This window comes from Panthera pardus, unplaced genomic scaffold, assembly GCF_024362965.1.
Source record: "Panthera pardus isolate Hobbes unplaced genomic scaffold, ASM2436296v1 HiC_scaffold_18, whole genome shotgun sequence".
Taxonomy (NCBI): Eukaryota; Metazoa; Chordata; class Mammalia; order Carnivora; family Felidae; genus Panthera; species Panthera pardus.
Genome location: NW_026526743.1, coordinates 79,179 through 201,074, shown reverse-complemented (window position 1 = coordinate 201,074; position 121,896 = coordinate 79,179). Strand labels below are relative to the sequence as shown.

Sequence of the window (121,896 nt, the reverse complement as noted above, 5' to 3'; positions counted from 1 at the left end):
ACAGCTCGGAGCCTGGAACCTGCTTCGGATTCTGTGTCTCCCTCTCTCTCTGCCCCTCCCCTGCTCATGCTCTGTCTCTCTCTCTGTCTCAAAAATAAATAGAAACATTTAAAAAAAATTTTGCAAAAAGTCTAACTCCTTCCAAATGATGGCTGTAGAACGTTACACTGGATGGATTGAGAACTAAAAACGAAACGGCCCGACATCTGGAAGCTGGTGTAGCCCTCGAAGCTAGGCCATGTTAGTCTCCTTTGGGACATAAATGAATCACAGAACGCCATCCTCAAATGAGCGTTCTCTGAGACCATGGTAAAGTGAAATGAAACAAGTCCCCTTCTTAATTTTGTCGAGGTGCACACAAAAACGAGGTCGCTGTGCCATCACACGATGCCAAGCATCCCTTTTTTGCTAGATGAGTGACTGCTACTTCTTTGTCACTTGGACCTTTATTCTTGTTCCAGGCTGCCTTCCCAAAAGGTAACACTTATTGAAATACTCACTCTTAGAATTCCTCCTGCTTTCCGACGGTAGTTCAACTCCAGGAACCCTGCTTCTTTAGGCCTTCCCTAAACCACCCGAACAAAGCTCAAATCCTAGAGTAGATTCTTTCTGACACCCTCTTTCTCTCGGGACGCTTCATGGTTTTCCCTGGTGGGTGTACTCCACTGCAACAAATAATAAGCCCAACGTGTCCAACTACTGGTGTGTTTCTGGATGAATTAAGCGTTTTGGCACATCCCCTGAGGAGTAGCAGGTTTGCTATTATATATGGTCCTTAGGCTTGCTTGCAAGGCTGGATTTTGGCTGGTGTCGGGGAACATGGATTTGGGAAGACTTACTCCGTCCATCACTGGTCAGAGCTGTTCACTGTGTCTCAACTGCACAAGGTTTCTTTTGAACATCTGCTTTCTCTGTTGAAGGTTTGAGTTTTGTCACATGCTAAGTAGAGGGCCTACATGACCAGCCCTCATTAAGAACCCTAGGTTCTCAGGGGCGCCTGGGTGGCTCAGTCGGTTAGGCATCCGACTTCGGCTCAGGTCACGATTTCACGGCTCGTGGGTTCGAGCCCCGCGTCGGGCTCTGTGATGACAGCTCAGAGCCGGGAGCCTACGTCAGCTTCTGTGACTCCCTCTCTCTCTGCCCCTCCTCCACTCACTCACACGGTCTGTGTCTCTCAAAAATGAATAAACATTAAAAAAAGAAAAAAAAAAAAGAACCCTAGGTTCTCAGGGGTACCTGGGTAGCTCAGTGGGTTGAGCATCCGACTTTGGCTCAGGTCATGATCTCAGTTTGTGAGTTCAAACCCCACATTGGGCTTGCTCCTGTCAGTGCAGAGTCCACTTCGGATCCTCTGTCCCCCTCTGTCCCTGTGCCTCCCCCACTCGTGCTATCAAAAATGAATATTTTTTTTAAAGAACCCCTTTCAAAACCCCTTTCTTTTGTAGTCCTATTGTAGACATTTCACACATGTATTCTTTCACTGAAATATAGTCCTAAATCCAACTATATTCTGTGTCCTCTCAGCGAGTCACAGAACCTGAAGGTGGTAGAAGGGACCCTCAAGCCACTGTGCAAATTGAGATAGCATGGATCGCAGGATCTAGTATTCTGTGGAGATAGAGCCCAGAAAATTGATTATGAAAATGAATCTATTAGATACACTTTGTAAGTAAACCCCTCAGTCAATACACTTAAAATATCACCATGGCATCCACGGAGTGTGGAATGGCATCCAAAGCTTCTTTCTCCTTAGAGGCTCCAATGCTATAATGCTCTGTAAGATCCCTACCCAGGCACATTTTTTCTTCAAAGCATTTTTCTTAACCTCCACAACATAACCACTTTACTATCTCCAGTATTTGCCTGCTCCCTGGCTTATGCCTCAAGATGAATCTTGTGCGTCAAAAACAAACATGGTTGACCATACTCATTAGTTTATCTGTGAATACAAATTATGTCTTATTCCTTAGTTTTCATCTTATCTGCCATATGATAATGCAGAACAATCTTAGTAGGTGACCCAACTATAAGGGACTCCTAATCATCTTTCAAATTCTATTGGAATTTGCCAGTTTGATCAAATCGATGTTCACTGAGAAATAAAAACACAACAGAATTACAGAATGGAAAACACCACCAAATACTCCTTGCCAAAGAATATCATTTAGAGTATCCATTTCTGTGTTATGTATGTATATAAACACATAATACACAGAATTATGAATTTATTACACTAGGAAGGCTATGGTCTGATTTCACAAAGCTTTTATTATGTTCTTCTCCTGCTATTACAGGTCCTTGACATTAATTTAATGGCCCCATGTTATTACGGGAATATATGAAATTTAAACAAATTCTTATTGAACACTTGTTATTTCCATTGTTAAAACTCTGTGACGTTATTGATGTGGTATTCATTTTTTCATTGTTTGAATCTCATAGTATGTTCCTATAGTATGATTTCCAGATCGAAGTTGCATGTTACACATTCTGAAATATACTGCTTTTCAAAAAAATGTTTTTATTGTCACCAAGAAAAACATATAACTGTCATTTCTGCACCCTGTAATTAATGTATTTGATGCAGTCACCAAATCCCAAATTTTTCTAGTATTTATTTTCATGGGGATGAGGGGAAAATATGGGAAGCTGACAAATTAAATGTCCTTCAAATTGGCATAAATTTCTACCACAGAAGTTTGATTAAAAAAAAATCCTACAACAATTAGAAGGCAATCATATCAAAGACTACATGGAAATGCAGAAATTTAAAACTCAATGACAAATTCAAAATTAAGAAAAATTTTTTATCACTACTACTATATAAATCTGATGTTTTTAGTGTTTCTTTGAGCCCTTGCCTTAACTTTGTTGAGAAAATTCAATTAAGATATGTGCAGTGGCCAATTATTGTGAAGTTAAATTGTTTCAGTCTGCAATGTGAGAAAAATCACAAGAGTTCAACTGCTACTGTGTAAACCATGGGCTATGAGATCAAGACATGAAAAATAAGAATTCAACCTCAGAACACAGGCTGATAGCCAGAGCCAACCATAATAGGAAACTACCAAAATAATGATGTGGAACACAGTACTAAGTGTATTTCTGCATTTCAACTATTCGTTCCTCAGAATTATTTATTAGTTTTTTGGTGGTTTCCTTTTCCAGATACAATTTGTAAAGATTGCACATTTTTTGCCTCTTTGGTTCATTTAAAATATTTTATCACTTTTTGCCATTTTAACAAACACGTATCTTGGTGTGGACATCCTTGGGCTGACTTTTTGGGTGGATCTCTGTGCCTCCTGGATCTGGTTATCTGTTTCCTTCCTCACATTAGGTGAGTTTTCAGCTATTATTTCTTCAGGTAAAATTTCTGCCCCCTTTTCTCTTCTTTTGGGGTCCCTTTAATGCAAATGTTATTATGCTATTATGCTTGATGGAGTCATTGAGTTCCCTATCCTCAATCTTCATGATTTTCTTCCTCTCATTTGTGTGGCTTACTTTCCATTACTCTGTCTTCCAGGACATTCATTCATTCCTGTTTCATCTCACCTTCTTCTTATCCCATCAAGTGCATTTTTAATTTATTGTGTTCATCTCTGCTTGGTTCTTTTTAATCTATTAAGGGTCTCAGTGATGTCCTCCACTCTTCTCAAACCCAGTGAGTATCTGTGATCATTACTTTAAATTCTCTGTCTGGAATATTACTTATATCCATTTCGCTTAGGTCTCTTGCTGTGGTGTGGTCCTGTACTTTCATTTGGGAGATATTCCCATCTCATTTTGTCTCCATGTCTATTTCTGCATATTAGGAAAGTCAGCTGTGTCTCTTGCTCTCGAAGGTAATGCCCTTATGAAGAACAAGTCCTGTAGTGCCCCGCAGTGCATGGTCTCCTGTTTCCTGGGACCTGTCGCTTCAGGGGCAGGGTCTCCTATGTGTGTTGCCTGTGCCCCAGTGCTGTGTCCTGGGCTCTTTTTATTCAGTCTGGTCACCTGCAGAGGCTCTCTTTGCCTATTGTGGGCAGTGTTTGGTCCCAGCTGGGTAGAGCCCATTTTAATGATATGTGTTGGTCTGCTTGTGAAATGAGACCTGTTGAAGCTGCCACCTCTGGAACTGATATTCTGCAAAACACACAGGTCAGGAGACAAGGTAGGTTTGCTCTGGTCTTCACAGTGCCGGGACTGAAGCAGGTGTGATTGGGAAAGGCAGACCCACCAGAGCACAGGGGGGCAGGGGCTGGTGTAACCAAGTTAGGTAAGGAGTGTGGGCGCCGTGCTGGTTCCAGCAGGTACCCATGTGCTTATGCTGGGGGGGGGGGGGGCAGGGAGGGAAATGGTTCCCTCCTTTGTTCCCAAAGGAGTGTCCCCATGATCCCTGCCTCTCCAGGCCACACTCAGTAAATTGCTCTCCCTCCTGTCTGCCCCTGGCATTTGCCAAACTGTTGATTCCTGTTTGTGTCTCCACCAGCTGTTCATCGTGCTCTCCCAGAGCCCAGCCCACAGACACTGGAAATCCAGGCTTTAAGTCCAGCTGGCTGCTAAGAACTCATGCCATTTGGCCCCTCTCGCTTTCAAAGCCAAGTGTTACAGGGATTCATCTTCCCCATGTGGGCTCCCCAGTGTGACAGTCTGTTTTTTGTCTTCTCTACACCACTGGTTCCTTCCCCTCCACAGACGGCCAGTCTGGCTCCCTCCCGAACTGCATCTTTGCCCTTCCTACCTTCTCTTACATGGCCTCTTCTCTACCTTTAGATGCTGACTTTGTTCTGCCAGTGTCGGGGTCAATTTCTGGGTTATTTACGCTGATGTGAGTGTTGTCCAGTTGCATCGATGAGAGGAGAGGAGCTTAGCGTCCTCCTACTCCACAATCTTCCCTAGTTCTCTCTTCCTTTTGATTCATTTAACAAATGTGTACTAAGTGCATACACAGAGTGCTATTCAATGCTGATTGTATAGACTCAGCAGCAAACAAACTCCCTGCCCTCATGAAGCTTCTATTTCAGGGGACATCGATTTTAACGTCCACCATTAGAATCTGATAAAGGCCTAAAGAAATTATTATATTTAGGCTTTTTTCTTGAGTGATAGCTACAACTGCCAAGGTTCTTGTACCTTGTACACTGCACCACTTATGTGACCTTGGGATCACCAGGACGCATTCAGCTACGGCTGAAACATTCACTTTAATGAAACAAATGTTTTCCCTCCTCTGAGACAGAATGAGATTTATCCTCAACGTGGATTCTGTGATGAATTTTAACATACGAACTGGAACTGAACTGCTTACTGCATATCTCACACTTGTAAGGTTTCTCCCCTGTGTGAACTCTCTGATGAGATTTTAGATGTCCAGATTGACTGAAGACCTTACCACACGCATTACATTTGTACGGTTTCTCTCCAGTGTGGACTCTCTGATGAACTTTAAGATTTGAGGTCCTAGTGAAGTGCTTACCACATGTCCTACAGGTGTATGGGTTCTCTCCCAAATGGACACTCTGGTGCACATCAAGATCCAAGCTCGTCTTGTAGCCCTTCCCACATTCCTCACATTTGTATGGCTTTTCTCTGGTGTGGACTTTCTGATGAGCTTGCAGGCACGATTTCTGACCAAATCCCTTCCCACATTCTTCACATTTGAATGGTTTTTCTCCACTGTGGACTCGCTGATGTGTCAAAAGAGGTGAGACCCACCTGAAGCTCTTCCCACATTCCTTGCAATTATAAGGTTTCTCCTCTGTGTGGAACCTCCGATGATAATAAAGATGTGTCCTAGAAAAGAAGCTCTTTCCACATTCTTCACATTTGTATGGTTTCTGTCCCATGTGGACCTTCTTATGGATACGAAGACGTGAACGCCAAGTGTAGGACTTCCCACACTCCTCACACTTGTATGGTTTTTCTCCCGTGTGGACCACACAATGACTATTAAGTGCTGATCTACGACGGAAGTTCTTACCACAGACATCACACTTGAATGGCTTCTCCCCGGTATGGACTCTCTGATGGTCCTGAAGATGGCAAGCATTAATGAAGGCCTTTCCACATCCCTCACACTTATAAAGTTTCTCTCCCGAGTGTAACCTGCAATGATTACTAAGTTCTGATCTACGACTGAAGCCTTTCCCACATTGCCCACATTTGAATGGCTTCCCTACGGTGTGGATTTTCTGATGAGTTTGCAGGCATGAGCTCTGACTGAATTCCTTCCCGCACTCCTCACACCTATACCGTTTCTCTCCCAGGTGAACTCTCTGATGAATACGAAGCGCTGAGCTATAAAAGAAGCATTTCCCACACTCGCGACATGTGTGAGACTTCTCCCCTGAGTTTATGTGTTGGAGATCACAGTGGGAGGTCTCACGAAAGATCTTTTTGCACTCATTTCCCAGGGAAGTCTTCTGGCCTGTGTGGGTTATAGACCGTGCTGCCTCAACGTGGCTGGGTAAATCCCATTGTCTGTGGAATTGAGAACTCTTTATCATGGAGTCGTGACACCAGGTCAAGTCATCTGCAATATGCTGCCGGATTTGCCAGCAGGAAAGTTCTTCATGTGGTTCCACTTTAGGAATAGTCTCCATCTTGTGTTGGATTTTGTCTCCTAAAAGACAAAGAATGCAGAGATGTGGGCAAATGAAGGCTTTGTTCGGTGTCCTCAAGATTTAACAGTTAGGAAAGAGCATGAGAGTTTAATGAACCCAGGGACTATTCCCTACATCCTTCTAGTGTGTACCATGGTCTCTGGTTTAAATGCCTACAGAAACCAAGAGGTAATCCAGTAGGGTCCTGTCCACTAAGCACCAATGAAACAAATTTAGAATCATGCTAAGCCTCATATGTAATGGACAAGTTAGAAATCAAAGAATTAACAAAAATGATAATGATACATATTAATTTTGTGATTTCCACTCAATTTCATAAATCGGTGTCAATTCTTAAATAGTAAAATATGCAGCAAATAAGTTATATAAACAACGAGGCCTGTCCTCAACATCAAAGAGACAGTTCTATGCCCCTGGAATGTCATGCCTGAAATGAGCGCAATAGGGACTTCGGTCACATTAGATTACTTTAACAGTATGATTTAGGGATGACACTGACCACAGCAGAAAAACTAAGAACATGATGTTGGGCGGGGCTTTCAATCACCTGGTGGCATGGACCAAGAGACTGAGAATAACCATATGAACCATTCAGTCTACACTGAATGGTCATGTGACAGAGCTCCAATAATTACTCTGGACGCTGAGGATCACGAGTTTCCCTAATTGCCAATGTCCTGTGTATAACCGTACACTTTCATTCTGGAAAGTAACACAATAACACGTCTCTGATTCTATGGAGACAAGACAATGGAAACTGCGTATGGTACTTCTCTAAACTCTCTCTCCTATGCTTTTTCTCATGCCTTTCCTGCAATAAACTAAGCATAACAGCTTTCAATGAATTCGATCAGCCCTTTTAGAAAATTATTCAATCTGAAGGCAATTTTGGGAACCCCTCAAACTTTTAGTCGGTGTCAAGTACAGGAGGTCTGTGTGAACTGTCCCTCGAAACCTTACAGTTGCTTAGACTCTTTGCAATCCTATATATCAAGCACCCGGAACTGATTATATCTATATGTTCTAAGTATTCCCGCAAATTCTACACAATATGTGTAGCTCATCTTATTTTTGTGCTAATATATGTAGTAACTTAATTAAGATACCTGAAATTAAAAAGGGACAGGAAACTGCAGTTTTACTGTGAGGTCAGAAATTTGTACCCCACAGGAATACCCACAAGGAGGGTGGTGTTCCTAACGAAAGAACTGGAAGATGGCAAGAACCGCGAGGGGTGGAAAGGATACATAAAGGCTTATGCACCGGTTGCTTCTGAGGCTTTTGGACTGTCTCATACTAAACAGAGTGTGGAAAATCTTTGGATGTAGAATATTGGGCTTTCACATGAGTTTTTCTGACTGAAAACTATAGCCTTTTAGTTGGCTGTAAAATAAATTTAAAATCATTCAATAAGCATTTAGAAAAAAAGGGACAGAAATCATCAGAGTATCATTATTCATAGGAATGGGGTGATTGCAAGAATTCTTATAAAGTCGTACACATAAATCTACACACAAATGAAATGTTTCTTTTGGATACACTGAAAGATGCATTTCCTAGTAGGGCTTGTGCTCTAAAAAGTTTGAAAACTTAGTTCAGGAACTCAGCAAGTCTATAATTAAACAAAGCGTTCAAATGGAAAGTCCTAAGGGCAAAAACTTGGAAAAATATTAATAGGTGTGTATGCACCTCTTGGTACATGCTAGTTTATGGTTATATTTAATAAACTGTCCCTTTAAAATAGTTTTCTTCGGGGCATCAGGGCGACTCAGTCGGTTAAGCATCCGACTTCAGCTCAGGTCATGATCTCATGGTTCGTGGGTTCAAGCCCTGCATCAGGATCTGTGCCCTCAGCTCAGAGCCTAGAGCCTGCTTCAGCTTTTGTGTCTCCCTCTCTCTCTGCCCCTCCCCTGCTCACACTGTCTGTGTGTGTGTGTGTGTGTGTGTGTGTGTGTGTGTGTGTGTGTCTCTCAAAAATAAATAAACATTAAAATAGTTTTCTTTGGGCGGGGGATATAAGAAGTCTCTCCAAGGAGGTGACAATTTTGAGTGGGCTGTTTCCTGATACTTTCCAGGTTATAATGTTCATCAACTGCAGATGAAACAATAGGCTTCATGATAAATGTATGGAAATCATGTGAAATGATTATTCTTTAATGGCTAAATTTGTAGAAAATAAAGGTGCAGAAATAGATACCTTAATTTTTGACCAAAACGATCAGGTATAGACAACATTCAGCTGTGTGACTGGGGTTACTTTCATCTCCTCCCCTTCTGGCACATGGAGAGGAAACTTGGCAACAGTGGGGTGGATGTAGGCTTTGTAAGATGCCAATGCGCTGTAGATGGGCAAACTGTGCAAAACAAAACCTTTCAAGCTGATTACTATCTTGAGAGATCAGGAAGTTGAGATTTTTTTTTTCTTCTCCACTTGTTGGGCAGCTATCTAGGAAAAGACATCAGAATCCTCATTTTTAAAAAAGATTTTCTTGGGGCGCCTGGGTGGCTCGGTCGGTTAAGCATACGATTCTTGGTTTTGGCTCAGGTCATGATCTCACAGTTCGGGAGTTTGAGCCCCGTGTTGGGCTCTGTGCTGACAGTGCAGAGCCTACTTGGGATTCTCTCTCTCTCTCCCTGTCTCTGCCCCTCCCCTGCTCATGCTGCCTCTGTCTCTTTAAAAATAAATAAACTTTTAAAATATTAAAAAAAAAAAAAAAGATGTTCTAGGGGTGCTTGGTTGGGTCAGTCAGTAAAGCACATGACTCTTGATCTTGGTGTTGTAAGTTCAAGCCCCATGTCGGGTGTAGAAATTACTTAAAAAAATATTTTTTTAAAAGAGAAGTATTTGGGGGGAAGAAGGAAGATGGCAATGGAATAAGAGTACCCATGAACTGTCCCATGAATACAAGTAGATAACTATGAGACATCCTAAATACCCCAGAAATCAACCTGAACAATGGCAGCACAAACTCTGTAACTAAAGGTAGAGAAGAAGCCGCAGAGGAGTCAGGAAGTGTGGGGCCACAGTTTGGGAGAGAAACGGATCATGGCTGCTGTGGTGAAGAGGGAGCTGTAGTTGTGGAGAAGGGGGTGAGACAGACGAGCACACGGGAGCGCACGGGGAAAATGAATCCCCACGGCAATTGGCTTGGAAAGCAAGAGGGGCCAAATTTCATGAGTTCTTGCAACCGGCGGTGCTTAAAGCCTGGAGCTGTAAGTCAGCAGGCTTGGCTCGGGGACAGCCTGAAGTCTTTGGGGCTGCTCTGTAAGTGATGAATCACTAAATTCTATTCCTGAAATCATTATTACACTGTATGTTAACTAACCTGGATATAAATTAAAAGGAAGGAAAGCAGGACAAACAGCCCACGGACATAGAGCATGGAAACGGGAGATCTGAAGAGCACCTGGGGGGCTCCTGAGTGGCTTAGTCGGTTAAGTGTCCGACTTCAGTTCAGGTCATGATCTCATGGTTTGCGGGTTCGAGCCCCACGTCGGGCTCTGTGCTGACAGCTCAGAGGTTGGAGCCTGCTTCGGATTCTGTGTCTCCCTCTCTTTGCCCCTCCCCTGCTCGTGCTCTGTCTGTCTCTCTCTCTCTCAAAAATGAATAAACATTAAAAATAAATAAATAAATGAAAGAAATAAAAAGCATACACATCAGTAAAGGAGAAGTCAAACTTTCACTATTTGCAGAAGCCATAATACCCTATATAGGAAACCTGAAAGATTCCACCAAAAAACTGCCAGAACTGATAAATGAATTCAGTGGAGTCACAGGATACAAATTCAATGTACAGAAATCTGTTGCGTTTCTACACACCAGTAATGAAGCAGCAGAAAAAGAAACTAAGGAATCAATCCCATTTACACATGCACTAAAAATAATGAGATATGTAGGAATTATGCTAACCAAAGAAGTGAAAGACCTATACTCTGAAAACTATAAAACACTGATGAAAGAAACTGAAGATGACACAAAGAAATGGAAAGACATCCCATGCTCTGAGACTGAAAGAGCAAGTAACTGTTAAAATGTCTGTACTACCCAAAGCAATCTACATATTTGACACAATCCCTATCAAAAGACCTGTCAGAATGGCTAAAATCAAAAACACAGAAGACAGCAAGTGTTGGTGAGGAGTTGTGTACTGTTGGTGGGAATGCAAACTGGTTCAGCCACTGTGGAAACAGTATGGGGGCTCCTCAGAAAGTTAAAAACAGAGCTAACCTACCATCCAGCGACTGCACTACCAGCTATTCACCCAAAGAATATTAAAAAACTAATTCAAAGGGATACGTGCATGCATCCCTATGTTTATAGCAGTGTTATTAACAATAGCCACATTGTGGAAGCAGCCCAAGTGTCCATCAACCAATAAATGGATAAAGATGTGGTATATACACACAATGGAACATTATCTGGCTAGAAGAACGAACGAAATCTTGCTATGGGCAATGACATGGATGGATCTAGAGGGTACAATACTAAGTAAAATAAGTCAAAGAAAGACAAATACCATGTGATTTCACTCATCCGTGGAATTTGAGAAAGAAGACAAATGAACAAAGGGGGGAAAGAAACCAGAGACCAACCAAGAAACTACAGAGAAAAAACCGGTAGTTACCAGAAGGGAGATGGGGGGGGGGGGGGGTGAAATGGCTGATGGCGATCAAGGAGTGCATCTGATGTGATGAGCATGAGGTGATGTATCCAATTGCTGAATCACTATATTGTACACCTGAAACTGATGTAACATGGCACATTAACTGGAATTACAATAAAAACCTTTAAAAAAAGAAGTATTTCTTTCCAGAAATGACTATGCCCCCTATAAAAGGAAAGCCATAGGGAAAGCATGTTTGCCTGCCTGTATGGTCACAAGCACAGTGCTTAGAAGTTTCCTTGTGAAAACAGATGAACATAAGGGAAGGGAAGCAACAATAATATGAAAACAGGGAGGGGGACAAACCATCAGAGACTCTTACATACAGAGAACAAACTGAGGGTTGCTGGCGGGGTGTTGGGTGGGGGGGATGGGCTAAATGGGTGAGGGGCATTAAGGAGGACATTTGTTGGGATGAGCACTGAGTGTTCAAAGTAAGTGATGAATCACTAAATTCTATTCCTGAAATCATTATTACGCTGTATGTTAACTGACTTGGATATAAATTAAAAATACATAAAAAGTAAATAAATAAATATTTTAACATCAAAAAAGAAATTTCCTTGTGATACAAGTCAAGGGTACATAAAGAATCAAACTTAAGTGTGATTACATCTAAATAAGCAGAAACTGGAGAGCCGGCCATTTGAGGACAAGACATGTTCTGCAGTATCTTCAATTCACTCTGGTTTATGGATCACTTATTAGCGGTTTCCATGAGTGACTGGGTGAAAAGGAAGCCTACGCACTGGTTTCTTAGAGAAGGTCTGGATGTTTCTTTGGGCTGTTTCGTTGAAAATGGGGTGGAAAAACTTTGGACATAGATAAATTGGTCTTCAGCAGTTTTTTCCAAATTGCAAACGAAAGACCTTTTAGTGCACTGTAAAATAAATTTAAAAGCCCGCAATAAGCGTTCAGAAAAATAAACTATCCTGCATCACCACAAGCAAGAAATACAGTCCGTTTCTCGTATCCATTAAGTCATTCACTAAGTCAATAAACATTTACAGGTATCTGCCATATCCCAGGACTAGTCTAGGCACTGAGGACACATCAATAATCAAATCAATCAAAATTCTCCTCCTGAAGATTATATCCACTGGAGAGAGAGGGGTAAGAGGCAAAGACATATGAGACACAATATAAGGCAGGAAGAGTAAAGACAGCATTGTATTTTAAACAGAATGGTCAGAAGGCCTGTGTCATGGTAGTAAAACTCTGCAGAGACCAGAAGGAAGAAGGGAAGAGCCGGCAGGAAGTTTTGGGGAAAGACTGTTCCAGGCAGAGCAAAGAAGTAAAGGACCCTGAGGGAGAAGCTTCTGTAACAGACTTAATAATGGTTCCTGAAAGATGTCCGTGTCCCATCCCCAGAACCCGTGAACTTTTGTTATGTTGTGTTAACTGGGTTGCAGATGCGATGCAGGCTGCTGATCAGCTGATCAGAAAAAGAGGAAGATCGTCCTGGATTATCCGGGAGGAATGTAATCAGAAGGGTCCTGAAAGGCAGCAGACACAAGAGGCAGAAGAGGGGCAGAGGGAGAGTACCCAAGAACGGTCAGGGAGATGCAGTGTCGCTGGTTTCGAAGACGGAGGGGGGAGAATGAGAGTCGAGAACTGGGCAGGCCGCACATGCTGGTAGCCCGAGGGAAAAATCTCTCCCCTCGAGCATCCAAAGAGGAACACGGCTCCGTAGGCACCTTGCTATTATCCCAGTGAGATGTGTCAAAGTTCACACCTCAAGAACAAACACACCTTAAAATTTTGTCATTTAGTCTACTACACTCCTAGTAATTTGGAAAGTCAGCAATAAGCAAAGTACAGTATACTTGGCAGGTCCGCGTAACAGCAGGGAGGGCGATGTGGGTGGAGAAATGGAGCGAGAGGAGCACCTGGTCGGCTCCATCGATAAGAGCATGTGACTCTTGATCTCGGTTGTGAGTTTAAGCCCCACGTTGGGTGTAGAGACAACTTAAAAATAAAAAAAAACTTGAGGTGCCTGGGTGGCTCAGTCGGTTAAGCGTCTGACTTTAGCTCAGGTCATGATCTCACAGCTTGTGGGTTTGAGCCCTACGTCGGGCTCTGTGCTGACAGCTCACAGCCTGGAGCCTGTTTCAGATTCTGTGACTCCCTTTCTCTCTGCCCCTCCCCTGCTCGTGCTCTGTCCCTCTCTCTCTCTCTCTCTCTCTCAAAAATAAACATTAAAAAAATTAAAAAACAAATTTAAAAAATTTTTTTAAATCTTGAGAAAGAAAGAAAAACGGAAAGAGAACAGGAGATGTATTCAAAGGAGAGGGAGTGGGGATGCAGAGCAGACCAGGGAGGACTCTAAGAGCCACTTTAGGGGCACGTGGGTGGATTAGTCGGTTGAGCACCTGATGTCACTTCAGGTCATGATCTCACGGTTCGTGGGTTTGTGCCCCGCATTGGGCTCTGTGTGCACAGCTCACAGCCTGGAGCCTGTTTTAGATTCTGTGTCTTCCTTTCTCTCTGCCCCTCCCCTGCTCGTGCTCTGTCCCTCTCTCTCTCAAAAGTAAATAAACGTTAAAAAAATTTAAAAATCTAAAAAATTTTTTAAAATCTTGAGAAAGAAAGAAAAATGGAGAGAGAACAGGAGATGTATTCAAAGGAGAGGGAGTGGGGATGCAGAACAGGCCAGGGAGGACTCTAAGAGCCACTTTAGGGGCACGTGGGTGGATTAGTCGGTTGAGCACCTGATGTCACTTCAGGTCATGATCTCACGGTTTGTGGGTTCGTGCCCCGCATCGGGCTCTGTGCGGACAGCTCGGAGCCTGGAGCCTGCTTCGGATTCTGTGTCTCCCTCTCTCTCTGCCCCTCCCCACCTCAAGCTCTGTCTTTCTCTCTCTCTCAAAAAAAAAATAAACATTAAAAAAAATTTTTTTTAATTAAAAAAAAAAAAAAAGAGCCACTTTAAGTGGTTTTAACTTTAAGGGGGAAAAAAGAAGCCATAATGGATTTTGAACAGAGGAATGGCAATCTTGTGTACACTTCCTAAGGATCACTTTGGCTGCTCCCGTGGATAACACATGTAGGATGGGAAGTGTGGAAGCAGGACAACCCATAAAAAGGCTGTTGTAATAATCCAGGAAAGAGGTTTGGCAGTTTAGAACAAGGCGATGGAAATGAGCATGGAAAAATGTGAAAGAGACGGGTGAGTTGCCTCCACGACTCACAGTTACTTGGATCTTACCCGAATTGCCTTTTCCTTGGGTTGCTAACTTCATCATCCAAAACTTTCCTTCCCTTACCAAGTGGACCATATCTCGTTCGAATGGTTGATGCCCTGCGAGCACACAAAGTCATACGTGTTGTAGGTAAAATTCACTGGAGAATTAGGTTCCCACTACATATTCTTCAAGCATTCAGAAGCAGTGTTTTTCAAACTTTCTTTTTTCATGACCCATTTGAAGAAATATCATTTGCCAAGTCTCCTACACATATGTTAGGAAATACTTACTCTTCTTCAATGTTTTGGAAGAGTGGGAAAAGCTTGCTAGTATCTCATTTGTTTATTTCATTAAAAGATGATAATAGGGCTCCCTGTACTGGTTTTATAACTCATGATAGGGTCAGAAATACAAAAAGTAGAGCTGTATACCGTTCATTTAGTTCTTCAACAAAACAAAAACTTGCCCATTGATCAAAACAAAACAAAACAAAACAATGCTGTGTGTCCCAAATATATTAGGAAAGTCATATCCCCAAACTCAGAGAACCATTTCAAGGGCCCCAAAGCCTCAAAAACCCACGGATACAAAGCTACTCCTGGAGACTAACATTCAGTTACAGAGAGCTCATGTCCTCACCCACAGAGACGAGGTTCCCGAAGTTCTCCAGCATCACTTCTCGGTACAGCTTCCTCTGGGTGGGGTCCAGCAGCCCCAGCTCCTCCTCCGTGAAGACCACAGCCACGTCCTTGAACGTCACTGCCTCCTACAACACCAAGCACACATAACCTCAATCTTACAACCAACCTTCACTGTGAGGGACAGCGCCGAGATACTATCTTCTTATCTGTCACTTTTACTCAACGGAATGGCTAATGTTCTTGACCGTTGGTTTCCTGTGTGAACCTGAGCAGGTTTCCTATATTTTACATATGTAAGTGGAAGATGCAATCAAGAACCTCCTTATACAACAGCTCTGAGGAGTAAATGCAGAGACAGAACTAAGTGCCTGGCAAATCCAGCAAGACTGGATATTTTAAACTAAAGTTATACCTTAGTTTATAGCTGGAAGCAAGCAAGATGTCCCTTAGGTGGTGAATGGATAAACTATGCACATCCATACCAGAATATAATTAAAAAAATTTTTTTTAATATTTATTCATTTTTGAGAGACAGAGGCAGAGAGAGAGGGAGACACAGAATCCAAAAAGGGCTCCAGGCTCCAAGCTGTCAGCACAGAGCCCGATGCAGGGCCTGAACCCATGAACCGTGAGATCGTGACCTGAACCAAAGTCAGATGCTCAACCAACTGACTGAGCCACCCAGGTGCCCAACACCAGAATATAATTTAAGGGGGAAAAAAACAACTATCAAGCCACAAAAAAAAGATATGTTTTTACCTTAAATTCATATTACTAAGTATAAGCAGCCAATCTTAAAGGTTATATACTGTACAATTCCAATCATATAACATTCTGGAAAAGGTACAACTGTGGAGACTGTAAAGAGATCAGTGGTTGCCAGGGGTTAGGGAAAGGGAGGGGTAAATAGGTGCAACACAGGATTTTTTAGAGCAGTGAAACTACTCTGTATGATACTATAATGGTGGGGCCATATCATTATAAAGCCCAAACCGACAGAAAGAACATCAAGAGTGAATCTTAATGTAATCTAGGGACTCTGGGTGATAATGATGTCCCAATACAGGTTCATCGACTGTAACAGTGCACCACTCTGGTGGGGGATGTTGACAATGGGAGGGATTGTGGGTGTGTGGAGGCAGGGGGTACACGGGCAATCTCTGTACTTTCTGCTGGATTTTACTGTCAATGCTCAACTGCCCTAAAAAAATAAAATCTATTATTGAAAAACACATATACAAACCCAAGGTTATATGTTATTTTGAAAAAACTCATCAATACGTGAAGGAATAAAAATAGACCAGGGGTGCCTGGATGGCTCAGTTGGTTAAGTGCCTGACTCTTGGTTTCGGCTCAGGTCATGATCTTAACCATTCATGGGTTCAAGCCCTACATCGGGCTCTGCGCTGACAGTGCAGAACTTGCTTGGGATTCTCTCTCTCTCCCCCTTTCTCTGCCCCTCCCTTTCCTTCTCTCAAAATAATTAAATAATAACAATAAATAAAGATAATAAAAAGTTTCAAAAATTTTTTTTTAAGTTTCTTTTTTTTTTTTTTTAATTTTTTTTTTTTTTTTGAGAGAGAGAGACAGCATGAGCAGGGGAGGGGCAGAGAGAGAGGAAGACACAGACTCTGAAGCAGGCTCCAGGCTCTGAGCTGTCAGCACAGAGCCCAAGGCGGGGCTTGAACTCACAAACCATGAGATCATGACCCGAGCTGAAGTCAGATGCTTAACCGACAGAGCCACACAGGTGCCCCCCACCCAAAAAAATTTTTTTAAGTACACCAGTAAGTAATAAGAGACATGCAGGGTATGACTCAGACACAGGAAAGACAGAATCTAGCTCTTCCTGTGTGAAAATCTCCAACAATATTTGCATAAAGCAGTGGTTAGAGCCTGTTGCACTCTGCTGTATTTGAATATCTGTCTACAAAATCCTAACACGGCACGTATCATGTGTACTCTTTCGTTACTGAGTTCTTAGTACACTGAGGATAAAAAATAGGCAGCGTGTTCGGAGAATTGATTTTTTGGAGAAAAAGCTTCAGGCAGGAAAATGATCAATGCGGTGTGCCTCACAACAAACTCCTAAGCCACCTTAATGTCTAGGAGCAACTATAAATAAGGGCTGTTATATAATGCTAAATGAAAAAGACACAAGTCAACATTAGATGTATATCATGAATGCGAATAAATCTATGAATGTGCACAAGAAAGAGTAGGGGGAAATAAAAATAGTTAATGTGTCAGCAGTGAAGCAAGCATTCCTACTAATTTGTCCACACTTGTTTTCAAATAAAATGAATAATGGCAAAATAAAACAAATGCTAAAAAAAACGCCAAAAAACCAAAAACCAAAAACCAAAAACCAAACAGGTCATTTAGCCTGGTGCTCTCCTTGAGTCACCGAGGAAAAGACACAAATGTGTAACACTTTGAGGAGTGAAATGGAATTTTACCAGCAAGAAAGGGAAGCCATATGCACCTTGAATGTGGTCATTTTCTCTTGCTACTTCTGGAGATGTACAGATTCTGGGAATAGAGTCCTGCTGAGGCAGATCTGTGCCTGGTAGTGTCTGGAAAAGGCAGAAAAGGACATGAATGGGTGACCAGGGACGATGCTCACCCACATGAATGCTTATTGTGAATTACCCAGGAGCCCCTTCCTTGGGGTGGCTCCTGCCATACACAACTTGAAGAGCAGATCAGGGCACGGATACTCCATTCCTGCCCCCCACGCACATTCACTGTTGTGTGTTGACTTGGTGTGTTGACTTGTGTCATCTTGTGGCTTCCAAGGTGGCAGCTGAGATTCTGATATGATGGAAATTGAGACAACATAATGCACCCAACAAAAATCATCTCTGGGGCAGAACACCTGGGTGGCTCAGTGGGTTAAGCGTCTGACTTTGGCTCAGGTCATGATCTCGCGGTTCATGGGTTCGAGCCCTGTGCTGGGCTCTGTGCTGACAGCTCAGAGCCTAGAGTCTGCTTTGGATTCTGTGTCTCCCTCTCTCTCTGCCTCTCTCCTGCTCATGCTCTATCCCTATTGCTCAAAAATAAATAAATGTTAAAAAGAAAAACACTTAAGAATCACCTCTGGGGCAATCGTATCTGGGTTCAAATTCTACCTCAGCTTCTCACTAGTTGTATCATCTTGGGTAATTTAATAACATCTCTTTCCCTCAATTTTGTCATCTGTACAAATGGGAGAATAATATTTCCAAATCCTAGAGCTGTTGAGAGCTGGAGAACACTTTGAATACACTCAGAGTTTCTTATTTTTGTAGCCAATATTAAAAAAGATGACATTCTGTAATGTGAAATTTCTTATAAATGTGATTTTCTACCAAAAGACACCGTATGATATCCGAATCTGACACTGACTATTCTGAGGTCACTCATAACCTTTGAAAAAGCGGTTAACTCTGCTTCATTGTCTTCCCTAATATTGTGTTAGCTGAACAATAATTTTTAAATTGTTGTGGACAACTGTTTTCCCCCACAACATGGAAGCACCCAAATATATAAACCAATTAATAACAAACATAAAGGAATTCATTGATAATAATACAATAATGGTGGGGGACTTTAATACTCCCCTTCCATCAATGGACAAATCATTTAGGCAGAAAATCAACAAGGAAGCAATGGTTTTGAATGAAACACTGACCAGATGGACTTAACAGATAATCCAGTTAAAAAATGGTCAAAAGACATGAACAGACATTTTTCAAAAAAAGACCTATAGATGGCTAACAGACACATGAAAAGATTCTCAATGTCACTCATCATTAGGAAAAATACAAGTCAAAACTACAATGAGATACCACCTAACGTCTGTCCGATGGCTAAAATGAACAACACAGGAAATAACGGGTGTTGGAGAGGATGCGGAGAAAGGGGAACCCTCTTACATGGTTGGTAGGACTGCAAACTGGTGCAGCCACTCTGGAAAACAGTATAAAGAGTCCTCAAAAGTTAAAAATAGAACTATTGGGGTGCCCAGGTGGCTCAGTTGTTCAAGCGTCTGACTTCGGCTCAGGCTGTGATCTCATGGTTCTTGAGTTTGAGCCCCACATTCGGCCCTCTGTTGCCAGCAAAGAGCCTGCTTCAGATCCTCTGACTCCCTCTCTCTCTGCACTTCCCCCGCTTGTGCTTTCTCGCTCTCTCTCACTTTCTCAAAAATAAATAAACATGAAAAAATAGAACTGGGGTGACTAGATGGCTCAGTCAGTTAAGCGTCCGACTTCAGCTCAAGTCACGATCTCACAGCTTGTGAATTGGAGCCCCATGTCAGGCTCTGTGATAACAGCTCAGAGCCTGGAGCCTGTTTCAGATTCTGTGTCTCCATCTCTCTCTGCCCCTCCCCTGCTCATGCTCGGTCTCTGTCTCTCTCTCAAAAATAAATAAACATTAAAAAAACTAAAGAAAAAAAAGAATTACCCTATGACCCAGAAATTGCACTACTAGGTATTTACTCCACCCCGATGTTTATAGCAGCATTATCAACAATAGCCGACGTATAGAAAGAGCCCAAATGTACAAGAATGGATGAATGGATAAAGAAGATGTTCTCTCTCTCTCCCTCTCTCTCTCTATATAATGGATATATGTGTGTGTGTGTGTGTGTGTGTGTGTGTGTGTGTGTGTATGATGGAATATTACTCAGCCATCAAAAAGAATGAAATCTTGCCATTTGCAATGACATGGGTAGAGCCAGAGTGTATTACGCTAAGTGAATTAAGCCACTCAGGGAAAGACAAATACCATATGATTTCACTCAGTGTGGAATTTAAGAAACAAAACAGATGAACGTAGGGGGGAAAAAGAGAGAGAGGCAAATTATAAAAGAGACTCTTAACTGGAAAACAAACTGAGGGTTGCTGGAGGGGAGGTGAATGGCAGGATGTGTTAAGTGGGTGATGAGTATTAGGGAGGGCACTTTTCTTTAAAAAAAATTTTTTTAACATTTACTTATTATTGAGAGACAGAGACACAGAGCATGAGCAGGGGAGGGGCCGGGAGATGGAGAGAGACAGAATCAGAAGCAGGCTCCAGGCTCCGAGCTGTCAGCGCAGAGCCTGATGAGAGGGGCTCGAACCCACAAACTGCGAGATCATGACCTGAGCCGGAGTCGGATGCTTAACCGACGGAGCCACGCAGGCGCCCCAGGGAGGGCACTTTTTGTGATGAGCATTGGGTGTCGTATGTAAGTGATGAATCACTGAATTCTATTCCTGAAACTAATATTATACTGTATGTTAAGTAGCTGTAATTGAAATAAAAACTTGAATCAAACCATGAAATCTATCACACAAACTTCACAAGATGGACTTTCTCCAATACAGTGTGCTTCCACAACGTGAACAAAAACATCATGATCAAAATGAAGGAATCATTCCAGATTAAAGGAGTCAATTAAAGAGTGTTTCCCTCTCTCTCTCTCTGCCCCTCCCCAGCCTGCACTCCTGCTCTCAAAAAATATTTTAAAAATTAAAAAAAAAAAACAACAGCACAAATTTAAATATGGACTGTGGGTTAGATAACAGCATATTAAACAATGTCATTTTCTGATTTTGACCCTGTGAGTATAGAAGAGAATATCCTTGTTCGTAGAAAATAGACACTGTTATGGGGTGCCTGGGTGGCTCAGTCGGTTAAGCGGCCGACTTCGGCTCAGGTCATGATCTCGCGGTCCGTGAGTTTGAGCCCCGCATCGGGCTCTGTGCTGACAGCTCAGAGCCTGGAGCCTGTTTCAGATTCTGTGTCTCCCTCTCTCTGACCCTCCCCCATTCATGCTCTGTCTCTTTCTGTCTCAAAAATAAATAAACGTTAAAAAAATTAAAAAAAAAAAAAAAAAAAGAAAATAGACACTGTTTAAAAGAAAAACACAGCCCTAAAACGCTGTCATTTAGGCCAAGTGACCAAACTGGGGCTTAATGCCTAACCTAATTGCAGTTTCAGACTCCCCCAGAAACTCAGATATTCTCCGATAAGCACCAGCTGAGTAATCTGTCACACAGACCCTCTCCATCCCCGCAAGATGCCTAAGATCCCCTGCTCTTCCCTCTAAGGGAAAGTGACCGTGCCCAGAACAATCCTTTCTTTCCACTTGCTAATAACTTCCTTGCCCCACCCTCCTTCCCATAAAAACCTTCCATTCTGTACAACTCCTGGGAGATCCCTCCTACTTGTTTTATGGGATGCCACCCAATTTATGAACCACTTAATAAAGCCAATGAAGTCTTCACGTTTACTCAGTTGAATTTTTGCTAACAATACAAATATTTAGGGACGAAGAAGTATTTTCTACAGCATAATCCCAAATTCTTGAAAAAAAGAGATGCGTGAAATAAAAAAAAAAAAAAAAAGGGCAAGGACAGTTGACAGCTGGCAGCAGCTAGGTCTTGGTGTCTTCAACTCATCATAAGTAACTCCAAAAGTATCAGCAATTTTTAGACATAACCACAATGGTGCAGCGAGAAACACAATTTTTTTTTTTCGACAAAAACCAAGGAAAGAGAGGAGGCTCTGAAATGCCACAATTATGTCTCTGTCCCTGAGAAATCATGAGATATTCTGCCCTCCTCCAGACCCCCTACTTTCAGCCAGAAACGGTTTGGGAATGTTAACCTTAAAAATAAAACTGCCAGTTATTTTACTGGAATAGTAGAGAACTGCAATCCAGGACGAGCAGGATATGGCAAAACCACAAGCAAGTCCGAAGAACAAAGGGGAAACCCACTCTTTTACAAAGGAAAGGGAGAAACTGGGCAAGCTGTCATAAACAAAAAGCCCATTGGATTAACCGGGACTTGGAAATATGGTGGCTTTTCATTGGCTGAGTTTTGACAATCTTTCATTGGTTGCGCTGATGCGGCGCTGGGGGAGGAAAGCCATTCTGGTTCCCTCTAGGACAGCAACGAAGAGCTACGGTAGTTATCAGCCTGCAAGGTGGTCTCTTCCAATTGGGCCTCCCAATTGGGTCTCTTACAATTGACAAGAGCGACAGGGTGTGAGGGCTCTCCCTGCCAGCCTCGGACGCCATCCTAAAGGAGGTTGTCTCACTAATTTTCACAGGAGTAACTCATCAGAAGGGGTTGGGGACTATGAAGCTTCCGATTGAGATCAAAGAGAAATGACAGGAGTCACTGCAGCTGAAGCTCTCACTCCATCCGATATTCATGGCTTTCAGGTTACTGAGCACTTAAGAAAATTAAAGTCTAATACCAAGAGATCACCATTCACCACGTGGCAGGAACTGTCTTTAAGGCTTTACCTAACCCATCTTGTTTAATTCTCAAACCGCTGTATTATAAGCAAGGTAGAAAAGTCATCCCAATGTTACCAAAAAAAAAAAAAAAAAAAAAAAAAAATTGGACACAGATGTTAAGTCCCTCAATGTTCAACCGAGTGAAAAGGCGGAGCGAGGGAAAGGTGGGCCGCCCTGGGGTGGGGGGCAGGACCGTAGGCAGAGAGCTCGGGAGACCCCCCCCCCCCACCGGGCCATGCACAGCACAAGATCCCCAAACGCCAAGAGGGTCCCTGGGGAGGGAAACACCACTCCAGTCCTCAAACCACCGCTGTCTGACGCAGCTCTTTTCCCCAAATCAATGGCCGGTGGTACTGGCACCCAGGGAAGTTCAGAAGGGTCTCGAAACCAGAAACCACTCACCACAGCGACGGAAGAGCCTGTAGCAACCTGGCCACCCGAGCGGAAGTGCCTGAGACCGCCCCGCCCCAGGCTGCGGGAGGATCAACTACCCAGAATTCACGTTTCCCGACGGCCTTGGGGAAGTGTACGACTGTCTACGGGACTTCCGGACTACACTTCCCAGAAAGCCAGAGAACCACCGTCCCATTCCCACCCTCTTTGGCCGGAAGTGCTTGCGCCTCCTGAGAGATTCGGTAGCATAGTTCCCACAGTGGTCATGGGGGCGGAGTTCATACTGTCGACTTCAAGGGCAGTAGTAACGTGGGTTCCCACAGTGGGGGCAAGAATTAACCTCTCCGAAATCCGGCAGCAGAAAATATTCTAGGTTATTTAAGCTGCTGTTAGTTTTGTCTCTACTATAACACTAAACCTAGCTGTTATCCAAACATATCAAATATATATATATATATATATATATATATATATATGTATATATATATATATATGTGTGTGTGTGTATATATATATATGTGTATATATATATATGTGTGTGTATATATATATGTATACATATATATATATATATACATATATATATATGATATAGGAATATATAAATGATATATATCCCTAATATATCATTGGAAAGTTCAGTTCAGTTGCAGTGGTGAACTTCAAATACTCTGAAGAATGCACAAGGTGAAGGCTTAAGAAGCTGAGCGTTTGGAAATCTACACAGCAGAACTGTTGATAAAAATACTTTAAAACTGTACTACAAAATTCATGGGCCCAAGACAGTTATGGTAATTTGACTGATTCTTTATTACTCTTCCAGATGAGTCTGAATCATGAGTGCCAGAATCCATGAGTCACCTCCATTCTGGCAGTACACTAATCATGTGATGGCTTAAAATATTGTGCCACAGGGAAGCAAGCACCAAGGCACCTCAACCGCATGGGCACCATTCTTGGAAGTTTCCTGGGGTATCTGATAGACCACTCAAATGGGATAAAGACCAGAGACAACCCCAGAAGGAGAAACCAGATTGGACACACACAGGTTCAGATCCAGGCTCTAGACACCCTAACTGGATAACACTACCACTCATAACCAGACTCAGGCAGCAGAGGGCAACATGAAAAATTTGGGCACTGCATACTGTAGGCCCTCCTGAGGCACAGGGCCTGACCCCACCTACTTGGACCTAAGAGTGATACAGTCTCCTTTATTCTAACTGATGTTCTCACCTCTTTAAGCACACATAGTCTTATAAGCTGCACAGCCATGAGTATCTTTATTTATCTATGATGTCAGCCCTAGCCGGATATCAGCAAAACTGACCTTCAAAAAGATTGGGTCTATGACACAGAAATTCCGCTCCCAGGTATATACCCAAGAGAAATGAATCATATGCCCACAGTTGTACAAAAATGTTTATAGCAGCATTATTGATAATAGCCAAATTGTAGAAACAATCCAAATATCCAGCAACTGATGACTAGGTAAATAAAATGTGATATATTTATACAATGGGATCTTACTCTGCAATTAAAAAATGAAATACTGATTCAGTCAAGGATTGACCTTGAAAACATGCTTAGTGGAAGAAGCTAGACACAATAAACAATGTGTTTTATGATCCCATTTATATGAAATGTGCATAATACATCGATCCATAGAGAAAGAAATTTGATTAGTTATTACCAGGGACTTGTTCATTGGGAGTGGAGAATGAATGCTAATGGATGGGGGTGGGTGGGTGGGTGGAGGGGTTGGTGGGCTGATGAAAAAGCTCTGGAATGAGACAGTGGAGATAGTTTATATCTTTGTGAATATACCAAAAATCATGCAATTATACATCTTACAAGTGTGAATATTCAGGTATGTGAATTATATCTCAATCAAAAAGAGAGGTTGGTCTGTTTGAAACTATTTCCCACTCTCAAGATACTATGGACTGGTTTGTGCCCCCTGCCCATGCATACTGATGGCTTAAACCCCAATATGACTGTATTTGGAGATAGGCTCTTTAAGAAGGCAATTAAATAGGTCATTAGAGTGGGGCCCTATTCTGATAGGTTACAAATAAATGGAAAAGTATCCATGTTCATAGACTAGAAGAATTGATACTGTTAAAATATCAAGACTACCAAAAGCATCTATAGATTCAATGAGATCCCCATCAAGATTCCAATGGCAGCTTTTTTTTTTTTTTTTACAGAAGTAGGAAAAACAGTCCAAAAATTTACATAGCACCACAAAAGACCCCCAATAGCCAAATAAATCCTGAGAAAGAACAAAGCAGGAGGCATCACACATCCTGATTTCAAACTATACTATAAAGTTATAGTCATCAAAACAGTATGGTACTGGCACAAAAACTAATACCAATAAGACAGAATTGATAGCCCAGAAATAAATCCAAGCATATACAGTCAACGAATATTTGAAAAGGGAGTCAAGAACACTCAATGGAGAAGACTCTCTTTTCAATAAATGGTGCTGGGATAATTCGATATTTACATTCAAAAGAATGAAACTGGACCCAAATCTTATACCATTCACAAAGATTAACTAAAAATGAATTGAAAGACTTAAATGTAAGAAATTCCTAAAAGAAAACAGGAATAAATCTCAACATGGCCCTTAGTAATGATTTATTGGATATGACACCTAAAGCACAAGAAACAAAATAAAAAGTAAACAAGTGAGACTACATCAAACTTAGAAGCTTCTGCAGAGCAAAAGAAATCATCCACAAAGGGAAATTACAACCTATGGGATGAGGAAAAATATTTGCAAACCATGTATCTGATAAGAGGCTAATATCCAAAATATGTAAGAACTCACAACTCAACAGCAAAACAACCCCTCTCGCAAATAATCTAGTTAAAATGGGCAGAGGACCTAAGTAGACACTTCTCCAAAGAAGATATGCAAAAGACCAACAGGTACATGAAAAAATGCTCCACTTCACTAGTCATTAGTGAAATGCAACTTAAAACCACAACGGAGGTATCACTTCATCCCTGTTAGAACAGCCATCATCAAAAAGACAAGGGATAACAAATGATGTTATGGATGTGGAGAAAAGAGAACACTTGTGCACTGCTGGTTCGACTGTAAATTGATACAGCTACTGTGGGAAACAGTATAGAGGATCCTCAGAAAACTAAAAATAGAACTATTGTAGGATTCAGCAATTCCACTTCTGGGAATATATCTAAAGGAATGAAAACACTGATTTGAAAAGATATGGGCACCCCCATGTTTGTAGCAGCAGCAGCAGCAGCAGCATTCACAATAGCCAACACACGGAAACAACCTCAGTTTGCATCAATGAGTGAATGGATAAAGAAGCTTTTGTATATATTTACGATGGAATATTATTCAGCCATAAAAAGAAATGATGAAATCCTGCCATTTGCAACAATATGGATAGAACTTGAAGACATTATGCTAAATGAAAAGTCAGAGAAAGACAAATACTGCATAAGTTCACTTATATGTGGAATCTAAAACACAAACAAAAAAACAAACTCACAGAAGAAACAAACTCATAGACTGTGGTTACCAAAGGCGGGGGGGGGGGGGGGAAGGGGAATTGGGGGAAAGTGGTCAAAAGGTACAAACTTCCAGCTATAAGATAAGTAAATACTAGGGATGTAATGTACAACGTGATGACTACAGCGAACACTGTCATATAATATATAGGAAACTTCGTGAGAGTAAATCCTAAGAGTTCTCATCACAAGATGAAAATGTTTTCTTTTTTTTGTTGTTTATTTTTAAATTTTTTTTTCAACGTTTTTTTATTTATTTTTGGGACAGAGAGAGACAGAGCATGAACGGGGGAGGGGCAGAAAGAGAGGGAGACACAGAATCGGAAACAGGCTCCAGGCTCCGAGCCATCAGCCCAGAGCCTGACGCGGGGCTCGAACTCACGGACCGCGAGATCGTGACCTGGCTGAAGTCGGACGCTTAACCGACTGCGCCACCCAGGCGCCCCTGTTGTTTATTTTTGAGTGAGAGAGAGAGAGACACACACAGAGTGCAAGCGGGGGAGGGGCAGATGAGACACAGAATCTGAAGCAGGCTCGACTCTGAACTGTCAGCACAGAGCCCGACGTGGGGCTCGAACTCAGGAGCTATGAGATCATGACCTGAGCCAAAGTCGGATGCTTAACCAACTGAGCCACCCAGGCTCCCCTTCTTTTTTATTTACATGAGAATATGGACGTTAGCCAAACCTACCGTGGTAATCATTTCACAATATATGTAAATCATACCATCATATTGTATGACTTAACCTTACACAGTGATGTATGTCAATCATTTCTCAGTAAAACTGGGGATAAAAAGAAAATAAATATTTTGTGAGTATGTGAAAATATAACAAAACAATGAATATTTATAAGTATTACAGTCATCATTTCTGGAACTGATGTAATGATCTACAGCTATCATCATTCACTACCCATTCCATATTCCCCTTGCCCTCAGCAAACACCTCAGTTCACTGTGGTTCTTTTCCTAGCAGGATGAACCAAATTTTCATTCTTCAAGGTTGAGACATTAACAGTCCTCCCTGAACTGTGTTGTATTTTTCCACTGGTTTTTGATCATTAGACACGGTGCTTTTAAGAGACCCCTAAGTGATCTCTTGCATTCCAGACGTACTCTTGCTTACCTCCACTGTGCTGTAGCAACTCAATTGTTTGTTATTGGAATCAATTACCCCAACCAGTAAAATAACCCCCTTCTTTGACTATTCATTCAGAAGTAGGAGACATCAAGTGCCCAGTCTGAAATATCAAGTTCAATGGAATGAACAATGAACAACGGAATCATTGTTGTGTTTTCTGATGAAATCATTCATCCCCTTGGAATTAAGATCTCTTTAGAGCCTGCTCATGGAGACAGGAAGCAAAATATTTGCTACTGGAACACTAGAAGTAGTAGTAAGTGGAGCCACTCAAATTTCTACCCCTGGATTCCTGATCTTGGGAAGCTTGCCTATGGACACCATATTCTGAGCACGGATTTAAATCATATACAGTATCTATGAGAACAATGCCACAGCTCAACAAGATACTGCCACCTACCAGGTAATGTAACTGAATTTTCAAAGGGCTAGTCCACTTTCTATCAATCCAAATATTTCAAGGTAATGGGGAACAGGATCGAAACAATGCACTCCGCAAGGATGGGCTCACTGCCACACTTCATTTGCTATGAAGTGAATTCCTTATCAGAAGCAATGCTTTGTGCAGGTTCCTCGAAAAATTAAAAATATAACCATCATATGATCCAGTAATTGCAATACTGCGTACTTACCCTAAGAACATGAAAACACTAATTCGAGGGGATATATGCACTCCTATATATACTGCAGCATTATTTACAATAGCCAAATTATGGAAATAGCCCAAGTGTCCATTGATAGATGAAGAGATAAAGGAGATGTGATTTTTTTTTTAATTCAGCCATTTAAAAAAAGTTAAATCTTGCTATTTGCAACAACAGGGCTGGATCTAGAGAGAATACGAAATGAAATAAGCCACTCAGAGGAAGTCAAATACCATATGATTTTACTCACATGTGGAAGTTAAGAAACAAATGAACAAAGGGGAAAAAGGAGACAAGCAAAAAAACACTCTTAACTACAGAGAACAAACTGATGGTTACCATTGGAGGGTGGGGTGGAGGGGTGGTTGAAATAGGTAAAGGAGATTAAGAGTACACTTGTCTTTTTTTTTTTTCTTCCCTTTTTTAACTTTAGAGAGCAAGGGGGCACAAGTGGGGGAGAGGGGCACAGGGGCAGGGAGGGAGGGAGAGAGAGAAAGAGAGAAAGTTTAAGCAGGCTCCAGACTCAGCGCGGAGTCCAACATGGGACTCAATCCCAGAACCCTGGGATCACGACCTAAGCTGAAATCAAGAGTCAAATGCTCATCCCACTGAGCCACCCAGGTGCCCCTAGTACACTTATCTCTTATCTTGATGAGCATTGAGTAATATACGGGATTGCTGAATCACCATATTGTACATCTGAATAAATATAACACCGTATGTTAACTACACTGGAATTGAAATAAAAATAAGTTTAAAAAAAAGAGAACGAATGCTGCGTGGAATACCACAAACATAGTGGAAAAGGACTGTTAGAGTACCTAGTTGGTAGTTTTGGCAAAAGCACTGCAGGTATGGAAGGTGAATCCATATCCAGAGTGCCTATTCAATTAAAAACAAGGTACTGCCCCTTCCATGATGGAAATGGTCTAATGGAACCAATCATCCTGGGGAAAGGGACTATATCAAGGAACCAATGTTGGTCTCTGATGCTGGCACATGGCACTCAGCAATAGCTATAGCCAGGATGGCCTTGGTACATGGAGTTTACATTGCTAAAACCATGGATGACCTCCATTCCTGCCGTTATGGCCACTTGGCTCATGAGTTCACTGGGCAATGACAGAAGTGGCTGTTGACAGAAGCTAAAAGAGAGAGACACATTGGATCAAACTACTTGTTTATTGAAACCCTCCTCTACTGAAAGTACCATACGGTGGTTGTTTATGTGGAGCACACTTATCTTCACATTCTTTCCCCACTCAGAGTGGTCTATCCAAAATTCCTCTCCCTTAGGATACCTTGCAATTAATTTTCCAATCACGTATCTTTGAAGAACCTGAAAATCCAGCCAAACCTTTGACCACAGCCTGTAAAACTATACAGACTCTTAATTCTAGCCATTTGTTCTTTTAGGCCAAATGAGCAACGAAGGCACACTGGTCAAAGTTCTGCCCATTAAGAGGTTTTCCTTTCACAATTGCCCTTTACGGACATCCCAGAAAGAAGCTGTTATATTTTAGTTGAACAATTTCAGGTCGGTGCCTGTCTACCTACCACGCAGAACCATCTGCAAATTGGCCAGGAGTGAACTTTCCCTTCCTCGCCCAACTGGTCATAAGGAACTTTCCACGAAGCTATAGGGGCACACTGGGAGAAAGTAACATAATACAAGTATGGACCGTGGGCATTTGGGCCATTTACTGATGCTTCCAATGCTTCATATAAATATACTTCCACTTACTCCTCATGTAAATCTCTTCCATTTGACAACAGAGTGCTTCTGTTGTCAAATCCAAGCCTACATTGGTGAGCTGACACCTAGTCCATGAAGGAGAGTCAGAGTGTGTGGTAATTTGGGAGCCCATGGTTAACTCTTCAGTCTAGTAAAGTGCAATGACAAAACCAAAGTGGTTTCTTTATGTATAATATAATATAATAAATATAAATATAACTTTTTTAAAGTTTATTTATTTGAGAGAGAGTGAGAGCATGAGTGGGGGAGGGGGAGAGAAAGAGGGAGAGAATCCCAAGCAGGCTCCATGCTAGCAGCGCAGAGCCTGATGCAGGGCTTGAACTCACGAACCTGAGATCATGACTGAGCTGAAATCAAGAACTGGGACGCTTCACTGATTGAGCCACCCAGGTGCCCCCCAAAATTATTCCTTAAAGAGAGGTGGGTGTCTATAGAGGATTCAGGGCTTGATGCCAAAATTCTAAGGGTCTGTGCTGTGAATTATCTTTAGGAGCTAGCCAGACATTCCAAACACCATTTCTGTCTGCCACTGACATTTCAAGAACCTTTTAATCTGCTGGGTCATATGGCCCAAGTGGTAGAGAGCTTCCATGGAAGCCTGGACCTGAGAGCCTTATTCTCCTCTGGGCTCCAGGCAGAAGGTTTTCAGGTCACACATAAAAGGGCATAGTAGAACACCCCAATGAGAAATATGCGTGTTCAAAAATCTGAAGGAGCACACTAGGCATGGTGACTCTCTCTTGGTTGTAGGAAGGATGCAACACGTCCTTTACTTTAGAAGTGGCATTTCTAGGGGCGCCTGGGTGGCTCAGTCGGTTGAGCGTCCGACTTCAGCTCAGGTCACGATCTTGCGGTCCGTGAGTTCGAGCCCCGGGTTAGGCTCTGGGCTGATGGCCCAGAGCCTGGAGCCTGCTTCCAATTCTGTGTCTCCCTCTCTCTCTGCCCCTCCCCCGTTCATGCTCTGTCTCTCTCTGTCTCAAAAATAAATAAATGTTAAAAAAAATTTTTTTTTTAAAAAAGAAGTGGCATTTCAACATGCCAACACCAATGACCCCTTAGAAACTTAAGTAGAAGGCACCTAGATTTTTAGGGAATTTATTTCCCATCCGCTGGCATAGTCTTATCAATATGCCTAGGAGAACTTTGACTTCCCACTCGCCAGGGCCAATCAGCATCAATCAATGGGCCAGTTCAGAGCTATGATCCAGTAGTCCCAGCCAAATGGTCCCCTTGAGGGAAGCCCAGGAGAAAGATTAACATTGCAATGTTTGGCAGGGTAGCAGGGTACTTAGGAAGATGAAGCCTTTTCTTTCTTTCTTTCTTTCTTTTTTAATGTTTATTTATTTTTGATAGAGAGAGAGCACAAGTGGGAGAGGGGCAGAGAGAGGAGACACAGAATCGGAAGCAGGCTCCAGGCTCCGAACTGTCAGCACAGAGCCCGACGCAGGGCTCGAACCCACAAACCGCGAGATCATGACCTGAGCCCAAGTTGGACACTTAACCGACTGAGCCACCCAGGCGCCCCCAGCCTTTTCTTAATCCACTAAATTCTGGGTGTGAAAACTGGCTCATGTCTGGATACTGTTTAAGAGGTAGTCAATCTCTGTTTTTAGGATGAAGGTAGACTTCTGTTCACATGACCTAGAACAATTCCACTTGTACGTATCACGTATACTTCACGTCTATTTATGTTTCAGGGACATCAAAGTCAATAGCCAATGTCACATATCAGACTATTCTGAGTATGATGTTGGCTCTGCTGTCCATTATGGTATCCCTATCCAACTTGCCTTTGGGATTAAATGCCACCACTTGACCAATACCACACTAGGATCTCATCATTTCATTTCGAGATCCTCCTCTACAGAGCACAAAAAACCTTCAGCTCTTCAAAGATGCTGAAGTTCCTCTCAAATTATTTCTCAAGGTCATGATGAATTATGATTTCTCTATTCCTCCAGGGGCGGGTGACATGTCTACATGATAAATCTGCTCTAACATTCAAATCTCCGCAAGACTCTGAACATTTCCCTCTACATCGTACCAAAGAAATTCTGGAATTTCTTTTTTTTTTTAAATTTTTTTTTCTCTTAATGTTTACTTATTTTTGAGACAGAGAGAGACAGAGCATGAACTAGGGAGGGTCAGAGAGAGAGGGAGACACAGAATCTGAAACAGGCTCCAGGCTCTGAGCTGTCAACACAGAGCCCCACGCGGGGCTCGAACTCACAAACGGCGAGATCATGACCTGAGCCGAAGTCGGACGCTCAACCGACTGAGCCACCCAGGTGCCCCGAAATTCTGGAATTTCAACTCAATTTAGTGAAGCTACATTTCCATCCATTTTTCAACCTACCAACCAACCACCACCAACAAAGCAAAAAACAGAAACAAAAAACTCACACCTTTCTAACCAATGGAGCTGAAATATTGAATTCAGAATCTGTTTAATGAGCCTATTTCAATATATTCATCTCATCCAATTTTATACTCCTTGTGTCACAACCCCATATCCCAAAGATCCACCCCCAGACATGTTCCCAGATTTATCTACCTAAGCTGAAAAATCATGAAATTCTTTCAATGTGCAGAGTACCACTTCAGTGTCATTTGTACCTAAGGCTTTGGGGGTGACTTGAATCTACGTGTAGTTGTGGAAGCAAAGAGGTGTGGCAGGATTCAGTCCTGAGGAGAATCAGCAGTGTCTTTCTTTTTTTAATTTTTTTAATGTTTATTTACTCTTGAGAGACAGAGAGAAAGACAGAGCACGAGCAGAGGGAGGGGCAGAGAGAGAGAGGGAGACACAGAATCTGAAGCAGGCTCCAGGCTCTGAGCTGTCGGCACAAAGCCCGACGCGGGGATTGAACTCACGGGCTCTGAGATCATGACCTGAGCCGAAGTCGGACGCTTAACCGACCGAGCCACCCAGGCGCCCCTGTCTTTCAAGGTCTCTATCTCAGAGGAAGCCATTACATGCTCTTCGGGGACAAAAGGGGTCATTTTCCTCAGGCAGTAGCGGAATGGCTGCTTCTAGCAGCAAGGACGACTTTGCAAAATTCAGGGGGTTGAGGGCAATCACTCCTGGATACGAGGACATTTGTAGGCATTCCATATTCCAACAGAAAAGTTCCAGCACTGGTGGAGCAGCAACAAATCTGAGAACAGATGCCGTGAAGGGGAGAAGAGTTTCTCTTTCCCTGTGTCACCTCTCCTCCACGACAGCAGAGCTCACCGTGAAGGCAGATCCCATTGGCCTGCAATTTCTCCCATGTGGGTGGGGAAGTAAGATCATGTGAGTCAAGTGCTAGGCTTCCCCAGCTGTGTGAGCTGCTACTCAAAAGGCCCACTTCTTTCCTGCTCTACCCACAATACCGAGGTGATCTGTATGGCCGAAGGGTTGGGAGAGGCTGGGAGCACAGCAACCAGGGCTTGGAACTCATCAAAGGTACACAGATTCTACTAAGTGCATCACAGACTGCCAGGAAGCCTGCCCACAAGTGCTGGGGATACCTCTCCTGCAGGCTCCCCAAACTGCCCATTAGCACCCCAACACGCCACATGCCTCATTTCCTCTACTTTGTGGCTAGCTGCCTGCACCCACCCCAGAAGATGATAAGCATGAGCCTTTGCACACCTCTGGCACACACAGACGGTCATCCCAATTCTGCAGGATTGGGAAAAGGGACACAAATGTAAGCACTTCAGGACAACACTCGAAGGGGGAGAAAAAGGGACGCTCTCATCACCAAGCCTGGCTTTGCTGGGAAAAAGCATACAATCTTATAAATTCCCCCACCAAGAGGGAACACGAGTGTGGAGTGGATACATCGATAGAAAAGTTCTGAGAAAGACTCAGAATCCCCAGCCAGCTGATAGTGATAGCATTTCTCCCCTGAAGCCAGTCGGTAGAGCCTGGAGGAGGTAACTGCTTCTTCAAATGAGAAGACAGCAACACAGTTCAAGGGATATAAGAAATCAAGGAAACTGGCATTACCAAAGGAACACGCTCCTTTTCCAGTAAGTACCTTCAAAGAAATGGAGAGTGAAGCATTGCCTGACAAAGAATTCAAAATAACTTTTAAGGAAGCTCAGTGAGCTACAGAACACTGATAGACAATCCAACAAAATTAGGAAAAGAATACATGAACAAAACAGCAGGTTCAACGGAGAGATACAAGTTGGAAAAAAAGAAGCAAAGTTAAAGTCTGGAGCCCCAAAATACAATAAATGAAATGAAAAGTGCGACAGGGAGCACGAACCTAAGGGTTGATCAAGCAGAATAAAAAATCTGTTAATTCAAAGAGGGGTCATTAGAAATTTTCAGTCAGAGGAGAAGAAAATGAAAAAGAGTGAGGGGTGCCTGGTTGGCTCAGCCGGTTAAGTATCTGACTTTGGCTCAGGTCATGATCTCACGGTTCGTGGGTTCGCGCCCTGTTGGGCTCTGTGCTGACAGCTTGGAGCCTGGAGCCTGGAGCCTGCTTTGGATTCTGTGTCTCCCTCTCTCTCTCAAAAATAAACAAACATTAAAAAAAAAAAAAAGAAAAGAAAATGAAAAAGAGTGAAGAAAGCCTATGTGAATTATGGGATCGAATACAGATAAACAACATACACATCATGGGAGTCCCAGAAGAAGAAAGGGAAAGAAAGCTTATTTAAAAAAATTATATAATGGCTGACGGGGTGCCTGGGTGGCTCAGCCAGTAAAGTGTCTGACTTCAGCTCAGGTCATGATCTCATGGTTCATGGGTTCAAGCCTCTTGTAGGGCTCTGTGCTAACAGCTCAAAGCCTGGAGCCTGCTTTGGATTCTGTGTCTCCCTCTCTCTCTGTCCCTCCCCCACTCACGCTCTGTCTCTCAAAAATAAATAAAAATGTTTAAAAAATTACCTAATGGCTGAAAAATCCCCAAATCTGGGGAGTGATATGCACACCCAGGTACATGAACTTCATAGGTCCTGGAACATTTTCCATTGAAAGAGGACTTCACTGACACACATTATAATACACCTATTAAAAAATTAAAGAGAGAATTTTGAAAGCAGCACAGGAAAAGAAACTCATCACCACAGGATATGTCATCAAAGACCTCGTAGGCTAGGAGAGAGATGATGTATTCCAAGTGCCAAAAGGGAAAAAAACAAAAAACAAAAAAATGGCAACCAATGCTACTCAGCAAAGCTGTGCCGCAGAAATAAAGACTTTTCCGGACAAACAAAAGTCGAAGGAGTTGATCATCCCTAGACCTGCTCTACAGAAACTGCTAAAGGGAGTTCTTCAAGCTGAAATGAAAGGATACGAATTAGTAAAATGAACATGTAAGTATAAACCTCACTGGTAAAGAAAGGGAAGTATATTGTCAAATTCTCCTAGTTGTGATCAATTCCTTAATTCTAGGGTTAAAAGAGAAAAGCATTTAAAACAACTATAGGTTCCTCAAAAAGTCAAAAATAGAACTACCCTACGATCCAACAAATGCACCACAAGGTATTTACTCAAAGGATACAAAAATACAGATTGGAAGGGATATATGCACCCAGATGTTTATAGCAGCATTTGATTCAACAATAGCCAAATTATGGAAAGAGCCCAAGTGTCCATCAAGTGATGAACGGATAAAGAAGATGTAGTATATACACACCATGGAATACAAATCAGCCATAAAAAGAATGAAGTCTTGTCATTTGCAATGACATGGATAGAGCTAGCAAGTATTACGTGAAACAAGTCACTCAGACAAAGACAAATGATTTCACTCATATGTGGACTTCAAGAAACAAAACAAATGAACGTGGGAGGAGGGATGGGAAGAGGAAAACCAAAAAATAGACTCTTAACTTTAGAGAACAAACTGATGGTCACCAGAGTGGAGGTTGAGGGAGGGATGGTTAAATAGGTGATGGAGATTAAGGCGGGTACATGGGAAAAGCACCAGGGGTCGTAAGTAAGTGACGAATCCCTAAATTCTACAACTGAAACTAATATTACAAGGTATGTTAACTGGAATTTAAATAAAAACTTGAAAAAATACGTAGCAACAAAAATTTATTAGTGGATCCATAATATAAAAATATATAAATTGTGACATCAAAAACATAAAGTCTAAGGAGAAAAGCACAAAGTTTTATATGTGATCAAAGGTATAATGGTTATGTTTTATGAAAGCTCATGGAAACCACAAAACAAAACCTGTAGTACACAAAAGTGAAAGGGAAAGGAATCAAAATATGGCACTATGGAAAATCCTCAGATAACCTAAGTACACAGCAAGAGAGGGAGAGAGGAACAAAGGAACTACAGAACAGTCAGAAAATTAACAAGGTGGCATTATTAAGTCCTTAGCTATCAGTATTACTTTAAATGCAAATGGATTGAATTCTCCAGCCAAAAGACACAGAGTCTTGGCTGAATGGACCAAAAAAGAAGAACCAATTACATGCTGCGTACAAGAGACTCACTTCAGCTTTAAGGACCCACATAGGTTGAAAATGAAGAAACGAATACAAAATAATTCACGCAAATGGGAACTGACGAAAGCACAAGCAGCTATACTTATATCAGACAAAACAGACTTTAAGTCAAAAACCGTAACAAGAGACAGAGAAAGTAATCATACAGTGTTAAAGGGGTAAATTTATCGAGATAAAACGAGTGTAAATGTGTGCCCAACATTGAAACTAAATATATTAAGCAAATATTAACAGATCTGAAGAGAGAAACAAAAATGCAATACTAGAAGGGGACCTCAGTACCCTACTTTTAACAATGGATAGATCATCCAGATAGAAAATCAATAATAAGGAGGGGCATCTGGGTGGCTCAGTCGGTTAACTGTCTGACTTTGGCTCAGGTCACAATCTCACAGTTCATGAGTTTGAGCCCTGCTGCGGATTCTGTGCTGACGGCTCGGAGCCTGGAGCCTGCTTCCGAATTCTGTGTCTCCCTCTCCCTACCCTCCCCCACTTGCACTCTGTGTGTGTGTGTGTGTGTGTGTGTGTGTGTGTGTGTGTCTCAAAAATAAACATTTAAAAAACTTAAGAAAGCCATAAAAAAAAAAACTTAAGAAAATCAATAAGGAAAGATTGAACATGAACTACATTAGACCAAAGGGACCCAACATAGAACATTCCATTCAACAGCAGCAGAATATTCTTCTGAAGCTCACACAGAACATTCTCCAAGAAAGATCATATGTTATATTACAAAAGAAGTCTAAAAATTTTAATACTGAAGTCATATCAAATATCTCATGGTTCATTAAATCGAGCCCCATGCCAGGCTCTCTGCTGACAGTATGGAGCCTGCTTGGGATTCTGTCTCTTCCCCTCTCTGCCCCCTCCCCCACCCACATGCATGCGCACGAACATGCTCTCTCTCTCTCTCTCTCTCTCTCTCAAAATAAACAAACAAACAAAAAAAGGAGTCAATTGTGAAGCCCATCGGAAAGAAACAAAGACATCTGATTTTGTGTCAGCAACGTATAAGCTTCATCTCCTGCCCATGTCCTCTGCCTCCTTCACAATTCTGGTAAGGTTCTGGGGTAAGGTTCACTCACAAAGCACAAGCAACCTCCAACCATTAAAAAAAATTTTTTTTTAACATTTATTTATTTTTGAGAGTGAGAGAGACAGAGCATGAATGGGGAAGGGGCAGAGAGAGAGGGAGACATAGAATCTGAAGCAGGCTCCAGGCTCCGAGCCGTCAGCACAGAGCCCGACGCGGGGCTCAAACTCACGAACCGCGAGATCATGACCTGAGCCGAAGTCGGACGCTTAAGCAACTGAGCCACCCAGGCACCACTCATTTTTAACTTAACTTCGAGAGGACTTCTACTCTATAAAATACCTGAACATTGACTGTTCTTTCTGCTCTGGACCTTCTCCTGGACAAGTGTTCTCTCCACCTTTGATCATCCCAAAGGGTGTCTGTCATGAGTTTTGTGACCCAAACCTAATGTTGGTGGGGAAGCTTCCTTACGTCGCAGTGACGTTGCTGAACATGCACATCAACTGGCATGGAAAGATTAATCTTTTTGTGGATGACATTATCTGATTACAGAAAATCCCAGGAAATCTATATAGAAGAGCTACTTTAATATACAAGTTTGACATGATTGTAGGCTACAAGGTTAACATAGAACAATTGCATTTCTATATACTAGCAATGAATAGCTGGAAGTTGAAATTTGAAAAATAGTACCATTTAGTTTAATACCAAAAACCAGAGTACTTAAGTATAAATCTAATAAAATATGAGCAGGATCTATGTACTGAAAACTACAAATTACTGATAAAAGAAATTAAAGGAGTCCTAAACAAATAGGCAGATATATGGTGCCTGTGGTTTAGAATATTAAATATTGCTTAAAAAAAAAAAAAAAAGAGAGAGTATCCAATATTGATAAGATGCTAAGTCTCCCTAAACTCACCTATATATATTCAATGCAATTTCAATAAAATTCCCAGTAATGAGCTTAATTTCACAAAGCTTAGTCACAAAGCTTATTCTAAAAATTATGGAAAAGCAGACAAAATAGCCAAAATAGGGGGTGCCAGGGTGGCTCGGTTGGTTAAGATTCCAACTCTTAATTTCAGCTCAGGTCATGATCTCATGGGTCGTGAGTTTAAGGCTGTACAGACAATGCAGAGCCCACTTGGGATTCTCTTTCCTTCTCTCTCTGCCTCTCTCCTCTGCTTACACACACACACTCTCTCTCTCTGTCTCAAAATTAAATAAACTAAAAAAAAAAAAAAAAGGCAATTTAAACTTAAAAAAAAATAGCCAAAATATTCTGAAAAAGAATAGAGTTGGAAGACTCATACTATCTCATCTCAAGACTTAGTGTATAAAGCTACATATTGGCAAAATGACAGACATATAGATTGATGGAACCAGAGAGGCCAGAAAAAGACCCACACATGTATGATCTACAGATTTTTCACAAAGGTACAACAGCAATTTGATGTTAAAAGGATAGTTAACTGGATGTTTCCATGCCAAAAAATTGGCCCTTGACCCCACATTTTATACAGACTAACTCACATGGATCATAGACCTAAATGTTAAACCTGAAACAAACTTTTAGATAAAAAAGAGGAGAGGGGCACCTGGGTGGCTCAGTTGGTTAAATATCAGACTCTTGATCTCAGCTCAGGTCACGATCTCATGGGTCATGAGATGGAGCCCCATGTCAGGCTCTGTGCTGACAGTGTGGAGCCTGCGTGGGATTCTCTCTTCCCCTCTCTCTGCCCCTCCCCCATCCACGCGCACACACGTGTCTCACTCTCTCAAAATAAATAAACTTAAGGAAAAAAAAGGAGAAAAAGCTTTGTGACCTTGGATTAGGAAGAGTTCTCAGATCTGAATCCAAAAGCAGAATCCACAAAAGATGAAAACTGAACTTCATCAAAAACAAAACACCTGCTTCGTGAAAAATACTGATAATGGGGGCGCCTGGGTGGCTAAGTCAGTTAAGCGTCCAACTTTGGCTCAGGTCATGATCTCACTGTTCATGGGTTTAAACCCCGCATCAGGCTCTGTGCTGACAGCTCAGAGCCTGGAGCCTGCTTCGGATTCTGTGTCTTCCTCTCTCTCTGCCCCTTCCCCTGTCACTTACTGTCTTCCTCTCTCTCAAAAATAAATAAACATTAAAAAAATAATTTAAAAAATACTGATAATGGAATAAAAACATAAACCACACGCAGAGATAAAACATTTGCAAAACATAGAAGGACATACATCCAGAACATACAAACTTTCAAAATTCGAGAACAGTCCCCCAAAGAAAAGATACATGTATAGCAAACATTCAGATATGAAAGATGCCTAACATAGTCATCAGGGAAATGTAAATTAAAAAAAATTTTTTATTGTTTATTTATTTTTGAGAGAGAGAGTGAGTGTGAGCGGGGGAGGGTCAGAGAGAGGGAGACACAGAATTGGAAACAGGGTCCAGGCTCTGAGCTGTCAGCACAGAGCCCAACGCAAGGCTCGAACCCACAAACCATGAGATCATGACCCGAGCCGAAGTCAGATGCCCAACCGACTAAGACACTCAGGTGCCCCGGGAAATGTAAATTAAAACCAAAGAAAGATGCCACTACGAACCTAGCGAAATGCTAAAAACAAAACAAAACTTTGATACGCACTGATGGTGGGAAGACAAAACGGTACATCCATTTTAGAGCCGTGAGCTTTTCCATACAGTTGAACATGCATACAACCCCCCTCTTAAGTATTTACGAAGACAAAGAAAACTTGTGTTGATACACGGCCCTGTATGCAAACACTAGTCACCGTTTTCTTTATCACCACTAACAACTGGAAACTCAAATATCCTTGAAGTGATAAATGGATAAACCAAACGTGGTACATCCCTGTAACAGAACACGACTCAGCGACAAGGGGAATGACTAGCAATCCGCACATCAAGATCGATGAATCTCAGAAGCATTAAGTGGGAGAAGCCAGACTCCAAAGACTACAGTCTGAATGATTCCATTTTAGGACATTCCAGAAAAAGTAAACTATGCATAGAGAGAGCAGGTAGAGGGTTGCCAAAGGTAGGGAGGGGTGATGGGGAAGGGGCTGACCACGAGAGTACAAAGGAATTTCAGGGCAAGGGGGTCACGGAACTGTTACATGTCTTGACTGTTGGGGCGGTGATACAATAGTAATCATTTGCCAAAACAAAGAACCCTACACCAAAGAGTCAATTTACTGCATATAAATTAATCCTTAATAATAATTTTAAAAAGAATGCTAACTTGTAGGGGCGCCTGGGGGGCTGTTGGCGAAGTGTCTGACTTCGGCTCAGGTCATGATCTCAGGGTTCGTGGGTTCGAGCCCCGCGTTGGGCTCTGTGCCGACAGCTCTGAGCCTGGATCCTGCTTCAGATTCTGTGTCTCCCTCTCTCTCTGTCCCTCCCCTGCTCATGCTCTGTCTCAGAAATAAATAAACATTAAAAAAATTTTTTAAAGAATGCTAACTTGTAGAATTTTCATAGATGGCTCTTATCTCCCTGAGGAATTTTTCTCATGAATAGATACTGAATTTTTTCAACTTTGCTTTCATGTTTGATGATCATGTTTGATCCAAAGAATCCCGACATAAAAGAGTACATACTGAAGCCACAGGAAGTCCAAGAACAGCCTCAACCAACGTGAGGTATAAAAATCATCCTTGTCGCCACCGGAGGTGGGAATGACTAGAAATGCACACAAGGAAACAGTCCGGTTTAATAGAAATACTGCACACATCAATTTGGGTGAGGATTACACAAGTGTTATACATTTGCAAAACTTCAGGAAGCTGTAAACTTGAGATTTATGCATGTTACTGCATGCAAATTATACCTCAATAAAGAATCCGCACACGTGTAAGTGCTGGTTACAACCCACTGAATTGATTTTTGGACCCCCCGACAGGCTGAGAAACACCAGTTCACAGGACCTGTGGGGTTGGGGAAATGAGCCCACATGCCTAATTTACACGTCCTCTAAGCCTTGCAGATTTCCTCTTCTAAGTACATCTCATAGACATTTTGCGAGACGAACCGAAGAAAAAAATCTCAACGATGACTCTTCTCCCTACACTGATTGAACGTTACCGAACACCTACAACGTGTGAGGCACTGAAAGGCTGAATAGATCTGGCAGCCGACGCATCTCTACTCTCCTGGAGCTTATATTCTAGCGGAAGACGGACTCATCCCTCCTAAGCCTCTCTTCTGTGGCACATCTGCTACGTGTCAACGTTCTAAATGAAGCCCTTACGTAAGTCTCCGCTCTCATGAGGCTTCTCTGCTATGTGGTCGCCCAACCACTGGGACACGTGGAGCTCCGGCTGAAATACTGACTCTCTTTCAACAAATGTTTTGTCTCCTATGACAGGTCTGGTAACGGGATTGTTTCAGCACCCATTTGAGGTATTAGAACATTATCGCTTTTCTGGAGCTTCCTTCCTGCGTGAATCCTCCGAGGTGGGAAAGTCTTTATCACCCTCATCGTCAGCATGCACTCGCTGATGAATTATAAGGCTTGAGCTCCAACTGAACCCCTTCCCGCACTCCTCGCACTTGTATGGTTTCTCTCCAGTGTGGACTCTCTGATGGGCTTGAAGGTATGAGCTCCAACTGAAGACCTTCCCGCACTCCTCGCACTTGTATGGTTTCTCCCCAGTGTGGACCCTCTGGTGGGCTTGAAGATAGGATCTCTGTCTGAAGCGCTTACCGCACACGTCACACCGGTACGGTTTCTCTCCCGTGTGGACGCCACGATGAGCCAGAAAATTCGAGGCCCGACAGAATCCTTTCCCGCACTCCTCACATTGGTACGGCTTCTCTCCAGTGTGGCACCTCTGATGGGCTTGGAGCTGCGAACCCACGCTGAAGCCCTTCCCACACTCCGCACACTGATACGGTTTCTCTCCAGTGTGGACTCTCTGGTGCACCTGGAGACTCGAGAACTGACTGAAGGCCTTACCACACTTCTCACATTTATAGGGTTTCTCTCCCGTGTGGATTCTACAATGAACGTTAAGATCTGAACTCCGGCTGAAGCCCTTCCCACATGTACCACACTTGTATGGTTTTTCTCCAGTGTGGCCTCTTTGATGGGCCAGAAGATTCGAGGCCTGACTGAAGCCTTTCCCACACTCCTCACACTTATAGGGTTTCTCTCCCGTATGGACTCTAAAGTGAATGTTAAAATCCGAGCTACGACTGAAGCCCTTTCCACAGGCATCACACTGATACGGTTTCTCACCAGTGTGGCCTCTCTGATGGTCCAGAAGATTTGAGGCCCGACAGAAGCCCTTCCCACACTCCTCGCATTTGTAAGGTTTCTCTCCAGTGTGGCTGACCTGATGGGCCTGAAGGTGTGAGCCCACACTGAAGCCTTTCCCACACTCTTCACACTTGTAGGGTTTCTCTCCCGTGTGGATTCGACAATGGATGTTAAGGTGTGAGCTGTAGCTAAAGCCCTTGCCACAGGCCTCGCATTTGTATGGTTTCTCTCCTGTGTGGATTCGCTGGTGAGCCTGCAGTCGCGAACGCCAACTGAAGCCCTTCCCGCACTCTTCACATCTATAGGGTTTCTTTCCCCCGTGGACTCTCTGGTGGGCTCGAAGATACGAGCCCTGGCTGAAGCTCTGCCCGCACTCCTCACATTTATAAGGTTTCTCCAACGTGCGGACTACCAGAGGAGCTTGACACTGGGAGCTTCTCCGGACGCTCCTCCCACACTCCTCGTACTTGTGTGGATTCTCTCCAGGGGGGGCTCTCTGCGGATGGCGAAGACGTGACCTCCGTCTGAGACCCTTACACGACGTATCGTGTTTGTACGATTTCTCCCCGCTGCGGGCTCTCTGATGGGCTTCAAGGCTTGAAAGTCGGCGGAAGGTGTTTCCACATTTTTCACATTTATAGGGCTTCTCTCCCACATGGGCTGTCTGGTGAGTCTGAGGATGAGAGTGCTCAATGAAACCATCCTCACACTCTCCCCCCTTATAGGGGTTTCCTCCTGTGTGGTCTCTGTGGTGAATTTGAAGACACGAAGTCTGATTAAAGCCTCTACCAAACTCCCCATCTTTATAGAGTGCATCACCCTGTTTTTCCAGCTGAGAGCCAGTTCCTTGAATATTTACCACGGCGTCTTGGCTCTGGATTAACTCCTTTGTAACCTGTTGCCAGATCTGCGAGCAGAAAAGCTCTTCATGTGGCAGGTACTTTAATCCAATTTCCTGAAGAGTCTCCGCATCATTTAGATTCCTGTCTCCTAAAAGGATAAAGAGAATTTAGAGATGGGGCACATTAAATGCTTTGGTCAGAGGTACCAAGGTTATAAACTTAAGGCCCACACCTGAAGGCTTAACATGAACCAGGAGAAGGTACCGTTTTTAAAAAATGTTTATTCATTTTTGAGAGAGAGCGGGAGCAGGGAAGGGGTGGGAGGAGGACAGAGGATCCCAAGCAGTCTCTGTGCTGAGAGCAGTGAGCCCGATGCGGGGCTCAAACTCATGATCCGTGAGATCATGACCTGAGCCAAAGTGGGACACTTAACCGACTGAGCCACCCAGGCGCCACACTGTAGGGAATAAGTTTAAGAATTCCCGGAGCTTGCACCAATGGGTTAACAAGGTTGAGGTGGAAAGCTGCCACAGGGTGAAAAAGCCAAGCACAGAACAAAGCACAGAGCGGAAAGCCGCTTCCAAAGGATGCAAATGTCTACAAACAGGTAGAGGAACAGTTAGAGGCAGACTTGTAAGCCTTCCGATCCTAATAAATACGGAACAAGGACCCTTACTCGGGACGCTTGTCTCCTCCCGGACATTAGCCTCTCTCATATTCAAGTCTGCGTCCGCTCTCTTGCTGGACAAGAGAGAACCCCAGATTCAAAGTCTGTGACACCCTGCCATTTTTATCATCGAAAACCTAGAGGTGGTCCACCAGGCTCCTATTCAGTACACGTTAATGAGATATGTAGTATGTAGTATGATTCCAGTTAGAATCATACTAAGTTTTATATGTGAGAAACAGGTTAGAAATTTGGTGATTGCAGATCAAGAAAAACACTTCCTAGGGAATCTTTCCAAAGACGAAGCTGCACCCACCTAAAAGCTTTCTCTTTTTTGCTAAACCAGGTGTCCAATAAATAGTCTCCACATAATTCTGCCTACTGCATGCACATCTGACCAAATGCTCAAAATGTCCATCAGGACCCTTACAGACAGACGATCAGAAGATGTGCTGAAAACACATCTGAAAACCTTTGCTTCAAATTATTTCATTGGACTTTATTCCATGTTAGAAGCCTTGATGTGCTGGGTTGGTTGGAAAGACAGGTGTTTGGGAGAACAGATCTTATCACCCAAGTGCCTGAAATTCAGAGTATAAGCAGGAAAATGTCCTTCAGGACGGCAATTGGGGAAGAGGTTTACGGTACTAACATACATTATTCTAAAACCTCATAGCAATAAAGTTCCTATCACCTCGGGGGGGAAAAAAGAGTGGAAAATCAGAAGCTCATCTTTTATTTTTATTCATTTAAAAAATTTTTTTTAATGTTTATTTATTTTTTTGAGAGAGAGAGAGAGACAGAGCGTGAGCAGAGGAGGGGCAGAGAGAGAGAGAGACACACACACAGAATCCGAGCAGGCTCCAGGCTCTGGGCTGTCAACACACAGCCCGATGCGGGGCTCGAACCCACAAGCCATAAGACCATGACGTGAGCTGAAGTAGGACACTTAACTGACTGAGCCACCAGGTCCCCCTGAGATGCTCATCTTTTAGAACAGAGCAAGAACCTGTGAGAAGGAGCAGGGCATGGCGTGGATTCTCCAAGTCAGGATCAGTCAGGAAGAGCTACGTTCTCCTTGGGACTCTGTTCCGTCAATAAACTATAGAGCTTGCTACCTACTTCTTTTCAGCTCTCTCTTCAAATAACACCTCATCAGTGAGGCCTCTTTCACCATCCAGCATCCAGCAGGAAATTCTCCCTATCCCTTGACACCCCCAGCAATCTTCTCGGCATTCACCTTACCCTGTGTTGTTTTTACGTGGCACGTATTACATCAGATGCACTATCTATGCCCTTTATCGTTTTTTTTTTTTTTTTTTTTAACGTTTATTTATTTTTGAGACAGAGAGAGACAGAGCATGAATGGGGGAGGGTCACAGAGAGAGGGAGACACAGAATCTGAAACAGGCTCCAGGCTCTGAGCTGTCGGCACAGAGCCCAACGCGGGGCTCGAACTCACGGACCGCGAGATCGTGACCTGAGCCGAAGGCGGATGCTTAACCGACCAAGCCACCCAGGCGCCCCTATGCCCTTTATCGTTTTGTTTTATGTCTTCTCCCACCTGAATGCAATATCCACCAGGACGAGCACTTAGATCATTCATTGCTTTATCAGCACTCCCAGATGGCAGCGTTCCGTAAGTACATGTTGAACACACAAATAAGCCCCAGTTTGACTTCTTTGCGAGAGTCTGAGCTCTGTTACAAAAGTAAAAGAGCTTTTTCAAGGAAGTTACCCATAACAGGAATGGAAGCAGCAACTTTGCTGGGAAGCTGAAAGGCTTCACCAGAGGCAGGGCTAACCTAAGTGAATGTTGCTGATGATAAAATCATGTTGATCATAAAATCATGGCAAGAATCGCTTGAGAGGAAAGAAGGAAAAAAAAAAAAAAGCATAAGGCATACAATTGGCTGTGGGGCCTAGGGATCGATTGCTTGTGAAAAAATTTTTTTCAATGTTTACTTATCTATTTTTGAGAGAGAGAAGGCACAAGCACACACACACGAGGGGGAGGGGCAGAGAGAGAGGGAGAGAGAATCCCAAGCAGGCTCCACACTGTCAGTGCAGAACCCGACGTGGGGTTTGAACTCACAAACGGTGAGATCATGACCTGAGCCAACATCAAGAGTCAGATGCTTAACCGACTGAGCCACCGAGGCACCCCCTTCTGAATTTTTGTAATCTCTTCCTATGTGTGTAAAACTTTTCCTTCTTCATATAGGAGTCAATATTTAGAGCCTCAGGAATAATGACTCCGAAAGCAGGCTGTCACTCTGATGGATACAGAAACATGTTCCTGTATGGACAACACCACTGTTTTACAAGCTACAGGTTGGACTCAGTGAGTCTGAAATAAATTTAGTGGCTTATGACAAGCATTAGCAGAATGGTAAAATATTAAAAGTGCTTTGTAAGTAAAGGTTTCTCTGGATAAAATGTATGTTAGAACTACACACACACACACACACACACACACACACACACACACGGATAGTGGTGGGTGACATTGTTTTCTTTAACTGTTTGGATGAGGTTGGTGGTTGCCATGAGGAAAACCGACGAAGGGAAAGACTAACGTGAAAGCTAGTTAATATCTGATACTTTCCTTAATAGGAGACCTGCCTCAAAAGTGGCTATCAGATTCTTCATTCTAAAAAGTGGTTCTTCACTCAGACAGTAGGATTAACTACTAAAACCTGCAGGAAAGCCACAGAGCTGAAATGATATTCACTGTGGTTACAAGTGCAAAGTTAAGCTGTCATCGGATATGGTTTAATGGATACAAATCTACACATATCTAAAAGGACCTAATCAATTACATTCGATTAGATAATCACGATAATCACGGGCTGTTCTAGACGATGCCTTCACCACACATTTCTGTTTAACACCCTTTAAGGACGTCCACGACTAATGGGGAAAAGTCCACGTAACCATTATCAGCTCATTCATTCACACAACAAATATTTATAGCACACCTGTCCTCTGCCAAGTCTGACCTACACACTGAGGATATAGCAATAAAGGCAACAGAATTTCTTCTCTCCTGATAATTACATTCTAGTGAGAACAGAGTGAGCGAAGCAAAAATATATGTTAATATGGTAAGCGGTGATCAATGCCTAGACACCAAATCAGTCGGGGTAAGGGAAAGGAGAACGGGGGAAGAAGAAGGGGTCAGGAACACAGTGGTCACGGAACGTCTTTCTTATGATGTTAGTTAGGATTTGAGAAGGACTTACGCGAAGTAAGGGAGGGGCCAAGAGGATGACAGAAGGAAGAACAGGTAGACGGTGACAAGGCCGGGCCACGGGTAGCATAGCAGAGCGACAAAACTGGACAGAACAGACAGGCGTGGGGGAAAGCGACAGGTCACGTCTGCAGAGGGATGGAGGATGAGCAAGGAGCAGACAGGTGGGCCATCAGAAGTCACTGTAAGTACTTAGATTCTGCTCTGAATCAGGTAAGAAGCTACCAGAGGTTCAAGCAGAGGCCTGACAAGACCTGACAAACATGCAGAAGAATCACTTCGAGGGGCTCCTGGGGGGCTCCGTCCGCTTGAGCACCTGACTCTTGATTTCAGCTCAGGTCATGATCCCAGGGTCGTGGGGTGGAGCCCCGTGTCGGGCTCTGTGTGGAGCATGGAGCCTGCTTAAGGTTCCTTGTCTGTCTGCCCCTCTCCCCTGCTCTCGCTCTCTCTACAATAAAAAATAAAAAAGAGTCACTTCCAGTGGAGAACAACTGTAAATGAGCAAAGGAGAGAGGGAGGGTGCTAAAAACTGCTGCAGAAATTCAGAGACAAGGCACCGACCGCGACCTGCTCCAGAGCTGGGGAGGTGACAAGAGACGTGACAGACCGAGCCGCATGGCTCTCACCTGAGGAGCCGTGGCTGTGGGTTGCTGCCTTTATCATCCAAAGCCTTCCTCCCCTCTTGAACTGGGGTACTGCATCTGGTGTGAAGGGTTGGTGCCCTGTGGAAAGGCAAGGACAAACATTTTAAATTAATACAGCAGAGGCCAAAATCACAACACAGGCGTTTTCACCACATCATGTTTAGGACACCAAAATTAGTGTTTTCCAAACTGTTAATTATGATGCATCAGAGGAGGACATTTTATTGCAAAAATCCAGGGTATGTAGATCTAGGTGTGAACTACTGGGGTAAAAAAATGTCTGTTTGCTTCAGATTTTTTCCGCCACTGCTCACACAATTTTCAGCAACTGGCTGTAGTTTTTGCTGCTGCAATGTGTGGTTATTGCCAAGGGCTCTGACATTTTCTACCCTATTGTAGCTCTTTTTTCTTTTTAATTTTTTTAATTTTTACTTATTTTGGAGAGAGAGAGAGAGAGAGAGAGAGAGAAAGAGACAGAGTGCGAGCAGGGGAGGGGCAGAAAGAGAGGGAGACACAGAATCTGAAACAGGCTCCAGGCTCCGAGCTGTCAGCACAGAGCCCGACGCGGGGCTCGAACCCACAGACTGTGAGATCACGACCTGAGCCAAAGTCTGATGCTTAACTGACTGAGCCACCCAGGTGCCCTACCCTATCGTATTTCATTAAAAATCCTGGTATAGGGGAGCCTGGGTGGCTCAGTCAATTAAGCGCCTGACTCTTGGTTTTTGGCTCAGGTCATGATCTCACGGTTCGTGAGTTCAAGCCCCGCATCAGGCTCTGTGTGACAGCCCAGAGCCTGCTTGGGATTCTCTGTCCCCCTCTCTCTTGGCCCCTCCCCCACTCATGCTCTGTCACTCAAAATAAATAAATAAACTTTAAAAATGCTGGTACAATACCCTAAATGTGTGTTATGACCCACTAATTGGAAATGACCACAGCTGGAGAAAAGCCAAAAATGTGGATACAGCAGTCATGGTGTCAATTTACGGCTCATGTACAAAACACAAACTTTGTTGGGGGCGGGGGGGGGGGAGGGGGGATGACCAGAAAAATGCCATCTCTGCGTCTTATGCTGATTAGAACACTGGAAACTAGGTCAAGAGCTCCAAATCCCCACACATCGGAGGGTAAATAAACCACACAGAGGGGGTGACATTCAGTCACAGAGCACCTGTCCTCACCCAGAGAGAGCAGGTTCCGGAAGTTCTCCAGCATCACGTCTCCATACAGCTTCTTCTGGGCGGGGTCAAGCAGCCCCAGCTCCTCCTCGGTGAAGACCACAGCCACGTCCTTGAACGTCACTGCCTCCTACGACATCAAGCACACATAAGCTCAATCTTGCGCCCGATGGCCACTCAGAGGAAGAGCACTGAGAAAACTGGAAAGGGTGGGTACAGAGTGGTTCCAAATTTTCAGAGACCACAGATTTTCACAACTATCTGATTAAACATTTCAAATAATACATACTGTCTTACCTGGCATTCTTTTCTTTTCAAAATAAATACTGAAAAGAACAACCTTCTCCATAAATACTAGCCTCCCGTCTAATTCTTTTCCTAGGATAAGTTCCAAGGAGTAAAAATTGCAGTGCCGAAGAATACGCCACTTCAAAACTACTATGTACAACGCCAGGTTTTCTTTTCAACTTTCTCTGGATTTTACGCTTCCCCCAAGAGAATATAAATATCCCTGATTCTCCACATCATACGCAACACTGAATATAACCAGTGTTTCTGAGTCCTAAGAAATTTGATCAGTAAAAAGCAACTTGTTCTTTTGGTACTAATTCGGTAATTAACGAGCTATCGTATTTTCATATATTTACTGGCCATCTTTTATTTTTTGCTTCAGTACATTGCCAGTTAATGTTCTTTGCTCATAGTCCAACCAGAGTTTTACTTTATGACTGCAAAATTTCTATTAGAGATTTGAAGCTTTTTTTTTTTTTTAAAACATATTTAAATACTGTCACCCACGTTTTGCTATTGTTCTTGTATAGCTTCGTGCACTGCATGGTTTCTCGACCTTGACACGACACACATTTTGGGCCAGATAATGTTTGTTGTTGGGGCGGGGGCCTGTCTCACGCACCGCAGGATGTTTACCAGCATCCCGGGCTTCTACGCACTGGGAGCCAGAAGCCTCCCTCAAGTGGTGACACCAGAAATGTTTCCAGACACTGCCTGGGGGCAAAGATCACCCACGGTCAAGAATTGCTGATGTACGGTACTGTCTTAACTTTTCTTTTTTTTTAATTTTTAATGTCTATTTATTTTTGAGAGACAGCAAGACAGCATGAGAGCAGGGGAGGGGCGGAGAGAGAGGGAGACACAGAATCCGAAGCAGGCTCCGGGCTGTGAGCTGTCAGCACAGAGTCTGACTCGGGGTTTGAAGTTACAAGTCTTGGGATCATGACCTGAGCCAAAGTTGGACGATTAACCGACTGAGCCACCCAGGCGCCCCCTGTCTTAACTTTTCATATGAGAATTGTGTGTTCATCGCCGGAGCCCTGCACATCCAAGCGTCCTGAATGAGCATCAGAGATCCTAAAGAAGGAGACTCTGAAGAGTGACCATGCAGAGGCAGTATTATCTGTGCTGTCTTCCACGCATAGGGCAACCAAGTGCATGTAGAAGGGCCAAGACCCTGACTGGAGAATTATTTGCCCTTGCCTCCCTCTTTATCCAAATAAAAATCCACGGAGTCTTTTTGGATCAGTCAGACCTTTGCTTTCCTGTGTGAACTTAAACAGTTTTCTGAAATTCTACAATCCTGTGTCTCTGTAATTAAAATGCAGAGGAGACAAAGTACTGCCTCTTAAGGTCAGTCGGAAGCTAAACGCAGTAAGAAAAGCATCTGGAATGTCTCCCTGTGCTACTGGACTTTATAAAATTAAGTACCTTCTAATGGAATACTACTGAGCCATCAAAAAGAATGACATCTTGCCACCTGCCACGACGCGGAGGGAGCCAGAGGGTATTATGCTAGTAAGTAAGTAGCAGACAGACAGATACCATATGATTTCACTCATATGTGGAATTTAAGAAACAAAACAGATGAACATATGGGAGGGGGAAAAAAAAGGAAAAAGAGGAAGAAACAAACCATAAAAGACTCTTCATGATAGAGAACACACTGACAGTTGATGGAGGGAGGTGGGAGGGGGATGGGCTGGACGGGTGATGGGTACAGGAGGACACTTGTTGGGAAAGGCACTGGGTGTGGTACGTAAGTGATGAATCACTGAATTCTACTTCCGAAACCAACACTATTCTAACTAAAATTTAAATAAAAAACTGAAAAGAATAAAAAAGAGGGAGGGGAAAAAAAAGCACATTATTACTTTGATAAAAATCAATCAATACCCACGTAAAAAAATATAAATCAGTAAATAAAACATGTACATGATAGGATTCAGACACGGATGAGAAAGAACCTAGCTTTCTTTTTTTTTTAATTTTTTTTTAATGTTTATTTGTTTTTGAGAAACAGAGGGAGCGTGAGCAGGGTTGTGGTAGAAAGAGAGGGAGACATAGAATCCGAAGCAGGCTCCAGGCTCTGAGCTGTCAGCACAGAGCCCGACGTGGGGCTTGAACTCGTGAACCACAATATCATGACCTGAGCTGAAGCTGGATGCTTAACTGACTGAGCTACCCAGACGCCCCAAGTATCTAGCTTTCTTATGGGAAAATATGGAAGAATGTTCTCTCTGTGCAAAGCATCAGTTATACCTGGTTGCACTGTCATATCTGAGTATTCTACATACAATATCCCTGAGGATTTTGCCTATCAAAGGTACTTTTTCAATTTACATTCCTAAAAACATTAAGAACAAAAAATGGCAAACCCCTCAAAATTCCTTTTTGAGGAAAACGGTTTACGTTAGGCCAACTGTTACTACAATGTTCTTTTTTAAGTATGTCAAAAATCAGAATTTATTATAATTTTACTTTCCTAGTTTTCATTTTTTTTAATTTTTGTTAAATCCCAGTTAGTTAACATACAGTGTAATATCAGTCTCAGGTGTATGATACAGTGATTCGGCACTTCTGTACAATAGCTGGTGCTCATCATGACAATGTCCTTTGAAATAGTAAAAATTCTGGGGGCGCCTGGGTGGCTCAGTCGGTTGAGCATCCAACTGTGGCTGAGGCCATGATCTGACGGTTCGTGAGTTCAAGCCCCACATCAGGCTCACTGCTGTCACTGCTCACTGCTTGGGATCCTGTCTCCCTCTCTCTCTGCCCCTCCCCGACTTGCACTCTCTCTCAAAAATAAATAAAACATTAAAATAAATAAAATAGTAAAAATTCTTAACTACCTGAATGTCCGTGAATGGGGTAAAAGTTATGAGACATACACACAGACTACATCAATATAAGGGAATATAATGTAGCCATTAAAAATGTAGGAAATAGGGGCACCTGGGTGGCTCAGTCGGTTAAGCGTCAGACTTTGGTTCAGGTCATGATCTCGCAGTTCGTGGGTTCGAGTCCCACATCAGGCTCTGTGCTGACAGCTCAGAGCCTGGAGACTGCTTTGGATCCTGTGTCTCCCTCTTTGTCTGCCCCTCCCCTACTCGTGCTCTGTCTCTCAAAAATAACTAAATGTAAAAAAAAAATTAAATTAAAAAAATGTAGAAAATATATTTGTATCAATTAGAAAAGGCATAATCTGAGAATTTTTATGTAACTATTAAAAATATACAGTTACCAGGGCACCTGGGTGGCTCGGTCAGTTAAGCATCCAACTTCGGCTCAGGTCATGATCTCGCGGTCCATGAGTTCAAGCCCTGCGTCAGGCTCTGTGCTGACAGCTCAGAGCCTGGAGCCTGTTTCAGATTCTGTGTCTCCCTCTCTCTCTGACCCTCCCCCATTCATGCTCTGTCTCTCTCTGTCTCAAAAATAAATAAATAAATGTTAAAAAAAAAAATAATTAAAAAAATATATATACAGTTACCGATGCCTATGAGGGAAAGGACATGGGAAAATGGAAACAGTTTTTATAAGGAAAATAGTAGTAAAATTAGGGAGGCTTTTTCCACTGCTATTCACTTTTCTCCTCTATTTTATTCGTGAAATTATGAAAGATAAAATAAAGTAACAAAAATTAAACTATATTAGCGGCTCTTGGGTGGCTCAGTCAGTTAAACATCCAACTTGAGCTCAGATCATGATCTGACAGTTCGTGAGTTTGAGTCCCACGCTGGGCTCTGCACTGACAACGTGGAGCCTGCTCCACATCCTGTCTCTCTCTCTCTCTGCTCCTCCTTGGCTTGCTGTCTCTCAAGAATAAACAACATTAAAAAAAAATTAAACCACACTAAAGTTAGAAGTAGTGATCCTCTGGCACAGAAGAGGTTTTGAAATGCCTATTAATCTACTGTTTTCAAGGATGCAACTATTCATTGAGAAATGAGACAGTAATTTCAAATCTAGAAAGGAAGCCCAACTCACCTTGAACTTGGTCATTTTGTCCTCCTTCTACTTCTAGGGAAGGGCTGAGTCCTGAGAAGGCAAAAAAAGGGAAGAGGAAAGATAAAACAAAACCATCAGAGTCTGGCCAAGACTGTCGCTAACCCATATGGCTAACATACGTCACTACCTAGGTTTCATGCTTTATATGAACTTGCAAAAGCGCCGTTTCCTCAGGGGGCTCGATGAGCAGAGCGTGGGTTGGATTCCAGAGACCACTCACCCACCCCCTCAGCCGAGAGCCCCTGCACAATGGACAACCACCTAAGCACACACGGTGGTCCTAATGTAAGTTCTCCTTGTCACTCTCAGGGTATGAATCTGATCCTAGGGAAGGTGGAAATTGACAGTCAAGTTAAGAGAGCAGTCTCTGGGGCCAAATGTTTTAGGCTCATGGTACTGCTACTTATTAGTTGTGAAATCTTGGACAAATTATTAATATCTCCGTGCCTGAATTCCTTCACCTGCAAAAATGGAGGGATTAACAATGCCTACCTCATAGGACTGTTTTAAGAATTAAACCAGCAGGCACAAAGCACACAGAACCCTTTCAGAGTACCTTATTTCTTAGTAGCTGCAGAAAAGCAGGTAATATTCGCTAACATAAAACCTGTCTCCAAAGCGCCTGGGTGGGTCAGTCGGTTAAGCGTCCGACTGTGGCTCAGGTCATGATCTTGCAGTTTGTGGGATCGAGCCCAGCACTGGGCTCTGTGCTGACAGCTCAGAGCCTGGAGCCTGCTTCAGATTCTGTGTCTCCCTCTCTGTCTGCCCCTCCCCCACTCGCACACTGTCTCTCTCAAAAATAAATAAAAACATTAAAAAAAAAAAAAAACAAAAACACCGGGGCGCCTGGGTGGCTCAGTCGGTTAAGCGGCCGACTTCGGCTCAGGTCATGATCTTGCGGTCTGTGAGTTCGAGCCCCGCGTCGGGCTCTGTGCTGACAGCTCAGAGCCTGGAGCCTGTTTCAGATTCTGTGTCTCCCTCTCTCTGACCCTCCCCCGTTCATGCTTTGTCTCTCTCTGTCTCAAAAATAAATAAACGTTAAAAAAAAAAACAAAAAACCTTAAAAAAACAAAACAAAACAAAAACACCTGTCCTCATAAATGGCTTCTATCAATGGTGTCTTTAGAGGCTGTTGTTCTGTCCTATGAAAACCAGCTGTAACCTCTGAAATATGGTATTCTCTCTTGGTCGGTCATTCTTTTTTTATTGATTTAATTTTTTTTTTAATGTTTATTTATTTCTGAGACAGAGAGATACAGAGCATGAGTGGGGGAGGGGCAGAGAGAGAGAGAGAGAGAGACACAGACTCCGAAGCAGGCTCCAAGCTCTGAACTGTCAGCACAGAGCCCGACGTGGGGCTCGAACCCACAAACCACGAGATCATGACCTGAGCCGAAGTCGGATGCTCAAATGACCGAGCCACCCGGGCGCCCCGTCTTGGTCGGTCATTCTTAACACGATGTCTAGGGGCGCCTGGGTGGCTTGGTCGGTTAAGCGTCCGACTTCGGCTCAGGTCGTGATCTCGCGGTCCGTGAGTTCGAGCCCCGCGTCAGGCTCTGTGCTGACAGCTCAGAGCCTGGAGCCTGTTTCAGATTCTGCGTCTCCCTCTCTCTCTGCCCCTCCCCTGTTCATGCTCTGTCTCTCTCTGTCTCAAAAATAAACGTTAAAAAAAAATTAAAAAAAAAAATAATAAAAATAACACGATGTCTTTGCAATAATATTTAAGATTACGTGGATGACTTTTTTCCCTGTGTAAAATATACATAACACCAAATTTACCATTTTCAACCATTTTAAAGTACTGTACAGTTCATTACATGCATTCCTCTTGTTGTGAACCAGCACCACCATCCAACTCAAGAATTTTTTCACCACCCTCCACTAAACCTCTGTATCCATTAAACAGCAGCTCCCCATCACCCCTCCCCTCTACCCTTGGTCACCACTATTCTACTTTCTCTCTGTGAATTTGACTATGCAGACAACTGTTTTGTCTGCATGGACAAAACTGGTTTTTTATGGACGACTGGTTTTTGAAAGATATGAGATCTTGTAAAGTTTACTCTGTTTCACAGTAGGGCCTTAAAAAGGACTCCATATCAAGGGGCGTCTGTGCAGCTCAGTCAGTTAAGCGTCCCATTCTTGGTTTCGACTCAGGTCGTGAGCTCACGTTCGCGGGTTCGAGCCCCGTGTCGAGCTCTGTGCTGACCGCTTGGAGCCTGCTTGGGGTTCTCTCTCTCTCCTTCTCTCTCTGCCCCTCCCCTGCTCACATTCTCCCCCTCTTAAGATAAATAAATTAATTAAAATATATACACACACACACATATATATGTATAAACTATCATGAAGATGGAAGACAAATTAATAAAAGCCTATGACCCTGCAAGATTCGTTTAACTGTAAGTTAGGCAATCAATAGGTCATTCGAACTCACAAGCTACAGTAATCGTAGAAAATGGTTAGAAACAACAAAAATGGCAATGTGTGACATTACATAGGCGCCGAGTACACGTCAGGGACCTGGCAGAGCGCTTGGTACGCGCAGTTTCACCGAGGTGCCACCCACGTACCTGTGAGGAAGCTACTCTTGTACAAGTCGTGTGACTGTGGTCCAATCACCTACACGTCTGAGCCCATCCTCAGCTATTAACAAGGAGATAAAAACAGAATTTCAGTCATAGGAGTATTGTGGGAGAATAAATAAGCAGATCCACGCAATGCCCTTGGCTTTGTACCTGGCATTTTAGGAAGTTCTCAATCAACGCTGATGATGAGGACAGTCGCTCCTATTTAACAGACGAGGAAGCTGAGGCTTGGTAAGGTCAAGATGCAGGGGCGGAATCGGAATCCAGCTCTCACCCCAGAACCAGCATTCTAGGTCTTGTCCCTCTGTGGTTTGTAAAGACAAAAACAAGCAGACGGGACTCTAAGGTCTCACAGAAAGGGACACGAGAGCCTGAGAGCTGGGGATGATAGACACAGAAACAGGGGGAGGACTCTGAAGCCACAGGATCTAGTTGAGGGAGAAGAGAACAGAGTCGTGAAGGGCGTAGGCTCTGGAATCAGACGATCAGGACGGGAACAGTGGCATCCCCAACTTGCTACTACTTTGTGCCTCAAATTCCAATCTATAAATTGGAAACAATAATGATGATGACAACAATAATACTACCAACCTCAGGGGAAGGGCACTCAGCCTACGTGACTATCCATCAAACATTTGAAACAGAGTCTGCAGCTAAAACATTCAATACGGGTTACCCATATAGCCGCTTTACATGGAACCGTCAAGGACCCCCCCCCCCACCCCTTTCCTCAGGGTGGATGCAGCTGAGCACTGTTTGCTGAGCAGTGCGTGGGCTAGATTCCAGAGACCACTCCCCTTCCAGGCGAGAGCCCCCCCCCCGGCAGTGAACGACCCACCCAACCACACTGGTGGCCTGAATTCAAGTTCTCCTTGTAGCTCTCAGGGTAGGATTCTGATTCTGGGGAGGGTGGAAGCTGAAAGTACTCAGGTTAACGGATTATTACTGGTTCACTGCTGGACAATTTATTAATTACTATTAGTGACTGCTCCATCTTTAGATACAAGAACGCTAGTATGGGAAAGGGCAGTGGAAAACTTCCTAATCTTGGAAGAAATACCCTTTCGGGATTTGTGATTCACTTGGTTCTGACTGCTTGCCCAACAACTTCTGTTCGTTAAGAGGGCTCCGTGGGGAGATCTTTCCATCACCTACTGGGGGGAGGAACATAATCGGTAAATCAACCTCGTCATTAACACCTACCCAGCTTTACAGCTCACGCACCTGAAACAGCGCTTGTAACAGAAACTGCTCAGGAGTCACTCAGCAGTCAGCGTCAGTGTCTTGACGAATGAACCTGCCACCAGGCAGACAGGCGGAGGCACACGGAAGACAAGACTCATTGGTCTAAGATTTTTTTTTTTTTTTGAGTTGTAAAATTTTGAGGCTGATCCCAGTTGGGAGGATTTGGAGAGTGGGGGTTTTATTTCTAACTCTTTCCTCCGGCTCTTTCACGATATTTGCAAGACCAAGGTCATCTGTGGAAGGAAAAGAGCCTCTGAATTTTCTTAAATGCCATCTTAGAAGGTGATGTCTGCTCTTCACAGTCAGTGCCTACATGAACTTCTGATACAAAATCCACAGAATGTGTCCATCAAAATATTCAGAACCACCAACCCACTGCCTACATAGTTAAGCATTAGACAGGCTAATTTATAAACTCTTCATTAAATAACTGAGTTTATTAATTCACTGAACACTCAGGGAAACCTCCCTGAAAGGAAGACAATTACCCAGTGCCAACTGGCTCACGGTCTGGTGATCACACACTGCCACAGGGCAGAGTAGGGCACAGGGTCTGGTGCCCCACAGCCCACACAGCAGGTCCTACATAAACATGGCTTTAGCTGAGCTGTGGGGGACGATGGAGTTCTGTTAGCCCAAAAGAAGCAGAATCGCTAGAAAACCTCATGAGAACATATGTTATGATGGGAGTGAATACAAACAAGAGGCAGCAACAGATAAGCAGGTAAGCAGGATTCAAATTATGGTGATGTGGGGCGCCTCGGTGGCTCAGTTAGACGTCTGTCTTCGGCTCAGGTCATGATCTCACGGTTTGTGGGTTCAAGTCCCGTGCTGACGGCTCAGAGCCTGGAGCCTGCTTCGGATTCTGGGTCTCCCTCGCTCACTGCCCCTCCCCTGCTCACACTCTGCCTCTGTCTCTCAAAAGTAAACATAAAAAAACAAACTCTGGTGAGGTGCGTCCCAGTTTTATCTGCATTTCAGCAGGAAAGCAGCAAAGGCCTTGAGGAAGGGAGGGTAAAAAGATTCCTTCTGTGTTGGAAACAGATTACTCTTTCAGCAGAGAGACTCGAGGGGGAAGTGGCTGGGGCCAGAGAGCACTGTTAGGAGAGCCACGTCAAGAATCACCTCCTTCTTGGAGAGGGGGAGATGGGGGCGGAGTAGGAGGACCCTAAGCTCGCCTCCTCCCACGAACACAACTAGGTAACTACGAAACCATCGTAAATACCCCAGAAATCAACCTGAACAATGGTAGCACAAACTCCACTAAGGGTGGAGGAGAAGCCCGGCTGAAGACGTTAGGAAGCGTGGAGATGCAGTTTTGGAGAGAAACAGATGATGGCCTCAGCGGTGAAGGGGGAGCCACAGTTGCACAGAAGGCGAGGGACAGACTGGCACGCAGGGGAGCACACAGGGACAATGAATCCCCAGAGCCGTGGGCTTGGAAAGAAAGAGAAGCTGAATTTCGTGAGTTCTTGCAACCAGCGAGGCTGAAAGCCTGGTGGGGTTTTTTTTTTGTTTTGTTTCATTTCAGTGTTTATTTGCTTTTGATACAGAGAAACACACACACAGAGATGGTGAGTAAGCATGGGAGGGGCAGACAGAGGGAGACACAGAACCCGAAGCAGGCTGCAGGCTCTGAGCTGTCGGCACAGAGCCCCACGGGGGCCCGGACCCATGAACCACAAGATCACGACCTGAGCCAAAGTCGGATGCCTAACTGACTGAGCCACCCAGGCGCCCTGAAAGCCTGGAGTATTAAAGGTCAGCAGGCTTGGCTTGGGGACAGCCGGGAGACACCGGGACTGCTCTCGGAGAGAAGGCAGCACAGAACCAGACCACAGACACACAACGTGGCAACAGCAATCTGAAGCGCGCCTGGGGCACACACAGTGGGGAGGTTATTAGCTCATCTCGGAGTGTGTTCCAGAGAGGCAGCATTCACAGAGAGGCCCTCCCGGAACAAAGAAGCTGGCAGGTGCCATTTTCATCCCCCGCCCCTTAGCATAAACACAGAGCCACCTGCAGGAACCAGAGCAGCACTGACACTCTTTAAATTTAAGCTCTTGCTTAAACCAAGCAGAGTGCACACAGCACACACTGGAGACACTCCGGAAGCACCAGGCCCTGGGAAAACAGAGGACACTACGTTGCAGGAACTGGAGGACCTCTTCTTCGTGAGCCCATAACCATCAACGACAGGAGACGTAGCTGACTTTCCTAACACCGAGAAACAGGCGCAGAGACTCAGACAAAATGAGAACACGGAGGAATCTGTTCCAAACGAAAGACCAGAACAAGCCCATGGCCAGCGATAGAAGTGACACAGATTCAAGTAACATGCCTAATAGAGAATTTACAGTAATGATCATAAAGATACTCACTGGACTTGAGAAAAGAGTGAAAGACTTCAGTAAGACCATTATCACAGAGATAAAGAATAACATGGAGATTAAGGGCTCAATGAATGAAATGAGAAACACGCTTAATGGAAGGAAGAGCAGGCTGGAAGAAGCAGAGCAACGAATTAATGACCTAAAAGAGTAATGGAAAGCAATCAAGCTGAACAAAAGAGAGAAAAAAGAATCATGCAAAACAAGAATACACTTAGGGAACTCTACGACTTTGTCACACATTAGCAACATTTGCATTATAGGCGTTCCAGAAGAAGAGAAAAGGGGGCCGAAAATTTATTTGAAGAGATAATAGCTGAAAACTTCCCTCATCTGGGGAAGGAAACAGATATCCAGAACCAGGAGGCACAGAGAATGCCCAACAAAATCAACAAGAGCAGATCCATACCAAGACATGTTGTAACTAAAATGGCAAAACATACAAAATTTAAAAAAAAATTTTTAAGCAGCAGGACAAAAGAAGACCGTTATGAACAAGGGAAACCCCATAAGGCTATCAAGGGATTTTCAGCAGAAATTTTCCAAGCCCGGGGCACCTGAGTGGCTCAGTTGGTTAAGCATCTGACTCTCGATCTCAGCTCAGGTCATGATCTCACAGTTTGTGGGTCAAAGCCCCGTGTCGGGCTCTCCACTGACCTCGTGGACTCTGCTTCGGATTCTGTCTCTCTCTTTCTCTCTCTCAAAATAAATAAACTTTAAAAAAAGAAAAGAGGGGCACCTGGGTGGCTCAGCCGGTTGAGCGTCTGACTTCGGCTCAGGTCATGATCTCACGGTCCGTGAGTTCGAGCCCCACGTCGGGCTCTGTGCTGGCGGCTCGGAGCCTGGAGCCTACTTCGGATTCTGTGTCTCCCTCTCTCTCTGCCCCTCCCTCGTTCATGCTCTGTCTCTGTCTCAAAAATAAATAAACGTTAAAAGTTTAAAAAAGAAAAGAAAAGGAAGACGAGAAAAGAAAAGAAAAAAGAAAAGAAAAAAGAAAACAAAACAAAACAAAACAAAACTTTCCAAGCCAGAAGGGAGTGACGTTCTATATTCAACATGCTGACTGGAGAAAACCTACAGCCAAGAATATTCTATCTAGCAAGGTTGTCATTCAGAATAGAAGGAGAGGGACACCTAGGTGGCTCAGTCGGTGGAGCGTCCAACTCTGGATTTTGGTTCAGGTCATGATCTCAGGGTCGTGGAGCCCACCGCAGGGGACTGAACCTGCTTAAGATTCTCTCTCTCCCTCTCTTTCTGTCCCTCCCCCATCCACATACTCTCTCTCTCTTTAAAAAAAAAAAAAGGACAGGAGGAGAGATAAGGAGGTTTCCAGACAAACACTAAAGAAGTTCATGAGCACTAAACCAGCCCTGCAAGAAACACTAAAGGGGACTCTCTGAGTGGAAAGGAAGTACCAAAAGTGACAGTAAGAAGGTAGGAACACAAAAGCAGTGAAAATTGACTACTTCTGTAAAATAAAGGTAAAAAAAGGAGCTCACAAAAGAAAAGGATGTAAAACATGACACCACAGACCTAAAATGTGGGGAGGAGAGGAGAAAAGAACGGGTTCAAACATAAAAGGCCATCGACTTAATACAGACTGCTATATGCAAAAGAGATCATATACAAACCTAATGGTAACCACAAATGAAAAACCACTAATAAATATGCAAAGAATAAAGACAGAGAAATCCAAATACAGCACTAAAGAAAATGACCAAACCACAAAAGGGAGAAAGACAAGAAAGGATCAGAGAAAACCTTAAAGAACAATAACAAAACAGGTAATAAAATGGCAACAGGGGCGCCTGGGTGGCGCAGTCGGTTAAGCGTCCGACTTCAGCCAGGTCACGATCTCGCGGTCCGTGAGTTCGAGCCCCGCGTCAGGCTCTGGGCTGATGGCTCGGAGCCTGGAGCCTGTTTCCGATTCTGTGTCTCCCTCTCTCTCTGACCCTCCCCCGTTCATGCTCTGTCTCTCTCTGTCCCAAAAATAAAATAAAAAAAAATAAAAAAATAAAAAAAATAAAATGGCAATAAATATATATTTACTCTGAATGCAAATGGACTAAATGCTCCAATCAAAAGACACAGGGTGACAGAAAAGTTAAAAAAAATAAGACCCGTTTATATGCTGCTTACAGGAGACCGACACCTAAACACTGAAAGTGAGGGGACACCTGCAGACTGAAAGTGAGGGGATGGTGGAGCCCCTGGGTGGCTCAGTTGGTTAAATGTCTGACTATCTCAGCTCAGGTGTTGATCTCAGGGTCATGAGTTCAAGTCCTGTGTTGGACTCCATGCTGGGCATGAAGCTTACTTAAAAAATAAAAATAATTAATTAATTAATGTTTTAAAAAGTGAGGGGATGGAGAAACCTTTATCATGCAAATGGATGTCAAAAGAAAACTGGAGGGGCGCCTGGGTGGCGCAGTCGGTTAAGCGTCCGACTTCAGCCAGGTCACGATCTCGCGGTCTGTGAGTTCGAGCCCCGCGTCAGGCTCTGGGCTGATGGCTCGGAGCCTGGAGCCTGTTTCCGATTCTGTGTCTCCCTCTCTCTCTGCCCCTCCCCCGTTCATGCTCTGTCTCTCTCTGTCCCAAAAATAAATAAAAAACGTTGAAAAAAAAATTAAAAAAAAAAAAAAAAAAAGAAAACTGGAATTGCAATACCCTAAATACAAAATGGCTTTTAAAACAAAGACTGTAACAAGGGACAAAGGAGGATACTATATAATAATAAAGGGGATAATCCAACAAGAAAATATAACAATCGTAAATATTTATGCACCCAATATGAAAGTACCTAAATACCTAAAACAGTTATTAGCAAACATAAAGGCACTAATCCGTAATAATACAATAATACTAGGGGACTTGAACACCCTCCTTACATCAATGAATAGATCATCCCAACAGAAAATCAACAAGGATACAATAGCATTGAATGACACACTGGAACAGATGGATTTAACAGATATATTCAAAACATTCTATCCTAAAACAGCAGAATACACATTCTTTTCAAGTGCACGTGGGACATTCTCCAGAAGAGATCAGATTTAAGGCCACAAAACAAACCTTAATAAATTCAGTAGGTCATACCATGCATCTTTCTGACCACAACTCTATGAAACCAGAAGTCAACCACAAGGAAAAACCTGGAAAGACCACAAATACATGGGAGGTTAAATAACATGCTACTGAACAATGAACGGGTCAAACAGGAAATAAAAGAAGAAATCCAAAAGTACATGGAAACAAATGAAAATGGAAACACGACTGTTCAGAACCTTTGGGATGCAGCAAAAGCAGTTCAAGAGGAAGTTTAAAAGTCTTTTTTTTTTTAATTTTTTTTTAATGTTTATTTATTTCTGAGAGAGAGAGAGAGACAGAGCGTGAGCAGGGGAGGGGCAGAGAGAGAGGGAGACATAGAATCCCAACCAGGCTCCAGGCTGAGCTTTCAGCACAGAGCCCGACATTGGGCTTGCTTGCACCCATGAAACCTGAGATCATGACGTAAGCCGAAGTCGGACACTAAACCGACTGAGCCACTCAGGCGCCCCCAAGAGGGAAGCTTAAAGAAATACAGGCCTACCTCAAGAGGCAAGAAAAATCTCTGGGGCACCTGGGTGGCTCAGTCGGTTAAGCTTCCGACTTCAGCTCAGGTCATGCATGATGTCACGGTCCGTGAGTTCGAGCCCCGAATCGGGCTTTGTGCTCTCAGTTCAGAGCCTGGAGCTTGCTTCAGATTCTGTCTCCCTCTCTCTCTACCCCTCCCCCACTCACTCTCTGTCTCTATCAAAAAATTAATAAATGGTAAAAAAATATATATAATTTTTTTAAAAAAGAAGCAAGAAAAATCTCAAACAACTTAGATCTACATCTAATGGAGCTAGAAACAGAACAACAAATAAAACCTAAAACCAGCAGAAGAAAGGAAATATTAAAGATCAGAGTAGAACTAAATGATAGAAAAAGAAAACAACTGATCAATAAAACCAGTAGCTGGTTCTTTGGAAAAAAATCAATAAAATTGATAAATGTCTAGCAGACTTATAAAGAAAAAAGTGGGGGAAAGGACTCAAATAAAATCACAAATGACATAGGAGAAATAGCCAAAACCACAGAAATATGAACAATTATATGAGAATATTATGAAAAACTATATGCCAACAAATTGAACAACCCAGAAGAAATAGACAAACCCCTAGAAACATATCACCTACCAAAACTGAAACAGGAAGAAACAGAACATTTGAACAAACCTATCACCAGCAAAGAAATTGAATCAGTAACCAACTCTCAAAAAACAAAAGTTCAGGACTAGAGGGCTTCACAGGTGAATTCTACTAAACATTTTTTTTTTTAATGTTTATTTTTGGGAGAGAGTGTGGGAGGGGCAGAGAGAGAAGGAAAGAAATAATCTTATGCAGGCTCCATGCCGTCGGCAGAGCCTGACACAGGGCTTGAACCCACAAACCGTGAGGTCAAGACCTGAGCTGAAACCGAGAGTCAAATGCCTAGCCAACTGAGCCACTCAGGCACCCTGAATTCTACTAAACATCTAAAGAAGAGTTAATACTTCTTCTTCTCAAACTACTCCAAAAACAAAAAACAAACAAACAAAAAAACAGAAAAGGAAGGAAAACTTCCAAATTTATTCTATTAGGACAGCATTACCCCAATACCAAAACCAGACAAAGACATCGCAAAAAAAGAGAGAACTACAGGCCAATCTCTCTGATGAACACAGATGCAAAAAATCCTCAGCATATATCAGCAAACCAAATCCAACAATACATTTAAAAAGTCATTCACCACGATCAAGTGGCATTTATTCCTGTTACACGGGTGGTTCGATATTTGAAAATCAATCAATAAAAACCATATGATCATTTTAAAAGAGAGAGAAGAAGAGATGAAAGGAGGGGCCGTTACAGAATAAGTTTCTGTCATGGAGGCTTCTCCCACATTTGAGCAGAGACTTGAATCATGAGAGAGAGAGAGCCATGTGGCTATCTGGTATCTGAAGGATGCGGAATTCAGCCAGAGAGAAACAAAATTGTTTTCATTAAAAAGCCACAAGTCTGTTCTCTCTACCAGTGCCTCTCAGATTTTAATGTCCCATGAATCACCTGGGGGACTCTGGGAAGGCACAGGTACTTGTGTCTCACCCCAGAAATTCTAAATCAGGAGATCACGGATTTGGACTGAGAATCTACATTTTTAGCAATATCCCAGGTGATGCTGATGCCGTTGGTTTCTGGGTCACTATTTGAGTAGTATCAGTCAAAAACCGCCTTCCAGGGGTGCCTGGGTGACTCAGTCAGTTAAGCGTCCGGCTTTGGCTCAGGTCATGATCTCACGGTTCCGTTCGTGAATTTGACCCCGCGTGGAGCTCTGGGCTGACGGCTCAGAGCCTGGAGCCTGCTTTGGATTCTGTGTGTCCCTCTCTCTCTGCATCCCCCCGACCTTGCACTCTGTGTCTCTCTCTCAAAAATAAATAAAACATTTAAAAAAACAAAAAACAAACAAAACAAACAAACCCAGCCCTCCAGATATTTTCCATCAGATTCAGGACTCGAGGTTTTCACCTCCACCTTTTCTACTAACTACAACAGACTGCCCTGTTGCCTAAGAGCAAAAAAGTTAAAGGAAGTAAACACAAATTGCAAACTTCTCTTTCTCTAGGGTTCTAACAACAAGATTAGAATTTGTTAAGATCAGAAAGCACTCCAAGAGCAACTCTAAGCACCTAATTTTACCCATAAGGAAACCCCACACCATTCATAAAAATACTCCCAGTAATAGTTCCAGCAACTGACACAGCAACTGACCTACTACCTACCAAGGCGCTACTTACATGAATGCTTTACATGCACTACGTCATTTGATCTTCACAAATCTAGAAATTGAGACAATGATGATCCCCATTTCACAGATAAAGAACATGGAGCACAGAGAAGTAGCTTGGCTCATGATTAACCAGTGCCCTACGGAAGGGTCAAGATTTTCACCCAGAGCCTCATCTACTACTAAGACCTTGATTCTCAACTCAGGCAGCATAGTAGACTCAGAAGGAACTTTAAAACAAACAAACAAAAAGGTTCAGGCCTCAGCCACAACTAATCAACTCGGGTCTGGCATGGGCGGCTGACAAGTGCATTTCTACACCCCTCCCATTGTCCCAGGCCACAGTTTCATTGGCCAGTCAGGACACTGAACCAGGCACTAAAGAACCCAGGCAGCAGGTCGCCTAGGCCCAGGCCCTTGTCCTATTTGTGTAGTGGTTCTCAAACTCCAGGGTGCAACTGAATTGTAGGGCCTGAAATTCCAGGTGCTGCCTGGACATCTTTGAGCTTCCTGGGGCCCAAAGGCCTAGCCAGGAGTTCCTCTGCTGTCTCCAGATACAGCCCTGACCCTGGGGGGAAAGGCTCCCACCCCAGCTACTCCCCCTATGTATCAGCCAGGGTTTTAGGTTCTATACTGGCTATTTGACATCTGGTATTCCTAACCTCTGCATAAGTCTGCTGAATCGCAAGGCCAGCCTGTCAACCAAAGCCACCTTCCTGAGGGCACGCAGGAGTCATAGAATTCCCCCAACCACTGAGCCCAGGCTATTTTCACTAGTACCCCAGGTGGGTGTCTCCACTGAGTTACTTCCTGTCACGATCGTCATAAAGGCAGAGCCCAGGCCCTCTCTGCTTCCCGACCCTGCGTGTGACAGGCTTCATGTGGTCCTGTGTGGCAGGCTGTGTCTCTCGTTTCTGGCGGAACTGAATTAAAAACCTTCTTTCTCAATGGCATCGACCTCTCCATGTTGCCACTCAATCACCTTTATAACTTAAGACCTGACACAATTCCCCCTACTAACCGGACCAGCTGCACACTACTCAGTCATCAACCTAACAGGTCTCACCTCCCTGCCAGACAGGCTGGCCACACCTTCCTGCAGGAGCCCAGGGTCACCGTACCTCGTCACTACAAAACCCACCTCCCTGGCCCCTGCTGGTTCGCTCTGTTCCTGAGTGCCGGCCCCTGGATGGCCCTGTAGGACACACAGTGTCCTCCCCACAAGGCTGCGGGTAAGCTGCTGCCCATCTCGCCTCCCCGCTGTCACGTGTCACCCATTCAGCATCTCACCCTACATAGGACAAGGACTCTCCTTCCTACACAGCGTAAACAGGGAGTGAGCAGAACAGCATCGAGTTCCCTAACGTGATTTTGCTATGACCAAAGTTTGAGAACCACTGTGTTATTCTATTCTGCCTCTCATGGAGTTCTCTGTACTGCCCAAGGGCACCCAGAAAGTCAAGGGCAGGGTGAGAGCTGGCACCCAGGCCTCCTGCTTTCCCAAATCCCTGCTTCTCTCCGTTGTAAGATGCCCCTGCAGGCAGATCCCCAGAGTGAAAATGGAGGTTCTATTGAAATCAGCGCCGCCCAATAGAAACGTAATCCAAGCTCCACGTGTAATTTATTTTTTTATTTTTAAAATATTTATTTATTTATTTTTGAGAGAGAGACAGAGAGAGAGAGAGAGAGAGAGAGAGAGAAGAGAGAGAGAGAACAGGGGAGAGGCAGAGAGAGAGGGAGGCAGAATCCCAAGCATGCTGCACACTGTCAGCGCAGAGCCCGATGCGGGCCTGAACTCACAAACTGTGGGATCATGACTCTTCAAATCAAGAGTCAGAAGCTTAACCGACTGAGCCACCCGGGTGCCCCCACGTGTAATTTAAATGTTTCTAGTAGCCATGTTAAAAAAATGTAAGAAGCAAATGGGCTTAATTTATTTATTTAATTTTTTTTTAATGTTTATTGATTTCTGAGACAGAGACAGAGCGCGAGTGGGGGAGGGGCAGAGAGAGAAGGAGACCCAGAATCCAAAGCAGGCTCCAGGCTCCAAGCTTTCAGCACAGAGCCCGACACGGGGCTCGAACTCACAGACCGCGAGATCATGACCTGAGCTGAAGTCGGACGCTCAATTGACTGAGCCACCCAGGTGCCCCCAAATGGGCTCAATTTAAACAATATGTTTTATTTAACCCAATATACCCAAAATATTACCACTTGAATCTGCAATTGCTATAAAAATTCCTGAGCCATTTTATAGTTACATTTATGGTTACAGCACATCTCAGCACCAGACATATTTCTAGTGCTCAACTGTCACATGTGCCTGACGGCTGCCATATTGGATAGTGCAGACTTAAACCTTTTTAAAGCAACAGAGCCCATATAACCATCTCCCAGGGACTCTCTGGGTTCAAAAGACAGCAGATTCGTGTCAGTTGCAAGTTTAACCAGTGGTTATTACAGAAACTAACCATTTCTGTTCAGCTGAATGACAGAACCGAAGTAGTGAAAGCAGAAGGTGCATGAAAAAAACGAATACCTTAAAATCTCCTTTTGCCCTTTCAATAACTGGCTGCATTCTCCATGTTGTAAAGTCATCTATAATGGTAAGATAACTTCAGTCTGTAACACATGGAGGATTTACAACATGCCAAGCACTATTTCAAGCACTTTACGTAGCATAGCTCTTTTAAATCTTTAATTAAAATAATTAAAAAAAAATTTTTAATGTCTGTTTATTTTTGAGAGAGAGAGACAGAGTGCGAGCCTAGAAGGGGCAGAGAGAGAGGGAGACACAGAATCTGAAGCTGGCCCCAGGCTCCGAGCTGTCAGCACAGAGCCCCACACGGGGCTCGAACCCACAAACCATGAGATCATGACCTGAGCCGAAGTGCGGCGCTCAACCGAGCCACCCAGGCGCCCCTAAAATAATTTTTTAATGTTTATTTAGAGAGAGAGAGAAAGCATTAGCAGGGGAGGGGCACGGAGAGCGGGAGACAGAGAATCTGAAGCAGGTTCCGTGCTAGCAGCGCAAAGCCTGATGCGGGGCTCAAACTCTTCAACCGTGAGATCATCACCTGAGCCGAAGTCAGATGCTCAACTGACTGAACCACCCAGGCGCCCCCCCTTTTTTTTTTAATTTTAGAGAGAAAGAGCATGAGAGAGAACAAGCAGGGGAAAGGGGGAGAGGGGGAGAGAGAGAGAATCTCAAGCAGGCTTCATACTCCGCGTGGAGCCCAACACGGGGCTCGATCCCACAACCCTGGAATCATGATCTGAGCTGAAATCGAGAGTCTGACACCCAACCAACTGAGCCACCCAGGGACCCCACATAGATGGCTCTTTTAATTTTCACAAAAGCCTTAGGAGGGAGGTACTGCTATCCCTACTGGACCGGTTAGAAAAGTGAGGCACGCAGAAGTTAAGTAATGTGCCCAAGGTTATCCAGTCACGGAGTGCTTGAGCTGGGTTTCAAACCTAGCTGCTGAAGTTTGACCCTGGTTCTGCTTCCCGCCAACTGTGCCACCAGGTCATTTATTCAATTGTCTCTGCCTGTCTATTCACCATTAAAATGCGAATAATGATGGCATTGTAGTGAAAAATAAGTGACTTAACACGTGTAAAGCGTTAGAAATTCTCCAAGTCATGAGAACTGCCCAACAAATGTTAGCTATTCTAATCGTCCCCCTAATGATCTCCACGCAACAAACAAAAACCGAAACATCAACACCGATTTGTTTCTAAGGACATCTGTTTTAGATCATGACATATTATGCATAATTGTACATCAGCTTCTGCACTGATGATTTCTATAGCCCACCCCAAGTGAGATAAAAGACAATGAATGTGGATAGAGATTATCTTTCTTTTTTTTTTTTAACGTTTATTTTTGAGAACATTAGCGAGCATGAGTGGGGGAGGGGCACAGAGAGAGAGGGAGGCAGAATCCGAAGCTGACAGCGTGGAGCCCCATGCAGGGCTTGAACTCATGACCTGTGAGATCATGACCTGAGCCAAAGTCGGACGCTTAAGTGACTGAGTCACCCAACTGCCCAGATTATCTATCTTGTCCTCTAATCCCAGGCTGCGGCTCGCTTTTGGAATGCTATGTGAATCACACTCACTGAATAAGTCTTCTCTGATCACCTCATGCTAGGCACTCTGAATAAAGTACGATGAGGTCCAGGAAACAGTGGTCCCTACAGCCAACAGGAGACAGAAAATAAATCAAGAGTTATATATTTTAAAATAAATAAATAAAATAAAATACTCAAGGAGAGGGGCGCCTGGGTGGCTCAGCTCATGATCTCTCGTGGTTTGTGAGTTTGGGCCCCCCATCAGGCTCTGTGCTGACAGCTCAGAGCCTGGAGCCTGCTTCTGACTCTGTCTCCCCCTCCCTCTCTGCCCCTCCCCTGCTCCTGCTCTGTCTCTCAAAAATAAACATTAAAAAAAATTTTTTTAAATACTCACGAAGAACAAAATGTGTACATGGGAAGCAGAGAAGCAACAAAATTAGCAAGGACTGAATCAGGGGGATGGTTACACAGGAGTTCATTACATTACACTTTGGGTATGTTTGGAAATTTTCATAGTAAAGACTTAAGGTAGTAACTATGAATAGGGTGATAACAGTTTCATAAAATACACAATTAAAAACTACTAAACAGAAGTGCATTAAAATGTTAAACACTGTCTATTTTGTAGTACTATGAGGTGTTTTTTTTGAGTTCTTCTTAATGCTTTATATATTCTATATTTTCTGAATTCCCTACAGTAAGTGTGCCTATCTTCTTTATGTATGTATTTATTCATTTTGAGACAGAGAATGAGCAGAGGAGGGGCAGAGAGAGAGGGAGACAGAGGATCCAAAGCAGGCTGGGTGCTGACAGCAGAGAGCCTGAGGTGGGGCTCGAACTCACCAACTGTGAGATCATGACCGGAGCCAAAGTCAGAAGCTTAACACGCTGAGCCACCCAGGCGCCCTTGAGTGTGCATATCTCCCATAATGAGAACATGAATTAGAAATACTCTCTGAAATAAAACTAAATGAGAATGCTTCCAAAATTTCATAAAGAAGTCCAAACTCACAAATGCTGATTTCAAATTCCACTGCAATAAAAGTCCAACGAAACTCCACAACTTGATCCCGAATGACTCTTCTGCAGGCAGTTTCCTATAGTTAAATACTTACGTAGCATATATTTCTATTTTGTGTCCTAATTCCAACTTGGGGACTTTACACTTTGGGACCAAGGATATCTATCCGCAGACATAAGGAACACACACGTTGCGCTCAAATCCCACTGTTCCTACTAGCAGTGTGACATATGATAAGTAACTTATGCTCCTCTGCCTCCATTTCCTCAGCTGTAAAATACAGGTTATAACAGTATTCACTTCATAAGGGCTTTGTGGAAACTGTATGTGTTAATTTTTATAAAGCCCTTAGGATGACACTTAGCGCTCAACGTTTAATCATTATGACCATTATTCGTGCCCTGTACGTATTCTATAGATTTTTCCCAACTGTTTAACTGAGCACCCTTGTAACGGAAACATTTTGTTAATGAATGAAGTATCTTCTCCCACCGCAGAAAAGGAAGAGGAATGTTAAGTTCCGTCTCCGTGGGGCTTTGCTGCCAGGAGCCCTCTTTTAGAAGTCAAGAAAGCGGAAAGAAAGGAGGCCGAGATACTATGATGTTGTCTGTGGCCCTGTTAAAACCGCTGAAGATAATCCGGGGGTGACGCACTTTTTTATTAAATGAGTCAGAAGTAGTCCAGGCTCAGCCTCCTTTCCCATACGGATCAGAAAGAAGGGCCAGGGCCACTTCGAAAAGCTTCCAGAGACATACCTTCCTGATCACTATCACAGAGTGTATATTGACAGCTAACACCTTGCCACACGGCTGAATAACTCTAAACCTGTTACTTGTATTATACCATTAATTCTCAAAACAAATGTGTAAAGTAGGTGCTGGTAATATCACCGTTTGCAAAAAAAGCAAACTGAGGGGCGCCTGGGTGGCTCAGTCAGTTGAGCCTCCGACTTCAACTCAGGTCATGATCTCACGGTCCGTGAGTTCGAGCCCCGCATCGGGCTCTGGGCTGATGGCTCAGAGCCTGGAGCCTGCTTCCGATTCTGTGTCTCCCTCTCTGTCTGCCCCTCCCCCGTTCATGCTCTGTCTCTGTCTCAAAAATAAACATTAAAAAAATTTTTTTTCTTAAAAAAAAAAAAAGCAAACTGAGGCACAGAAAGATTAAGTTCTAGGAAGTGACACAGCGTGCAGAAGGTGAGCCAGGCAGGGCAGCGGAGAGCTGGAAGACCCTCAAACCCTGCGGATCTAGGTCCGCCTCCAGACCGGGGTGGGGGGGGGGACTCGCGAACCGCCCCAAACGCACAGGCTAGGGCGAGGGGAGGGGAAGGCAAGCGGCCGCCCCCGTCCCTTAACCTTGCTCTCTGCCGTTGGCCGAGGCTTTTCCTCCCCCGGGCCCGAGGGCGTGGCGCGGCTGACTCCACTACCAGATCAAAAGTTAAAAGAAGTCGCGGGGTCGCGGGTATCACTCACCTCCCCGAGAGAAATGAAGGCCGCGATCTTAACCTCCCGCAGCGGAAATACCTCCAACAACGCGGAGCTCCTGGACTACATTTCCCAGCATCCCCGAGAGCAACCGGAGGCCCTGTCCCGCCTCCGTGTGAGACTGAGAAGCCGGCTCCGAGACCCACAGCCTGAATCCAATTCCCAGAGTCCACGAAAGGAAAGGGCTTCTCATTCTTAACCCCCGGTCGCAGAAATGCCTCCGAAAATGCGGAGCACTGTTTTATACGCTCTTATTTCTCGAGCGGAGCAAAGACATCCGCGCTTTCCCGGAGCGGAAGTGTCCCAATCCCAGAAAGCGTGTGGACTACACATCCCAGAATCCTCTGAAGGGCTGAGCTTCCCGCCTGCCTGCAATTTCCTTTTGAATTAGCAGGTGAAGTCTAAATAAGCTCTTCGGTGTTTGTGGAACTTTGTTGGCCTATTTTTTCCCTCACCCCTCCCTATCATACGTGACATAGTTGGAAATATGAGAAACAAAAGTAAAATAATTGCAAAAGTAAAATACGTGACATAGTTGGAAATATGAGAAACAAAAGTAAAATAATTGCAAAAGTAAAATAATTGCAAAAAAGTGCTATGGGTTAGGTAAAAACAGAGATCAGAAAAGTGACGCCTGAGCTGCACTCAACAAGTCGTTATTACATGGGCCTGGATTCACCTGTGACCAAGAAACCATTAAAAAGGAGATGCAACCATCCAACAGGATATAAAACAGAAGCAGCAAACTTTTCCACTTTACCTTCGCTTTAGGAAAGACGTTAGGAATTTTTTCTTGCATTGGCAGGGAATTGGAGGAAATATAGAATAGGGTCCACCCTATACAATGTCTTTTTAAAAACTCTTTGAATTCAAATTAAGGAATCATATATAATTTTTGCTCTATTTAATTGAAATGTAACTGACATATATATTGTATAAGTTTAAGGTGTAAAACATGTTGATTTGATACATTTACCTATTGTAATGTGATTACCACCTTAGCCTTAGCTAACACTTGTTACCTCCCTTAGTCATTTCTTTTTTGTGATGAAAACAATTAATATCTAATCTTTTAGCAACTTTGAAGTTTATAATACAGTTATTGTTAACTATAATCACTATGCTGTGCATTCGCTCTATAGGATTTCTTCACCTACTATTTCCAAGTTTGTATATTCCAAACAGCATATCCCCAGTTCTCCCACCCCACCCACCCCCCCAGCCTCTGGTAACCATCAGAGGTAACCATCAAATTCGCTGCTTTTATGAATTTGCCCTTTTTAGATTCCACATATATCATACAGTATTTGTCTTTCTCTGACATATCTCACTCAGCATAATGCCCTAAAGGTCCATCCATGTTGTCCCAAACAGCAGCGTTTCCTTCTTTCTCATGGCTGAATAATATTCCACTGTATATATACCACAAATTATTTGTTGACAGACACTTGGATTGTTTCCATACTTTGGCTGCAAGAAACATGGGAGTGCATGTATCTCTTAAAACTCCTTTTTTCATTTCCTTTGGTTAAATCTCCAGAAGTAAAATTGCTGTATCATATGGTACTTCTATTTATAATTTTTTAGGAACCTCATATTGTTTTCCATAGTGGCTGAACCAATTTATATTCTCACCAACAGTGTACAAGGGTTCCCTTACCTCCACATCTTTACCAACACCTGTTATCTCTTGTCTTCTTTGTGATAGCCCTTCTAACATGTGTGAGATGATATCTCTGTGGTTTTGATCTGCACTTTCCAGATGATTAGCAATGTTGAGCATCTTTTCATGTACATGTTGGCCATTTGGATGTCTTCTTTGGAAAAACGTCTGTTTAGTTCCTCTGTCCATTTTTATAAATCATATTAGTTATTGTTGTTGTGGTTGTTGTGTTGTATGAGTTCTTTATATATCTGGGGTATTGCTCTCATGCTCTGTCTTGCTCTCAAAAATAAATAAACATTAAAATTTTTTTAAAATAAAATCTAGTTTGTTTGATAGAAGTATTGGTACTCTGGCTTTCTATTGACAACCATTTTCATGATAAATATTTCTCTATCCTCTCACTTTCAATTTGCAGGTGTTTTTAGGTCTAAAATGAGTCTCCTGTGGGAACATATAGATGGGTCTTGTTTTTGCTTTTTGTTTTTTACCTATTCTGATACCCTATGTCTTTTAATTGGAGCATTCAGTCAATTTACATTCAGAGTAATTATTGATAGATACGTATTTAGTGTCATTTTATTTCTTATTTTGTCATTGTTTCTGGAGATTTTCTCTATTCCTTTCCAGTCTTTGTCACTTTGGGTCTTTCCTTCCCACTCAAAGAGTCCCCTTTAGTATTTCTTGCAGGGCTGGCTTAGTGGTCAGGAACTCCTTCAGTTTTTCTTTGGGAAATTCTTTATCTCTCTTTCTATTCTGAATGATAGCCTTGATGGCTAGAGTACTCTTGGCAGTAGATTTTTCCCATTCAGCATGCTGAATATATCATGCCACTTCCTTCTGGCTTGCCAAGTTTCTGTAGAGAGATTTGGCAAAGCCTTCTGGGTCTTTGCTTATAAGTTGGGGACTTCTTTTGTCTTGTTGCTCTTAGGAATTTTTATTTATCACTATATTTTGCAAATTTAACTACAGTATGTCTTGGCCTATTTTTGTTTATTTTGATGGGAGTTCTCTGTGCCTCCTGGATTTGTATGTCTGTTTCTTTCCTGAGATTAGGGGATTTTTCAGCTATAATCTCTTCAAAGAAAACCTTCTGTCCCCTTTCTCTTTTCTTCTTCTTCTGGGACTCCTATGATCTGAATGCTGTTATGTTTGATGGAGTCATGGAGTTCTATGTCTACTCTCATGATCCATCATTCTTTCTCTCTTCGGTTCAGCTTTATTATTTTCCATAATTCTATCTTCTATATCATTTATTTGTTCTTCAGCTTCTTCCATCCTAGTGGTCATTACATCCAGCTGGTTTCAAATATCAGTTATTGCATTTTTCATTTCTGCCTGATTGGTTTTTCTTAATGGCTATTTATTTTGAGAGAGGGAGAGGGACAGCACGAGTGGGGGAGGGGCAGAGAGAGAGGGAAAGAGAGAATCCCTAGCAGGCTCTGCGCTGTCAATGCGGAGCTCGATGCAGGCCTTGAACTCACGAGCCATGAGATCATAACCTGAGCTGAAACCAAGAGTCAGATGCTTAACCAATTGAGCCACCCAGGCACCCCTATGCCTCATTGGTTTTTAGCTCTTTTATCTCTGCAGTAAGACTGTCCCCGATGTCTTCCATGATCTTCTCAAAACCAGCAAGTATCCTTATGATTGTTGTTTTAAAATCTGTGTCAGGCATATTACTTGTATCTGTTTGGTACGTCTCTGGCTATGACCTTTCCTTATTCTTTCTTTTGGGATGAATTCCTCCATCTTGGCATTTTGTCTAGGTCTCTGTCTTCTTCCCTGTGTTAGAAAATTCTGTTATGCCTCCTGCTCCTGAGAGTAATGGCTTTATGAAGAAGAGGTCATATAATTTCTAGGTCCTGGCACTTCAGGAAGTGTCTCTGGTGTATATACCGCATGCACTCTGCTGCTGTGTTTTGGCCACTCCCTCAGGTCTGCTTGCCTACAGTGGGGAGTGTTTGGACCTTGGCCAGAATGTGGTGACTTTTAACTAGGTGTGCTCTCATCTGCTTGTTAAATGATACCTGATGTTATTTCCACTAGAACTGAAACTTTACAAAACCCTGTGGTCAGCAGACATGGTGTGTGCAGGGGTTTGTGCTGGTCTTCTTGGGAAGGGACCCACTGTGCTTGTCCTAAGGCACACTTGCTGTAGAAAAGCAGTACCAGCAGAACACAGAGGGGAAGGACTTGGGGTAAGCAGATTAGGCAGCCAGTGTTGGTGCTGTGCTGTTTACTGGTTTGTTTATGCAGTGGAGGGAAATGGCACCAGCCAGCTCCTTTGTGTCTGGAGATGGATGACTGTGCTTGCTGCTCTCAAGAAAGCCCTCCCAGAAGAGCAAATGATTTCCCCTTGTGCATCCTAGGCATTTTTCAGATCGCCGTTTTCACACTGTCTCTGGGTTGCTTGCCTTGCCTGAGGCAGGTCAATACACTTTGGGCTCTCTCCCAGCCAAGCCTGCTTTGTTTTTGTTTTTGTTTTAAGTTTATTTATTTATACTGAGAGAGAGCAAAAGCTCGGGGGAGGCACAGAGAGAGAGAGAGAGAGAGAGAGAGAGAGAGAGGGAGAGAGAGAATCCCAAGCAGGCTCCATGCAGTATCACAGAGCCCAGCTCAGGGCTGGAACCCATGAACTGTGAGATCATGACCTGAGCCAAAATCAAGAGTTGGATGCTTAACCAACTGAGCCACCTAGGTGCCCTAAGCCTGCTGACTTTTATAACTCCAAACTTTAGGGACCTGGTGTGGCAGGGACTTGCACTGGTCTTCCAGGAGAGGTTCTCACCAGGCTGGGACTGATGGAGGTTTGACTCAGAAGGGCAGTCATGCCAGAGTGCAGGGCTATGAGATTTGGAGCAAAGCAGGCTAAACAGCCAGTGTCCAGGTTAGCCATCCTCAGTAGGTGTCTTTGCACCTATGCTGAGGGGTGGAGGAGGGAAATGCCACCCACCGGCTCTTTTGTCCCTGGAGAGGCAATGCGACTTCTCACAGATGCACTCCAAGGAGAGGGAACAGTCTCTCCCATGCGCCTTAGGTGATCCTCAGATAGCACCATCTGCCCTGGGGTTGCTTGTCTGCCTTTTCTTCCGGAGTAGGGCAGTGGCCTCAGGCCTCCATCCCAGCCTAGAATTCTAGCCACAGACCTCTAAAATTCCAGTATTTGAGCTCTGCTTATTGCAAAAACTCAGGAAAATCAGCCCTTCTAATTTTCCTAGCCAATGGCTTTGGGGAAGTGTTCTCTTTGTGCCTACCTCTGTGCACTCCACTTTCTCTCACCTTCCTCTGCAGCCAGGGTTCCTTCCCCTCCGCAGCACCCATGATCCAATTCCCCCCACCTCAAACTATGTCTCCACACTTCCTATCTTCCTTGATGTGGTCTCTTCTCTCCCTCTAGTTGTGCAGTTTGTTCTATCAGTCCTCGGGTTGATCTCTTGGGTATTCAGAATGATTTTTTAAAAGTTTATTTATTTATTTTGAGAGAGAGAGAGAGAGAGAGAGAGAGAGAGAGAGAGAGAGAGAGAGAACGCAGGAGAGGGGCAGATAGGGAGAGAGAGAATCCCAAAAGAATCCCGACATGTGTGGCTTGATCTCACAAACCATGAGATCATGACCTGAGCCTAACACTAAACTGACTGAGCCACGCAGGCACTCCGGGTTTTCAGAATGATTTGTAGTTATCTAGCTATGTTCGAGGGAAGAAGCAAGCCTAGGTTCCTCCTACTATGCTGCCATCTTAGCTCCCCTTAAAGTGATTTTTCTGAAGACAGCACAGTTGAGTCATGGTTTTATGTACCATATGACAAACATTCCTTTTACTCAGTATATTTAGACTTTAATTATTGATATGGTTTGATTTGGGTTACCATTTTATTATTCTCTGTCCTTTTCTGTTTCTATGCTCCACGTTTTCTATCTTCTTCTGCATTGTTTGCGTATTTTTGGGTATTCCATTTTTATTTATATATTGTCTTTTTAGTCTATTACTTTGGTTTGGTGTTTTATTGTTTTGTTCACTTGTTTCAGTGTTGGTCTGGGAAAAAAAAATATATATATATATAATCACAAACTCATGTGTGTGTGTATAAACTTTTGCATACTACTTTGAGTAAATATTTGACGACTTGACATAAAACATGGAAACTTTACAACTTTCCTTCAGGTCCTTCTGTCATCTCTCTTTATGTTATAGCAGCCATATGTATTATATGTATCTACATTGAAAAATCATACCAGGGGGCATCTGGGTGGCTCAGTCAGTTGAGCATCCAATTCTTGATTTCAGCTTGTGTTGTGATCCCAGGGTCATGGGATTGACCCCCACCTTGGGCTCCACACTGAGCATGGAGCCTGCTTGAGATTCTCTCTCTCTCTCTCTCTCTCTCTCTCTCTCTCTCTCTCTCTGCCTCTGTCCCTCTCCCCCACTCATGCTCTCTAAAATTCAATGAAAAAAAACTTATTATTTAAAAAAATCGTACCAGACATTATGATTTTCTTATTCAATCATCATGCATATTTTAAAGAACTTAAATGGAGAAATACCATATTATGTTTACTTAAATATTTACCATTTCTGTTGCTTTGCTTTCCTTCCTGAGATTTTTCATCTAGTATCATTTCTCATCTGCATTTCTTTTACAGTAGGTCTGCTGGTGATTAATTCTTAGTTTTCCTTCATCATTTTGTCTTCACATTTGAATTTTTTTCCCAGATATAGAATTTTGGATTGACAATTCATTACTTCCAGCATATTTAAAATGTTGTTCTACTGTCTTCTCACATACATAGTTTTTAATCAGAAATATGCAGTGATGTGAAACATTGTTCTCTTATTTATAATGTGAAATTTTTTTCTACTAGCTTTTACGAATTTCAAAATCTATCTTTGGTCTCTTATAGTTTAACTATTATAAGTCCAGTGACTTTCTTTTATTATAACATGTTTGGGTTTTATTGAGCTGTTTGAATATGAAAAATGTCCTTTTGAATCTGAAAAACTGGATAAGTTTTCAACTATGATTCCTCCAAAATTTATCTTATACCTCTTTCTTCTCTCCTGCAATTCCAACAACACGTATATTAGGCTTTTTTATACGGGTCCAAAGGTCACTATGGCTCAGTTGAGATTTTTCTAATTTTTCTTTTCCTACTTCAAATTGGATACTTTCTACTGATCACTTTTAAAGTTTACTGAGCTGCCTTCGTCATCTCTATCTGCCATGATGCTCTTTGGTTGAATTTTTAAGTTTGTCATTGTATTTTAAAGTTCTAAAATTTCAATATGGTTGTTATTTCTCTCCTGAGAACTTTTATATTTCCATTCATTTCAAGAGTGTTTACTTCTGCTTCATGGAAAATGGTTATAATATTTGCTTTATTATTGTAACAAAATAATCTTTGGTAATTCAAACATCTGGAACATTTAGGGGTTGGCATCTCTTAATTGTCTTTTCCCTTGAAGTTGGTCAGATATTCCTGGGTCTTGTGTATCAGGTAATTTTGGATTGTATCCCAGACATTAAAATTTTTTTTTTCTTGAGACAGAGACAGAGCGTGAACAGGGGAGGGGCAGAGAGAGAGGGAGACACAGAATCTGAAACAGGCTCCAGGCTCTGAGCAGTCAGCACAGAACCCGACGCGGGGCTCGAACCCACAAACCACAAGATCATGACCTGAGCCAAAGTCGGACGCCCAACCGACTGAGTCACCCAGGTGCCCTCCCAGACATTTTTAATGAAACATTAAGAGACTGTGGTTCCTATTAAAATCTCTGGAGTATATTGATTTTTGTTTGTTTGTTTGTTTTAGCAGGCAATCAACTGGATTAGGTTCAAATCACAAAGTCTGCCTCACTTTCTGTATGTGTTGGTTCCAAAACATTGAATATACTGTTTGGGTCGGTCATTCACTAAGCCACTTAGAAATTAGTTGAGTTCTGAGCAATGTCTTTTCTGCACTTCTTTGGGTATATTCTGTGAATGTGCAGCTTATGGGTGACCCTCAAATTTTATCAGTTCATCCACAGAACTAAAGTGTCTCCTTCAGCAATGTCCTCTTCTCAATCTCCTCTTGAACTTTGGATCCTAAAGGCCCTCTTTCAAGTTTATTTGAACCAAAAGATTAGATTCTATCAGAGTTTTAGCCTCATACCCTATCACATATTTCTACACTACCAGATGACAATGGTGGGGTTACAGTGGTGAAAGTGAAACATACATTGGCCATTACTCCCACACTCTACATAAGAAAAGCTCTTTTCTCAGTTCCTGTATCTAGAGAAATGGGTTTTAACTCAGGACTTTATATGCACTCACGTTAGTGCAGTTCCACCAATGGTGTTGGCCTTGGGCAGGCACCAGGAAAGGGGCGGAAAAAAAGAAAAAAAGGGGATTACACCACCCCCCCCCCCATACTCTCAAGAATCACAGGGGCCCTCTTTTCTAGTGCTTGGGTCAGAAGATAAGCTTCTCTCAGAATTTTTACCTCTCTGTTTTCAGGTGTTTCCCAGTTTGGCCAACCATTAGTTTAAAGCCAGGAGATAAAAGGGGGGGATAGTAATAATGATAATAATAATAATAATAATAATAATAATAATAATAATAATAAAAAATGGATTCACCATGCCACACTAATCGATCTTGAAGTTTTGACTTCCCTCCTTAATCTTCCTGCTATTATTTGCTTTTCAAAGCCCTCAGGTAGTTGCTCTGTGTATTTTTCTCAGAGTTTGATTGTAATCCATGGGGAATATAGGCTGTAGTGGACTTAATCTATCTTAGCTGCACCTGTAATGTTCCATTTATTTTTATACTTTATATTGAACTTATTAAATATGTTACATTTACATATGTTTTAAATTACACAACAAAAAGTTATAGTTTTGTTTAAACAGTCATGTGTTTTATTTTTTTATTTTTATTTTTTTTAATTTTTTTTTTTCAACGTTTTTTATTTATTTTTGGGACAGAGAGAGACAGAGCATGAACGGGGGAGGGGCAGAGAGAGAGGGAGACACAGAATCAGAAACAGGCTCCAGGCTCCGAGCCATCAGCCCAGAGCCTGACGCGGGGCTCGAACTCACGGACCGCGAGATCGTGACCTGGCTGAAGTCGGACGCTTAACCGACTGCGCCAACCAGGCGCCCCTTCAGTCATGTGTTTTAAAGGCACTGGGGAAAAAAAAGATAACCCACACAGTTACTGTTTTGTGCATACTTCTTTTCTTCCTAAAAATGTTTTCATTTGATATCTTTCCCTTCGGCCTGCAGAAATTCCTTTGGCATTCTTTGTAGTTAAGGTCTTCTGATGATAAACTCTCTTTTTAATCTAAAAATATCTTCATTTGGCTCTCGTTATTGAAGGATTTTTTACTGGATGAATAATTTGGGGTTACTCTTTCTTATTTCTTTTCTTTCAGCCCTGTAAGTATGTTGTTCAATTGTCTTCAGTCTTTCAATTTTTTAATGACAAGTCGGCAATCATTTTTGTCATTTATACATCTTCTTTCACAAATCTCTCTTTATATTTGCTTTAAGACAGTTTTATTATGTTGTGCCTCCCTGTAGTTTTCTTTGTTATTCATCCTTCTTAGAGTTCACTGAACTTCTGGGATTTATACATTTATATTTTTCACTTAATTTTTATTCAAAGGATTACTGTATCCTAGAGGATGGCATTCCAGCCTTGCAAAGTATGGCCTCCAACCTGGCATGTTAGCTGTGTCTTCAAAGGGCCTTTTGATGCTTTATCCGGTTGGCAGTTTTTGGTTGGTATAATATATAATACCGTGGAACATACGGTCATGAGCCCACTCCTGCATCTCCTTTAGAGAAAAGTAGGTTCCTGGTTGGATGGAATGTTATTGGGATCCATGACAACGGTCAAAAGCTCTGTAAGCCTTCATATGCTAGGGCTAGCTGAAGACTTTGTGGACAGGAAAGGTAAACCCATAATCAGAATATGTGTTAATTCCTGTCCAGTGTGGAAGCAGTTCTGCTTTGCCACCAAATGGTTGATTGGTCTCCTTGAGGGACTGTGTCATATCTGGGATTCCGAATTTGTCTCTGTTGCTAGCAAGTTGAATATTTGGTGGTATTAATAGTTACATCATTTTTGGTAAATGAAAGCCCATGTTGTTTGGCCCAGAGGTAGCTTCTATCCCTGCCACCATAGTGCCACAATTAGTAAAACATGACAAGACTAAATGGTATTAACTGACCGCAACATTTTGTCTACCTGATCTGGTGTCGCTCACACATGCTCTCTGGTGGGTACTAACATGAAATACAAGGTTGTTTACATACACTTCATGCCTGCTACCATGTCTCTCCACATCCCTCTTCCTCAGACCTCCTTTTCCTTGGTCTTCTAATACTGTTCTTCTCAAATATCTTACCAATTGACAATCCATGTACCACTGCACATGAGTTTATATACGTTCTAACTTTAGGTCACTTATCCTTTCACACGACGTGGGTCACCAGATAGACCGATACATTTCTTACTCCACAGGAAGAATTTTCATTTGTCACTGTTCTTCAGGGCCACTCCTGAATGGGGTGATGGTATCCTGCCCATCTATTCCTGGCTTGCATATTGAATGAACACATACATGAAATCAAACTCAGGATTTCTCCTCCTCTATCTGCTGGTCATAAATGATCCCCCAGGAAGCCATGTACACACATGAGCTGAGGGAGAGGGTTACATACTGAGGTAGCTTGCTTGTGCACTCTGGTCCTGATCATACTTGATTCCAGATGTACCATTTTCATCTACAATGTTATGACTTAGTGAGTCTGAGAGAACCCAACTCACAACGGACAGGTACAGCCACTACAGGAGCTATACCCTATAGGAGATGCATACTTAAGTATTTAGTATTGTATTTAAAAATGGAAAGAAATAGGGCCGCTTTGACCTAAACGTTCATTTTTAATTCTGATTTTAAAAGAATTTTTTTTTTTTTTGTGGGCCTCCAAAAGTATTGTGGGCCCTAGGCATTTTGCCACCTTGCCTCATGGATGAGTTGGCCCTGCTAGGACACCTCTTGGACAGAAGTCAGTCAGACTCCACGTTAATAGAAAGGCAACTTACTGGGCACGAGGAATTTTGGGACGGAGATGTAGGCGTAAGGAAGAACAGGGCTTAATAAATTTTATACAGCCTTAAAATCTGAAAAACAAACCACTTTCGCATCCAAAGTAACAAGGTCTGAATCACACACAGAAACACAAGCGCGCGCGCGCGCGCACACACACACACACACACACACACACACAGAGTACAGACGCACAGTGGGTTCCCCAGTGTCACGGAGAATGAAAACCCAAACACACCTACACACACCGAGGCATTGTTTCTTTAAAACAAACGCATACTTAACACCCGCGGTGGTCCTGGCTCTACTGCAGGCGCAGGTGCCACCCTTGGGGCGCGAAGGACGAAAGTCCAGGCCCCCTCACAGAGCTCGCACCTAGGGAACTATGGTACCCAGGCGCCTGCTACCTCCACTTCCCGCCTGCAAGGTCGAGGCCCCGGAGTCGCGTCCTACAGCCTGGACTTACATCCCACTCGCCTTCTCCACCCACGCGGGACCACCTGAGATCACCGCCCTCCACAGGTCCGCTTCTCTTCCGCCGCGCGCAGGCGCACGCCTGCGCCTGCGCACTCTGAGCACAGGCGCCGGCACCGCCCGCTCCCTGCTGCCTGGGCCGCTCCCGCTGGACTGCATTTCCCAGAAGCCACCGGGCTCGCATTCCCCCTCGACCCCTGAGTCCTTTTCCGGTGTCCAAGCAGCTGTGGTCCCTACGTGGTGAGTAAGACCTATCCAAAGATAAAAATCAGCAGAGGCTTCCGCAGTCTGATCAGAGCGGGACGCAACCCGCGGAGGGGATGAGGGGCACTCCAGAAGAGAACAATCCGGGAGATGACAGGGCGTGTAGAGCCAGGAGTCTCAGGCCTGTGTCTGCGCGAGCAGCAGAGATTTGTGTGCCCCCGAGATGCATGCGTGCGTGCGTGTGTGTGTGTGTGTGTGTGTGTGTGTTGTGACAGCGTGTCTCCGTGACGTCGTCTGCGTTTGTATGCTAGTGACAGATACTTGATTTGTGCTTATTTAACTTCATGGCTTATGGGTGACCGACGGTTGTGTGGCCGTGTGGGTTGTCATTGGAACGCGCGGCTCTAGGCTCCGCGGATCCTCCGCTCTGTGTCCTCACAGCCACTTGGGGACGGCCGCAGATAAAAGAGGGAAGCCAGATTCGGGGCCTTAGAATGGAAGAATGGAGAATTATAGCAAGGTCACACAGACTTGATCCTGAGATGAGATTTTTTTTTTTTTTTTTTTTTTTGGAAGCTCGATGTGGCCCCAAGGCAGGCTTTTGGGAAGACCTGATGAGGCCCCAGGAGTAGGAGTAGGATCCCCCCTGGAAGCTCCTAGAGGTCACCTACATGTTTCCTAACCACAGCGTTTCCAGAACTCCGGCCCCAGGAACATGCTGTGAATTGGAGATAGATTCCACCCGAGACGTCAGTGATCCTGGCCTCTCTCATACTGGGAAGGTCAACACTGCTCTAGTGGCCTTTCTACTCCCAGTCTGGTTGTGTGGGGGGGACTGGTGTTAGAAGTTACTGTGCTATCCAAGAAAATCCTGATGTCTCATGATTGCTTTCTCTTTTCCCAGGGCTGCCAGTCTCTTAAAAAAAAAAAAAAAAAGATCCTGAGAGCAAAAAGAATTTTTGTTACACATCTAAAAGTTAAAAGTTCAGGTGAGTTTGTATAGCCTCATTATTCGTAAAATGCACTTTAATTGTAAAGTTATGAGACCCTTTCTTTTCCTTCTTCTGAAATGTCCTGCCTACCAGTGACATTATCTGTGAATTGTGTATGAGCTCATGCAGGTGAATCATCCTTCTCAGGACCCCCCAGCCCTTCTCCCCATAATTTAATCTGTTGCCTACCGTTAGCTATTATGTTTCTAATTTTTGATCACCAACTAAATTAGTCTATAGTGAACATCATTATGCATAGATCTTTATGTCCTTTTACAGTCATTCCCTAAGGATAAATTTCTAGTTTTGAAATTTGAGTCAGATACCAGATATTTGCAATATATCCATATGCTTGTACTCGTTGGAATACAATGACAAAAAGATATAGTTGCTATCCTCAAATTACTTGTCATCCAGTAAGGAAATGAAATCAAAGTAGGAATAAGATAGACTATGTGAGAGGCCACTAGGAGAAATTCAGGTGATCTGCTTTAGGAGTTCACAGGAAGAGACACCATTCTGTCTCTAGCAGCCCTGTCACAATATGATCACATTATGCCAACTCCCTTGTGTCACCATACCACACTTTGTTTATTCTTTCTTGTGACAATGGGTCGTTCTCCGCATTTGACTGTTAGGAGTAAACCTTCTATGAACACTCTTGTACAAGGCTTCATGTGGACATCTGTTCTCGGTTTTCCTGGGTATGTGCTTATGGGCGGAAGTGATTGACTTCATTTACTCTCCACTGCAAAGTATAGTTACTTTTCAAACTGGCCATCACTTGATATTGTTAATCGTTTTCATTTTAGTCCATTCTGATAGATGCACAGTAGTATCTCATTGTGATTTTAATTAGCATTTTCTGATAAGTGGTTATGTAATATCTTTTCATATGATACTGTCCATTTTGATATACTCTTATTAAGTATTCAAATCTTTTGTCCATTTTTTGGTCTGTTTTTTTGCCATTTTCCTGTTGATTTGTAGGAATTATATACATATTGAATACAAGTCCTTTGTGTGTGTATGTAAGCATATGCATGCCTGTGTGTGTGTGTGTGTGTACAGAGACAGAAAAAGAAAGAATATCTTTCATTAGCCTAGAGCTTCTTACTCACTTTATTAATGATATCTTATAACGAAGAGAAGTTCTTAATTTTAACCAGTCTTTTTCTTTACGGTTATTGCATCTTTGTTCTGTTTTTTTTTTTTTTTTAATTTTTTTTTTTTTAACATTTACTTATTTTTGAGACAGAGCCAGAGCATGAACGGGGGAGGGTCAGAGAGAGAGAGGGAGACACAGAATCTGAAACAGGCTCCAGGCTCTGAGCAGTCAGCACAGAGCCCGACGCGGGGCTCGAACTCACGGACCGCGAGATCGTGACCTGAGCCGAAGTCGGACGCTTAACCGACTGAGCCACCCAGGCACCCCAACATCTTTGTTCTGTTTAAAACATCTTTTCCTGGGAAAGAAGGGACAGCTCTTCCTTATGGTAGAATTCCAGGTGTTGAGTGTAGAAGGGAAGAGGGAGATAGAAAATGGCAATTAGGCAAACACCAGAGAAATAGTTGTTTCAGACACAATCAACTGATAGATGCTGAAACTAGTGGGTGAAAATTTGAGGAGAGAAAGGATTTGTAGTGTCAAAATATTCCCCACGCTGCCTATTGACTACAAAGGGAAAGATAGTAACTTTACAGTGGGGAAACCCAGCAGAAAGCAGTCTAATCAAGTGTTCAAGGTTAACCTCACCAGTAATAAGGCATTGGCATCATGGGCCCTTTCTCATGGTGCGAAGAGAAGGACACAACATCATTGTGGTACTGCCAAAAATACGTGACCTCACTCCAATCATGAAAATATTAGAAAAACCAAGTGGGGGGACATTTGACAAAATGACTGGTATCCCCCCCAAGATGGCAAGGTCATGAAGATAAGTGCGGTAGACAGACTCCATGGTGACCGCTCGATTCCTGCCTGCTGGTGTCTGTGCCATTGCATAATCCCCACCCCGGGAGTACAAGCTGAGCGTCTGACTTGCTTTCAACCAAGAGAAAATGGCAAATGTGAGGGGATGTCACTCCTGTGATAAAGTTACATTATGGTCAGAGTCATGGTATGTCACTGTTGTGGTTATATCGTGTCGTGGAAGACTCCGTTATAGCAGACTAGAGCTAGACTCTCCTTGAGGGCTTGATGTAGTAAGCGGCCATGCGGGAGAAGCCCATATTGCCAGAAACTGCAGGTGGCCTCTAGGACCTGAGGGTGTCCACCAGGTGACAGCCAGCAAAAAGCTGGGGCCCTCAGTCGTATAGCTGCAAAGAAATGAATTCGGCCAACAATCCGAACGAACTCTGAAGTGGGTTCTTCCCCAGGTGAACCTCTGAATGAGAACACAGCCCAGCCAACACCTTGTTTGCAATTTATGAGATCAGCCTAAGGAGAGCATCCTGCTAAACTGTGTGCAAACTCTGGGTCCACAGAAATTGTGAGATGACAAATATGTGTTGTTGTAAGCTAAACTTGTGGTGGTTTGTTATGGCAGCAGTTGAAAACTATTACCGTGAGGAGACCATGGAGATTGGAAGAGACTAAGGACAAATAGTAGCTAAATGCAATGTGGGATCACGTATAGGATCCTGGAAAAGAAAAGGACAATAGTGTGAAAAACTGGTGATATTTGAATAAGATGTGCCATTTCTAGTATTGTCCCACTGTTAATCTCCCGGTTTTGATTACTGTCCTATGTAAGACGTTAACATTGGGGTGAGGGGTAAAAAGAACACTCTGTACTATTGGAACTTTTCGCTAAGTCTAAAATAAGTAAAAATAGAAATTAAACTAAAAACGGGGGAAATTTTGCACATCCATAATCTTGAAGATATTTTCCTATTCTTCCAGAAGGGTTATTGTTTCAGTTTTCAAACTTAGGCGTATGATCCATCTTGAATTTATATCTCTATGTAGTAGAATCAGGGTCAAAATCATTTTTTTGCACACAGACACTCAATTGCTCAGGCACCATTTGTTGAAAAAGACTATCCTTTCTGACTTATATTGCAATCAGACTTTTTTGAAAAATGTGACTATATATGTGCAAGTCTCTGTCTGGAATCTGTTCTATTGGTCTGTTTGTCAATCCTGTGTCACTATCACTGTTTTAATTACAGTAGCTTTCTGTCATGTCTTGATATCTAGTAATGTGGTTTTGACAACTTTGTTCTTCAGAATTGCCTGGACTATTCTGGGTTCTTTGCATTTCCATGTAAATGTAGAACAAGTTTGTTCATTTTCTGTCTTTTTTTTTTAATATAACTTGTCAAATTGGCTGTTAATTTTCTTTAAATAATATCCTGCTGATATTGTTGGAGTTGCATTGAATCATTAGATCAATTTAGAGAGAATTAAAAGTTAAAATTGAGTCTTCCAATTCTTGAGCATAGAATATGTTTCCATTTGTTTAATTGTTAATTTCTTAATGTTTTGTTGTTCTCAGTCTAAAAGTCTTGTACCTCTTTTGTTAAGTTTTTCCAAAGTGTTGTATTTTTTAGTGTTTTTCATAAACTGTTGGGATTTTGAAATTTCATTTTCCAGTAACTTTGCTTTAATACAATTAATTGTTTTATACTTTGACCTTTTATTCAACAATCTTGCTAATGAATTCATTTATCCTAACAGTTTGTAGAACTGAATTTTTTTTTCAGTGTTCAAAATCATGTTATCTGCAAATAAAGATGGCTTTACTTTTTTTTTTTCCAATCTTACCTTTCATTTCACTTTTTTTTTCCTTTACGGTACTGGATAGGTCTTATAGTATAAAATTTAATGGAACTGGTAAGAATGGACAACCTTACCTTGTTTCTGAACTCAGAAGGCCAGCGACCCATATTTCACCTCTCCTATAATGGTAGCTGTAGTTTTATTCTGTAGATTCCCTTTATCAAATTAAAGAAGTTCCCTTCTTTTCCTAGTTTGCCGAGAATTTTTATCGTGAACTGTGGTTGAATATTATCAAAGATTCTCCATCTGACAAAATGTATGAATGGCTTCCTCCTTTATTTTTTAAGTTTGGAAGGTTACATTGATTTTTTGAAAATTAAGTGACCTTTGTATTTCTACATTAAATCCTTATCATCATCTATTATCACTGGTACTATTTGGTTTACTATGCTTCCTAATATTTGGTTTAATATGCTTCCATCTATGTTCTTGAGAGAGATATGCTGTAATTTTCATTTCTTGCGATTAATATCCCTGTCAGGTTTTGATACTACAGTTATGCCTCATGATATGGTCCATTTTTTTTCTGTTTTCTAGAAGATACTGAGTTTTACTAGTATTTTTAATTCCTTCAGTGTTTGGGAGAATTTGCCACTGAAGCCTCTGGGCCTGACATTTTATGGGAAGTTCCTTAATAAAGGTTTTATTTCTTTTTTTTTTTAATGTTTGTTTATTTCTGAGAGAGAGAGAGAGAGAGAGAGAGAGAGAGATACTCTCTCTGGGGAGGGACAGAGAGAGAGGGAGACACAGAATCCGAAGCAGGCTCCAGGCTCTGAGCTGTCAGTACAGAGCCCAACACGGGGCTCAAACTCATGAACCCAGTGAGATCATGACCTGAGCCAAAGTCGGACGCTTGACTGACTGAGCCAGCCAGGTGCCCCAAAGATTTTCTTTCTTTAGTAAATACAACAATATTCAGAATTTCCATTTCCTATATCAGTTCAGTTAAATTTATTTCAAGGAATTTTAAAATGTCATCTACATTTTCAAGTTTATTGGCATAAAGTTGTTCATGAAATTCTGTCATCAATTTAATGTCTATAATATATGTAGTGATACCTCCTTTCATATTCCTGATATTGGCATTTATATTCTAGACCAGTATAGCTAGAGGCTTATCAATATTATCTCTTCAATGAAATAGTTTTTGGCTTTATTCATTTTTCTCTGTTGTATATGTGGGTTTTTTATGTCACTGGTTTCTAAATTTGCTTTTCTTTTTCTAGCTTCCAAAGGTCGATCATTGATTTTTAACCTTTATACTTTGATAATACATACATTTATGTTTAGCTGAAGGGGGTCAAAGAGTGTAAAGAAAGAATAAGCTAAGTGGACAATTATTACAAATGCTCACGCTGTCCACTGGGAGAAAATAAATTCCAGATTTATTAGCATTGACATAATTTGACACAGGGTTTCCATCGTAATTTCACTACTAATTTACTTGCTTTGTCAACATATCTGTAGTACATTTAACAACTATGATGGAGATTAAACAATGAGTGGCATTTATCTGCAGCATTTATTAAAAAAAAAAAACTATAGGTAAAAAATGTTGGGCGTCTGGGTGGCTCAGTCAGTTAAATGTCTGACCTCAGCTCACTTAGGTCACGATCTCATGGTTCGTGGGTTCGAAACCTCGCATCAGGCTCTATGCTGACAACCCAGAGCCTGGAGCCTGCTTTGGATTCTGTGTCTCCCTCTCCCTGCCCCTCCCCCATTCACGCTCTGTCTCTCTCTCTCTCTCTCTTAAAAATAAATAAACATTAAAAAAAATATTTTTAAGGTAAAAAATATCTTTGTAAGTATTGGTTTGGTTGCATCTGACAAGTTGTGTTATATCATACTCTCAGGGTCATTCAGGTCTGGTTTCCATTATGATTTGTTTTTTGACCTGTATTTATTTAGAAGTGAACTTTTTATATTTGGAAACATTTGAGAAATACCTGTTTTTAAGTTCTAAGTTAATTCCAGAGGCTTCAGAATATATGCATTCTTTTTTGATATTAATCATTTGAAATTTATAGATGCTTGTTTTATGGCCCAGAATATTCTGATAAATACACTGTGAGCATTTGAAAAGAATGTGTATATAGTCTATAGTTTGGGAGTACAATGTTCAATTAGGTCAATTTGATTACTCCTGTTCAAAGTTTTACGGCCTTGTTTATTTTTTTTTCTCTTCCTGTCATTGGTTACCAATGGAGGGTATTAAAATCTCAAACTTTTGAAAGGGTATTAAAATCTTAAACTATCCTTTAATTCTGTTGGCTTTCCTATACATATTTTATTTATTTTAATCTTTTAAGTTTATTTATTTATTTTGAGAGAGTGAGCGAGCAAGGGAGGGGCAGAGAGAGAGGGAGAGAGAGAACCACAGGCAGGCTCTGCACTGTCAGCACAGAGCCCAATGTGGGGCTCGAACTCACAAACTGTGAGATCATGACCTGAGCTGAAACGAAGAGTTGAACACTTACCGACTGAGCCACCCGGGCGCCCCTCGCTTTATATATTTTAAAGCTGTGTTATTAGGTACATAAGAAATGTAAGACTCCCATTTTGTTCTTGTTGAATTGTACAACATGTCACTTATAATGCTGCTTGCATTGAAGCCCATTGTATCTGTTATTAATATACTAACATCAGCATTCTTCTAATTAATGTCTAATACATTTTTCCACTCTTTTATCTTTAATATGTCTGTGTCTTTATGTTTCAAATGTATCTCTTATAAGCAGCATAATTGATCCTGTTGTTCTTTTCAATCTAATCTGACAATCTTAGCTTTTAAATGCAATGTTTAGTACATTTATATTTCACTGTAATTACTGATAGAGTTTGATTTAAGTCTGTAATCTTGGGATATATTTTGTTTGTCCTATTCATTCTCATTTCCTGTCTTATTTTCAATTAATCAAGTATTTTTTATTATTTCATTTTATCTCTCTGTTAGGTTTTTCTGGTTGTACATCTTTGTATAATTCTTTAATTCTTTGTATAATTCTATAATTCTTTAACTGAGCTATTTTTGACTGCATCTTTAATATAGTCTCCTTTAGATTAGGGCTTTTACTACATACCAAATAATGTGAGACCATTTTAAGTTTAACTCCATTTATGGTGTTACTGTCATTTCTTCTTCATCACAAGCCCCACAAGTGTTATTATTTTTGTTGCTTTAAAACGGTCCATCTGTTTAGTCATATTATTCATATATATACTGTCCTAACTTTTTGTACATCCCCACTTCCATCCGGGATTACTTGCCTTTAGCCCGATTGCTGTCCTTTAGTATTTCTTGTATTGTGGGTCTGTTAATAAGAAATTCTCCAAGCTTTTGTTAGAAAAGGTCCTTCTTTCATTTCTTTTTTAACTGTTTATCTATTTATTTTGAGAGAGAGAGAGCAAGCAAGGGGCAGAAGAGAGGGAGAGAGAAAAATCCCAAGCAGGCTCCGCACTGTGAGCGCAGAGCCCCATGCAGGGCTCCATCCCACGAACCATGAGATCATGATCTGAGCCAGAATCAAGAGTTAGATGCTTAATTGACTGATCACCTAGGCGCCCCTCACTTTCATTTCTGAACAATATTTTCTTCGGGTATAAAATTCACAGTTGTCATATTTTTCTTTCAACACTTTAAAGATCTGATTCCATTCTTAGGCTACTATAATTTCTGTTGAGAAATGAACTCTTTCTCTTGTTGTGTTCTTATAACTGATATCCTGTAACAACATACTATTAAGATATGTTTTTAAACTTTGTTTTTCAGTTGTTTGGCCATGCTGTGCCTAGGTATGGATTTGCGCATTTTATCTGGTTAGGTTTGATGAGTTTTTTGATTCATACATCAAAGCATTTCACGAGATTTGTGATGTTTTTGTCCATTGCTCCTTCAAGTAAATTTCCTGTCTTAGTTTTTTAGGTGTTCAATCTCATGTCTTGACTATCTCTTGTATTTCTCTTACGTTCTGCTCTGTTCTTTCCTTTTTTCTCTCTGCGTAAGATTATTGTTAATTTGACTTTACATTGACAATTCAATACATTCTTAATTTTCAGTATTCTATTCTTATAAAATGTTCATGTGAATCTCTTAAGATTCTAAATCTCTATTGATATGCTTCATTTTGCAGTCTGACTGAGCCAGCCAGGTGAACCCCCCTCCCCCACTTTTTTTAAGTAAGCTCTACACTCAACATGGAGCTTGAATTCACAACCCTGAGATCAGTAGTCATGTGATCTACCAATTGAACCCATTTTGCATCCCATTTTGCCCATATTTTTCTTTATTTTTTTGAGCATCTTAATATAATGTTTTTAAGTCCTTGTCTATTAGCTTCACTATGTAGATAATCTCTGGATCTGTTTATACTGAGATTTTTTTCTGTTGATTATCAGTAGCCTTCTCCTGTTTCTTTGCATGTTTAATAATTTTTATTGTATGCTGGCATTGTGGATAATATACAGATTCTGGATTAGGTTATCTTCCTTTAATGAGTTTACTTAAGGGTTTCTCATTAAAAATTTTTTTTTTACCGTTTATTTATTTTTCAGACAGAGGGGGACAGAGCATGAGCAGGGGAGGGGCAGAGAGAGAGGGAGACACAGAATCTAAAACAGGCTCCAGGCTCTGAGCTGTCAGCACAGAGCCCGACGCAGGGCTTGAACTCACGGACCACAAGATCATGACCTGAGCCTAAGTCAGACGCTTAACCGACTAAGCCATCCAGGTGCCCCAAGGGTTTCTCAGTCTTAATGCTGTTGATATTTTCAGCTAGATAATTCTTTGTTTTGGGGAGGAGGGGGCTTTCCTGTACATTACAGGATGTTTCACAGCACCTCTGGTTCTCTACTCACTAGAAACAATAGCAGCCCTTTCCATATTTTGACAACCAAATATGTCTTCAGACATTGCTAAATGTTCCCCTGTTGAGAACCAATGGTCTGTACAGTCATTTTCAAAGTCTGCTTCACTTTCCATTGCATGAATGCACTATAATTTATTTAATTGACCATCTATCTAAGTACCTTTAGATTTAGTACTTTTAGATTTCTCTCCAGTTTTTTCTTTTAATTTTAACTAGTATCTATAATATTCCTTTATACATCTCTAGGCAAATTTTACAGTTATTTCCTTTGGATGGAAACTCAGAAATGGTCTTTCATGGCTAAATTCTTATGGAAAATTCTACTTACATGTCTCAACTGCACTAGGTTTTCAGAAGTCCACAGGACACCATAAGAATGTTCTTGGGGCACCTGGGTGGCTATTGAGCATCTGACTCTTGATTTCGGCTCAGGTTATGATCCCACTGTCATGGGATTGAGTGCTCTATCAGGCTCCTCACTGAACAGAGAATCCCTGCTTGGGATTCTCTCTCTCTTCCTCTGCTCCTCTCCTGTGCTTGCACGTTCTCTCTCTCTCTCGCTCTCTCTCTCTCTAATTAAAAAAAAAAAAATGTTCTTTTCCCCACAACCTTACTGTATGTGGTACATCATCAACCTTTGAAATCCAACAGTTGAATACCTGTAAATGTTAGTACCTTATTGCTTAAAAAACATCTCTTTAGTAAGTCTTTTGATAGGTGAAGTTTTAATTACCTATTCTTAGGTTTCACACAAGGGAACAAAAAATCTGGGTCTCAAAGGCAATAGTTGGGGGAAAAAGTTGGCCCTATAATTATAGAAATTAAATTCAAAACATATCACTTCTACTTATTGTTCGTGATATAGGGAAGAGTCTTTAATTAAACGTTAATGTGTATACACTACCTATCACGTAAGGTTGCAAACATCTGTATGTTGCTGTGTGGTTTCAGTAAGCAGGAATTCACTCCCCTCTTGTGGGTACTGGGTGGGTTGGGAGCTGCGGGCACAGGCAAGGACTCGTGCCAGCAAAGTAGATCCTGATAGGGAAATCCAGGTTGGTTAACCCAGAGGATCTTAGAAGTCAAAGTTTTGGCTTAGGGGAAAGACTTCACATGGGCAGGCAGTTTTACGGTGGTCAAGGTTTCCAGGTTTGTCTCTACTGTTTTCTGTCTTTGGTGCAAAAGATTTTATGTCCAGGTCCATGAAGGATAAAGGTTGTTGCAGTTTGTGTTGTATGACTTGGTCTTTACCCTGGAACACAGGCCTGGATGGGGGAGGATCTATTCGGTATCACTGAACAACCCAGGCAGGGTTCAGCTGGCTTGGTAAGAATGAAAAATAGGGCACCGTGGGTGCCTGGATCGAGCTTTGGTGCAAGAGTGCCCCTGTTCTGTATCCACTCTTGTGTGGCTTGTATCTGTAGGTATGGGGAAGGGCTTGGGTTTCTCTGGACTTCTCATATCCCCTGATGTGCGTTAATGTGTTTGGGAGGGTGGAGAGTGGGAGAGAACAGTGGGAAGCAGAAATAAAGAAGAAAAAAGAAAGGTTTCTCCTACCTTAAATAATTTTTGGAGTTCCGAGATACACAAGGTCTCAAGGCCTCTTTTTCCTCTCTCAGCTCTGGCTTCTCTGAACTCAGCTTCCCTAATAGAGGAAACCTGAGGAAGACAGGTGGTTTGAAAACCATGGCCCAGGTAGGTGTCTCTATCCCGAAATACTGTGACTTTTAGCTCATATAAAACTTTCATTCTTTATCCCCAAGCCCCCTATCTAGGAAAGTTGTATCTCTGACCCGATTTCATGGTTTCTCCCCTTACAGAGAAGGATGATGTCCTCCTCATTTGCTCCTTGTTTTTTTAGAACTGATTTTCAGTTATTCATCAAATAATTCATTTATCTTCTATGCGTTCAGTCTTCTCTCGAGAGCATTGTTAAAGGAGTGAAAGAGTAAAGTACCTGGAAGGAAGTATTTGAGCTTCCCTTATCAGGTTTGTGGTTTCGTGAGATAGAAGTGATGGTCCTATTTGATCACAGGAGGGTACACTTTCTCCATAGTTTTCCAGGGAGGTAAGGGAGAATTGGGTGATGAATGTTCTCGGGGTCAGGTGTGAGATGAAACCTCAGCTTTGAAAAGCTTTTCAGTTTGGGTAGAAATGGTATTGGTGCCGAGAGACAGACAGACAGACAAGACAGACAGACAGACAGACAGACATCAGGGCCCTGGCTAAGGAATCACTGAGAACTGAATAAGGTAGTAAGGTCCATTTTGTATTGGAAGATAAATAGCTGGTCTTGAGTCAATCAGTGTTGGTCTGATCATCCTGTATTAGTGTGTTCTAACTCAGGAACAGGAATTCAGTAAGGGATTGTAGAAAGGAAGATCATCTAGAACTACATGTCCTAGATGATACTGAACAGTGGGGAAGAGCTTAGGATTTGGGTCCACCCTAAATATCATAATAGCATAATACTTTACATTTAATATTATTTTAATAACATTAATAACACCTTAAGACTTTAAGAAAAATTGTATCTGATGTCTTTAAGAGGGACTAAATGAAAACTTTAACTTGTGAAAATAAAGGAGATGCTTATGATACACAACCTGACATATATTACATCTTGATAAAATTACTTAATTTTATAGAAACTATTTCCGAAGATAGAAACTTTATCAGCTTTTTGAAGTATAACTGACATATAATTGAGTGTATTTTGTCTCTTTAGAGTAGCTTTATTGAAATTTGATTTACAATAAATTGCTCATATCTAAAGTGTGGAATTTAATGAGTTTTGACCTATGTATATACCTGTGAAACTCTTACCATTATCAAGATAATAAAAATTTTTCTCATGTCCCTTTATAATCGCCCCCTCCTTACCTGCTCCCAACCTTGCGCTTTGTGTCCAGGCAACTGCTGTCTTCCTTTCTGTCACTATAGGTTAGTTTGCATTTTTCTAGAATTTTGTATAAATGTAATCCTACATCATGTGCTCTTTCATTAGCTTATTTCATTCAGCATATTTATGTTGAGATTCATCCATATTGTTGCATATCTTATTCCAGTATATATTCCATTCCAGTAGTATATTCCATTTAATTACTGATTAGTATTCTCGTCTCAGGATATACCAAAATTTTCCATCCATTCTTCTGTTGATGGATATTTGAGTTCTTTCCACTTAAAAACAAATTTTTATTTTATTTTATTTTACTTTTGAGAGAGAGAGACAGAGCGTGAGCAGGGGAGGAGCAGAGAGAGTGGGAGACACAGAATCCAAAGCAGTCTCCAGGCTCTGAGCTGTCAGCCCAGAGCCCGATGCGGGGCCTGAACCCACAAACCGTGAGATCGTGACCTGAGCTGAAGTCGGAGGCTTAACCGACTGAGCCACACAGGTGCCCCTAAGTTCTTTCCACTTTTTGACTACTACAAGTAAAGCTGCTATGCCAAAATGCTTCATGCCAAAATCTTTGTGTGGACATATGCTTTCATTTATCTTGGGTGAACACCAGGAGTAGAATGACTGGGTAACGTGGATGTTTAACTTTTTAAGAAATAAACTGGGACACCTGGGTGGCTCAGTCAGTTAAGTGTCTGACTTCGACTCAGGTCATGATCTCGCAGTCCATGAGTTCGAGCCCCACATCAGGCTCTGTGCTGACTGCTTCAGATTCTGTGTCTCCCTCTCTCTATGTCCCTCCCCCACTTGCGCTGTCTCTCTCTCAAAAATAAGTAAACATTAAAACAATTTTTTTAAAAGAAATAAGCCGTTTTTCAAAGTGATTGTACCATTTTACATTCCCACCATCAGTATTTGAGAGTTCCATTTCTTTCCACATCCCTGGCAACACCTACCACAGTCTATTAAATTTTAGCCATTCTAATAATTATATAGAATACTGTCTCCTAGCAGTAAGCTAGGGCAATCATAGAGTTCACTTCATTTGTTACTTATCTCTCAAGGATCACTACCTAATATTTTCTGTTTTGAAAACTATTGTCTCATACATTTTGTCCATGTTTTTGGTTATTTCACATGGGAAGGTAAATCCAATCCCTGTTACTCCATTTTTGCTGGGATAGATTTTTTAATTCATTTTGGGGAAGAAAGTGAACAATGCTCCTTACATATACACCGAGGAGAAAAAATGTCAGAACGTGCATTTACTAATAGTGTCTGATTTAGGTACATAGTAGGTAATGTGCTTATATATACTGTTTCGTTTAATTGGGAAAGTCTTGGTTACTTAATTCATTTTTGTACATTTAAAGTTTTCCTCTATTTTTAAAGAAATTTGTTGCACTCCAACACGATTCTTCAAGACTGTGTTGGCACTCTACTTCAGAAGCTAATTTATTTATCTTCGTCTGATCGTGTCATGACCTTGTAACTCAGCTTACTTGTTTTTCTGTATTGCCCCCTTACTGCAATTCAGTCATTCCATCTTGAACATTTTTTCTTTACTGTTACAAATAATACGTGGGTTTGTCATTTCAGGTGCCATTGACATTCAGTGATGTTGCCATAGACTTTTCTCAGGAGGAGTGGGAATGCCTAAATTCTGATCAGAGGGATTTGTACAGAGACGTGATGTTGGAGAATTATACTAACTTGGTCTCACTGGGTAAGGACATCTGCCTGAAGTGATGTAGAATCTGCTGTCTGAAATAGCTGCTTTCTCCACTGTGTATTTTATGTTCTATAGCGAGAAACCAGATAAATGTCTCCATATTCATATTCTCCAAGGCCTAGTTTGACCTTTATTAGGTGGAAATGGGCATCTCTCTTCAGCAGCTGAATCTTTTCTGTCTTTCATTTACCTCCCTCCGCCCCATCCTACAATTCCTTCTTTTTCTAAATCAATAAAGGTTTGAATTATTGGACTTCTTCCTGCATAACCAATGCAAAGGAAACAAATTTCATATTAGGTGTATGTCCAGAATATCTACAAATATTCCACTTTAGTTGCTGGTCCACCTACATGGAGAACAGATAACATAGGGTCCTGGTTTTCTCTTTGCTACAAAAGAACCATGGTAATTTCTACAGTGTAGAATGAATCAAGAGTATTATCTGCTTCGTATTATTTTTGCATTTACAGCAGGAGAAAAGTTGGTTTGCAGTGCTTTTATAGATTCTACTGAGAAGTGAAAGGCTTTGTTCAGTTTTTGGAAAATGCTTGACCGTTATTTCTCCTGGGATGCCAGTTATGGTGATGTTAGATATTTTGAGTGTGTCGCACAGTTGTATCATGTATTCATTTCCCTTTCTCTCTATTATTTTCTGTTGACGTGTATTTCAGCTCATTTATCCCATATTCTGCTATGATGAGTCTGCTCTTAAAGATGGATTTTTCATATCAGATGTGGTCTTTTTCAGTTCTAGAAATTCAATTTGGTGGTCTTTTATGGCATCTAATTATCTGTTGAAATTCTTCATCCTTTTATTTACTTTCTTTTCATTACTGTTTTCTCATCTGTTTTCTGAAACATTTTAATCAAAGTTATTATGGAATTCTTGAAGGCCTTCATTTTTTGTACCATCCTTGGGTATGATTCTCTTTCTTTTTTTCTCTCATTATTCGTCATCTGGTAATTCCTCTTTAAGTCACCTGGAATTGTGATCGTATGCTGGACATCGTGTTCACAAGAACGGAACAGTTTCCATATGATGGGATCTTCCACCAGAGTATTTACATTTTCCTCTATTAATTGATAGGATGGCAGGCTGATCACTATAATACAATCAGGGAATGAGCTGGGTCAGTGCTAGTTTTCAGTTGGGGTAATGGTCAGCTACCTCTTTTTTATCACTTTACTGCTAGCTGCACTCGGAATCAATGAGTTTCTACAGGGGAAGAGTAGTGGATCCTCAGGACCAAATCATCACTTCTTCATGGCTCTTATTGCTTATCTGTTTCGATTTTAAGCTGCTTCTCCCAAACGATCTTTTAAAAAAAAATTCTTTTTAATGTTTATTTATATGAGAGAGAGAGGGAGCAGGGGAGGAGCAGAGAGAGAGAATCCCAATCATAGAGCCTGATGCAGGGTTCAATCTCACGGCTGTGAGATCATGACCTGAACCAAAATCGAGAGTCAGACGTTCAACCGACTGAGTCACCCAAGTGCCCCTCTGAATGGATTTTTTTGATTCCAGAAGAATTGTTGAGAATTAATAAGTGAATCATCCGCTTGGCATGCCAGGAAAAGAAGAGCATGACAGACTTAAAGAAAGTAGAAGAAAGGAAATAGTAAAAGAAAGTAGAAAGTAATGAAATGAAAGCCAAACGCAAAAGAGCAAGTCAAATCAATTTGCTTCTCTCTCAACATGAATCCAGAAAAAAAAATCTGTGTAAGGAAAAAAGCCACCTCGTTACAAACCTTGAAGCCGTGAAATACAGTATTTTGAAAATCATCCTGCCAAAAAGAAACGAAAAATCAAATGAAATAAATGATTAGAAAAATTTAATCTACAAAAATTTCCACTCAAGAAAAAAACCTGAAAAGTCTCATAAGCACTAAAGGAACTGAATCAGTCATCAAGAGTCTCCCCCAAAATTAGAAGATTCAGGCCTAAATCATCTGTCATTAAAGTATAGGTGCAACAGTTTGAACATGTAAGAATTTTGGGAAAATATTCCCCATAAATGCTTTTGCATGTTGAGTCTAACAAAGAATAAACTATGGAGAGAGGGACAAACCATAAAATAGACTCTTAACGACAGAGAACAAACAGGGTTGAGGGGAGGAGGGAGGTGGGGGATGGGCTCAATGGGTGATGGGTATTAAGGAGGGCACTGGCTGTGATAAGCACTGGGTGTTGTAGGTAACTGATGCATCACTTTCTGTTCCTGTAATATTTCACTGTATGTTGACTAGCTAGCATTTAAATAAAAACTTGAAACAAAAAAAAAAGAACATTAAAAGATGAGAAGAGTAGCCATCTTTTTAAAACATGGGATATACTTACAATAGCTTTTTCCAGTATCCTTGCCTACTAATTATATTATCTGCATCATTCCTTGGTCTGTTTCTTTTGATTCATTTTTCTCCTAGTAAGGGTCACATTTTCCTGCTGTTTGCATGCCTGATCATTTTTTATTAGATGCCAGACATTGTGAAGTTGACTGTGTTGGGATGCTGGATTTCTAATATTCTTTTACACATTTTTGGGCTTTGGTCTGGGACACAGTTATGTAATTTGGAATCTGTTGATCCTTTTGTGGTTTGCTTTTAAGTTTTGTTGGGGTGGGTCCAGAACAGCTTTCAGTCTAGGGATAACTTGCCCCACCCTCACCCCCACCCCACTGAGGCCATATCCTTCTGTGGACTCTGTTTGAGGCCTCATGTGTTATGGGGTCTTTCCATTCTGGTTGGTGGAAACAGGAATTTCCCAGGCCCTTTCTGACTTCCAGGGGATGTTCTGCCTACTTCTATCTGGTAGTACATTCTTTGTTATTTGTTTCCTCACAGATGTCCAGATTCATACTCATCCAGCTTCAAGGAGATTCCTCTGCAGATCTCTAGAGATTTCTCTTCCTCCTTTCTAGTACTCCAGCTTGCAAATTCTGCATCTCTTTCTTTCCCTTCATTCTCTACTCTGTCTTCTCAACTCAGGGATATAGCTGCACTGTTTTAGTTTCCCCTCCTTGTGCTTTGTTCTGGAAATTCTCTTTAGGCAGTCAGATGTGGTACTTGTGGGGCACACTTCATTTGTTTCCCTTCTCTCAGGAGATTTCTGTCTGGTGCTGTTTTCCAATATTTGAAAGATATTGTTTCATCTGTTTTGTTGGGTTTTCTAGTTATTTAAGGTAGGAGGGTAAATTTGATCCCTCTTAATGTTACATGACCAAAATCACAAATTATTCACTCTGTCTTTGAGAGCTTCTTTGCACTTTAATACAAGAGGTTTTAGACTCACCTTATATCTTCCCTGCCCTGGACCAGGAATTAGCTATTTCTCCAAGGCACCCTAGTTCACATTAGTGGGAAATAGTTTACAGAGACTGAAACCTGGCCAACAGGGAAGCTAATTGTAATCACCTTTTTGTGGGCATAAATACACATTTTTAAAATTATTTCTTCTATGGAAATTGGTTTGTTTAGATTTTCCATCTCTTCTGGGGTCTATTTCTGTTATTGTCTTACGTTTTATTTTGAAATAATTTTAGATTCACAGAAGAGTTATAAATGTGGTACAAAGAGTTCTAGTATACCATTCCCATAATGATGAGAACATCTTACATAACCATGGTACATTTGTGAAAACTACCAAATTAACATTTTACAATTACTATAAACTAAATATTTTATGTAGATTTCACCAGTTTTTGCACTAATGTCTTTTTTTCTGTTTCAGGATCCAATCCAGGATACCACATTACTTTTAGTCATCACGTGTCCTTAGTTTCCTCCAAATGTGACAGTTTCTCAGTTTTTCCTTCTCTTTCTTGACCTTGATACTTTTGAAGATACAGTTTGGTCAGGTATTTAGTAGAGTGCCTCCACATTTTGGGCTGTTTGTTTTCTTATGATCAAACTGAGATTATGGATTTGGGGGAAGAATACCAGAGAAGTACCCTTCTCATTGTATAACGGGAGTACATGATATCGATATGATTTATCAGTGTGCTGTTAACCTTAAAAACTCGTATAAAGTGGTGTCTGTCAGTTTTCTTCACTGAAAAGTTATTATTTTTGTTTCCTTTTCATATTCTATTTGTTAGGACCAAGTCAGTAAATCTCACTGGGGTCAGTTTTTATAAATAATATTTTCAGAAAAAAACGTCATCATGTACATCTCAAATGTATTTGCATAGTTGTCTTTAAGGATTTCTTAAACATTCTCTATTTCTTTATTGATGACTGACTGCCCGTTGTCATTGCGTTTGGATTGTCCTCCTATCTTTTGTTCCTTGAATAGGTAGGCTAGTGGTTTGTTCGTATGTGTTAATTGTACACCTTTATTTAAAATTTGTTTTTGTTGATTTTCCTTTTCTGCTTTCCTTCAATATATTTTATCATTCTTTTTCTAATTTTTGTCTTTTCCTAATTTTGGATTTCATATTTAATTTATTCATTTTAATTCTTTAATTTTTCATTAGATGTACGCCTTTTGGTCCATGTGTTTGCAGCAATACAGTTGAAGGCCATAGATTCTGATGTGTTGTATTTTTACTATCATTCTTTTCAAGATGTTCTGTGGTTTCAGTTTGTATGTTATCATTCTCTAACAGTAGTTGTTGGTTTTTATTTATCCAGAGAAAGGGCTTTGGCTTTTTGAGATTGCTACTCATTTTTCATCGATTCAGAGAATATTGTTTGCTTTACTTCAACTTTGTGAACATATCGTACTTCATTCATAGAAGAATCCCACTTGTCTTCACCTCATACTCGACCCATTTAGCACATGAGAGTCTTTCAGGCTGCTCCACCATCCAGACAGCCCATTTTTAGCCTACATTCAACGTGTTCTTTGTTGCAGAGTCCCAGGCATTTGGTTTCCCAGGGTCTGTTCCCATGGTATTTAGTTACTTTATTTTTCCCCGACATCCTCAAGTTTAATTTCTCAGATGTTCATAAGCATTTAAAAATAATATTAACTGTTGCAATTCCTGAAATTCATTTCTGTGAAATTCAAGGACAATTTGCCTTGCCTATAAAGGAATGGAAGGGAGGATTTGGGAAAGTCATTAGAGAAACAAAACACAGCTAGCATCAGTAGGATGGATAAACAATGTTAAAGTTCTACTGACGAAGGTAATACACCATCTGATTATCTTGACTGAGATAAAGCAGAAAAACAATCATGACTCGGCACAGGAAGGATGGAACAATGTACGTCAATTTAAGGGGATAAGCAGGTGGAGAACGATCAGGTATCACCTCTTTCCATTTATATTTTTGACTAAGCTAGTTTGGATGTACATTTTTCTCACCTGTAAGGTAAATGATAGAGGAAAGCATGCTTTACTATAATAAGGCATGAGAGATTAGGATCAGCGAGAGATAGTTGATAACTGTTGCATCATTTTCAGAAACTAAATGGTTATTTTGCTTGGCTGTCTTCCCCAGTGACCTTGATTTTCATCCTTATTTACCTTTATTTTCATCCAAGTTATTTTTTAAAATTCAGTACTTTATTCTACAAGTAAGGACTTGTTTTGCAGTAATAGTTGCAAGAATTTTTGAGTTTTAGAGTAAGAAACTAAGTAGTAAAACAAATGAGAAAATAAGTATGTAATAGAGAAAAGTGTTTTGAAGACAAAAAGTTAGGTGTTGGAGTACAGGATAAAGGATATGAATTTACTTAGAGTTAGCGGAGGCAGCCTTTCTGAAGAAGTGATTTCTAACCTGCAACACCTGAAGATAGTAATTTAAAGGGGTGAGGTGAGAGGATTTCTGAAAGGTGGAGCCCCAGGGAATGGGAAAGGTCATGGGACATCTTAGTAGCTGAAGAGATGCGTTGGGATAGTATATGGGGAACGAAGATGCCAAGGGCTTGAAATGAATTTGTGTAAATAAGACATCCTTCTTATTCATGATTGTGTATTTAGGTTTCATGCTGAGATAAAGACAACCCACCGAAAAAATTACATAGAGCCTCTGATAGATAATGTTAGAAGTGTAGATAACCAGAACCTACTCCTACAGAATCTGATTCAGTCTCAGTGGATCTCTAAAAGGCACTATATATAAAAAGCTCTCTCTGTAATTTTGACCCACACTAAATATGAGAACTACTGACTTTTTTTTTTTATTTTTTTATTTTTTTTTAAATTTTTTTTTTTAACGTTTTTTATTTTTTTTTGGGACAGAGAGAGACAGAGCATGAACGGGGGAGGGGCAGAGAGAGGGAGACACAGAATCGGAAACAGGCTCCAGGCTCCGAGCCATCAGCCCAGAGCCTGACGCGGGGCTCGAACTCACAGACCGCGAGATCGTGAGATCGTGACCTGGCTGAAGTCGGTCGCTTAACCGACTGCGCCACCCAGGCGCCCCCTACTGACTTTTTCTCTTTGCCTACTCACAAACCTTAAAATTCTCGTATGAACTTTTACAATTTCCTGAGGCCTTCTTGCCTCTTAAAAATTTAATGACACGATTTTAGGATTTTATAACCCTTTTACTTCCAGTGAGTATACTTCTCAATTTATCCCTATTTTTACTCTAGAAGGCCCCTCCTCACCCCCAGTACAGGAAAATAGCATTTATTTTCTCATTTTCTTTCAGACTTTGATTTTACAACTGAGACCAACAAGTTATCTTCAGAAAAAAGCAGTTATGAAGTAAATTCATACCATCGGGAGACAATGAAAAGAAGTAAAACCTTCAACCTAATGAGGTTTATTTTCAGAAATGACCCACAGTGCAGAATTGAATTTGGGAGAGAACAGGGACCCAACATGGGATGTTTTAGTCAAATGACATTTATAAAACATATATCTCTTCCTCTACATCAGAGAATTCACTCTAGAGAGAAATCCTATGAATGTAAGGAATGTAGGAGGGGCTTTAGAAAAAAATCACACTTTACTGAACATTTGAGAGACCATAATGGTGTGAGACCATATGAATGTAAAGAATGTGGAAAGGCCTTTATAGTTCTCCAGCATTTTATTAGACATAAAAAAATGCACACTGATTTGAAACCCTATGGATGTAATGGATGTGAGAAGGCCTTTAGGTTTTATTCACAGCTTATTCAACATCAGATAATTCATACTGGTGTAAAACCTTATGAATGTAAGCAATGTGGGAAGTCTTTTAGACGTTATTCTCACGTTACTGAACATCAGAAAATTCATATTGGTTTGAAACCCTATGAATGTAATGAATGTGGGGAAACTTTTAGATTGTACCGACACATGTGCCTACATCAGAAAATGCATCATGGTGTGAAACCCTATATATGCAAGGAATGTGGGAAGGCTTTTGGTCATCGCTCAAGTCTTTATCAACATAAGAAAATTCATTCTGGTGAGAAACCATATAAATGTAAACAATGTGGAAAGGCCTTTGTTCGCAGCTATCTACTTATTGAACATCAGAGAAGTCATACTGGCGAGAAGCCTCATGAATGTAAGGACTGTGGAAAGGCCTTTAGTAGGGGCTCAAGCCTTCTTAAACATAAGAGAATTCATAGTAGTGAGAAGCTCTATGATTGTAAGGAATGCGGGAAGGCCTTCTGTAGAGGCTCTCAACTTACACAACATCAAAGAATTCATACTGGTGAGAAGCCACATGAATGCAAAGAATGTGGGAAGACATTTAAGCTTCATTCATACCTTATTCAACATCAGATAATTCATACTAATTTGAAACCACATGAATGTAAACAATGTGGGAAAGCCTTCAGTCGTGTTGGAGACCTTAAAACACATCAGTCAATTCATGCAGGGGAGAAACCATACGAATGTAAGGAATGTGGAAAAACCTTTAGACTTAATTCTCAACTGATTTATCATCAGACAGTTCATACTGGTTTGAAACCATATGTATGTAAAGAATGTAAAAAGGCCTTTCGTTCTATCTCAGGTCTTTCTCAACATAAGAGAATTCATACTGGTGAAAAACCCTATGAGTGTAAAGAATGTGGTAAGGCCTTTAATCGTAGTGATCGTCTGACTCAGCATCAGAGAATTCATACTGGTGTGAAACCACACAAATGTAAGGACTGTGGAAAGGCCTTTACTCATTGCTATCAACTTACCCAACATCAAAGATTTCATAGTGGTGAGAAACTCTTGATGTAGTGAGAGTCAGAAAGCCTTTTAGCCATGGCACATCCTTTACCATTATCACTATTCCACCACCTAATGATGTTATGGTAAAGATTAAGTTATTTAACATAAAAATATAAATGCTTAGAAAGGCATCTGGCACATAGTGTTTGTTTACTAAGTATTGTGGTTTTTAAATGATAATCACTAGTATTACTGTATATAAATTCATGTGGAAGGAGGACTCTATAAGCATATTTTTTTCAGATAATTCATTCTGGACAAAATCCCATAGACTATATTAAACAAGACCCTTTTTTATTCAAAGCTCAACCCTTGAAGGTTAATAAGAAGAAACCCTGTGCCTTTATTGAATATTGAGAATTTAGCTGTTGAAAAATTAGAAAGTAGTTTGCAGAAACTTTTCCTACAATAAATTCTGTAATACAGATAACATACAATCCACATTCCCTACAATTGAAATAAATTAAAAACTAATAATTTGGTAGCCAAAGACATACGTTGACTTGGAAAAGTTTTCCTCAAGTTTTTGAAAGTTTCCAAACTTACATAAAAGGTACAGCAGTGTTACAATGATGTTTTTTTGCCCTCCACCTAAATTCAATATCTAATATTTCTCTCTCTATGTATGAACATGTATATATACAGATGCACAAATACCATATATCATTCTTATTGCATATTGAATGTATTTTACATATATCATTTTGCTGTGTTTTTCAGTGAATGTTTTAGATATCACTTCACCTCTAAAAAGTCAACATACAATTCTTAGAATTAAGGATAATCTTCTAGATGACCATTAACCCACTGTTACCTAAAAATACATTAACAATAACCCTATATTGTTTTACAATATTCAGCCCATTTACAAATTTCTCTGATTGTTTAATGAACATCTTCTAAAAGTGCTGGATTTTTAAAAAGTCAAAAACCAAACTAAGCTCATATATGTTATATGACTGGCTTATTGAGTCTGATAAGAATTGGTCAAGAATTTACTCTCCACCTCCTTACCTTTTTTGAAGACTCAGAAGAAGTAACCTACATAATATTGTTAATTCCATATTTGTCCTTTTTCTCAAGGTGGGCTTAACTTTTCCTCTTTCCTTCGTATTTATTTTGAACTGAAGGTTATGTCTAGAGGCTTGATTAGGTTTCAGATTACATATTTTTTACAAGACAACTTCATAGGTAATAGTGTACTTAATATTATACAATATCAGTTGGCATACCAGTGAAACTATGTTTGGTCTCTTGGTTCATGTATTGATCACCATTTCTCTCCGTTGTACTGGTACATTTTTTCTTTGCAATTAGTAATCCACGGAAAGTCACATTGGCATTCCACTTGAAATTTAAATTGGTTATTATTTTAAAGAAATTAAGACCCCCCCCAAAACTCCTCATATTTTATATTTATCCATATATTTACTTTTCCCCATGCTCTTCATTATTCCCAGTTACCAATTCCCAATGGTCTGAATTTCCATGTGGTATCATTTTCCTTCACCTTAAAGAACTTTAGCATTTCTTGGAGTGCACATCTGCCGGTGATGAATTTTCAGTTTCTTTTACTGAATGCCTTTGTTCTTGAAGGGAGTATTTTTCTTAAAATAGACTTATGGGTTTTATTGTGTATTTTGAAAAAGATATTGTAACGCTGACTTCTGGCCTCCATAGATTATGATGAGAAGTCATTTGAATTATTTTCCTTCTGTGTCATTTCTCTTTGCATGTTTTCAAGATTTTGTCATTATCTCTGTTTTTCATCTGTTTGACTCTGCTGGTCTAGGTGTGGTTTTATGTTAATCCTGTTTGGAGTTCTCTGAGCCTCTGAAATCTGTATGCCTTTCCCCAAATTCCAGAAACTTTTATCCATATTCAGATTTTTTTTTCTGCCCTGGCCTCTCCTTCTGGGATTCCAAGTACTCATGTTAAATTTTTTGATATTATTCCACAGGTCACTTGTTCTGTTTTCTTCAACTGTTTTTCTGTTTTTCAGATTGGATAATTTCTATTACTCTATCTTCAAATTCACTGATTCTTTTCCCCGTCATTTCAATTATGCTGTTAAGCTTATCTATCAAGTCTTAAATTTGAGATGTTGCACTTTTTAGTCCTATAGTCCTCATTTAGTGCTTTTTTTATAGCTTCTATTTCCTTACTAAGATTTCCTGTTTCTTAATTGCATATTTTGACAATGCTTTTGATTCTGAAGAAAATCTTTCATATATCGATTCATGATAGGAAAATTAGTAAAATTAGTATTAACTTATGAAAAGTGTCACTTTCAGGAAATATTCCTACCCTTTTAGCTAAGTCATAAAAACAGTTTTTCCTTTCCTTGGAATTTCAGATTTTGTTTGTTCAAATGCAGTGTGATACTTGTGAGAAAGCAAATCACACTGTCATTTTGGGGGTCTTGATTATGAAATATTTGCCAAGTATTTTTAAAATTTTTTAAATATTTATTTTTGAGAGAGAGAAAGAGCACAAGTGGGGAAGGGGCAGAGAGAGAGACTGAGAGAGCACAGAGCCCGACGAGGGGCTCAAAGTCACAAACCACAAGATCATGACCTGAGCCAAAGTCAGACACTTAACCGACTAAGCCACCCAGGCACCCCACCAAGTTTTTTTTTTTTTAACGTTTTTATTTATTTTTGAGACAGAAAGAGACAGAGCATGAACGGGGGAGGGGCAGAGAGAGAGGGAGACACAGAATCGGAAGCAGGCTCCAGGCTCTGAGCCATCAGCCCAGAGCCCGACGCGGGGCTCGAACTCGCGGACCGCGAGATCCTGACCTGAGCTGAAGTCGGATGCTTAACCGACTGAGCCACCCAGGCGCCCCAAGGTTTTTGTTTTTGTTTTTGTTTTTAAGAAAGCCTCAGAGTTGAAAGTACCGTAAATCTTTGTATAACTCTTCCACCATTCAACCAATGAGCACTGGCAAAAAACATAAATAAATTCATTGTTTTCTGTTTCTTTCAACAGCTCCATAAATGACAATGATTCATAACATTTACATGTATATACCAAGCCATCATACTTTCCATACTGGAAAGCAAGTCAATTAGGGAGACATTAGGCTCTTACCTTAAAATTCCAAGGAATCCACATTTTAACAGCATGGCTGGAGCACCACCTATTGTAATAGAAATTTTTTTTTTTCATATCTAGAGGAAATTCTTTTTTTGACATATATAGAAGATTTTTAATTATCTATGGTATGAATCTAATTTTGTAGGCTGAAAATTGACAACATTTCTATTTGATTTGGAAGTCTTTGAAACAAAATGTACCCAGAGTGTTAATTTGGCAATATTTCATATTGTACAACTCACCTAAATACTAACGAAGAATATATGTAGCTTTACTAATTTTGAATTAATCTTTAATATTGTTAGAAAGATCTTTTATGAGCAGTTGACTGGTGGCTTAATTAAAAAAATTTTTTTTTACTTAAAATTTTTTTAAATGTTTTTATTTATTATTGAGAGAGAGACAGAGTGTGAGCCAGGGAGGGGCAAAGAGGGGGACACACAGAATCCAAAGCAGGCTCCAGGCTCTGAGCTGTCAGCACAGAGCCCAACATGGGGCTCAAACCTACGAATTGTGAGATCATGACCTAAGCAGAAGTTGATGCTTAACCAACTGAGCCACTCAGGTGCCCCTTTTTTTATAAAATACAATGTTTAGTCTTCATATCCTAACAAAACTCCATAACTAAAATAATTTATCTTTCTATATTTCCATCTGAAAATTGATATTTTGTGTGTAAGACACAAAGCCATTTTATAGCTACACACAGTTATAAGCTCAGATTATGTTTCAAAGTTATGTAAATATTTCGGTTGCCCATTTAATGCTGCTTTCAGGTAAGTGATTTTATCGATTCCTTTTTGGTTATTGAAGGGAAAATTTTCATCAATTTTTTTTCCAAAAAATTTTCAAAAATTTTTTGTTTGTTTGCTCTGTTCACAGCAAATTGCAATTGGCATTTATGGTGAAATTCATAGCACTTCTTCCAGCCTCTTATTTTTTACTACTCTGGCCAGAGTACTGACTTCCATTTGACTACAGGCCATTAGTATGCTTTCATTTTAACTTTTAAAATTCGTACATATTGGGGGAGGGGAAGGAAAAAAAAATAAAATTCGTACATATTTATTTAACCTAGAATAATGTAATTATGATTAAAGTAATAAGTATTTATATTTAATTGCCAATTATTATTTCCTTCATATCACTGCAACTCACGTTGTCTTCATAAAATACCCAAATAAACCCATCGATGGCTTGACATCAGCTACATCAGTGATGTGATTACGTGTAACACTAGAAACAACATCTACACAGGACATGTACATTATAATACAAAAATAAGATCTATGCAGTGGTTGAAGTGAAATGTAGTCCTTCCAAAACAATAAAGTTGTCAGTAATGGCAAAATATGTCAACACTGCTTTTTAAAAAAGTTTTATTTATTCATTCATTTAAGTAATCTCTACACCCAACGTGGGGCTTGACCTTATGACCCAGAGATCAAGAGTTGCACACTCTTTGAGCCAGCCAGTTGCCCCTACACTGCTTTTGTTTGTATATTTAAATTAACTACAATTAGATAAAGCTTAAATCAATTTCTCAGTTACACTAGCCTTGTGTCTTAGAAAGTTCAATTGGGTGGCCATATAGTATGTATTGGATATAGGACAGGAATGAGAGGAGCATCGGGAAAAACTGAATACAAAGTATCTGTCCAATATTACTAGGGACTGCAATAATCCAGGCTGCATATAAGGAAGATTCACTACAGCTGTGATGGTAGGAAAAAAAGTCAAAAATTTTTCATATATTAAGTAGAATTAGCAGGACATAATGGGATGTAAGAGACCAAAAATTCCAGAAAGACCTTTTTTTAATTTTTTTTTTTTTACATTTGTTTATTTTTGAGAGACAGAGAGACAGAGCACAAGTGGGGAGGGGCATAGAGTGAAGGAGACAGAATCTGAAGCAGGCTCCAGGCTCTGAGCTGTCAGCACAGAGCCCAGTATGGGGCTCGAATTCACAAACCGTGAGATCGTGACCTGAGCCGAAGTTGGATGCTCAACCAACTGAGCCACCCAGGCGCCCCCAGAAAAACTTAAATACTGTAAGTGTACCTGTAAACTCCCATTTCAATTATTTAAAAAAAAATTTTTTTTAATGTTTATTTTTGAGAGAGGGAGACACAGAACAAGTGGGAGAGGGGTAGAGAGAGGGAGACGCAGAATCCAAAGCAGATTCCAGGCTCTGAGCTGTCAGCACAGAGCCCAATACGGGGCTCAAACCCACAAACCATGAGATCATGGCCTGAGCCGAAGTCGGACATTTAACCGATTGAGTCACTCAGGCACCCCTCAATTATTTACTCCTTAGCGTTTTTGTTCAATACTGGTATCCAAGAAGATGGTTTCCATGGTTCGTATTTGAATTAGGGCCAAGTGTGCTAATTATCTCCTATATTCATCCACTTTCTTCCATAATAAAAGAATGACCACTTCTTTATTTGCTTATGTGCATAACTCAGAATGATGATTCCCCCGCCTTATTATGGATCTTCTGTTATGGCCAACTGGAGACCATTGAGATTGTGTGGCAGTTTGGGGAAATCTGGCTGATATTTAGACACTGATATTTCCCTCCTTAGGGACATGCTTTTCTGCTTTTTTAACAATTCAAATAGTGCTAAATGACATTTTGGAAGACTACATGAACTTTGGAGGAAAAGGCATTAGTGGCTGTTATTTGAGACCTTCCTTGGGGAAGAGGAGCTAAGATAATTTATAGAACACTGTAAAATAGGAACTTAAGTAAAATAAATGCTTCTAAGCTTGGGAAACATAAGCAGTGAGCATTAGCAGAAGATACTGGAATTATCAAAGCCTGCTATCCTTGGCTTTTAAACTGATTAGTCCCCCATGTCTATCTTTGGGAAGTTGAAACAGAAAACTGCTTTGAAGCAGGTGGAGAAAGAGGAGCTACAATCCATGAATGAACAGTGCTGACTTATCACGCCTAATTAGGCAACTTGCAGTAATTCCATTCTGCAACTCGCACTTCACAAATCCGGACTGCTACCTCCAACCTCGGGAACCCTAGGTTCTTTCAAGAGTGGAGACAGAACTCTAGCCTATTAGATGCCATATCCTGATTCATTCAAAATTTGCAGAAAGGGGTTGCAATTTTCCTTACAAAGGGTAGAATTGAAACTGGACCCAAAGAAGAGTCTGAGGATTGAGGTCTAGGCTAGGATGTTTGTCCTTAACCTTTCCTGACCTTAATTCCTGACAGAACCAGATACATGACTTAAGTCCTTGGCACTGTAAGGATGAAGGTTTTTGCCCTAAAGCTTGGGATAAGTAAATACTCCTGTGAACTCTTAGACCCAAATTATCCCCTTCAGACATGTGATTGGCCCTTCTCTCACCTAGCCCAGAAACAAATATTTTAAGTACTTCTTCCATGAGCCTACTATTTACTAAATTTGCATTAGTTCCAATCATGACCTCTGACACTTTGTGATTTCATTTCCTGTCAGGATTTTGGGACCAAGAACCTTCTTTTAACCTAGAGATAGCTCTTCTACTGAGGACACGGAGATGAATCTGAAATGTATGTCCCTTCAAAGATCTGCCTGTTGAGTTAGAAAGGAAGACCAATAAAATGACACTTATAATGCCATACAACTAAGAGCTATGAAATAAGAGTAAAGGGGGCAGAGGTAGGTAGGCACTGAAAACAAACAGAATCTGGCAGGACTTCATGAAATAATATGAAGACTTCTATTTGGAGCAGACTAGATAACTTGAAAAATCCTACAAAATATCAGGAAATGCTCAGTAAAATAGAAAAATTATCTCAAATGCTGATAGATATTCTATAAATGTTATAGAGCTGAGTATCTGAGAATATTAAATCTGCATTGGGGCAAAAATGAAAAAGTTAACTGAAAAGGCAATAATGCTGGGGCTACTTGGGATGTTACAAAATGAATGGACCTGGAGACAAAAACAATGCTAGAAGCTACAAGGAGTAACAGACATATCCATACACATAGTGGGAGATTTTAACACATCTCTCAGTAAAATGTTCAAACAGATAGAAATTGCATGATCAATATGTTGATCTTATGAGCATATTATAAAAGCCATGTACTTAACAAGCACTGAATAAAATGTATATGGGTTGTTTAAAGATTGGCCAAGTTAGAGAACTCACACATCCTGATTTCAAAACTTACTACAAAGCTATCATCAAAACTGTTACTGACATAAGTGATAGACATACACATGAATAGAATAGAATTGAGAGACCATAAATAAACCCATACACTATACTGTCAACTGATTTTGACAAGGAGGCCAAGACCATTCGATGGGGAAAGAACAGTCTCTTCAACAAATGATGCTGGGAAAACTGCATACCCTCATGCAGAAGAATAAAGCTGGACCCTTGTCTCACACCATATACAAAAAATAACCCAAAATGGATCAAAACTAAGAGCTGGTAGAATTCTTAGAAGAAAACATAGGAGGAAATCTTCATGAAATTGGATTTGACAGTGATTTCTTGGGTATAACACTAAAAGCACAGGAAAGAAAAAACAGATGTGTTGGACTTCACCAAGATTAAAAACCTTTGTATATCAACAGTTACTATAAATATAGTGAAAACGCGGCCCTCAGAAACAAAGGAAATATTTCAGGTTATCTATCTGGCAGATTAATATCCAGAATATATAAAGAATTACTACAACTCTACAACAAAACAACAACCCAATTTAAAAAGAGCAAATGAATATATGTATCTCCCAAGAAGATATGCAGATGGCCAAAAAGCACATGAAAAGATGATCAATATTATTAATCATTAAAGAAATGCAAATCGAAACCACAAATAGATACCACTTCACACTGAGCAGGATGACTATTTAAAAAAAGAAAAAGAGGAGTGCCTGGGTGGCTCAGTCAGTTCGGCTTGGGTCATGATCTTGTGATTGGTGAGTTCCAGCCCCACATTGGGCTCTGTGCTGAGAGCTCAGAGCCTGGAGCCTGCCTTGGATTCTGTCTCTCTGTGCCCCTCCCCGCTCGCACTCTGTCTCTTTCTCTCTCTCAAAAATAAACAAACATTAAAAAAATGTTTTAAAAAGAAAAAAAAATAACAAGGGTTGATGAAGACGTTAAAAAACAGCAACATTTGTGCATTGCTGGCAGGAATGTAAAACGGTGCAGTTGCTGTGGAAAACTATGATGATTCCTCAAAATTTTAAATATAGAATTACCATATAATCCAACAGAGATTATAGAATTACCATATAATCCAACAGAGAGAGAGAGAGTGTGAGCAGGGGAGGGGCAGAGAGAGAGGGAGATACAGAATCTGAAGCAGGCTCCAGGCTCTGAGCTGTCAGCACAGAGCCCGACGTCGGGCTTGAGCTCACGCACTGTGAGATCATGACCTGAGCCAAAGTCAGATGCTTAACTGAGCCACCCAGGCACCCCTAAAGATTTTATTTTTAAGTAATCTCTATACCCAATGTGGGGTGCAAACTCACAATCCTGAGATTAAGAGTCACATGCCTGAGTCAGCCAGGCACCTCAGTAAGCAGCTTATGTACAGCAATACAGAGATGAACACTCTGATATGAAAAAGAATGAGCTAAGGATATAAATGGAGATTTAATAAAACAAATGTGTACATGAAAATATATCTAAATTTATGACATGAGTAGAAACGTTACTAAATATTACGTATTAGCCTAAAAACTGGCAAACTTTTATAAAAATAATATCCACTGTACCATAATTTTTATGTGCTATCAATTCCAAGTTAATTTGGTGTAAAATAATCCATATACAACTTTCCTAAATAAATATGCCCTAGGGGCACCTGGGTGGCTCAGTTGGTTAAGAGTCTGACTCTTGATTTCAGCTCAGGTCATGACACCAAGGTCATGGGATCAAGCCCTGCATTGGGCTCCATGCTGAGCATGGAGCCTGCTTAAAATTCTCTCTTTCCCTTTGCCCCTCTCCCCTAATCATGAACTCTCTCTCACCCTCTCTAAAAAAGTTTTTAAAAAATAAGTATGTTCTAAGAAAATAAAAATAAAATAAAATATGTTCTTTAATCCAGCAACCATTTAAAAGAATATACTTCAGGGGCACCTGAGTGGTTCAGTCAGTTAAGCGTCCAACTCTTAATTTCAGCCCAGGTCATGATCTCACAGTTTGTGAGATTGTGATATCAAACCCAGCTTTGGGCTCCAGGCTGATAGCATAGAACCTTCCTGAGATTCTCTCTCTCCCTCTCTCTTTGCCCCACCCCTACTCATACAATGTGCACATGTACTCTCTCTCTCAAAATAGATAAACATTAAAAACAAAAACAAAAAATAAACAGAAAAAAGAATACTTCGCAGTAATGGATAGAGTGAAAAAAAATTTATTTTTCATAGGATTAATTATACTAGCAAACAATAATTATGAATAGGCAAATAAAGTATTGTATTCTAAAAATGGGAATCTGGGCAGGTGTTAATAATAGTAATTATGTAGAGGTATAATGGCTGATAGTCACAACATTTCAAGAAATAAGAAAAAACAGGTTATATACAAAAATAGGTCTCCCCAATTTTGTATAATTGTAGATGTGCCCTAAAATATAAATCTGTAACATAAACAGCATTTTTAAGAGTATATATGATACTAGACACTGGCTAATTCTAACTAGTTGATAAAAATTTGAAATTCAAGTTTCTTCATCCTTAGGAAGATAATAATTCCTCCTTTAATATTTATATAATTAAAGATTATATATAAAGAGTGGTTAAGCCACAACCATTTCAGTTCAAATCCATGTCCCCCCTCTTGGAAGTTGGTGGGCCTTGGACAAGTTTTTTAACTTTCATAAACTCTATTTTTCCTCCTTGTTATAATGGCAATATCATTACCATACATGCAGGGTTTTGTTTCTAGATTTAAATTGGTTAACTATATGAATCTTTTTTTTTTTTTAATTTTTTTTTCGACGTTTTTTATTATTTTTGGGACAGAGAGAGACAGAGCATGAACGGGGGAGGGGCAGGGAGAGAGGGAGACACAGAATCGGAAACAGGCTCCAGGCTCCGAGCCATCAGCCCAGAGCCTGACGCGGGGCTCGAACTCACGGACCGCGAGATCGTGACCTGGCTGAAGTCGGACGCTTAACCGACTGCACCGCCCAGGCGCCCCAACTGTATGAATCTTTTAGCACTGCACCAGACACATTAAGCATAAACATAATTTACTTAGTCCCCCTCCTTGGGGTAGGCATGTTGTCGCTGGAATAAAGCTGACAATGATCGTTAGGGTGAACACGAATTGCATCTATTGCTTTAGCCAAAATCCCCCTATCATATCAGAGCTGTGATGGTTAATTTTATCTGCCAGTTTGACTGGGCCATAGGTGTTCAGGTATTTGGTTAAACACTATTTCTGGGTGTGTCTGTGAGGGTGTCTTGTATGGATGAACACCTGAATCAGGACTGAGTAAAGCAGATTGCCCTCCCCTGTGTGAGGAGGCCACACCCAAGCCAGGGAAAGCCTGCATAGAATTAAAAAGCTGAATAAGAAAGAATTCTGTGTTTGTTTTGAAGCTGGGACATCAATCAGTCTGCTCCTGCTTTCTGACTCAGACTCCAATTGGAAATTAAACCGTCATCAGCTTTAGCCTTCAAACTCCAACTGGCACTATATATGGTGATATATGTATCACTGACTCTCCTGGGTCTCCAGTTTGTCAAGTTCAGATCTTGGGACTTCTTGGACTGCCTACCTCTCTCTTTCCATCCTATTGGTTCAATAGATGATAGATAGATAGATAGACAGATGGATTGACATACATATATAGTACTCTACAGATTTCATCTATCTATCTATCTATCTATCTATCTATCTATCTATCTACCTATCTATCATCTATCTAATCTTTCTTTCTATCTTTCTATCTATCCTATTGGTTCTGTTTCTCTGGAGAACCCAGACTGGTAAAAGAGCAAAAGAAATCTCAGGCATACAAGGGCTCAGCAATTCTGCCATTTACTGTAAGTGACCCACATAAGCTGTCTAAGGGAACTCTTAAGAAAGGGGATCCAGGGGCGCCTGGGTGGCTCAGTCAGTTAAGCGTCCAACTTCGGCTCAGGTCATGATCTCACAGTTCGTGAGTTCGAGCCCCACGTTGGGCTCTGTGCTGACAGCTCAGAGCCTGGAGTCTGCTTCAGATTCCGTGTCTGCCTCTCTCTCTGCCCCTCCCTCACTCATGCTGTGTCTCTCTCTGTCTCAGAAAAAAATAAACATTAAAAAAAAAAAAAAAAAAAAAAAAAAGACCCCGTGGCTCACAAACTACAATACTGTCAGGCCCTTTACAGAAAAAAAATCTGCCAACTCCTGCACTATATTCAGTAGGGAGAACAATGCCTGGCAGGTCATGGAATGGATTGGTCTAAGTCCGATGTAGCACTTAGACATCAGGCATTTACCTCAAGAGCTAGACTTTTAAAAGCAATCATTTATACGTAGGCATAAATTTAACACAATATGACCCAAATAAGGAGACACTAGAAACAGAAGGGTAGAATAATTTTTTTAACCACATGATTTCAAAATCACTTCTTCTAAGAAAGCAACTAGAGGTTTTCCACCAGATAAATGAACAGAAAATTAAAAATTCAACATAGGAGAGAAGTAAAGAAAATCACCATAGTGATGGTGGTAGAAGAAATCACAACATCTCTTGAGCAACAGGCATAAAAAGCATTAAGAATGGATAATATTTAAAAATTGTGGCCAAGGATAATGCAGACCCTTTCCTCCACAGTAAACACTCAGGAATAGTAAAAGTAAATGGAATGAAAATTTTTATTGGTGAAATCCATAATAATGGCATATGGGTGACACTGAAATATGAGGCATTAATGGAATATTTTCAGTCTTGAATGTCTACTCTGAGGCAATATATTCTGCTATTTTATACAGAATATCTGCCCACGAATATAGATGAAGATGAAAAACGTAGTTGTCTCTGAAGAGTCATTGTATAGGAAAGGGGACAGAATAACACTTCTTTTGTATTTAGCACTATGTTTGTGTGCTATAAAAATAAACTTAGCAAATACATTCCCCCCAATTCTACTTACACCTTTGACTTCATTTCCACATTGCCAACCTTGACCTTCTCATCCTTGAAACTAACAGAATTCCAGGAGTTAAAAGAGTAGGCTTCTCTGACTCTGGGAACAACAACAACAAAAAAAACACTTTACAAGGTTAAACCATTAATATTTCCCCTGTCCCTCATAGGTGCACACACACAAAAAAATCAGATGATAAAAAGGTACTAGTAAATGTTCTAATAATATTGACTACTTCAGAATTTTTGTTGTCTTTGCGAAATAAACGCAAACCTCTGATTAGTCTGTGATTATGTTTGGTGGTCTTAATATATACATTTAATTTTAAATTGTCATCTGTTTTGTGACATGTGTACATGTAAAATTTTTTGTTATTGTTAAAATAAAGGATCACTGGTTCTTTCTTCATACATGCATAAAAAGATAACGAAGGGGCACCTGAGTGGCTCAGTGAGTTGAGTATCTGACTCTTGATTTCAGCTCAGGTCATAACAGGGTCATGGGATTGAGCCCCGTGTCGGGCTAGCGTGGAATCTGCTTAAGATTCTCTCTCTCCCTCTGCCCCCTCCCCTGCTTGTGCTCGCTCGCTCGCTCTCTCTCAAAAAAATAAATAAAATAATGAAATCTTTGACCCTGATCTGTTTATTTAAATAAAACCTTCAAGAGTCTGTGATTAACTTAAAGTAATACCAGTGATTATTTCAGAAATTACCTGTGACCCAATTTAACAATTAGGATAAAAGCAGACATACACTGTTGGCTAATGGGAAATGTTCCTTGCTCCTAAAAGTCACAAAAAATGATCTCTCATACTCTTTGCCCTGAATATTGTCATGCCTGTATATAATGTCTAAAATGTCTGTCAGCCATCATGGTACCCTAGTCAACACTGAGGAATGCATAGTAAAAAACAGAAGAGAATCTGCGTCTCTGAATATTTCCTTTTGCTGATGAATCAAAAATCTCTGGAAACTCCTCTCCTCCCAAGAGCCTGTTATTTGACTCAGTATACTTCCTCATTGCTTCAGCTAGTTTGGTATTCTGATTTTTGCTGAGTATATCCTAACTACATCAAATAACTAAGGGTCATGGCCCATACTGGGAGCTAGAGAGGCAAAGATAAAACTGATTCCACCACAGCCATCACCCAGCTCATGTCTGCTGGGGGATGAACACACACACACACACACACACAGTCACTGCCTATCACTGCCCAGGTGTTACATCCTGCCCTGCATGTTTTACAAATGCTTTGTGAAACCAGATACCCCTAATGCATCCAATGTCAGGAGCAAGGAGTAGAGAAATTGCAAGAATATCCAAACAGCTAATACATAATCAGAAAAAAAAAAAAAAAAAAGGAAATGCAAACCATGATACCTACCAGAGTAGCAAACATTGTTTTAAACTGATGCCAAATGTTGTCAAGGATACAGAGAAAGCAGAACATTCATACAACTGTTGGTGGGAGTGCCAGTTGGTACACTTGTTTGGGAATGTATTTAGAAGAATTAAAGTTGAACACGAGCATATCCCTGACCAAACCCAAACAACTCCACTTCCAGTATATGGAGAAAGACATGTACAAGTATGATCATAATAGCCTGATGAGGAGCTCTGACTTCCCAACATAGTATTCCCAAGAACACATAATGAAGGGTTTTCAATGAGGGGCCATGTTGGAATGCTCATTTATGTGGATCGTGACCGGTACTACATGGCTGAAAAGTCTCCTTAAAGGAACTATGCTGGGCACTCTGAATTTGTTGTGTCCAAAGCAGAATTCAAAGACAAGAAAAATCAACAGATAGAACTAGAAATGTGATTAAAGATCTCCAATTCAAAACACCCCAATACAGTTTTAAAGAACAGGTAATTGCAATACAAGTGTGTGTGTGTGTGTGTGTGTGTGTGTGTGTACCTTAAAAATAACACTATTATGTAGTCTCACTCATAAAATCTCAATATTCTAAGTGGGAGCAAATGAAATCCAGCAGTGCATCAAAATACATACAAAATATATATCAAAGTAAAATAAATATATCAAATAAAATACATCAAAATATATACACAATTAACCTGGGTTTATCTGGGAATGGGAAAAAGATTCAAGAGAATCTGTCAATATAAATTATCATGTTAACAAATTAAATACTATACGTTGCAGGAAGGGATGATGAAATGACATTTGGTAAGACTCAGGAGCCATTTCGACTTAGCTACAACAAAGATTTTTACTCACGAGTAAGAGAAAACATTAGAAGGCAATTGTTTGAGAGCATCATGCTGACTGCCCATTCCCTCATAGCTCCCAGGCAGGTTTGGTGACTGAAATGCCCAACTTTAGGGCCTCTAGTTATGGCAGCATTTCCCAATACAGTTTCATATCCCTAAGATGGAAATACATAATGGGAATCTGTATTTCCGTGGCAAAGTTTGAGATACACCAACTTAAAGGAAGTTGAACAACTTTATTCACTAGAATACTCTTTAGTTTTCCAATAAATTGATACGGTGCGTTTGATTTTTCCTTGAGAGATTTAGTAAGTGCTACTTCATCAGCTTCTTTAACCAGGGATTCCCACGGTTTCTCAAGCACTATTCAGTCCTGGTAATTTTTGACACGTAACTTCAGAAGTTCTGGGACAATTTTAGTGGTATAAATGGTTTCTGTATATTGGCTTAGGGTTTGTTATTTTGATAGCTTCTTAGTTCAGTGTGACAGGGACCACGTAGATACTGGGGAAAACGAGGCATAGGTCTGGCCCTCCATTTGGCCAGATGCATCTTGGTTTTCTCCAAGACACTTTAAAAGGCATTTTCCAAGGAACAGAGCTTCAGGCACATTCTACAGGTTCTGATACGCAATTTCATCATCACTTTTCGAACAACCTATAATTGTTTCAATTTTCTCTTTAATTCAGAACTTATATATACATATGATAGGACTACATTTTCAAAAGTAGTTGGCCAAGTAGTTGTGTAATGGACCTTTATGATGGGGAGCTCTAGCAGTCACCATTGGAATCAAATGAGCAAACTTAGTTTTGGCAAGTGTCTCTGGTGTGTTGCAATATGAAGTACCTATCACCACCTATGATGTATTTGGCCAAAAATGTTTAAGCTTCTGGCTCTAACTTGACTTTATCAGAGATACAAAGGACAGAGGCACACTTAAATTTCACCACGAGGGAAGAAACAAATCTAGAATGCATGGGATTCTACAAACCAGCTTTCCTTAATTTTCAAAAAGTCTGTTCAAGGGGATGCCTGGACGGTCCAGTCGGTTAGGCATCCGACTTCAGCTCAGGTCATGATCTCATGATTTGTGAGTTTGAGCCCTGTGTCAGGTTCTGTGCTGACAGCGTGGAGCCTGGAGCCTGCTTTGGATTCTGTGTCTCCCTCTCTCTCAAAAATAAATGTAAAAAAAAAAATTTTAAGTCTGTTCAAGATTAAAATCTAGAGACATGAAAACCAAATGCAATGCATGAATATAGATGAGATGCTCATTAGAAAATACAAAGCAGGGGCACCTGGGTGACTCAGTTGGTTGAGCGTCCGACTTCGGCTCAGGTCATGATCTCACAGTTCATGAGTTCGAGTCCCGTGTCAGGCTCTGTGCTGACAGCTCAGGGCCTGGAGCCTGCTTCAGATTCTTTGTCTCCCTCTCTCTGTCCCTTCCCCACTC

The 121,896-nt window shown here is 41.4% G+C and overlaps 2 protein-coding genes across 2 annotated transcripts; one reads left to right on the top strand and one right to left on the bottom strand.

Moving 5' to 3' along the window:
- Positions 1-2,248: 2,248 nt before the first annotated feature.
- Positions 2,249-72,475, bottom strand: ZNF45 (zinc finger protein 45). Its single transcript, XM_053906451.1, has 12 exons — positions 72,158-72,475; positions 56,257-56,410; positions 56,092-56,164; positions 53,501-53,551; positions 49,226-49,352; positions 48,027-48,122; positions 41,794-43,628; positions 17,784-17,981; positions 17,555-17,671; positions 15,094-15,220; positions 14,478-14,570; positions 2,249-6,604 (listed from the first exon to the last, which is right to left on the bottom strand). The coding sequence occupies exons 4-12, from the start codon at positions 53,513-53,515 to the stop codon at positions 5,187-5,189; spliced, it is 4,026 nt and encodes a 1,341-aa protein (XP_053762426.1). The 5' UTR covers positions 53,516-53,551; positions 56,092-56,164; positions 56,257-56,410; positions 72,158-72,475; the 3' UTR covers positions 2,249-5,186.
- A 10,962-nt stretch (positions 72,476-83,437) lies between these two features.
- ZNF404 (zinc finger protein 404) lies at positions 83,438-108,643 on the top strand. The gene is made up of 4 exons (XM_019434382.2): positions 83,438-83,648; positions 94,873-94,948; positions 97,755-97,881; positions 104,489-108,643. Exons 2-4 carry the CDS (start codon positions 94,940-94,942, stop codon positions 106,009-106,011), a joined length of 1,659 nt encoding a protein of 552 aa, XP_019289927.2. The 5' UTR covers positions 83,438-83,648; positions 94,873-94,939; the 3' UTR covers positions 106,012-108,643.
- The last annotated feature ends 13,253 nt before the right edge of the window (positions 108,644-121,896 follow it).

Bases quoted from the DNA above. Each gene is read 5' to 3' on its own strand.
- ZNF404 (XM_019434382.2), top strand. The intron at 97,882-104,488 runs GTAAGGACATCT...ATTTTCTTTCAG, and splicing joins TACTAACTTGGTCTCACTGG to ACTTTGATTTTACAACTGAG.
- ZNF45 (XM_053906451.1), bottom strand. The intron at 48,123-49,225 runs GTGAGGACAGGT...GCCTTTCCACAG, and splicing joins CCGGAACCTGCTCTCTCTGG to GGCACCAACCCTTCACACCA. The intron at 15,221-17,554 runs GTAAAATTCCAT...TTGGTGTTGTAG, and splicing joins ATGGCTTCCCTTTCTTGCTG to GAGGCAGTGACGTTCAAGGA.